Below are 144,179 nucleotides of genomic sequence, written 5' to 3' on the forward strand. Positions count from 1 at the left end.
GAATTTTTAGAAAATATACATTCCTTCAGTGGAAACTTTTGCAATGTTCTAGTAGTGGTAGGTTGGAGGAGGATTGAGGTACATAGTACAGGAGCAAAATCCTCGTCCTTCATGCTCAAGGTGGAGGGGCCTATCTCCTACACATTTGGATTGAGTTTCTGGCTTGCTCTGACTTCAGCAGTCAAGTTCTCAGCTGCCACATTATCAATGCCCAGAGCAGTTGACAGGAAATCACTAGAGGTCACGCTCCAACTTTCCTGTCAACAGACTAGTTTTTGTTTTTTTCTTTTTAAGTAAAAGAGTGTCTTGCTGCATAGTCCAGTGTAGTAAGGAGCTGCGGGCTGCATTCCTGCCTCCTAGCCGCCTGGCTAGCTTATGCCCAGAAATAACAACACACAAATTGTATTCTTTTAAACACTGCTTGGCCCATTATATCTAGCCTCTTCTTGGCTAACTCTCACATCTTGACTAACCCATATCTAATAATCTGTATAGCACCATGGTGGCTTACCAGGAAGATTCTAGCATACGTCTGTAGTAATAAGGGCGGCGGGGCTGCGTTCCCAGCACCCCGGCCGCCTGCTCGGCTAGCTTATGCCCTTAAATAACCACACACAAACTGTATTCATTTAATCACTGCTTGGCCCATTCTCTTCTAGGCTAATTCTCACATATTAATTTAGCCCATTTCTAATCATCTGTGTATGGCACCCCAAGGTGCGCTTACCAGGAAGATTCTAGCCTATGTTCATCCTGCGTCGGAGCTTCATCCCGGGAGTGGGGCATGGCGTCTCTCTCAGGCGTCTGCTCCCGAGAGGAGAGCTGTCAAGACTGAGCTCACTTCCTCTTCCTCCCAGCGTTTTGTTCCGTTTACTCCACCTACCCTACCTATGTCCTAACCAATAAAATGGGCCAAGGCAGTTCCTTTATTAGCCAATGACCTTCTGGGCTGGAGCATCATTGTGTCTGACCCAGAGAGGAGAAGCATGGCGATTGCCTCACTTCCTCTTCCTCCCAGAATTCTGTTCTGTCTACTCCATCCACCTAAAGGCTGGCCTATCTAAGGGGCCAAGGCAGTTTCTTTATTAACCAATGACCTTCCTCCATCAGTCCAGGCTGGAATAGTACTCATTATGTAAACCCGGCTGACCTCAAATATCCTGCTTCTGTCTCCTGAATGCTGTGGTTATAGGTGTTAGCCAGCACATACAACTAAAATTAGTACTTTCTATTTCATAATTCTAAGGATGAACAGAGCAAATTGAGAGAATAATAAAATTACAAAAGATGGGGCCAAAGGACTTTTTATAAGATAGTAAGAGACAACTACTTTGAGATAACATTTGAGATAGACAAAGCATTTATGATATTGGGTCTTTTTATAGAACAACTTGTTTTATGCACTCAAACATTCAGCTTTTCTTTGATGACATTTTATACTTTCTTCAATATAGGGTTTATTGGTTTCTTTTAAAAATTATTTTTAGTTCTTAAAATCAGTTTGCTTCCTCTATAAATGCCATATATTGTTGTTGCAGTTTCCATGTGATTATAAACAACATAGAAAAGCTTAATCTTTTTAATGTTATTCTCATGTAATACAATTTTTTACCAGTCTTTTTAGGTCTGTTTTAGAGTTTATACAAAGACAATAATATCACACCTTTTTTTATTGCTTTGACTATGTACTTTAGGACAGTAGTCAACCTGTGAGTCATGACCCTTCTAGGGGTTAAATGAGCCTTTCCCAGGGGTTGCATATCAGATATTTACATTATGATTAATAATATTAGCAAAATTACAGTTATGAAGTAGCAATGAAATAATTTTATGGTTGGGGGTCACCACAACATGAGGTGGTGTAGCATTAAGAAGGTGGAGAATGACCACTACATGGCAAAATAGAATCTTAGCAGTCAGAATAGTCAATCATTTTTTTTTAAATTTTGGTGTTAGCCAGGCGGTGGTGGTGCACACCGTTAATACCAGCACTCAGGAGGCAGAGTCAGGTGAATCTGAAAGTTTGAGGCCAGCCTGACCTACAAGAGCTAGTTCCAGGGCAGGCTCCAAAGCTGCAGAGAAATCCTGTCTCGAAACACCAAAAAAACAAACCAAAACCAAAACCAAACCAAACAATCTTGGCACTAATAGAAATTCTTATAATGTGTACCTTATTAACTTGGGTAATACTTTGTGTTGCTTTGTTTTAGAAATATTTTTTCAATTTCACTTTATTAAATAATGGTGATTATTTAATAAATTATTTAATATTTAGTAGGAATTAATGTTAAATTTTAACATATGCCTTCTAGTACTTTTGGTGCTGATTTCAGATATTCTCATCCAATATATGTATATAGTATGAATTAATTTAAATGCATTAGTTTTCTTGCTTTCACATGACAAATCCCTTTTTTGTTAAAATGGATTAATTGAATGTATTTGTACATTATTATTTATATTCATTCATGAAATATATATGGGGTATATGTATGTATTGATTGTTTCTAGTTTTGACATTAGGATTATGCTTTGATAAAATGAGTGTGCAACTTTTGCTGTTTATCTTTCCTGATCCTTAACTAACTAACCTTGGAGTTCTTTTTTGCTTTTTCTTTTTTCTTTTTTTATTAATGAATGATTTAATTTTTTAGAAAATAAATTATTTACTTTATTGTCATGATCATGGTGCCTCTTCACAGCAACAGAAACCCAAACTAAGACAATGTCTTAGAAATCAAAAGGAGAATAAAACTACACACAGCAACAAGATTATCAATGTCACAATATAAGTATAGGATAATATGCACATATTCTTTCTTTTTTGTTATGAAAGCTCAGCTGATAGCTTAGACTTGTTTCTGACTAGCTCTTTTTTGCTTCTTCTTTTTTTGATATTTATTGAGCTATTCATTTTTCTCTGTTCCCCTCCATATCTCTCTCCTCCCCACTTCAGCTCTCCCCCAAGGTCCCCATGCTCCCAATTTACTCAAGAGATCTTGTTTTTTTCTACTTCCCATGTAGATTAGACCTATGTAAGTCTCTCTTAGTGTCCTCATTGTTGTCTAAGTTCTCTGGGATTGTGGTTTGTAGGCTGGATTTCTTTGTTTTATGTTTAAAAACCACCTATGAGTGAGTACATGTGATAATTGTCTTTCTGTGTCTGGGTTACCTCACTCAAAATGGTGCTTTCTAGCTCCATCCATTTGCCTGCAAATTTCAAGATGTCGTTTTTTTCTGCTGTGTAGTACTCCATTGTGTCAATATACCACATTTTCCTTATCCATTCTTCGGTCGAGGGGCATTTAGGTTGTTTCCAGGTTCTGGCTGTGACAAACAATGCTGCTATGAACATAGTTGAGCACATGTCCTTGTAGCACGATTGAGCATCCTTTGGATATATACCCAAAAGTGGTATTACTGGGTCTGGAGGAAGGTTGTTTCCTAATTTTCTGTGAAATCGCCACACTCACATCCAAAGGGGCTGTACCAGCTTGCATTAACACCAGCAATGCAGAAGTGTTCCCTTTTCCCCACAAGCTCCCCAGCATAAGTTGCCATCAGTGTTTTTGATCTTGGCCATTCTTATAGGTGTAAGATGAAATCTCAGACTTGTTTTGATTTGCATTTCTCTGATGACTAAGGATGTTGAACATTTCCTTAAGTGTCTTTCAGCCATTTTAGATTCCTCTGTTGAGAGTTCTCTGTTTAGGTCTGTACTCCGTTTGTTTGTTTTTTAATTATTATTGAATTATGTGATCTTTTGGTGTCCAATTTCTTGAGTTCTTTGTATATATTTTGTAGATCAGACCTCTGTTTGATGTGGGGTTAGTGAAGATCTTTTCCAATTCTGTAGGCTGTCTTTTTTTTTCCCAAGACAAGGTCTCTCTTTGTAACCCTGGCTGTTCTGGAACTCACTTTGTAGACCAGGCTAGCCTCAAACTCACAGAGATCTACCTGACTGCCTCCCCAGTGCTGGGATCAGTGATAGATACTTGCCACCACCACCTAGCTTGACCTTGAAGTTTTGATAGAACTTTAAGATCATCTTTATCTACTGCTTGTTTTGGAGGAAGTATGGCTTTGATTACCTTCAAATTTCTCTATAGTCCTTAGAAAATCCTGTTGCCTATGCTATCTTCAGTCAATATTTATTATTTAAATAAGCTAGAATAATTAAAGAATGTATAACAAAAATGATAAGTAGAATATATAAAGAATGCCACCTGAGCTAAGTGACAGAGTACTTTTCTAAGAAACTCACAGTCTTGGCTTCCATCCACAGCATTTCAAATCAGTAACAACAACTTGAACCTTCCTCATGCCCTCATCTGTGTACAGGAGGGCTACTGATTTTTTTTAGTTAGTCTTGTAACCTGCTATATTACTAAAAGTGTTTATGAGTTGTAGAAGTTCCATTGTAGAATTTTTTGGGCTGCTTATGTAAGCTCTCATATCATCAGCAAATAGTGAGAGTTTGATTTTTTTGTTTTCTGATTTGTATCCCCTTGATCTCCCTTTGGTGTCTTATTGCTTTAGCTAGGACCTCAATAACTATATTCAATAGATGAAGGCGTAAGTCATAAACAATGCCACACCAGTTTGGAATTATGATTAATAGGGTGGTATTTATTTAAAGGGGAAAAAACTTACAGATCACCGTCAACCCTCTGCGCGACCAGGAAAGGAGTCTAGTTGCCAGCGGAGCAGGAAGTGAAGAGAGAGAGGAGAGGGAAGTGGCCACTTTTTTAAAGGGAGAGAGACCACGCCCCAATGGGCTGGTAGCTCAGCGGCGATAGGCTCAAGGAGTGGGGGGACCTCCTGTAACACCTCCCCCTTTTGTTTAAATAAGAGAGTTCTAAACCTACTATGAAATTATATACAATAAGTCCAAATATCCTATTCTAACTAGCTTAGGTCTTGTATAATAAATAACTTGGCCAAGTCATGAGAAAAAGTAACTACATTTATATAGTCTTCAACCCCATTGAAAATCTGAGAAGGGAAATAATGTTACCTGTGTAATTAGGAAGTTCAGTAAAATAACTTCCAAAACATGCAACAAATCACAGAGACAACTAGCTACCTAGGCAATCACCCAAAGTCACATTAGCAGCGTTGAAGCAACCAACTTTGGCTAAGGCCTAACATAACTGACATACCATTTTCAAAGGCAAGCAACTTTTCAAAACTATCTGACCCTGTCTTGGCAGGATATGACAGCCCTGTTTTTTCCATTGATGCACGCTCTGTATCTTTGTCAGTGGTTGAGGTATGGGCATTTCTTTGCCCCAAGGCCAGTTCTGCCAAAAAGAAAGGCTCCAGGTGGAGTGTCTTCGGTGCTCAACATTCTCTCGGGAATAGAGTGGTGTTGCCAGGAGCAATTGTGTCTCACTACCACAAAACTCTGAGTTAGATTAAAGGCCATTTTCTACAGCTCTTTGAAGAAGTTGAAGATTATCTATCTATACTGAGTATAATCTCTATATATCTAAAGAACCTGATTAGTCTAATTATAAATGACAAACTTAGATGACTATTAGTCTATATAATTCTCAATATCTATCTAACTTAAAGACTAAGACAATAAACAACTTTGAAACAAATGAGGACAATGACCTCCAAATAACAACAATGTACAAATATACATTGCAGTAGGTAAATATATATCAATACACAAACATTATATAAGTATCTTAATCAGAGGTAGAAATGTACACTGCAATATGGTAAATATATAAATATATATATATATATATATCAATACATGTCAATACATAAAAATGTTTTAAACAGAGGTAGAAACATGCATGCATACAATAGTCAATATAATTTAACTTTGTATCAATATACAAGAATGGATACCAATATATTTGTCTAAAAACAGTAACTCACAATTACAAATCTATTATCCCATCATCCCTCTTTTTTTTTTCAAAATGATCCCTGAGCTTATAAAATTCCTCCCCCAACCCTCAATCGTATACTAATTATAATCAACCCCTAAATGATGTCCCTAAACCCAAGGGCAAACTTTACTGGGAGAGGGGATGTCTTCCTCTAGAATTACTTCCAGCTGTCATGGGGGCGACGTTCTTTCTGGGGGATCCTGTGAAAGTAAAATGATGGTTAAATTTCAAGATCAGTGTCTTTTAAAATTGCCAATAGTCTCTGAGTATTTTGTGCAGGTCTGGCCAAAATGTTGTATAAGATGTGCACCATTTCAGCTAACCAAGTTGGAACTGTCTTGTGCAGCTGGTACCCAAAGCAGGTCTTGTAGTAGCGCTATCAGTATCATGATGTCATATCAACCAGGGGGAGTTGTTGTTATGGGGCCCCATCTTCTTCCTGGAAACTTCAAATGTCACTTCAGGAAAAACTCATTGTTCATTGTGAAAAACTTAAACATTAGTCATTTAGACATATATAGACATATATAGACATATATATATATATATATATATATATATATATATATATATATATATTCAATGAAAAGTATGATAGATATGAAGAAAAGCAAAGATGTTTTCTAAACTCATATTTCTTTCTGTCCCACATCATGGCTCTTGACATGAGACAGAAACTCCAGAAACTCTGGGTTTTTCTCTTACTAACAGGCTTGGAATTGGAGAGGGACTGAGCCAGAGTCCAACTTCAAAACCAGCTTTATAAATTTAGAAACATGGTTTAATATTACTTACACAACCCATTCAGTTTTCTTGATATTTCCTATTGGGCAGGTATTTTTCCATCTGTCAGTATCCAAACATCCAGGGTCCCTTGAATTTCTCAAAGATGAGTATTTTCCTGTGGAGATAAGAACAGAACCCTGCCCCCATTCTATATATTTTTCTTACCACCTGTATGAATATCATCATTGTGGATGAGTTGTCATTTCTCCTTTCCAAGAGGTTTCTCCTCTTCAAATCGAAACTTTATTAATTTTGATGGTATCCACAGTTTTTCTTCTCCTGTGGAAACAAGAGCAAAACCCCTTCCCCAACGTAGCACATCTCCTGGCTTCCACTGAGAGGTTAGCACATCTTTGAAATAAATCGGTTGATTTAGTTCACCAGACTTTTCCATTATTCAATGTCTTTCTGCTGCTGTCGTTCCTTTCTCATTAGCGTTAAGAAAATTCAAGGTTAATAAAGCATTATGTAATCTATTTCTGGGGGTATTTTCGGTCCCTTTCTGTTTGTTCAGCATATCCTTTATAGTACGATTTGATCTTTCTATAACTGCCTGACCTGTAGGATTATTTGGTATACCTGTAATGTGTTTTATATTATAATAATCAAAAAAGTGTTTCATTTTCTTAGATACATATGCTGGACCATTATCTGTCTTTATTTGCGCAGGTATACCCATGATGGCCATAACTTCCAATAAATGTGTGATTACTGAATCAGCCTTTTCTGAGCTCAGGGCAGTAGCCCATAGAAAACCTGAATACGTGTCTATGGTGTGGTGTACATATTTTAATTTACCAAATTCCATAAAGTGGAACACATCCATCTGCCAGATTTCATTTCTCTTAGTACCCTTTGGGTTACTCCCTGCAGGCAACGGTGTTTGATTATAGAAAGAACAAGTAGGACATCTCTTTATAATGTCCTTAGCTTGTTGCCAAGTAATGGAAAATTCTTTCTTTAGGCCTTTACTATTGACATGATGCTTCTTATGAAATTCCGAGGCCTGCAACACACTTCCAATCAATAACTGATCAATCTCAGCATTGCCTTGGGCTAGAGGACCAGGCAGACCTGTATGGGACCGGATGTGTGTTATGTACATCGGACAAAGCCTGTTCCTGATTATGTCTTGTACCTGGATAAACAATGAAGTCAACTCTGTGTCATCTGGTATAAATTCAGCGGTTTCAATATGCAAGATAACTCTTTCTGCATATTGTGAATCCGTAACTATATTAAGAGGTTCTTTAAAAACCCTTAGCACCATAAGAATGGCATATAATTCTGCCTTCTGGACAGAATTATAAGGGCTTTGTTCCACCTTACTCAATTCATCTGACTTGTAACCTGCTTTCCCTGATTTATTTGCATCAGTATAGAACATACAGGCTCCAGTTATTGGAGCATCATGTAGAATTCTAGGAAGAATCCAAGAAGTTCTTTTTATGAGATTAAGTCTATCACTTTTGGGATAGTTGCTATTAATTTCTCCCAAAAAATTAGCACAAGCTCTTTGCCACGGTTCATTGTCTTCCCATAACTTTTTTATTTCTTCAGTAGTAAAAGGCACTATAATTTCTGCTGGGTCTATACCTGCTAGTTGACGAAGTCTCAGCTTACCTTTTATAATTAATTCAGAGCCTTTTTCTACATAAGTTTTTAATTTATTACTTGGCTTATTAGGTATAAATATCCACTCTAAAATAATATCTTCCCTCTGCATTAGAATCCCTGTAGGAGAAATTCTGGAAGGCAATATGACTAGGATGCAGCTAAGATTTGGGTTCACCCTATCCACATGTGCCTCCTGTAATTTTTCCTCAATCATTGTCAGTTCCTTTTCTGCTTCAGCTGTCAGTTTTCTTGGACTATTCAAATCTTTATCACCATCTAAGGTTTTGTTTAAATGAACTATTAGATCAGGTGTTATCCCAACAGCTGGTCGTAGACTGGAAATGTCTCCTAACAATCTTTGGAAGTCATTAAGAGTCTTTAACCGGTCTCTCCTAATTTGTGCATTTTGCGTTTTAATTTTCTCTAATCCTATTCTGTAACCTAGGTAATTAATAGAATTTCCTCTTTGAATCTTTTCAGGGGCAATTTGTAATCCCCACCTAGGCAAGACTTTCTTTACTTCTTCAAACATCCTTTCTAACGTGTTTTTATTTGAATCAGATAACAAGATGTCATCCATGTAATGATAAATTATGGACTTGGGGAATTGTTTACGAATTATTTCCAATGGCTTACTTACAAAATATTGGCACAATGTAGGACTATTGAGATATCCTGTGGGAGGACAGTCCATTGATATCTCCTATTAGGCTGAGAATTATTATAAGTAGGCACTGTGAAGGCAAATTTTTCTCTATCCTTTACTTGTAACGGTATAGTGAAAAAACAATCTTTCAAATCAATAACTATAAGAGGCCATCCTTTTGGTAACAGAGAAGGCAAAGGAATTCCAGATTGTAGTGGGCCCATAGGTTGAATTACTTTGTTGACAGCTCTTAGATCTGTCACCATTCTCCATTTACCAGATTTCTTTTTTACAACAAACAGGAGAATTCCAAGGGCTGGTTGATTCTTCAATGTGGTGAGCATCTAGTTGCTCCTGCCCCAGCTATTCCAATGCCTGTAGTTTATCTTAGCTAGGGGCCACTGTTTGATCCATATTGGCTTCTCAGTTAGCCATTTTAAAGGTAGGGCTGTTGGTACCTCTAAAGGTTTGGTATTTCCTGTATGTTCTTGTACAGCCTGAATGGCTGGTGACCTTTTTCCATAATACCTCATCATATCCTTCCCAGAATTATGAGTTCCTGGAAATACAGGAATGTTAATCTGGGTATTCCATTGCTGTAGCAGGTCACGGCCCCATAAATTTATGGCAATATTGGCTATATATGGCCTTAGTCTTCCTATTTGCCCTACGGGCCCTATGCATTCAACCCATCTTGTGCTTTGTTTTACACAAGATAGGGTTCCAATTCCCAGGAACTGAACATCTACCTCTTGAAGAGGCCAATTCGGATGCCAAGATTCTGGGGTAATGATACTTACATCCGCACCTGTGTCTAATAAGCCTTCAATAAAAATGCCATTTATACAGACTCTTAGCTTTGGTCTTTGATCATTAATAGAAGTCTGCCAAAATATACGTTTACTCTGTCCTACTGGGTTTTTTGACTTATCCTCCACACGTACTTCATCATTTAGACCAGTATTACTTTTTACAGCTGAAATGGAAGCTTTTAATTTTCTTGGTGAGGCACGTTCTCCACTGTGACTGGGAATGACTGGGCCACTGTTGGCTTGGGGGCCTGCGAGAGTCCCCTCAAGGAGTTTCCCGACGGTATCGGGTTGCCTTGTTTGTCTGTTGTTGACCTGCATTCGTTGGACCAATGTCGGCCTTTACCGCATCTCCTACATATACCTGAAGGCCTAGGTCTCCTATTTTTGTCATTCCCAGAGGAGATAATATTCCTAAAAATTCTGTGCCTGCAATCCCTTTTCAGATGTCCTAATTTACCACAATTAAAACACCTGGCAGTTTGATGTCTCCTCATTGTTGTGGAAATCGCTTCTCCTACCCAAGATTCATCGTTATAGCTAAACGTCTCAACATTCATCCTATGCTGAATCCATTCATCCACAGGTGCTGATCTAGACTTTAAAGGCCCAATTATCTTTTTGCATTCTATGTTTGCATTCTCAAAAGCTAGAGATTCAAGAAGTATTCGTCTAGCTTCTGGGTCTGTTACCTCTATGTCCAGAGCCTTAATTAATCTTTGCAAAAAGTCAATAGAGTATTCTCTTGGTCCCTGCCTAATTCTGGTATATGATTCAACCCTTTTTGCTGGATCTTGTATCCTATTCCAAGCATTTAAAGCTGCTTGGTGACATAGACACAGTACTTCATCGTCATAAAGAGCTTGGACCTGTGGATCAGCATATTCTCCTGCACCAAGAATTTGATCTTGGGAAACCTCGACACCTTTTCTCTTCCTTGCTGTTCCATATGTTTGGATTCTTCTCTGAAATAAATTACAAACATCAAGGAAGGTCCATTATCTAAAACTGCAGACACTAACTGATGGAAATCATGGGGGGTAGCTCTAGCATTAGAAGCCCAAGTCCTTATCATTTCCTTTATGTATGCAGAGTGCAAGCCAAAATTATCAATAGCTTGCTTAATTTCTTTTAGATCATTCATTGCTATTGGCGTCCATCTAGCTTCTCTGACTCCCTTTGCGCCTTTAGAAGTTGACGCTTTGTCAGAATTAAGTATAGGGTATGCCGCTAAAACCTTGGGTAAGCCAGTTCTAATAGCTGGTGTTGGCATTGTATCCTGTCCTTGTGCCTTATTACTCTGTTCACCAGCTCCAATCATTTCTTCAATCATTTCAAGTCTTTTTATTATTTTCTTTATTATTGTCTCTTTTGAATCCTGAATCTCCTGACCTGCATGAGTTTCTAGTAAAGATTGTATGGTTCTTAGGAGTGCCATGATCTTCCTAAATGATAGAATATTCAAAAGAATACTGAAACCTAGTAACCAGTAAATTAAGTTATCCCCATAGTCATTTAAACCTTGCATGATATAACCCTTTGTATTGGCAACCAGAACAGTAAAATTCGCGTTGGAAACGAAAACTGCCATATTACCTATTATCCAGCAGGTGGCGCTGTTGCCAAGTCGCGACGAAAACAGGGTCCTGTTTCAGAGTCCACCTAGTATTTGTTAAAAACTGGAAAATGTAAGTTGCTCAACAAAGTAAATGTAATTAAATCAATTCCAGAGACGGAACCAGAAACCCAGAATCCAGGGGTAGAGAAGAGCAACCTGGAAGCCGCTTATGCCTCCATGTGACAGAGTCACCCTGAGGGGTTGCAGCTTTCAGCAACCATGTGCTCTGGTTCGCACCACTTAAGAGCTGTGCTTGCAAGGGAGATTTAAAAACGACTCAGAAAAGAGCAACCACGCGGCAGAGACTACGCGGGCCTGTGGCGGTTGAGGAAGGGAGGGCTCCCGCCAAGCCGAACTCGCGGCCGGCAGCCGAGCAGGGAAAGGAGAGGTTCTAAAACCAAACATTGGGTGCCAACTGAAGGCGTAAGTCATAAACAATGCCACACCAGTTTGGAATTATGATTAATAGGGTGGTATTTATTTTAAGGGGAAAAAACTTATAGATCACCGTCAGCCCTCTGCACAACCAGGAAGGGAGTCTAGTTGCCGGCAGAGAAGGAAGTGAAGAGAGAGAGGGAAGTGGCCGCTTTTTTAAAGGGAGAGACCACGCCCCAATAAGCTGGTATCTCAGTGGCGATAGGCTGGAGGAATGGCAGGACCTCCCATAACAAATAGATATGGAGAGAGTGTACAATCTTGTCTTGTTCCAGATTTCAGTGGAATCTCTGGGAGTTTCAGTCCATTTAGTTTGATGTTGACTGTTGGCTTACTGTATATTGCTTTTATTATGTTTAGGTATGTTCCTTGTATCCCTGCTCTCTCCAAGACCTTTATCATGAAGGTATGTTGTATTTTATCAAAAGCTTTTTCAGCATCTAATGAGATTGTCATGTGGTTTTTATTTTTCAGAATGTTTATATGGTGGGTTACATTGACAGATTTTCGTATGTTTAACCATCCCTGCATCTCTGGGATGAAGCCAATTTGATCATGGTAGATGATGTTACTGATGTCTTCTTGTATTCAGTTTGCCAGTATTTTATTGAGTATTTTTGTATCAGGATAATTGTAGCCTCATATAAGAGTTTGAAAATGTTTCTTCTGTTTCTATTGTGTGGAATAATTTGAAGAGTTTTGGTATTAGTTCTTCTTTGAAAATCTTGTAGAATTCAGCACTGAAACTATCTGGTCCTGCCCTTTTGGGGGAAGACTTTTGATGATGGTTTCTATTTCTTTAGCAGTTATAGGTCTATTTAATTTGCTTATCTGGTCTTGATTTAATTTTGGTAAGTGATATTTATCCAGAAAGTTGTCCATTTCCTTCTAGTTTTCCAAATATGACCTCTGGATTTTCTTTGTGTCTGTTGTTATGTCTTTCTTTTTATTTCTGATTTTGTTAGTTTGAATATTTTCTCTATGCTTTTTGGTTCATTTGAATAAAGGTGTGTCTATTTTGTTGATTTTCTCCAAGAACCAACTCGTTGTCTCATTGACTCTTTGTCTTGTTTTCTTTGTTTCTACTTTGTTGATTTCAGCTCTCAATTTGATTATTTCTTGCCATCTAGTTCTCCTGGGTGAGTTTGCTTCTTTTTGTTCTAGAGTTTTCAAATGTTCTATGGATCCTGTCATGAGTCTGGGATGGAAGGAGTAGACCAGAACCTCTATGAATTTGGGCACGAGTCTGGTACCTCCAAGGGAGTAGGCAGGAACTAGACACCTTTGTGGGACTGGGTGCAAGCCAGGGACATTTATGGAAACAGGAATGAATCAGTGACCTAGGCCAGTGCAGGCCTGAGACAATTAATTCCACAGAAACTGAGCCAAACCTGGTAGTGCCGAGTGACTTCCAAGAACATGGAGTGACCAACAGGGTGACTGGAACCAAGGCCCTGACTGCACCACAAGGAGCAACCAACCATCTGAGCCTTGGATCCACTGGCACCGGGAAGAATGATCACCTGAGTCACAGACAGCCCCAACTACACCAATTAGAGGAAAAGATGGGTAGACAAGGTAAGAATACAGGCAACACCACAAAGAGCAACATGATACCAGTAAAAACAAGTGGCCCTGCAACAGCAAGACTTGAAAAACCAAATATAGATGAAGCAGAAGTAAATGACCTAAAAAAATAACTTTAGGAGAATGGATGAGACCTTAGAAGAAATGAAAAATTCTCTCAAAGAAATGGAAGGAAAGACAAACAAAAATTGGAAGACATCAATAAATCCTGTAAAGAAAACCAAGAAAAAACAATCAAACATGTGAAAGAAACTATTCAAGACTTGAAAGCTGATATAAAGACAATAGAGAAAACACAAACCAAGGGAATTATAGAAATCGAAATCATGAGAAAATGATCAGGAACCACAAATTCAAGCATAAACATCAGAATATAAGAGATGGAACAGGGGATCTCAAGAACTGAAGATACAATAGAGGAAGTAGTCTCATTGGTCAAAGAAAATCTAACAAAAGCTTAACCCAAAATATCCAGAAAATATGGGACACCATGAAAAGACCAAACCTAAGAATAATAGATATAGAAGAAGGAGAAGTTCAACTCAAAAGCACAGAAAATACATTTAACAAAATCATAAAAAAAAACTTTCCCAACCTAAAAAAAGACATGCCTCTGAAGATACAAGAAACTTAAAAAAAAAACACCAAATAGACTGGATTAAAAAAAGTCCCCTCACCACATAATAATCAAAACACTAAACATACAGAATAAAGAAAGAATATTAAGAGCTGCAAAGGAAAAAACGTCAAGTAACATATAGAGGCAGACCTATCAGAATTACACCTGACTTTTCAATGAAAACAATGAAAGCCAGAAAGTCCTGGTCAAGAAGACATTAAGAGACCATGGATGCCAGACCAGACTACTATAACCAGTAAAACTTTCAATCACCATAGAAGGACAAAACAAGATATTCCATGACAGAACCAGATTTAACCAATACCTAGTCACAAACCCATACCTATACAAAGTAGAAGAAAGAAAACTCCATCCCCAGGAAGTTGGCTATGTCAACAAGAACACAGACAACAGATGATCTCACAACAGCAAATCCTAAAGAAGGAAAAAACACACAAAATAATATCACCAACAATTAAAACTAAATTAACAGGAGATGGAAATCACTGGTTATCAATATCCTTTATTATAACTAAACTCAACTCACCTAAAAGACACAGGCTAACAGATTTGATATGAAAATAGCATTCATCCTTATGCTGCATACAAGAAACATATCTCAACCTCAGAGATAGACATTGCCTCAGACTAAAGGGTTGGGAAAAAATTCCAATCAAATGGACCTAAGAAACAAGCTTGTGTAGCTATCCTAATATCTAACAAAATAGACTTTCAACTAAAATCAATCAAAAAAGACAAAGAAGGACATTTCATATTAGTCACAGGAAAAACCCATCAAGAGGAACTCTCAATACTGAATGAACATCTATTCCCTGAATACAGAGCACCCTCTTATGTAAAAAAATACTTCTAAAGCTTAAGTCACACATTAAACCCCACTCACTAACAGTGGGAGACTTCAACATTCCACTCTCACCACGGACAGGTCTGTCAGACAAAAAATTAACAGAGAATTAAGGGAACTAACAGATGTTATGACTCAGTGGAATTAACAGACATCTATTGAACATTCCAACCTAACATAAAAGAACATACCTTCTCTTCAGCACCTCATGGAACCTTCTCAAAAACTGATTACATACTAGATAACAAAACAAACCTTAACAGATACAAAAAATGAATAATCCCATGTATTTTATCAGATCACCATGGCTTAAAACTAGAAGTCAACAGCAACACTAATTCCAGAAAGCCCACAAACACATGGAAATTAAACAATGGTCCCCTGAAGTATCAGTGGGTTAAGGAAGAAATAAGGGAAGAAATTAAAGACTTTCTAAAATTCAATGAAAATGACCACACAACATACCCAAATTTATGGGACACAATGAAAGCAGTGTTAAGAGGAAAGTTCATAGCACTAAATGCCTACATAAAGAAGCTGGAAAAATCCCCCACTAGTGAATTAGCAGAACATTTATTTTATGTCTTAACCTATGATCTATTTTAGATAAAGTTCCATGGGCTGTTGAAAGAATGTGTACCCCACAGTGTTTAATGGAATGTTCTTTAGATGTCTGTTAAGTCCATTTGATCGATGATGCCATTTAACTCTGACATTTCTTTGTTTATTTTTTTCATTGGAATGCCCTGTCTATTAGTGAGAGGGGATGTTAAAAACACTCATTATCACTATGATACTGTTAATTTGTGGTATTATATTAAATAATAGTTTTATGAAGTTGTGCACATCTGTGTTCACTGTGTGTTTAGAATTGTAATGTCCTCTTGATGAATTGTTCCCTCAGTCAGTATGAAGTGACTTTTCTCCCCTCTCTCCTCACTAGTTTTGGTTTGAAGTCTATTTTGTCAGATATTAGAATAGCAGCACTTGTTTGTTTACGATTTCCATATGCTTAGATTATGTTTTCCTTTTTTTACCCTAAGATATATCTACCTTTGATGATCTTAGTAGTAGGAAATATATTGATCTTGTTTTTTTATCCAAATTTTCAGTCTGCATCATTAGATAGGGAAATTGAGATAATATTCAAAGTTAGTATTTGCAAGTGTATGTTAATTAATTTCATTTTGTTGATTTTGCAGTGTTTGTTTTTTCTAATTTTCATTTGTTTAACTACTATTGCAACATTTTCCCCCTGAAACTACTTGAATATATTTATCATTTTGTTGCTCTGAAGAATTCTTTTTAGTATTTTCTTTAAATCATGAAATGTTTTTATTTTTCTATTAATTATGGTAGAAATTTTGTTTGGCATAGTAGTCTGGGGTGTCAGTTGTGATCTTTCAGAACTTGGAATACACCTTTCATCTCCTTCTGGATTTTCAAATTTCTGTTGAAAGATAAGTTGAGCCTCTTTCTTGCAGCTCACCATATACTTTCTTTGCTCTGTGTATGTAGTATTTGTAAAATTATATGATGTAGGGGGGCTGGAGAGATGGCTCAGTGGTTAAGAGCACTGTCTGCTCTTCCAGAGGACCTGAGTTCAATTCCCAGCAACCACATGGTGGCTCACAACCATCTGTAATGAGATCTGGTGTCCTCTGGCGTGTGGGCATACATGGAGGCAGAATGTTGTATACATAATAAATAAACAAATCTTTAAAAAAATTATATGATGTGGGGAATTTCTTTTCTGTTCTTGTCTACTTGGTTTTCTTCCAAGTTCTTATACTTGGATGGCCCTCTATTTCCCTAGATTTCAGAAATTTTCTGCTATGATTATATTGAAAATATTTTCTATACCATTGGCATAGAGTGCTCCATTTGTGCCCATAATTCATAGATGTAAATCTTTTCATGAACATCCCAATGATCTTGCATGTTTTACTTATATTTCTTTAAATTAATTATGATGCTTGATTGAAGATACAATTTCTCTACCTTGTCCACATGGCCTGGTATTCTATTATTGCTATGGTTTATTATTTAGTAAAGATTTCTATAAGATTTCTATTAAGCTTTGTATTTGATTTGGTGATTTTTCATTTTCAGCATCATTTCACTTTGAGTTTTCTTCAATATTCTCTTTATTAAATTCCACTTTCAAATCCTGAGTTGACTTATTTCATTCAGATGTCTATGTTCTCTTGTAATTAAATCAAGAGTCTTTTTATTTAACCTGTCATGTATTTTTACATATTTATCTTCATTCACTTGAATTCTTTGTTTATAATTTCATTTGAGTCACTCTCATTGGTAGTCATTGCGCTGGGACCAGCAGATTTTGGAGGAGACATGTTGGCTTAGATTTTCATATTACTTGTGCTTCTGTGGTAAGAGTTGCACACCAGTAGTTAGATGGTTGGTTGTGTTGGTGTGTTGGTTGGTTTGTTTATTGTATCTTTCTTTCAGTTTGAAGTGTTTGCAATGATTGAAAGAGACTAGAGTGTAGTATGGTTTAGATGTAATTTTGTTTCATTAAACTGGTATTCAGTCTCTGTCCATTCCTACCCTGTAACAACAGTGACTATCCACAGGTAGACCGACGTTTTAAAAAGGCTAAAAATGATTATATAGTACCCCTCCTTAAGTGTTAAATCATTTTAGGGCATAAATGGATATTGATTGTTTTTTATATATTGATATATTATTACTGTGGATGTGAGAGAAAAAAAGAAACTAGAAATGAGGTCTGGTGTGACTCTAAGACATTTGCACAGTGGAAAGGAGGGTGTACTGTGAAGATTTCGGTAACCTTGGATACTATACCAGTGTTTCAACGAGGCGTAAATGTGGTACCAATAAAGATCAGTGTGCTAAAGTCCACAGGCTAGATCACTGACTCCCCATATGGACTTAGGGTTGCTCTAAGCACTCAGGATTCTGCTGTGGGCGAGCCGTATCTCGATGGTGGCCATTCATACCTCCACCAGGATCAGTTCTCACACTGCACACTGTTCCATTCCAGTGTTCTGACCAGCAGGTGTGCTGATGAAAAAGGCCATTATTCCAGCAGGTGTATAGTGGAGCAGATCTTGGTCTTAGGCCTAAGGAAGAAGCCATCTTCTTTGACTACTCACTCATCTGATGGTAAAGTTCAGCCTGCAGCTTTTACATACTATGCCAAATCATCCACCCTGAGTCTGGAGACGCTCTCCCTGAGCATAGTTGATGTCTGGGAGGTCCGTATCAGATGATGAGCAGGTGCCCTGGTGATGAGGGTGGGAGCCTCTGGACCACTCACCCTCTTGGCTTCCTGTGAGATCTATGCTGCCATCCAATTGGCTTCTCGGAAAAAAAATGATATTTTGCTTATATCAAGTGTAATGATGACCAGTAGATTTTAGATTTGAAGATTTCATGTTTGGTGGCCCCTCCTGTGATCACAGTACTCAGGAAGCTGAGGCAGAAGGATCGTGAGTTCCAGACCAGCTTAAGCTGTATCACACAAGATCTTGTCTCAAACAATCAATAATAAGATTTCAAATCTTACATCAAGAAAGAAAAAAAGAAAAGGAAAAACTCACAGACTAGTGTGACCGAAAATAGTGGAGGGGATGTAAATAGAATGGAAAAGTGTAAGGTGAGAAAAAGTAAGAGTGATGGGAGAATTTGGGCTAAAGGAAAACTGAAGAGAGAGGAAAAGATGTCAGGTAATTTAGAAGAATTCCACCTCTCAGGAGGCTGAGGCACAGGAAACCCTCAGGCAGGCCAGACTATGTTCCCTGGGAGAGAATACAACAAAAGGAAAGAATATGAAAAGAGGAAATAAAAAGAGTAGCAAAAAGGTCAGATCAGGGTGGGGCTGAGACAGCTAATATGACCGTGGTTATTAGATGCAGGCAGGATCAGATGTAGAGAGAGCAAGGTGGACATACAGTGGATGAAAGCTGACTGCTTTCATTGTTGGCTTTCCTCTGGACTCTCAGATTCTTTCCCTGTTACTGCGAGGTCCTCTGTAGTGCATAGTCCTCCTCTCCACTCTGGTCTGCCCTTTAGCTGATTGCACTGTAGTGCATAGTCCTCCTCTCCCCTCTGGTCTGCCCTTTAGCTGATTGCACTGCTGATGCTGTCCCCATCCTTGCCAAGTGCATCCAAAGTGCCAATTTCAGTCTGGTCACACCTGAATTTCCTGTTGAGTCACTGTCATAAAGGTGTTTCAACTTCTTGCTTTTTGTTCGCCAGTGCTGAACACCCAGCACCAAGGGGAGAGGAGTTCTCCTGCAGCTATTGCTGCTGATGCCCTGGGAATGGCCTTTTCCTGTAGTTTTTCTCATAATCATTTTTCTACTTTCTCCAGACTTTTTGTGGATACTCTGACTGATCATACCTGGGTATCCCACTGTTTAAATAAATTAGATTTGATAACATCTTTGCATTACATTACTTGAGAGATATTTATGTTTTAGGAGTATTTCTAGTTCTATAGGACTGATTTATCTTACCTCCAGTTTAGTAATATTTTTATCACATAGCACTGCCCTCCTCCAAATGAAATAGACTATAATCATAAGTTAGTATATAGAAAATGCATTTTCCAATTAATATAATTGTTTACTTAATGCATCCATGTTAGTTGGCATCATGGTACAAATGTGTCATCCCAGCACTTAGGAAATTAAAACAGAAGGATCCAGAGCTTGAGGAAGCTTGGACTACATAGTTTCATTTTTACATTTTAATATGCAAAAGTATAGTGTATTTACTGTCTTTATTAGCTATACTTATTGCCCTTCCCCACTGGTTCTCTTCCTATTTCTTTATAGTCTTTCTCCTTCCTTCCTTCCTTCCTTCCTTCCTTTTGTAATCTATATGTGATATATAAAAAAAAAACATGTGATACCAGCATTTCAAAGTCTGCTTTATTTCAAGTTAACTTGAAGATCCCAAGGTCTATTGATTTCCCTGAAATGACATTATTTTGTTTTTAATGGTTGAATAATACACCATTGTGTATATGTAGTGATTTTCTTTTTTGTGTGTTTTATTTATTTTTTTTAAATTTTTTATTTATTAAGGATTTCTGCCTCCTCCCCGCCACCGCCTCCCATTTCCCTCCCCCTGTAGTGATTTTCTTTAGCTATTCATTCACCAATGGGCATCATTTTCTGCAGTTTCAGTTACTCAAGGCTAACTATGATCTAAAAGTACTAAATGGAAAGTTTTAGAAATAAACAGTTCACAAGTTTTAGTTGTATACCAGTCTGAATATCATGGCAAAATTCCAGACTATCTGGCTCCCTGAAATTAAAATTGAAATTAATCATCCCTTTGTCTAATGCATCCACATTCTCATAATATCTATGCCCCTCCATTAGTCACGTAGTTGCTGTCTGGGTGATTAGATCAACTATTGTGGAAACACAGTGCTCGTTTTCACACCACCTGCTTTTCATTTTATTATTTTGTATATATGTGGTACGTGTTTGTATATGTGTGTGTGTGTGTGTGTGTGTGTGTGTGTGTGTGTGTACACCCTTGTGTGGATAGCTGTGGCCAACAATCCTTTGGGATATATGTTTCTCCATCGCCCAACACTCGAGTTAGAGGTACATGAAGCCATGCACTTTTTTTTTTTACGAGTACTGGGGGTTCAAACTCAGATCTTTAGGCTTCCACAGAAAGCAGATGCTCTTATCCACTGTGCCATCTTACCAGCCTGAAATATGTGTTTTATTTAAACATGATCCCTGGAGTGGGTATGACAAAGAAGACCTGTAACGTACTTCTTCTAAGGGAAGAGGAAAGTGTTCTAAGGTTAAGGAAAGAAGAGAATCATATCCTGAGGTTGCTAAGCTCTATGAAGGGTATTTGTTAATGTCTTACTATGACTAATTTAGAAATTAAATCTTACCACAGGTATGTAGTTATGTTTGGGAAATAATGTAGCATATGTAAAGTTTTGTTCTACTCATGGTTTCGAGTATCTACTGGAATCTTGGAATGTATGTCTACAGATAAGTAGTGTGCTGGCTAGTTTTATGTCAAGTTGAAACAAGTTAGAGTCATCAGAGAGGAGAGAGCCTCAACTGAGAAAATGCCTCCTTCTCACAAGCAAGCCTGTCTTAATTAGTGATTGATAAAGGAGGGCCTATCCCATTGTGGGTGATACTATCCCTGGGCTGGTGGTCCTGGGTTCTATAAGGAAGCAGACTGAGTAAGCCATTAGGAGCATGCTAGTAAGCAGCTCCCCTTCATGGCTTCTGCATCAGCTCCTGCATCAAGGCTCCTGCCCTGTTTGAGTTCCTGTCCTGACTTCCTTCAATGATGAACTATGACATGGGAGTGTAAGCCAAATAAATCCTTTCCTCCCCAACTTGCTTTTGGTCATGATGTTTCATTGCAGCAATAGAAATCCTGAGACAAGGAGGAACACAAAAATTTTGACAGGGCTGACAGCATAATTTAGAACATGAATTTTTAAAACAGCAGGTGGTAAGGAAGAACCATTCTTAAAGTAAATTCAGTGGGTGGCAACTTAACAAGTTTTCAATTGAAAAGGACAGAATAAAATAGAATAGAACTGAAGAGAAAAATGTCAGAATGTCACAAATAGAGAGATCAAAAGGAATTTGTGAATTTCTGAAAAAAAATGATCTGACTATTTTTTTTAAAAAACAACCATGTATTGGGGCTGGAGATATGGCTTAATAGTTTAAGAGCATGTATCACCTTTGCAAGGACTTGAGTTAGGTTCCTAACATCTACATGGCAGCTCACAACCCATCCACATCTCCAATTCCAAGTAGTACAATCCCAATGCCCTCCTCTAGCCTCTGAAGGAACTAGGCAAGGCATGTAGTGCACAGTCAGATTTATGCAGACAAAACAACTCATGCACATAAAATAAATAAAAGAAAGTACAATGATGAATATGATCCCAATACATTGCAAATATATATGGAATTATAAAATCAATATTAAACAAATACATACATATGTGTTGAGCTGCCGTGCAGAATACATACCTCTTAAAGTTGTTTCTGAACTAGAAGTTGCTGGCTAACACTTGTAATCCTAGCATTTGAGTAGGCAGAGGCAAGAAGATCTTGGTAAATTTGATGCTGGTCTGGTTTACATAGTAAATTTTAGGCCAGCCAAGATTAAATAGCAAGACCCCGTGTCAAAAAGGAAGAACTGGCTATCAACTGTAAATACTTTCTTGGTTATGGGTGGGACCACATGTTCACTTCTCCCTCTCAGTGTGCTGGGACCTTATCTGGCTTAATCCTGTATAAGTCTGTGTGTGCTGCCACAGGCTCTGTGAGTTGACATGTGTACCAGTCTGGGTCAAAATATATCATATGAAAATATTTAATAAAGAAGATGAAGAAAGTGAGACACAGGACTATAGAAAGAGTAGGCAAGTAGAAAGAATATACATATTTAAATTTTGATTTCTGAAGATGTTTGTCTTGATTATAACCTTTTCACTTTCAGTTTAAATCTCAGAGTCTGCTATGGATCGAATTCTATTCCTCCACTTTTATTCATATATTGAAGCCTAAATCATCTCCAGTCCTTCCGTATGTTACTGTATTGAAAATACTAGCCTTTAATGAGGTGAACAAATTCAAATGAAGACACTAGGTTGAAGCCTATTTCAATTTGATTGATGCTGGAGGGAATTAAGAGCCCAAAAGACACAGCAAGGTTTTCACAGAAGAAAGCCCAGGTGACCCAGTGGACAAGTGCAAGGCAAGGAGAGTGGCCTCAGGAGAAATCAGCTATGCCGGCAGTTTGACCTTGCACTTCCAGCTCCAGCAGTCTGTTGCTACAGCCTGCACCCATGGTACGCTGTTTCAGCAGCCTGAGCTAGCATTAACTTGAATCCACATCACAATGGCAATGCCAGCTTTGATGCAGTTTAACTCAAAGCAGTTGCACCATCATGGGAATCCTACATGTTTCATTTCTTAAGCCACTCCCTCCTTGCTGTTTCTTCTTCAACCTCTACCCCTGAACCCTCAAATCCCTAATTGATTTTTCATTCTTAGGATTATGTTATATCAAGCATGCTATATAGACAGAATCATGTGGTACATGACCTTTGGATATTGGCTCTCTCTCTCTCTCTCTCTCTCTCTCTCTCTCTCTCTCTCTCTCTCTCTCTGTGTGTGTGTGTGTGTGTGTGTGTGTGTGTGTGTGTGTTATATACATGCGTGCATATACAAGTGCCTGTGAACACATGGAAAGGCCGGGGGGTGATAGGTATCCTTCTCTATCACTCTGCTTTATTCCTTTGAGAACGAGCTTAGAATTTGCAATTTCTCAGGGAGAAGGCTACTGGCCTCAGCAAGCCCCAGAAATCCTCTGGTCTCAAACCCCTGCAATGATTGGGCAACAGGTGCATGTGACTGTGCCTGACTGTCATGTGGGTGCTCAGGCTTTGAACTCAGGTCTTATTGCTTTTTGATCAGTTTAATTTCCTTGAAATCTGTCTGAGAATGTCAGCAGAGCTCCCCCAATGACTTTCCCTGAGACCATCAATAAAGGAAGGCAAAGGTTTACTCATTTGCTTCTTTTTTTTTGTCACAGAGAGAAAGCTATAGCTTAGCTTCATGCCCTGCAGACACCAAGTGAGGAGAAAAGCAAGCAGGGAGACAACAGATCTCATTTGTCACAACCTCCTTCTACCCCATCCATACTCCCTAGAGTTGCAAGTTCTTCCTTTTACTGGGCCTCCTTGATACTAGCAGAGGGACAAACATTGAAGTAACACCTCATTCTACTTATTCAGCTTCTTTAATGTTGGGAGGAACAAAAGCTCAGCTCTCTTCTGGACTCTCAGATATGTGTAGGATCACAGGAACACCCTGTTTCACACTCAATCTTATTAATGTGTTGATGTGGAGGTGCAGCTCCAGATTGAGCCCTGATGACAGCCAAGCCTGAGGGGCAGTGGATAGCAGAATACTGTCTATATTAACCAGTCATGGACTCATTTCATTTTCTTGATAGCATGTGGGGGTGGCAACTTAATTTCCTATTGAAAAGCTTAATAACCCCTGGGATGGGAAGAAGTCAGAGTGTAGGCTTGGCCCAGTTCTTGCTGCCTCCTTAAGTCTTATTGCTGTTTGGTGTGCTCATATCACTGGTGGACCCTACTGACACTCCTTTGGAAAAATCAGAGTACTGCCTACTTCTATTTGGAAGAGAATAAATAGAAGCTCAGCTTTCAGCTCAGTCTTACCAGCACAGGGAATCACAGCACCACTTGCTCTAGGTGGTACTAAACAGTCCAATAGGAGGAGTGGTATACATTTTCCTTTGGTGTTTGGTCAGAACAGCGTGGCTATTGCCCACAAAGATTTCTATTGTTATGCCATCCTTTTTCTGGTTCTTTGGTTGAAGTTGTCAGGCTTTCCTTGGAGATTGCTTGTTTTCAAAATCTGCTTGGTAGTTCTGACTTGGTGGATACGGCAGTGTCTTAGAAACCCTAAGACCTAAGAGACCTAAAACCCTAAGAGACACCATGACCAGAGCAACCTTTATAAAGGAAAACATTTAATTGAGACTGGCTTCAGAGGTTTCGTCCATTGTCATCATGGTGGGAAGTATGGCAGTACGCAGGCATACATGGTGCTGGAGAGGTAGCTTAGAGTTCTACATCCATATCTGAAGGCAACAGGAAGAAACATTGAGACATACTGGCCAGGCTTGAGCATCTGAAACCTCAAAGCCCACCACTAGTAATACACTTCCTCCAACAAGTCACATCTGTAAGACTTGAAGACAATCCTGAAGCCATTTCTGACAACTCTGAATCCTCTCAGCCTCTGTGCCATAGTGCTTCCCCTCCTCCCCTGGGAATCAAGGACCTAATAGCTACACATGCACATATTCAGTTCCTGAACAATTACCCATATATGTATGTTTTGATTTAGTCCCCTGGGAGACAGGGTCAAAATGACCTCTTACCTCATCTGATCTGGCAACAGCTCTCCAGTCAATTATTGGTAATAGCCCTTTCGAATAAGTCAATCATAATAGTCAAAGAACAACTCCCCTTGCTTCTGTGGCCCCTTTAAAAGTAGACTGTACCAGCTATTCGAGGTCTCTCGGCTTCCCGAATGCTGAGGGACCCTGTCATGACAGAATTAATAAAATCCTCATGCTTTTGCATTGGCTGTGGTGTGTGAGGTGGTCTCTGGGGTCGACTCCTCCTCGGTGTTTGGACGCTAGAGTCCAACATTTGGTTCCCTGACCGGGAATCGAGTTGCTCCCAGACACACTCTAGGCCCAGTTGGAGGTATAAATAAACGAGCTCATTTTTGTGTCTGTCTGTCTGTGTATTGTGTTTCTGTTTCTGTGTAATTGTGAATCAGTAATCTGAGAATTGTACTTGCGCAGGGTCTGTATTGAAATGGGGCTAAGGGAGGAGGCAGACGTGTCCCGAGATCCCTTGCCCTAGCCCTGAAAGACGTTTCATGGGCATTTATGGGAGGGAGGGGTGACCAGGTCACCCTAATCTCCAGGGGAGACATGATCCTCCATCTGTATTTTTGGATCTGCTGCCATGCAGCTTCTGATTTTGAGTCTATGTCTGTCCTTTTGTTCTTGTGTATTTTCAGTTCTACACCAGAGTACCAGCTTCTGGTTTTGAGTTTATGTCTGTCACTTTGTATTTTTGTTTTTGTATGTCAGTTTGTCTTTGTTAAAATCCACCTGCAGGAATTCAGAACCTGGCACCAGCCCCCTGGCCATCATCAGCTCCCCTGATCCCGAAAGCAGCCCCGCTGCTGAAGGAGGCAGTGGCTGCCCCTCCCCAAGCCTTTTGTCTTCTCTCTTTCCTGTACAGGAGCGAAAGAAACTCAGAATCCAGGCACCTCTGGTTCTTCCTGATATCCAGCCGAGCGTGGCAGACTTCTCCCTCCTCCTCCCTGGGAGGAAGCACTTCGTTCCTGAGGAGCCCCACTGGTCGGGCCCTACCCTGAAAACTTTAGTACTCAGCATCTATGCTGGGACAGGGGAAGGATGAGAGTGACTTTCCAAGCATTTCCCCTTCGCTCAGTAGCAGGCCAATTACAATACTGCCTTTTTCTGCCTCTAATCTTTACTTATAACCCTTCCTTTTCTTGGGACCCTCAGGCCGTGACTGGGCTTATAGACTCTGTTCTGGTTTTTCATCAGTCCACTTGGGATGATTGCCAGCAGCTCTTACAGGTGCTCCTAACCACAGAGGAAAAAAGATTGTCCCAGGAGCTGAGAGCAGGCCAACCCAGTCACTGAAAGAGATAGACGACGGGTCGCCTTCCCTCTGACTTGGCCCAGATGGGACCCTCTCATGCTGGTAGGGAGCAGCTCCATCTTTATTGCTAGATTCCGATTGGCGGGTCTAAAAAAAGGGGGGGGTTGCAGAGCACCCCACTAATTTGCTAAATTGGCTAAGGTAAGAGCAATAGTACAAAGGTCTGATAGTACTCCTACAGGATTTTTAGAAAGACTATTGGAGGGGTACAGGATGTGAACCCATTTTGATCCCATGGCAGCAGATCGCCAAGGCAATGTAGTGATGTCTTTTATAGGCCAGTCAGCATCAGACATTCGTAGCAAGTTGCAGAAAATGGAGGGACTGCAGAGATGCTCCCTCCAGGACTTTGTAAAGGAAAAAAAAATAGGGAGGCAACAGAAGACGACAGCTGCAGAGACTGTGCACCTCAGACAGAGCAGCCCCTGAGTAGCTGAATGCAGACTTCAGTGAGGAGTGGCCCTACAGGGCTTTGGGCTAGAGACACTTCCCAAAGCAGCTGCTGAGCAGAAGCAGGTCGGAGAACGGCGCCGAGCACAGCCGGCTACTGAAGCGATGCTCTGCCCACCTGAGAGGCCTACGCAGCAGCCACAGTGATAGTACTGAAATCCCCCCCCCCTTGCTTATGCTGTGCAAACAGGTATTCAATTCTGGGGTGTACGGGAAAAAGGGGAGGAGTTCCTCCTCGCTCTGTCTAAAGCATTTGACTATGGACACAAGGATGGCTGATTATTCCTGAGTGTCCCACACTTTTATTACAAAAAGACCTGTTGGAGACTTTGACTCCCCTACTGTTCTCCAGGGCTGTAAAGAAAAGCAGGCTGCTCTCTGCCTTTGCCATGCCCACCTCCCTGAGAAAGGCTTTGCAGCCACTGCCGGCTGAATCCTCCCCCCAGCTGCCTTGGTCACAGCCCAAGCCTGGGAACTCTGCTCACAGCCTCCTGCCCCCACAGGCAGCACTGACTGAAGGGAGGAGGGGCCCTGGAGATGCTGGAGCCCAATTCCAAACAGCCTTCCCGAGCTGCTTGCAAGTTTCACAGAGAACAACTGCTCCCAGCTCCCAGACCGCAGCTGTGGGAAGCTTGGGGTACTGCAATGCCCAAGCAGAGCCGGTTTTGGTGGCGCGTGCCGGTAGGATTTGCTGAAGAAGACAGGGCAGCAATGATAAATGAGCTGAGCAGCCTACTTAAAGGGACATCGGCCGGAAGGCAGAGAAGCTTTTTCTTACCAGGACTAAGAAGATCAAAGAAGAAATCTTCTCGAGGTTTGGCCTGCTCAAGGTAATCAAGGTTGATGGTAAAACTGCCTTGTTGCTCAGAAAAGTCAGAACATAGGTAAGATTGGGAAAAATTGCATTGTACATACAGACCCCAGAGTTCAGGACAGGTAAAAAGGATAAATAAAGACCCTTACCAAATTAGCCTTTGGAATCTGGCACTAGAGACTGTGTACAGCTCCTTCCCCTAGCCCTGTTCTGTATGCGAAACACCCCATCTCAGCTTGGACTAACCCCCTATGAGATCCAATATGGGGGACCCCCCTCTTAGTTTCCTAAGGCCCCTCATGACCCATTTGCTCACAAACCCCATCTACAGGCGCGGTTGAAGGCTTTCCAGATCTCCGAGCCCAGGCATAGAGAGCCCTGGCCACCCTGACACCTGGAAATCTCGCATTCGTTCCAGAATTGACGCCTGGGGTATATCCGGAGGGACATGAGAAAAGCTGCAGCACCCCACAGCAGCTGCCCGCTCATACCTGCAATCCACGCCTTCTCAAGCCCTTGCTTTGATACCCCTGCCCTCACCCCTGATTTCTGTCAACTAGTGGCAGAGCTAGCCTCCTGGGATATCCGAGATACATATCCCCCACAGCTGCCCCTGGAGGCTGGCAAAAGATTTTCCCCTGGAGGAAATATTTGGACACGGGGGTTCAGACATCTCCCCCACTTGTCTCCCAGGGGCGAGAAGCAGGACTGTATCCATGGGTGTCGGAAAAGACTTGGGATATAAAATGGTATTTATCTGACCAGAGCCTGCTGCTGCCGGCCAAACTATACCCTCCCTAATAATAGTATCTAAAATCAAGTGAGCCAAACCCTTGGCCACTGAGCCATTGCTAGGTACTCAACATCCGCCCTTTTTGTTTTTTGTTTCTTTTTTTTTATTTTTATTTTTTGGTTGTACTATCCTTTTTTATTTTTTAAAAAAGAAAACAAACCATCTTTTTTCATTTTACATATGAATCCCAGTTCCCACTTCCTCCCCTCCTCCCATTCCCTCTACCTGTCCCCCAAACCCCCATTCACTCCTCAGAGAGGGTAAGTCATATTGCTTTGGGGAAGGTCCAAGGCCCTCCCTACTATATCAAGGCTGAGCAAGGTATACATCCAAAGAGAATGAGTTCCCAAAAAGCCAGTACCAGCAGTAGGGACAAATCCTGGTGCTACTGACAGTGGTCCCTCAGTCTGCCCCAGCCATGCAACTGTCAACCACATTCAGAGGGTCTAGTTTGGTCCTATGCTGGTTCCTTCCCTGTCTGCCTGGAGTTGATGAACTCCCATTAGCTCAGGTAGACTGTTTCAGTGGGTGAACCCATCATGGTCTTGACCTCTTTGCTCATATTCTCACTCTTCCCACTCTTTAACCGGACTTTGGGAGCTTAGCCCAGTGCTCCACTGTGGGTCTCTGCCTCTGTTTCCATCAATTACTGGATGAAGGTTCTATGGTGATATTTAAGATACTCATCAATCTGACTGCAGGGCAAGGCCAGTTCAGGCATCCTCTCCACTACTGCTTAGATTCTTAGCTGGGGTCATCCTTGTGGATTCCTGGAAATTTCTCTAGTGCCAGGTTTCTTGCTAGCCCCAAAGTGGCTCCCTCAATCAAAATATCTCTTTCCTTGCTCTCATCTCTGCCTTTCCTCTATCTCGACTATCCTGTTCTCTCAAGTAACATCCGTCCTTTCTAAGTCAAGCATCCAAAGTGTCCCCTCTCTAAACACTGTATTCTCAACAGCCAAAGTCAAAGAACTACATATTTTATTTTGTCTTTTCTTCTCTTTTCTCCTTCCTCTTTCCCTCTAATCTTATCAATTATTTTTATCTGTTCTTTTTTCTCCTCTCTCCCTCTTTGCAAACCAAAGGAGTCTCTCGGAGAATAATCCACAGGAGCAGGGCAGCTTGGGTGAGGGCAGCAGGGGGGTAGAGCTAGCCAAGTGGGACTATGCAGCCCACAGCAAGAGGATTAGTCACTAAAATCAGGGAACTAACTGCCTGGGTTACATTAACGTGGCAATGACATGTTAAAAATAATTGTGGGGACTGACAGGGTTATTGACTTTTAGATCTACTCGGGACAGAGCTCTACAAAACAAATGATAGCCTGTCAAGCACTAAATTAGAACAGAAAAATATCCAGACTTGAAATGAAATACATTCTGCTTTAAGAATTCCCCCCAAGTATCCTGAAGTAGAACTGACCCGCTTATCCATTCAAAACAGAGATGGTAATCCAATGATTGTTCTTAGTGGTTATACAGAGGTCAACTCTCTGTCTACAATGTGGAATAAATGAGAAAAGGATACAAAAGCACCAATGATGAAAATGGGGCTGAAAACATGCTTCTGGAAGGTGAACAGTGCTAGGCCCATATAGGAGAAGATGAAGTTCTCCGCCAGAAGGTGTAACACCTCAAAAAGCTGCATGAAGAAGGAAAGAGGAGGCCATGAACTCTGCAGTCCTCCTGCTGTGCTACCTGGCAGTCCATCAGGCTCAAGGGTCTCTCTTACCTGCTTGCTTCGACTTCTTGATTCTACTGACAGATTGTTGTATGTATAATGAGCCTGTGTAATCCCACAGAAAAGGACAGCTACAACACCTGTCAAAAGAGTTGCTAAAAATCAGTGAGAAAGAAGAAGCAAGGAAAAAATTGAACTGACAAGACAATTTACAGCAGGTGAGCCACACAGCCTACCTCCCCTCTTCCTCTCTTACAGGCTCTGCTGAGACCAGCAGTAAACCTACCTGTAAATCCACAGGCTTCAGCCAAAAGAAACGTGCTCCAGGACATCAGGAAAAAGAGCGCTGTCTCCAGCAGGGGGAAGCAGTGCAGCTTAGTAAACTTGGTCACGTCAGTACCAGGTTAAGGACAGCAGCTCTGGGCATGGGCAGCAGGGACACTTGAAGTCCCCATTCTTTTAGCCCTCTCAAAGGGCCACCCATCCCCTACACCTCCTTGGAGGGAGTTTTATCTCTCTTCTTTAAATGTTACAGTGTCGGGATGGAACTTAGGAGCCCTGAACATGCTAGGCTGGTTCTCGACCACTCTGCCATACACACTTTGTTAGTTCTTTTTTCTTTCTTCCTTTTCCTCTCTCCCCCCACCCCTGATAGGGTTTCTTTAATTAGCCTTGGCTAGCCTGGAATTCACAATGTAGAGCAGGCTGGCCTCAAACTCAGAGATCTACCAGCCTCTACCTCCCAAGTGCTGGGATTAAAGGTATGCGCCACCACACACAGCTCAATTTTACTTCTTTCTTTAAATTATTTATTTTTATTGTATGTACATTAGTGTTCTGATTGCATGTACATCTGTATGAGGGTGTCAGAAACCCTGGAAATGGGATTACAGACAGAGTTGAGCTGCCATATGGGTGCTGGAAATTGAACCCAGGTTCTCAGAAGAGCAGTCAGTGCTCTTAACTGCTGAGCCATCTCTCCAGTCCTGAGCTCAATTTTCAAGTAACAAAATTTTAAAAATATCAGCTTTCCAAGGGCTGGTGGTGTAGCTGAATGGTAAGCACTTGCCTAGCATGTTTGCAGTCCTGGGTTTGATCACCCCACCACCATACGAAATAAAAGAAACTTTACAGTAGAATACAGGTTACCAGAGTCAGAGCTGGAGTGCAGAGTTGTTGTTGAATTGGTACAGAGTTTCTGTCTGAGATGAGAAATAGCATTCTGGAAACAGGCAGTGGGAAGGGATAATCAACACTGTGAATGTATTTAAAAACTTAAAATGTGTATTTAATAACTTAAAATGGTGTGTGTGTGTGTGTGTGTGTGTGTGTGTGTGTAAGAGGGGGGACACTTGCCTGCTAAGCAAGCAAGTGAAGGTCAGAGGACAATCCGTAGGGAGTAGTTTCTTCTACCATGTGGGTTCCAGGAATCAAGCTCAAGTCATCAGGCTTGGTGGAAAAACTCCTTACCTGTTGAGTCATTTTGTTGGTTCCTGTACTTACTTTAAACTGTGTACTGAGGCAAATTTTATTATATATTACCATGATTTTAAAAATTAATGATATAAGGAATGCAAAACAATTGAGTTGCATGCTTTAAATGGGTGAACTCTATAGGAAATGAAGTACTATGATTCTAAGAATAAATTTCTGGCTGCAGGCTTGACTCACAGGTTAGTTCTCTCATAGGACTGGGAAGGCCTTAGGCAGATCTGGGAAGACAGGCTCTTAAGGCTCTAATTTCCATGATTAAGGCCTGACCCATGTATGGGACAGAAAAAAAAAGAAATCTATAATTCCTGGAACAGCAATGAAGTCCTGAGGTCTCCTTTTGAGAACAAAGGGAATCTTCCTCCTATCACAACCATTCAACATAGAAGCCATCAACATAGAAACAACTCACAAACAAGCTCACTGAGCAATTAAGCCTTCAGTACCAGGGCCTTTAAACAAAGCTAGCTTGATGTGTGTTTTATAACAAAGTAGCTGCTAGCTACTCTCAACATTTAAAATGTAGTTAGGCATAGCTGCGATTTTGCAAAGAGCAAAGGATACATATCTCAAAGACTAAAATAAAAAATCTCACTAATAATTTTCCATATTATCTATACTGGTTACACATAACATGGATGTGGTTTGTATTACATTCATTAGTAATGCCAATCAAAGAGAGGACTGTGATGGAGGTTTCAGCACATATGTAGAGGGACTGCAAGCTCTTTCCATGGTTTTCTCTTTATGTTTGGTTATTTTAAACTAAATATCATACTACCCTTTGTCATGGAAGACACAGTGGAAAGTTCAATAATTCTCACCAATTACTCTGGGTTAGTTATGGCTACCTTAATGTTCATAGTCCCTAAATAGCAGAAGCTAAAGTCCAGCCTGACCAGTGGTCACTGACTGCAAGCCTCCTCTGGGTTCCTCAGTCTCTTCATCCCCTATGATTAGTGTTCCAACTGGGTTATAAGGAAGGGAGAGAAGAAGCAAAGGTAAGGACAAAGCAAAATCTAGAGTTGAATTCCCCATCTTTATTTAGTATATCTTATGTTTCATTGATGGTATTTCCTTCTTTCACACTCTTGGGAAAAATTGCTTTACTTATTCTTTAACAATTTCATGCATGCTAGCAATGTATTCTGATCATATGTACCCCAACTCCCTACACCCCACTTCAGATGCCTCAACATATCCCCACCCCCATTTTCAATACCTCTTCTTTTGTAATTCTAAAGTCTTTTTCTCAGATTATTACTTAGGGGCCCAATCACTGTGCCTGACCCAGATGAGGAAGTACCACATCTCAGGAGAACAATCAATTTAAGATTCTGAGCTGAAAGGAGGAACTGAGAACTTTCTCTTTGCAAACACAATATCATGTATGTGTAGCCAGGCAGGGACCAAAACTTTTTTTAAAAGGATATTAAAGCAGTCACAACACCAGTTACAGCTCCCATCGTAAAAGAGCCACTAAATATACCTAGAAAAATGCCAACTGACTTAAAAAAGGCAGCAGCATCAAAAGCGTGGGTATTTAGTCCTGCTGGCTGATAGGCAACAATAGACCTGGAGTTTAAAAACAAAGAGAGAGAAAGTTTTGTTTTTGTTTTTATTTTTGAAAAGATGACCACACTGGTTTTACATCATGACACACTAAACAGTCCCGACCCTCCTTCACTATTTCACCTTCTGTGGTTTTAGTTACCTGAGGTCAACCTCAAACTAAAAACATGAACTAGAAAAATCCAGAAATAAACTCTTTATAAGTTCTAAATTATATAATGTTCTCAACAGCATGAGGAAATCTCCAACCATTCAGCTGGATCCTATCCATGACATGAATCACTACTTTCACTAATATAGCCACGTGCTATATGCTAACTGACTATTAGTCCATTAGAAACCCTTGAGGTTATCAGACTATAGCATTTATGTTCAAACAACCTTTATTTTACTTAATAACGTTTCCAACGAGAAAAAGTAGTGTTGCTGAAAATTTGGATCTGCCAAAGAGAAGTCATAAAATATTTATTACGTTAGTGAAAAGTTCAATAATATTTTGAAAGAGTAAGTTTGTTGCATAATTTTATTACAACTGAAACATTGTTTTAATTGTTCTACTTTAATATTAGTTATTGCTAACTTTCTACTTGTCTAATTTATATACTGAACTTTATTATTATAGATATGTATTTGTATGTATGTGAAAATGATCAACAGGGCTCAGTATGGTTTCAAGCATCCACAAGGGGTCTTAAACTATCCCCGAGGGATAAGGAGACTCACTGGAACTGAAAATAACAACAAACATGGAGTCTAACAAGCACTGCCCAGAGCAACTACATTTAATTTAAGCTGCAGCCACCATGCTATGCTGGCACCAGCATCCTGAATGCTGCTAAGGGACAAAGCCAGAAACATTATCCTACCCCCACCCCACCTCCCTCCAGAACCAGTTACTTACGAGGACAGTACAATGGCAACAGCATCATTCAGGACACTCTCTCCAAACAGAAGAGCATAAAGATCCACATCTGCATGCAGTTCATTAAAGATTGCCAACACAGTCACTGAAATAGAGGCCCAAAGCATAGAAGTTAGTTTGGGCTTCTGCCGTCAAACTAGAGATTGCAGGTTTACAGAGGCTATTTGTCTATTAGATGGTACAAGGTGGCCAGTAATAGTCTGTCTAGTAAATGACAAAAGGGAAAATGGTAAGCTTCTAATGATGAGGTTTGATGTGATCATTGAGTCTGATGACCCCTGCACCTAAGTACACTGCTGTCTGCGCCAAAGTACACAGCCCTAATACCGCCAACATACTGAAAATACCTTGTATAGAAATTGGGGGGTGGCGGGATAGAGGCACTTATGTAATTTGTCTCTTTTTGTGGGTTGGCAATTTTTTGAAGATAGAAATCCTTTTTTTTTAACCTTAGTACTCCCAGAACTCAGCACAAAGTCAGGGTGTAGAATAGACTGATAAAGGCTTTCTCCATGACAAATCACCTGTAATTATACTTGTTAGGAAATAAATAACTAAGAAAGGGTCTTTTATGTAGCCCAGGCTGTCGTAGAACTTACAACCCTCCTGCCTCAGTTCCCTGAACGTTGAGATTACAGACATGCACTGCCATGCCCGGGCCATAATTACACTTCTCCCAGTTTTCACATTTCTGAAGCATTTAAAAACCAATGATTCTCTGGATCAATATCTGAAACTTTTAACCTCCACACTCCTTTATATTCTAAGATCTGTGCTCCTAATACTGATATTTATTGAATACAGCATAAAATTAGTATTTGTGCATTTTAAATAATAACTTTTCTATACTAACATGAAATATTTTAATAAAAACTACACTTTCTGAAATAAAAATCTGGAAAGAAAAAGGGAATCCTTTTAAACTCTTGGATTACCAGATGTTTCTCACAGCTGTTTCTATATCTAAGGGACAGATAATAACACTATGTTCTTGTGCAGCCTCTGGAAGACTCCACTGTACATGTGGGAAAGATGAGAATAAAAAGACAAATAAGGTACGGCTGTTATTATGAAGTCAGTTTTAACCTGATGGGCCCCTTGAAAGGGTTTTGGGGAACCCCAAGTATTCTCAATTCATACACACTGAGACTTACTGCTAGAACATGGTTTCTCAACTTCAGCCTTACTCGTATTTGGGACCAGATAATTGCTTTGCTGTGGGGGTTGACCTGCGTACCATATCCCTGGCCTTTATCTGCAGAAGATGATAGAGAAAGACACATGCATCCAGCTTACCTCCACAAGGCAATGGAAGTGCCACTGAAACCCAAAGTAATATAGTAGAAAGATTAAGAAGGTCCTAGGTGCTCCCAGCTAGGAGAGAACTCATGGTATCAGGCCACAGGTGGGATTCAAGATAAACATCTAATTTTGTTTAAGCTTGCATCAGCCAGGTTTTCTGGTATTTGTAGCCAAAAGTACTACTACTTAGAGAAATAGAACACCAAACCAAACGCTTAGTTCAGTGAGTAATTAGAAGAAAGTCAGTTTGCTTACCAATCCAAGAATTTGCCAGCCCCCTTCATAAACATGTGTCCCATCCCAATCTCAAGCCCCCTTCACTCAAAAATAACCATTGTGTGAATTTTACAGTGACTTTCCCCTTTTCTTTATAGTTTAATAACCCAAACACAGACTGTCTGAAACTACCATTTTAAAGAAAATGGGCTTTAAACTAACCTCTTTCTCTCTGCTAGGTTCCTCCTTGATCCCCTTCTGTGAGCTCTTTTCTCAAGGTGCCTTATGATTTAGTTCTTCGGTTCTTCCAAGCTCTTTTGTAATGCCTATTACTTTCTGTTAGGGAGGATTTTTGAGACAGGGTTTCTCTGTGTAGCTCTGGCTGTCCTGAAACTCACTCTGTAGACCAGGCTGGCCTCGAACTCACAGAGATCCACCTGCCTCTGCTTCCTGAGTCATGGGATTAAAGGTATGCACCATTATCGCCTGGCTAGTAGTAGTAGTAGTAGTAGTAGTAATAATAATAATAATAATAATAATATATCTATATATATAGATATATTATCTATAATAATAAAGATAGGATCTCACTATATAGATTGACCTTGAACTCATAGAAAACTACTTGCCTCTGTCTCCCAAGTACTGGGATAGAAGCTACACCAAGTTGTCCATCACTCTCTTAATTCACCTTAGCATCTTTTGGAATCAGAAGAAAGTTGCATCCGTTAGGATGGAGTCATATTTTCATAGTCTAACCTCATTACTGTAGTTTTCTTATTCAAGGGGTTAACTTCATTTTTCCTTAGGTTTACATGCCATTCAACCTCAACTTGACAGTGTTGCTTATATTTAATGAAGGTGTGGCAAGGTTGGTGTATGGGTTCCTTTTTCTGATGCAGTGTAATGAATGAGAATGACCTCCATAGGCTCGTGTATTTAAATACTTGGGATCCAGATGGTGGTTTGGGGGAGGCTATGGAACCTTTAGCAGGTGGAACCTTGCTGGAAATACATCACTGGGGCAGCAAACTTTGAAGGTTTGCAGGCTTGTTCCACTTCTCCCCTCCCCCCAACTTCCTGGGTGCACATGCAAATATAAAAGAAAGAAAATGCAATTATCCAGCTTCCTGCTCCTGCTACCATGCCATGCATTTCCAACATCAACAGACTCTGTCACTCTAGGATCATACACGAAAATAAACTCTGTCTTCCTTATTTTACCGTTGGCTATGGAATTTTCTCACAGCAGCTACAAACAACTAATAAATATGACCCTTTCCCCAATACTTTCTGAAATCCACTGATTCCAGCATTTTCCATCCCACCCCAACTAGAATTCAATCTGTCTTCCTCTTTTAGTGACCTGTCAATCAAACTCAATAGCCCCAGCAGTTCCTCTTTGGGGAATGGGTCAATTCTTCCAGAAATATCTTTCGTGGGCATTTATTTTTATAAAAAATATTATTAGTGGGCTGGAGAGATGGCTCAGTGGTTAAGAGCATTGCCTGCTCTTCCAAAGGTCCTGAGTTCAATTCCCAGCAACCACATGGTGGCTCACAACCATCTGTAAAGAGGTCTGGCGCCCTCTTCTGGCCTTCAGGCATACAGACAGAATATTGTATACATAATAAATAAATAAATATTTAAAAAAAGATATTATTAGTTATGTACAGTGTCACACGCCTTTAATCCCAGCACTCAAGAGGCAGAGGCAGGCGGACCTCAGTGGGCTAGAGACCAGCCTGGTCTACACAATGGGTTTCAGGCTGGCCAAGACTACATAGTAAGGCTCAATCTCAAAAAATTGTTATTGTGTGTCACACATATGTGTGGAGGTTGTAACACAATTTTATGAAGTCAGTTCTCTCTCCCCACCTTTATAAGGATTCCAGGTTTGGAACTCAATTTACCAAACTTGTACAAGAATCTTTATTCACTGCACCATCTGATGGTCATTTTCTGTGAGTTTCTAAGAGCCCTCATAACCCAGATCACTCGCACAGCCTCTGGCCTACTTCAGTTTCCTTATCCTCATCAGCAAATCTGAACACTGGATGTTCCTATCAGCTTCAAGTGTCACCATACAGGCTAACAGTATTTGTGCTCAGTGGGGACTCTTACTTTAGTGTGTAAATATTGGAGGGAAATTTCTGGCTTTCATAGCACTCAAAATGATCAGCACCCCTTCTTTTCCTCTACAGATGTGCTATTTTTATATCCAAGCCTCACTGTTTCTACTGCAATAGTCTGCTATTTCCTTTATGGGTTTTTTTCTTTTGCTGTCCTGTTTTCTGTATTTTTGTTAGGGACTAAAGGACATCTCGAAGTAACATTCCCTCCAACATGCTTTCCTTTTCAAAACTTCTAATTCATTTACAAAAGATAAACACCTAATTTGGATTTGAAGAATAACAGAATAACCTCTTTATCATGACATAAACTAGTAGGAACAGGCTACATGCCTGCCAGCAATGCTTCTTAGAGGACATATTCTTACAACACTGATGCTATCTCAAGACACAAAGTCAACTTCTCCCATTTGGCCTGACGCGACAGCTTACACAACATGGAAACCATTAGGGATAAGACTTTTTAAAAAGCTGTGTTCCATATAATTTATTACATGAATTACATTTATGGCCTCCTCATGCAAAACTTTGACTCTAGTAGTTTACCAGTATATACTATAAGAATTGCCTTTAAAAAAAAAATCCAGCTGCTGGAGAAAATTTAACAATGATAATCACAAATGCTGATGATTTACCATAAAACAGATAACCATGTTAAGCATTTTTTAATTTAATTCAGTTCATATAAAACCTTATGAGGCAGCTAATATTACCATTTAAGGGTAAGAAAACAAAACTCTGCAATGCACGGGCTTCTCTATACTTCATTAATGAAATCCACCAAATCTCAGTTACGTCATCTGTCCACTGTAGACTGCTGTGCGGGGGGCTCTATCCACATCAGCTACATTGAGGATTCAGGGACTCAGCACCGATGGAAGCAAATAAAAATGACCAGTATCTAGAGTTGGCAGTCTAGGAGCAGGAGATCCTGGGCATCAGACTCTATCAATCAGAAAGGGTCTTAGAAGGAAACAAATGGCACACTCAAACAGCAAACTAAGAAGAGCTTTAGATGGTGATGTATTCCTTTAATCCCAGCACTCTGGGAGGCAGGGGCAGGCAGAGCTCTGTGAGTTCAAAGCCAACCTGGTCTAAAGAGGGAGTTCCAGGACAGCCAGGACTGTTACACAGAGAAACCTTGTCTGGAAAAAACAAGAATTAAAAAAAAAGCTTTATAAAGAGGTCATTTATAAAAATGTAGGAAGAGTGCAGGAAAACAGAAGGGAGAAGACAGTGCTTGAGGCCAGAACCAGGGAACTTACAGCCATAGGTCTGAAGGCTCAAGAGCAAGGAGTAGTTAAAAGAACCTGGAGTTGTAGGGACTGGGTTCCTTGATAGGAGCTGTTACTTCTGATGAAGAGGTACAACTGGTCTGAAAGATTCCTATACCTCCATCCTCCTTCCAGTGGCTTCACTATAGACAAATCCGAGAAATCAGAAAGCAAAGGAACCTTTGACATGTTCCATATAAGCCAGCTTCTAGGGCTGAGGGAGAGGAAAGGGCAGCAGGTAGTTGTGAAGGGGAAGCAGAAGACACGCAACAGCCATCAACTGTTGAAGAATTCAGCACACAGCAAAGGCCAAAGAGTTGGTGGACTGGTTACTTTTCTCCTACCTGTGACTTGAAAAGCACAACTTAGGGGAGGAAAGGTTTATTCTGGCCCATGGTTTGATCAATATAGTCTGTCGTGCTGGGAAGGAATGTTACCAAGAGCATGAGTTGGCTAATCATACTGTGTTTATAATCAGGAAGCAAAGAGAGATGAATGCTCGTGTTAGCTGATTTTGTCTCTTTTCAATGGAGTAATGCCACCCACACTCAGGGCATGTCTTAACCCTCCATTAATCTACTCTGGAAACACCCTTATAGGCATACTCAAAGGTATTCTTTATTAATGCCCTAGTGTTTCTTAAACCAATCAGTGAGTAGTTAAAAATAACTATCATATTTGACAAAGTGGAGGATTATATTACATAACTTCAAAAAGCCTTTTTGACTTTTAAACATAGCTTGCCTAAAATGTTATAGTTCCCAATAGTAAAAACAAAGCACAGTTAATTGCTCATGACAATGAAAGCATGTCTAATACCATAACAACGGACAGTTACCTAGATCTGGTATGAATCTTAACTCCTCTTTATTCCTGCTGTCATCTTAGAAAGCAAGTCAGGAACTTTGTGCTACAAGTCTATGCCAGACAACAGTGAGGAAATATCCACAGTAGATGGCAGCATCCAAAAGAGAATGATGTAGGGATAGCAGGCTGGGAAAGGGATTTGCCCTTTTTTTGGATGTAATTTGAATGTCCCGTAAACTTTCACATAAAATGGGTTGGTCCTCTAGGAAGCAGCATTAGGTGATGCTGAGGAACTCTGAGAGAAGGGACTTCAATTACTGTTCTGGGGGACCCTAGTTTCTCACCATTTCTGAGCTCTTGGCTTGAGATATTACCACCTACTTAAGCATATACCTCCACCATCGCCATCCTACACACTTATCAGATGGCCAAACCATTGTGGAATACCTGATTTTCAACCTAAACCTCCCAAAGTGAGGTTTCTTAAGTGGTGGTGGTGCATGCTTTTAGTCCCAGCACTCAGGAGGCAGAGGCAGGCAGATCTCTGAGTTGGAGGCCAGCCGGGTCTATAAAGCAAGTTTGGGATAGCCTGGGCTATACAGAGAAGCCCTGTCTCAAAAACAAACAAACAAACAACAAAACAAAACAAAATGAACAAAGAAAAATCATTTCTCCTTCTTAAGTTACTGTCTCCAACATTTTCCTGTAGTGATGCAAAGCGACTAATACAGTATGCAACAGACTATCCCCCAACTGCAAGACCCTTTACAGATCACAGAATAGCTGGCACACACAGGAAGAAGAAAAGCATCTTAAGAACCTGATCTGTTCATTCAATTGACTTTTCTTGAACACATCACTTGTTTATGAAATATCACTTGTATAGTCAATATTTGTGAATGTTCACTATAAAGTACCCATATCTCTATGTACAAAATAGACTTAATTCCAAGAGCTATAAAGAGAAATAGCTGGGCCGTGGTAGTACATTCCTTTAATCCCAGCACTCGGGAGGCAGAGGCAGTGGATCTCTGTGAGTTCGAGGCCAGCCTAGTCCACAAGATCTAGTTCCAGGACTAGCTTCACAGCTATTGAGAAATCCTGTCTCAAAAAAAGAGGTCTAGGAAGAGTGACCAGGTAGGTGGCACACTGGAAACATCTCAAAAGGTAACAACTGAGTGGTACACCTAGAGAATTAGTTTTGGACAACTAATTTGGATCAGAGATTTTAAAATCTGCTATGCTGATGGACTCTGAGGGGTACATAAGAAACAGGATTAAAATGGAGGGTAACAGGGTTAGTTAGTAGTATATCTCAATGGGCGAGACACTTGCCCAGTGTGCTCAGAGTTTGATTCTCGGCAACTCCCTCCATACATGCGTGTACACACAAATTAAGACTGGGGGAAGCCAGGTCATTGTGTGACACGCCCTTAATCCCAGCACTCGGGAGGCAGAGGCAGGCGGATCTCTGGGAGTTCAAGGCTAGCCTGGTCTACAAGAGCTAGTTCCAGGACAGGCTCCAAAGCTACAGAGAAACCCTGTCTCGAAGTGGGGAAAAGACTAGGAGAATCATTTCGTACTGAGTCACAAGAAGAAATAGCACTCATTTTCTACCGATATACTAGAAGATGGAATCCTATATTCCCTTTCCTCAATGACAGATCAATCTAAATTGGCCCTTTTTTTGTTGATTTTTTGAGACAGGGTTTCTCTGTGGCTTTGGAGCCTGTCCTGGAACTAACTCTTGTAGACCAGGCTGGTCTTGAACTCACAGAGATCCGCCTGCCTCTGCCTCCCGAGTGCTGGGATTAAAGGCGTGTGCCACCACTGCCCAGCCCTAAAATGGCCTTCTAAAAAGATGAAATATGGATCCCATGATAGCAATCACAAGTGGAGAGGGCTGTAACCCCTCATATATGGTGACATTTTCAATGAGAAAACCAAAGACTGATATGTTAAGTCAGGTACAGTATAATCAGGGATAAGAAGCTTATATTTTCCTGCCAGTCAATACCACTCCATACTAAAATTTGTGTTTGATGACTTAGGAACAAAAAGCCAATCTGATCTAGTCATCCCCTTAAAACCAACTTCTTGCTCTATCGGCTATAATCATCAGTTGGGCATTTATCAAAAGAGTGGTTACAGTTGTAAATATGTGTATTTTGCTGCTCAAAACCATCTCAGTGGCTTTCTTGAGAAAGAACCATTCTCAGGACTATCAAAAAGCTTCAGTCTCCAAGACTTCGCAAACAGATCCCCAAATTTAATCATTAAGCAAACAGCTAGATGTGCTAGCTCACACCTGTAATCCCAGCATTAAGAAGGTCAAGGCAGTACTGAAGTCAGTCTGTGCTATACAAGTGAGTTCTAAGCCATCCTGGGCTACAGTGAGAGACCCTGTCTCCAAAAGCAAACAATCAAACAAGTGCAGCTGGTCTAGTTCCCTTTATGCCCACCAACACTGACTTCTATTCTGCCCTCCACATTCCCACTTAGTTACTTGCTTTCAGTTGAGGGGTTTTTTTCCTTTTTTTGTTTTGTTTTTTTTTTCTTTTTATTCTCTGTGCAACACTTCCGGCCATCCTAGAACTTGCTCTATAGACAAAGCTGGCCTCAAACTCAGCGATCTGCCTGCTCCACTTGTCTCCTGAGTACTGGGATTAAAGGCGAACACCACCACCACCACTGGCTCTGTTAAGTTTTAAAATCACTAATTTTGGAATTCACACAACCAAACCATATTATTGTAATTTATTCACCCCCATACTAGTTTCATGCAGGTAATATCTCTCACACGGAGGTCACAATAATAGCAGAAGACAAAGTATTAACTTCAAGGGCATTTTTGTTCATACCGCCAAGTCTTCACTTGGGCCTATGCAGGTGATATTAGCACTACCATTTTCTGAACATGTGTCCCATGAAGATTGATTATACATGTGTTTAGATCACTGATTACTTCACCTCCAGCCACGTTTCCCCGTGTCTTAAATCACCCTGCTGCTTTATCTCTACACAGCCCCTCTCCTAGCCTCAGGGAAGAGGATTGAGACTTGCTTCTGTCACCTCCACCCTCAGCTGTCCAGTAAATAACCTGTTTTGTAAAATGTAGAGGTTAAGGGATTGACTGGCTTCACTGTTGGTGGTGGTGGTGGTGGTTTAGCAGCATCCTCTAACTCTGGGCTCAAGTTTTCCAACAGCAGATTTTTAGGAGGCTAGTAAAACACTTCAAATAGCCTACATTTGAAAAGCTAGCCATTCAAAAAGCAGTTAGTTAATGTACCAATATCTAACAAGTTTAAACATCCAATTTTCTAGAACTTTTATTTACATGGAACTCTTACTATACCAATCTTCAGAGGCCAAATTAAAATTATATGCTTTCTGTTATTTTATAGCATATCAAATAAAAGTAATACTTTCTTTCCATTATTTTATAACATAGCACAAATGCATTATAAGGGAATAAACTGTTACTTAGGTGATCTGGAAATATAGGCCTTTTATCCAATTAAGTGAAGCAATACTAATAGTTCAGAAAACAATATCTGTAATCTTTACCACACTCACCTCATATTACTTGGTGATGGTACTAATAAGATGATAATGATAAAGTTACACACAAATATAAATAGTGATATATGTTCAGACACTGTAAACACCCTTCTCGGGCTTATGAAGAATCTATTTCTCAACAGATTCTTCTCTGAACACAGTCACAGACAGCTTAACATTTAAATAAAGTTACCTTTCGGGGTGGTTTTTAGAAGCATGTTTGAGGAGTGAGGATCTATTATTTATCTTTTAAACAAACATGAAGAAAGCAGAACTCTCTGCCTGGGTCTGATGTGCACAGAGGCCAACATAATCACCAAACATTATGCTCAGTGCTTTATATGCAGGGCTGCATTTCATTCTCACAAGAGCCTTAGAAACAGGAACCACTACTTCTACTTTATAATGAGATTGCCAATGGAATAAGGGACAGTGGGCCCAAGACAGCTGATCAGTGACTGGCCCAGTGAAAGTTTAACACAAAGACCAAGACTGCACAATCTCACCCTTTCACAAACTAAGTTCCTCAAGCAGTCAATCCTTCAATACCTATTTAGAGAGTCTATGATAATATGTGGTGGTAAAAAAAAAAACTTATTGAATTTAGAACAGTGAGATTCAACTATACAACTGTCTAGCACCATGCTATTCAATAGGGCAAGGCCAGTTCGGGCCTCCTCTCCTCTATTGCTTAGGGTCTTAGGCGGGGTCATCCTTGTGGATTCCCGGAAATCGTTTGTTTTCTTTTAAAAAAATAAAAATAAAAGATTATTACTATTCAGAATGTTAGAGAGTATTTTACACATGCATGCTTCTGCACATCTAAGCAAGAACAGAAACATCAAGATTTTTATACCTCCATTGTTAGGACTAGACCAACCCTTTCTCTGTAATTTATTTCTAAGATGTATAGTCAGTCAATCCTCATTATGTGAAGAGAATCAGTTCCAGGAACTTCTTCACAGAGATACCAAAATCTATAAATGGTGAAGTCCCTTATATAAAATGATAAGTGTATATAAAACCTATGTGTACCCTGTTGCATTTGAAAGTCTAGCTAAACTGGCTGTAATAGTTAATTCAAGGTAAATACTATGTAAGTAGTTGTTATACTGTATTGCTTAGGGAATAAGACAAGAAAAGAACTCTCCTACACTTTCAGTACATGTGCAATTGGTTTTTTTATTTTTGAGACTGCAACTTAATTACAACACCTCCCCCTTCCTTTTCCTCATTCCAAATATCCATCCCTACTCTCCTTCAAATTCATGGTCTCTGTTTTCACAGCCCTGAAATCGTACATACAAGTAACATTATATGAACCCAGAAGATTATATTTAGGAATATATATGTATGTGTGAATACATATATTCATGCGGATTTTTTTAAAGCTACATCTGAATCCAGACATGGAAAACACAGTTGTAAGAGCTGACGTTAGAGAAATTAATAGCTGATACTTTGGGAAACTTTAAAAATTTATGTGTATGGGTATTTTCCCTGCAACTGGGGCTACAGATGGTTGTGAGCCACCATGTGAATACTGGGAATCAAACCTGGGTCCTCTATGCAAGCAGCAAGTGCTTTTAACCACTGAGTCATCTCTCCAGCCCCTACTCTGCTTTATATATTCTAACTTGGAGTCAAGCTATCTTGTTTGTTTTTGAGGTACAGGAGAGAAGGTCTATAAATTAATTCCATTTCTTTTTTCTGATGTCTTGAGACAGAGTAGCTTTGGAGTCTGTCCTGGAACTAGGTCTGTAGACCAGATCTAACTACCATTCACTTCCTCCATCATCTCTTGATGCCACAGTCTCTCCACTGTAAAAAAGTCAATAACTGCTCTTAACTTTACAAGATTTACATAATATAGTAACACAATGATCAAGTCAAATGTCAAATTACCTGGGTCAGTGGCAGAGATAATTGCTCCAAAAAAGAGACAATCCGTGTAGTAAAATTTATCAGTGAGCTGGCCCACAATCTTCATGAGTTTCACCACCCCATACATAAGATTTCTGTAGGATGAGAGGTAAACAGTGTCAGGGGATCATTTTGCTGACATATAAACAGTAATAGAGTGATATTAGAACATTGCACATTAAGGGAGATTCAGGAAAGCATGGGCAGTTTCTATGGTTGGGCACTTACCAGGAACATAGGCAAATAGAACTTTGACACCAAACAATGGTTTATAGTTATTATCTTGCAGAAGTATCTAAATACTTTTTTTGTTATTGTTGCTTTTTTGTGCATGCATGGGGGTGGGGCACTGAGAGAAAGTCTCCAGTAGACTAATCTAGCCTTGACTTGCTACCTCATAGCAGAGGATGACCTTCAACTTTTGATCCACTCAAGGATGGCCCTGAACTTCTGATTCTCTTGCCTCTGCCTTTCAAGTGCTATAATTACAGATATAACCCACCACCACCCAAAGCTTTGTGCATTTTAGGTAAACTGCACTAACTGAATTACATCCCAATCCCTGAATATTTCACTCTTAAAAGTTGTTCTCATTAACAACTATATCATCTGTGAGGTATGATCTTTGATGAGTCATGAAGTTAAAAGATCTTAAGCAACTGGGTGATAGAGGAGAATAGAAGGTAGAGCCTCAAATAATGTATAATAAATGACTACAATGTAGACTTATAAGATAGTATAGCTCAAGTCATAAAAACTAAGGGGCTGGGTGAAGCTAGAGAGACTGATATTACTAATATCTCCATCAAGAAGTAGTGCAAAGAAGATAAAGACACAACCCTCTTGAAATGTCCTAGTAGATCACCAGTGTCCCCACTGATATATCTGGCCTCTTGTTCTCTTTGGGTGAGGCAGGCTAGCTATAGCCCCTCTCATATTGGGCAGAATGTGAGATGTTCTAACAGGGATCACCAAGTTCAATATTTCAGTTTGGCTGGAGCAAACTTCCTACATGGCAGATTATAATCGGAAAGAGTAATGAGTATTGAAAAATAACCTATCATGTATTACACATGTGTGTATGTATCTGTGTGCATGTACCAATAATAACAGCAAATGCAAGGTTTAAAAGAATAAAAATAACATAGAATTAACTCCATGTACACTAAGACCAAGGCCAACCATTTAATAAGATGTGTGATAGTAAAGACAATGTCACTGTCTTCCCTTATGTCTTTAGTGACTACAACAGTGGACTGGCTAGTGGTGAAAGAATTGCTTGCACTGTAGACTGGAATCCTTATGAGAAGAATTAACTAGAACTTAATGCTTGCCTAGTGTGTGCCCAGGTGTTGCTCCAATCAGTTCAACTTCAGTCCATGACCACTCCATAGAACAGATATGATTTGTTCTTCGCTGCCTATCAAAGGTTTTCACGTTCATACCTTTCAAAGATTTCTTAAAAGTAGACTTTCTTCTCCATTCCTTTTTAGTAAAAACCTACACCTACATGGTACATTTCTGTCTGCCAGCCTTACCACCATCTTGCTTCCCATCATCATTAATGTATGCCAGAGAACCTGTGTCCTTCAGTGATCTGTCACCCCATTAAGGAGATACTTCAAGACCATCCTTTTAAAGAATAAACTAGAAGGTCCTTGCCTTTTATCACCAGTTTTCCAACTAATTTTTTGTTTAAGTCCTTATTACATTTAGATTTGCTTGTACATTTTTAAAAATATCACCTTTCTATTCTAAGATTCCATCGAAACTACCAAATGGCATTTAGTCATTAAATCTCTTGAGACAGTTTCTCATCCACTGCTTGTTTTTGACGATCTTGGCAATTCTGAACACTGCTGGACAGAAAGTTTGCAGGGTACCCTCCAGTTGAGATTTGTCTGCCTTTTTTTCCAGATAAAGCTGATGTGTTTGGGGTAAATGATCAGGGAGGCGAAGCGCCCTTCTTCCTACAAATCTCAAGGATATACAATAACAACAATACAAATCTCAAGGATACACAGTAGCAACAATACAAATCTCAAGGATATACAATAACAACAATACAAATCTCAAGGACATACAATAACAACAATACAAATCTCAAGGATACACAGTAGCAACAATACAAATCTCAAGGATACACAATAACAACAATACAAATCTCAAGGATACACAATAACAACAATACAAATCTCAAGGATATACAATAACAACAATACAAATCTCAAGGACATACAATAACAACAATACAAATCTCAAGGATACACAATAACAACAATACAAATCTCAAGGATACACAATAACAACAATACAAATCTCAAGGATACACAGTAGCAACAATACAAATCTCAAGGATACACAATAACAACAATACAAATCTCAAGGATACACAGTAGCAACAATACAAATCTCAAGGATACACAATAACAACAATACAAATCTCAAGGATACACAATAACAACAATACAAATCTCAAGGATACACAATAACAACAATACAAATCTCAAGGATACACAATAACAACAATACAAATCTCAAGGATACACAATAACAACAATACAAATCTCAAGGATACACAATAACAACAATACAAATCTCAAGGATACACAATAACAACAAGGCTTGCAGTGTCTGCCATGCTCTCTATTTTCCCTACTTTCTGTAGCATCCTCATCAGAAGAAGCCACAACATGCAGCCCACACTCAAAGCTAGCTTGGAATGAAGAGGTGGGGATAGGGGGACTAGTTGAAGGGAATATATCTATAACACTTAACTACAATTTGGCATGTGAAATGTCTCTTCTTGTTTATTTCTTCATTAAATTATCTCTCTATGTATAGACACAGGAATATTTATTTTATATTCTGTATGATAATCTAATTGAAAGTTATTTATTTTGTTGTGTTTCAGATACTTATGGGTTCTGGCTATGGTGAGAACTTCAGGTTAGCTTTTGAGTTCCTTTGACATGACTTGTATCTTTATGGTTGTCTGTCCTTTGAGCGTTAGCTTACTTTCTGTATTGAAAGATGCTCCAACAGCATTGGGCTGAGCTCCCAAAGTCCAGTTGAAGAGTGGGAGAAGTGAGAATATGAACAAAGAGGTCAAGACCATTATGGGGACACCCACTGAAACAGCTTACCTGAGCTAATAATGAAGCCTTCCAACTCCAACCTGACAGTGAGGGAACCAGCATAGGACCAAACTAGGTCCTCTGAATGTGGTTGACAGTTTTATGGCTGGGGCAGACTATGGGGCCACTGGCAGTGAGGCCAGGATTTATCCCTACTGTTTGTTCTGGCTTTTTGGAACCTATTCTCTCTGGAGGGATACCTTGCTCAGCCTAGATATAGTGGGGAGGACCCTGGTTCTGCCTCAAATCAATGTGCTACACTCTGTTGACTCCACGTGGGAAGCCTTACCCTCTCTGAGAGGTGAATGGGGAGTAGAATGAGGGGTGGGGGTAAGGTGGAAGGAGCAGGAGGAGGGGAAGGAGTGGGAAATGGATTTGGCATGTAAACTGAGAAAAGACAGATTTTTAAAAATAAATTAACAGAAAAAAAAGATGCTCCATCTTCATGTAAATTTCATGCTCCTGCCCTAGACTAAGAGACACTATGTTTTTATCATAGAATGCTACAAGAAATTATGATCTAGTAATTTAATTTTAATTTTTCTTAATTTTTTTGTTTTATTGAGCTATATATTTTCTCTACTCCCCTCCTCTCCTCTCTTCCTCCTGCCACACTTCTACCCTCCCCATGATCCCCATGCTCCCAATTTACTCAGGAGATCTTGTCTTTTTCTACTTCCCATGTAGATTAGATCCATGTATGTTTCTCTTAGGATCCTAATTATTGTCTAGGTTCTCTGGGATTGTGAACTGTAGGCTGTTTTTTTTTTGCTTTATGTCTAAAAGTATGAGTGAGTACATATTTGTCTTTCTGGATCTTGGTTCCCTTACTCAATATGATGTTTTCTAGATCCATCCATTTATCCACAAATTTCAAAATGTCATTTTTTTCTGCTGTGTAGTACTCCATTGTGTGATGTGCCACATTTTCCTTATCCATTCTTCGGTCGATGGACATTTAGGTTGTTTACAGGTTCTGGCAATTACAACAAATGCTGCTATAAACATAGTTGAGCACATGTCCTTGTGGCACGATTGAGCATCGTTAGGATATATACCCAAAATGGTATTGCTGGGTCTGAGGAAGGTTGTTTTCTAATTTTCTGAGAAATTGCCACACTGACATCCAACGGGGCTGTACCAGCTTGCATTCCCACCAGCAATGCAGGAATGTTCCCTTTACCCCACAACCTCTCCAGCGTAAGTTGTCATCAGTGTTTTTGATCTTGGCCATTCTTACAGGTGTAAGAGGGAATCTCAGAGTTGTTTTGATTTGTATTTCTCTGATGGTTAAGGATGTTGAGCATCTTAATTTAAATTTAACGTCCACATGCAGCTAACAACTACCATATTACACAGGATAATGCTCTATACTAATTTCCATCTTCATACAATATTAAAATACTGCTTTCTACACTATATTGATGAATCTCATTCCTTTGGGTACTATGTTAGACTGGTTATACCACAAAGGAAGACTTACCCAATAATGAAGCAGGAAACCGCTGTCCCAAAGAAGGCGTAGGCCAGAATTGATCCAAGATTTCTGAAAAAGTGTCTCTGAATAAAACAAAAAAATAGGAATTATAGTAATTATTGGTAGCAAGCCAAATAAAAAATCAAACATATAAGCAAAAACTTTACATTAAAAGCCTCTAAAACCTAATATGTCACACGGTTTATACATCTAGCAATATCAGGAGTCACTCCTAAATAATGCTATTCAGTCTTAAACAGCGTGGTTTTAAAATATCCTTTGCACTATTGATCACTAACCAAGTAACCAAGAACCTGATGAATTTCAGACAAAACAATTCAGGCTAAAAATAATGAACTGAATTGAGTGTTTATATATGTAAACCAATTTTTTTGACTGGACAAAAGCCATCTTATTTCACAGTTCTGCCAAGTACTCCCTACTTTAGTGGGATCTTAGAGGGTCATTAAAGATAAAAGTCTGAAACAAATAAATGAAAAAGTATCATCTGAGAAACTTTCTACTTAATTTGATGGCAGAAAGCAGACTCCGAAATATACGCTCATTGGACTCGAGATATCACCTTATATTCATCTGGTTTACTCTTTGGAGCCTGAAAAAGATGAACAACAGAGTTGGGAGTGGATAAATGAGAATGGTAATGAATTTGATTCAAGATAGCCATGTTTGCTATAGTAAAAACTTATAATCAATGTTAAGATGCAGTGATTATTCAGAAAGTTGCAAAATTACAATATCCCTCTGATGGGGTTCTGCATATTCAAAAGTTAGCTTCAAAATGAACACCACAAACACATATGCACACATGCTCACTTCTTACAATTCATCAGGTCCATGGGGTCTCCTGATGAAGAGCAGGTTATACCTGTTTGTAAGATCTTTTAAAAACAGGCAAAGGCAATTTCTATTTGAGATTCAGAAGTACTTAATAGGAATAGACAAGCAAAAATCCTCCAAACACCCACAATTAAACAAAGATTATCAAAATGTTAGCCATTATTTTTTATTGTTTTTATTGAGCTCTACATTTTTCTCTGCTCCTCTCCTTTCCTTTCCCCTCCCCTTCAACTCTCTCCCATGGTCCCTATGCTCCCAATTTGCTCAGGACATCTTGTCTTTTTCTACTTCCCATGTACATTAGATCTATGTTTGTCTCTTTTAGGGTCCTCATTGTTGTCTAGGTTCTTTGGGATTGTGAATTGTAGGCTGGTTTTCTTTGCTTTATGTCTAAAAGCCACTTATGAGTGAGTACATATGGTATTTGTCTTTCTGAATCTGGGTTACCTCACTCAATATGATATTTTCTAGATCCATCCATTTGCCCACAAATTTCAAGATGTCTTGGTTTCTTCTTCTGCTGTGTAAGTACTCCACTGTGTAAATGTACCACAGTTTCCTTATCCATTCTTCAGTCACGGGGCATTTAGGTAGTTTCCAAGTTGTGGCTATGACAAACAATGCTGTTTTTGTTGTTGTTGTTGTTGTTGTTGTTGTTGTTTTTTGAGACAGGGTTTCTCTGTGGCTTTGGAGCCTGTCCTAGAACTAGCTTTTGTAGACCAGGCTGGCCTTGAACTCACAGAGATCTGCCTGCCTCTGCCTCCCGAGTGCTGGGATTAAAGGTGTGCGCCACCACCCCCCGCCCCCGGCTAACAATGCTGCCTTGAAAATAGTTGAGCACATGTCCTTGTGGTATGATTGAACATCTTTTGGGTATATACCCAGAAGTGGTATTGCTGGGTCTTGAGAAAGGTTGTTTCCTAATTTTCTGATAAATCGTCACACTGACATCCAAAGGGGTTGTACCAGCTTGCATTCCCACCAGCAATGCAGGAGTGTTCCCTTTCCCCACAACCTCTCCAGCATAAATTGTCATCAGTGTTTTTTATCGTGGCCACTCTTACAGGTGTAAGATGGAATCTCAAGAGTTCTCTTGATTTGCATTTCTCTGATGACTAAGGATGCTAAACATTTCCTTAAGTGTCTTTCAGCCATTTTAGATTCATCTGTTGAGAGTTCTCTGTTTTGGTCTGTACTCCACTTTTTATTGGATTATTTGTTCTTTGGATGACCAATTTCTTGAGTTCTTTGTATATTTTGGAGATCAGACCTCTGTCCTATGTGGGGTTGGCGAAGATTTTTTCCCATTCTGTAGGCTGCCATTTTGTCTTATTGACCTTGTCCTTTGCTTTACAGAAACGTCTCAGTTTCAGTAGGCCCCATTTATTGTTTCTCCCAAATTTATTGTTTGTGCTACTGGGGTTATATTTAGGTAGTGATCTCCTATGCCAATGTGTTCAAGCATACTTACCACTTTCTCTTCTGTGAGGTTCAGTGTGGTTGGCTTTATGTTGAAGTACTTGATCCATTTGGACTTGAATTTTGTGCTTGGTGATAGATATGGATCTATTTTCATTCTTCTACATGTTGATATCCAGTTATGCCAGCACCATTTGTTGAAGATGCTTTCTTTCTTCCATTTGATATTTTGTTTTACTTCTTTGTCAAAAACCAGGTATTCATAGGTGTATGGATTGATATCTGGATCTTCTACTTGGTTTCATTTGTCCTCCTGTCTGTTTTTATGCCAATACCAGGCTGTTTTTTTGTGTAGGAGGTCCTTCTATATTTGTATTGCTTCCATTGGTTGAATAAAGAGACTGCCTTGGCCTTTTGATAGGACAACCTTTAGGTGGACGGAAGAGACAGAACAGAATGCTGGGAAGAAAGGAAGTGTGGCAGACACCATGAACCTCTGGCCTGAGATGGACGTAGGTTAGAATCTTGCCAGTAAGCCACAATCACGTGGTGATACACAGATTTAATAGAAATGGGTTAATCAAGATGTGAGAGTTAGCCAATAACAGGATAGAGCTAATGGGCCAGGCAGTAATTTAATTAATACAATTTCCATGTGATTATTTCAGGGGCTAAGCTAGCCGGGAGGCAGGATGCAGCCCGATGCTCATCCTACCACATGTTTCCAGTACTGTAGCTCTGTAGTAGAGTTTGAAGTCAGGGATTATAATGCCTCCAGAAGTTCCTTTATCGTATGGGATTGTTTTGGCTATCCGTGATTTTGGGGGTGGTGTTGTTTTTGTTGTTGCTGTTTGTTGTTGTTTTGTTGTAATAATAAATCTAGTCTGTTGAGCAGGCATCCTCTTCTAAAGGGAATTGGGAAGTGTTCCGTCTTCTATTTTCTGAAAGAGGTTCTGCAGGGACAGTTTTATTTCTTCCTTAAATGCTTGGTAGAGTCCACTAATGAAACCAGGTAGGTTTGTAGTAGGTTTTTAATTATTAATTCAGTTAATTGTTTCATATAGAATTTTCCATATTATCTCTGGTAAGTTTTATTAATTTGAGAATTTGTTCATTTCACTTGTCAAATTTATTAGTGCAAGGGCTAGGAAGATACCACATAAAACAAAAGGGTGTGATAGCTCAGGTGTAAAGTCTCTTGCTTTGTTAGTACAAGTACCTGAATTTGAATCTCTAGAGCACATACGAAAAATCTGTGTCTTCCTGTAGCCCCAGCATTGGGAGGTGGAAGACAGGTAGCTCATGAGATCTTGCTGATCAGCCACCCTAGCCAAATAGTGAGTTTCTGGTTCCATGAAAAAAAAATCGTATCTCAATGCAACAAGACAGAGAACAACAAAAGGAAACATTTGACACCCTCCTCTGGCCTCTGCATGCAAGCAAACAAGTACATACTGTAATGATTTCAGCTACATAAGGCTGATACTTCCAAGTTCTAGAGGTCGTGCAAGTACAGACAAGCCCTCAGGCAAAAGAAGTGCCTAATGGCCCCAAGGGATGTTAAAGGGCCCCCTGCAAGATCCACATATGACTCAGCTAAGCCCTTGCATGCACGTGTGAGCCCTGTCGTACAATGTACGTAGTCACGTCAACCCCCTGTGCGCATGTGCTAGGCAGCTTTTAAAAAGCTGGACTCACCATCTTTCTCTCTCTGCACACGGATTCACCAGGCCTGTGCACGCCCCCTCTAATAAACTCATAAACAATTTGTTGTGTGTTTTGTGGTTCCTTCTCACTCGCACCAGGTAATTTCACTCATGTGTATACACAACACAAACGCACACACACAGAGACAAAGACAGACAGACACAGACAGACACACAAGAAAAAACCAAGGTGGGCATGATGGTGCACACTTGTGATCCCGGTACTGAGAAGGTTGAAAAAAGCAGGTCCCTGGAACTCCCTAACCAGACAGTCTAGTCTACTTACAGAGTTTCAGGCCAATAAAAGACCCTGTCTCAAAAATAATGAGGTGTACAGTGCCTGAATCATACCGAGATTAACTCCTCCCTCCCCATACAATTTCCTGGCACAAAACTGTTCTGAGTACTCCTTTATTATCAGCTGAATGTCGGAATATTCTATAGTGATACCCTCTCTTATGTTCCTAATACAGTTTTCCCAATTAATCTATCCAGAGTTTCCTCATTTAGAAGTTATTTTCAGGTTCATAAAGATGTTATGTTTACTGTCAGCCAAGATCTCTCTTCTCTGGACCTGGAAGGTTTGTCTCAAGTCTTCCTTTAGAGTTGAAATGGGCTATTACCCTAGGAAGGCCTTTGGGGAGGTAATCTTCACACAATACTCCCACAATGAGAAAGAGAGAGGGGGGATGGAGGGAGAGAGGGATGGGGGAAGAGAGAAAGAAAGATCTACCTATGTTTTGTAAACATACTTGGTTTTTCAAATAAACAGTAGTTTAGGTTTAAGATGCTGTCAAGTACAGTGATCCTCAATAAGGGGGATAGTCAAGTTCTTTAAAACTTTTTTTTACTTATGAACTAACAATGGATTTACTGAAGTTGCAAAGACAGTATAGAAAGGGTTGGTGTACCCTTCATCCACTTTCCTACACTGATGGTAACATATGCAACTATAGGAAAGTATCTAAAACCAGGAAACTATCATTAGTACAATATCAGTATAATTTTATCAGATGTGCAGATTGTATAACTACTGCCACAGTCAAGATACAGAACTGACCTGGAGCATCACACTCATCTAGCATGTATGAAAGGCTCTGCACCCCATCCTTGGACATACAAGAAATATTCCATGACTACAAAAATATCCCTTGTGATCTCTCTCCCCAAACTGTACTTTACCATCATCCCTAATCCCAGGCAACCACAAATTTGTTCTGTAGTTCTATAATTCTGTCATTCCTGTAATGCTACATAAAGTAATACAGCATATAACCTTGAATGTGGATTTTCTGACTCAGCAGAATGCCTTATAAATCTATCCAGATTATACAGCAAACATTTTTTCCATGTGATCGCTGAAGGTTTTTCTATGGTATGGATCTACTACAGTTTAATTAACCATTACCCACAGGAAGGCATTTTAGGTTTTTTTTTTTGGTTTTGTATTACAAATAAGATAGTATGAAGAATGCGGCATAAATTTTTGTGTGAATGTAAGTTTACTTTCTCTTCAAGAAATCCTCAGCAGTGAAGCTGTTCCCTTAAGACAACTTGGACTTCAGTTTTACAAGAAACTATCACCTTGCTTGCCAAAGTGGCTATATCATGTTACATTCCTGGTGGTATGAAAGAGCTCTAGATTTTAAAACAGATGAATCACAGATGATGAAGCCACCTATGATCTCTGAGTGGGTACAGAGCACAGAAATCTGAGAGTTTAGGGGAAACACTAGTGTCAATTGACACTGAGACTCTTAAGAAATTAATGGCAAAATGGTCATACCTTCTTTAAACTGTATCCAGCATGGAAAATAATTGGAGGCAGCAGAATGTTGAAAAATACCTCTGGATCAAATGTTACCTGAAATTTTAAAAAGAAAAAAAGTCAAAATTTAGATTAAGATAAACTGAAAATATTTATTAAATATTGAAAGCCATTGACTAAAGTGCCTGATTAAAACAAAAGCCACCAATGTGTTAAATCATTACAGCAGTGAAGCCACGATTTCCCTCTATCTCTCTCTAGATCTTCCTCTCTATCTCTCCCTCCCCCAGCACTTCTGAATAAGATTCCAGTGTTCTATCTTAATACATATTAAGTCCTAACAGTTTGAGGCAATTTCAGGAACTCACAGAAAGCTGCTGCCAATGTTTTTCAACAGAAAAGAAAAACATCTTGATTTTTATCACATATTCATGAAGGTTTAATTGCAATTGAGTCTTCATTAACTTTCAGACTATTAATGCGCTCTTTTCTAGATACAATTCTACTACATTTAAGTCTCTTTTGAGGAAACAGTCTTCTGAAATCCTTCATGTGGCCTAGACAAAGTTATCAGTGAGGTCAGTAGCTTCCTGATCATCAACAGAAGTTCGGTAACTCTACAGAGACTGAAATCAGTTGTTGATATAAGGAATTCACACTGAAACATCTACAGCGCTAATCATAGTACAGCCAAAGAAACTAAGCATTTCCAAACATGCTAACCTTTTTAGGAGGGAGAAAGGGTAGGCTAAATATTTAAAATAATTAACTGAAATAAAAGTCAATTAATGTATCCACATGAATAAATCTTTTAATATTGATTTCTTGTCTATCCTGGAAATCACTTACATGAGAGGCTTATAATCTTTTTTGAAGCATTTTTGCTACTCCATAATCAAATGAAAAACAATGTTAAAGCTAGGCATAGTGAAGAATGCCTATAATTCTAGCACTCCGGAGGCTGAGGCAGGAAGACTGATTTTGAGATCAGCCTGAGCTACATTTTAAGAGGCTTTCTCAAAAGAAAAAACTGGATTTTTTAAAATTGAAAAACAGTGCTTGCACTTAAATTCTCCCTAAAACAAGCCTGTCTTCCTTTGAAGATTAGGTAAGTCTTTGGCATCAGTCACTAATAAGTTCAAGCAGTCAAATATTTTCAGACTATGTAAAGAAAGCCATGAAGAATTAAGAATTACAGTTCAGAATACTGACTAAGCTAAAAGGGAAATTAATATTATTTTAAGAAAGATAGCCTCCTTTCTAAGGCACAGCAAGGTTAAGAGAAAACAAGGCAAGCGGGATGTACAAACATGTTGCATAAGCAGCAGCCCGTATCTACAGATCCTAGCTAGTTAAGGTCAGAAAGCTGAAGGGACAAAGTTACAATCTGGCTCTTCCTTCTCCTCATCCTGACACAGAAGCTACCCTAGAAAACAGTGAGCCAGGAATGTGACTGAAGTTCCAGCAGTTAGAAAGGGTTTTTCTCCTAAAGGTCAAGATGAAGCCAGGGAATCTGGAACTTTGTCCCAGACAGCCTGGTACCAGCTCACCTTCCGCAGCATGTCATTCTGCTCCACGTTATTGATCTTGCCAGGGCTGATTTCTCCTTTCAAAGTGTATTCAAAGAACTTGCCACTGACATTCACTAATAAGGTGCTAAAGGCTCTATCTTCCTGAGTACATCTGAGTGACTTGTCATGTCCGCTGGTAGCAGGGGTGCCATACCTCAGGATCACTCCAACAATGAGCCCTGAAAAAGAATCAGTCATTTGCAGAGGTGCAGCTGTGCAGCTGAGTTAACCCTGCCCAGTCTTCTGAATAATTCAGAAAAGTCATTTTCCCTTTTGGTTTCTCTCTTTCAGATACTGGCCAGAGTGTCAGTATGCTTTCTCCGGTATTCTTTTTTACTCTGAAGCTACCTGCCTTTTGCCATGTGCTTGCTTGCCCAACTTCCATGCCTAACTTAAAAAGACATAGCTTTCTCTCTTCCTCTTCTCCATCTACATCCTCTGGGCAGATGCTGAGTGAGATTTCCAGATGGCCTATTCTAGAGTTTTCAACACTAATAAAAACATTGTTGGACTCTGAAAAGGCCAGTCATGTGGCAGAACAGAAAGTATGGAAGTGATACCTCTGTTGATTCAAGTCCCTCAGTCACGAGGAGTAAACAGTTTAGTGCTTGATATGACCCCATGAACAGAATTAATACCTGCTTGTGCTTCATGTCGTATTGCTGAGGCTTTTAGTAGAGAAGGATGAGGTGGAGAAACAGTGTAACATTTTCAGAATGAGGAAGAACTACTGAGCCTTTTTTCCCCAGGGCATCCCTCAAACCAGCCCTGCTGTCATCTGCTAGGGTGGACCAAGCCACTGGAATTTTTAGTTGCTATAAATGGAACATGCTTTGCCACACACCAGAGGTAGTGGAGGGGAAACAAAATGGTTTTTCTTATATCATTCCAAGCACTGAATATCATGGAGAAAGTAACTATACCCACTAGGAGGCTAAATACTGTAGTGTAAACTTAAGCAGTCATGATCCAGGAGCCAGGGAGCTGCTTCTTGAGGCTACACATTTAAAATGATGTTCTTAATAATTTCATCCTGACCAGCTGTGAAATAATCTTAGAGGTATAAGAAAAGGCAGACTTAATCTTAAAAAGTATATATATCATTACCAAAAGAGATATCTAAAGAAAACAAAGGTTCCATAATGCAGATGCTTCAAGTTGTCTGGTGAACAGGCAGTGTCAGTCTTCTTTTTTTTCTGGGTTTTTCTTTTATTTTATCCAATAATTATTATTAAGCAAAACCAATCCCTTGGTAATGGACTTCTTTTTTTGTTTTGTTTTGTTTTGTGATTTTTTTAATTTTTATTTTTCTTTATTGAAAAAAAAATTTCCGCCTCCTCCCAGCCTCCCACTCTTCTCCCCTCCCCCCACTCCTCTTCCCCTCCCCCCACTCCTCTCCCCCTCCCTCTCCAGTCTGAAGAGCAGTCAGGGTTCCCTGCCCTGTGGAAAGTCCAAAGTCCTCCCCGCTCCATCCAGGTCTAGGAAGGTGAACATCCAAACTGGCTAGGCTCCCACAAAGCCAGAATATGTAGTAGGATCAAAACCCAGTGCCATTGTCCTTGGCTTCTCATCAGCCCTCATTGTTCACCATGTTCAGAGAGTCCAGTTTTATCCCATGCTTTTTCAGTCACAGTCCAGCTGGCCTTGGTGAGCTCCCAATAGATCAGCCCCACTGTCTCAGTGGGTGGGTGCTCCCCTCGTGGTCCCGACTTCTTTGCTCATGTTCTCCCTCCTGCTCCTCATTGGGACCTTGGGAGCTCAGTCCAGTGCTCCAGTGTGGGTCTCTGTCTCTATCTCCATCCATCGCCAGATGAAGGTTCTATGGTGATATGCAAGATACTCAGCAGTATGGCTATAGGATAGGGTCATTTCAGGTTCCCTATCCTCAGCTGCCCCAGGAACTAACTGGGGACCTGGCCTTGGGCACCTGGGAGCCCCTCTAGGTCCAAGTCTCTTGCCAACCCTAAGATGGCTCCCTTAATTAAGATATGTGCTTCCCTGCTCCCCTACCTAACCTTCCTTTATCCCAATCATCCCATTTCCCCAAGTTCTCCCCATCCTACCCTTCTCACTTTTCTCTCCCCATCTCCCCTTACCCCCATCCCACCCCACCCCCAAGATCCCAATTTTTTGCCCGGCAATCTTGTCTACTTCCCATACCAGGAGGATAGCTATATGTTTTTCTTTGGGTTCACCTTCTTATTTAGTTTCTTTAGGATATCAAATTATAGACTCACTGACCTTTATTTATGGCTAGAACCCAATTATGAGTGAGTACATCCCATGTTCATCTTTTTGGGTCTGGGTTACCTCACTCAGGATAGTATTTTCTATTTCCATCCATTTGCATGCAAAGTTCGAGAAGTCATTGTTTTTTACCACTGAGTAGTACTCTAGCGTGTATATATTCCACACTTTCTTCATCCATTCTTCCATTGAAGGACATCTAGGTTGTTTCCAGGTTCTGGCTATTACAAACAATGCTGCTATGAACATAGTTGAGCATATACTTTTGTTGTATAATCGGGCATCTCTTGGGTATATTCCCAAGAGTGGTATTGCTGGGTCCTGGGGTAGGTTGATCCCGAATTCCCTGAGAAACCGAAACACCGATTTCCAAAGTGGTTGCACAAGTTTGCATTCCCACCAGCAATGGATGAGGGTACCCCTTCCTCCACAACCTCTCCAGCAAAGGCTATCATTGGAGTTTTTGATTTTAGCCATTCTGACAGGTGTAAGATGGTATCTTAAAGTTGTCTTGATTTGCATTTCCCTGATCGCTAAGGAAGTTGAGCATGACCTTAAGTGTCTTTTGGCCATTTGAACTTCTTCTGTTGAGAATTCTCTGTTCAGATTAGATGAATTTCCATTCATTTCTTCACATCCGGTGATAAATCAGATGATGGCAGAGATGGCTAGCCAGAAGTTGCTCATCCTTGGGAGCATGTTCTCAGCTGGCACTGTCATGGCTACCTTGCTTCAGGCTTTCCGGGTTTCTGTGCTGGGAAGTAAAGGTGTGAGCTACCTACAGAAAGGTGGCTGTTGCTCACATGTTTTTATTTCCTTGATCTTCATTCCTGTTCTAGCAAGGAAGGTAGGATAAATTGTCAGTTTCTATCAATTCTCCCTCATAGGAGGCTTTGAGAACTCTGATAACTACTTAGGGCTCCTATGAATGGAGCAGGAAGGAAGTATGTCATATGTAGTAGTCAGTCCTAGTGTTTCCTAGTCAGTCCTCGGTGCAGTGAACCATCCCTTCGCTGTGAAACTCTGTCCTCTAGGTGTGATATGGAAATCGTCATCTTGAAATCAGAGCAGCTGTGATTACTCATACAAGGCCCTCACAAGATTAGGTCAAAAATAAGTTACTTTCTGGAAAGGAAGGGCTCTTCATCACCGGTGCAGCTGTCTCTAAGTTGCCCATGCTTATATAGGCAAGCCTTTCATTCAGGATCCTATAAATAACCCCAATTAAACTCACTGGCTCACTAAGCTACACCAGTCGAATTATTTCTTTGGCTTTTATCAGAGCCCTATCTAAAGTGAAGAAAAGTCACTAGCCCCATTTACATTATTCTGCTCATTCTTCTGATGATTGTGTGGAAGGTCCCATGGCACAGATGATATCTCTCATGGTTACCATGTGTTATTTACATCCCAACATTAGAACCACACCGGGTCCTGTATCATTGCTGCCTGCTGCCTGTGCACCCTTTTCTCCTTTAACAACACACAACTCCACAAATGTTCTATCTTCTTTGTTGTAAGGATGTTCCTTGGGAGTTATTCTTCTCGGTGACAATCTAGTGAACAAGTTACATCTATTAGTATCCTGTGGGTGAAACCATATATCTGTGTGTGTGAGAGGGGGCGGGAGGGAGAGAGAGGGAGAAAGGGGAGAATGAATGAGAATACAGGAGATATGCATGGAGATCAGAGAACAACTTTAGGTGTCAGTCCTTGCCTTCTACTTTGTTTGAGATGGGACCTTTCTTTTTGTTGCTGCATTCACCAGGCTAGTTGGCCTGTAAGCTTCTGGGAAACCTGTTCTCTCCACCGCTCATCTCTAGAAGCAATGGGATTACAGATATACCACCACGATCAGCTTTCATGTGGGTTCTGGGGATTTGAACTTAGATCTTCACACTTGCTTTGCCCACTGAGCCACATCCCAGAAGCATATGCTTCTTATATAGAACCATCTTATGGTTTTTAAAGCTCCATTACAGTGACAGTTTGTGCCCATGGTGCCAGGCTGAGTGTCTCAGTCTTATTACTCATAGTTGAGGTTGATAATGACTAAAATTAGCTGTAACAACAGTGCTTCCTTCCAAGGCAGCTGGCAGCACTGCGGGCAGGAGGGTGGGGACTGCTGGGTGCTCTCAGGGCTTTACTGTCCAGATCTTTAGTATCTTTTAGTCTCATTTCAGTCCTTGGTTAGGCAGTCATGTTCTGATGACGTTTTACTTGACAAAGCAGTTGACAGCTCTTCAGCATTTATCATGATACACAATGGTCTATATTGCCTTAAAAAGTGACCTGTCACAGCCAAAAAGATGTATTAGTCATCTCTGCAGTGAGCAGAGAACAAACAGTACCTTTCATGCTGGAAATCAATGCTGACTGGGAGCTCCCATAAGGGGCTGAGCTTCAAAGGAGGAAGATGGAAGTGGCCAGTAGAATGTACAGCAAGGAAAAGAACTATCCTTAAAGGAGAAATTGAGGAGCAGCAAAATTATGCCAAGTGTTATGAGCTTCTGCTTCGAGTGGAAGCCTTTTTGGGTCAATAGGGTGATATTTTGCAATAAAAAGTACAACCCAGACAACCTCCAAAAAAAAAAAAGAATATATTTATGTAACAATCAAACAGCAGATGCCCAATAAACACTTTTAATCAGCTGAATTTGAATAAAGATTGTCAGTAAAAATCAAAAAAAAAAAACTAAGCTAACAATGATGTGAATGTCCCTGTAGTGTAAGACTAGGTTAATATCCCAAAGAGTAGGATTAAGATTGTGTTGATAGGAATACTACACATCCCTTCTCTATCCTATACTTAGTGCAGTCTTTGGAAAGAAAGAAATTAGTTGCTGTTGTTTAAAAAAAAAAAGTAGCCTGTCACACAGTTTATACTAAACAGGTTCATAAAGAAAAGAAAAACCAAAACATAGTATTTACAAAAACTGCTTATATTAAAATTTGCTTTACATTCGTCACTGCTTCTCGAGTTTATCAACCTCCTCAGCTGAGCTAATGAAGAAAGTAAACTGCTCTCTTCTAGGTCCTCACAATGAATACTGAGAAAGAAAGAGGTTTAGGGGCTAGAGAGATGGCCACGTGATTAAGAGCACATTCTACTCTTGCAGAGGATCCAAGACCTACTCCTGGAACCCACATTGTCTTCAGGCAGCTCCCAACTGCCTGTAACTTCAACTCCAGGTTATTTAGCGGCCTCCTCTTCCGGAGTTCACAAGTACTTACACATGTCACACACACAGATGCATATGCACACACACAAGCACACACATATATGCGTACATGTGTAAAATAAATCTTTAAATAAGAGGCATACAATTGTATACGAATTCTTTTATTCCAGGAAACGTCTAGATTCATTAGTAGATGTTGAATACTGGTGCTTAAATTTAGAAAATCTTATCGTTTGTGCTCTGGGCCCAATGCACCCATACAAATAAAGGGAAACAGTGAGAGAAATGACACTCTGTTTAAACAGAGCAGCAAATGATTAGCCCCACGCTCAGGGCTTGACCTAAGCAAGCCGCAGAGTATATCGCTCACTCGTGCTACGCTGAGTGATCCTAAGTCCAGATATCTATTTACTACCATCACACTCCAGGCCATGATAGGAAGTTCACAATGAGCATTTTCTGATTGACGAAAAAGCAGGATATCAGGACTGCAGAGGGCTTTTTGTTGTTGCTTTATGTTTGAATTAATTATTTTTTAAAAATCTGGAGACAACATGAACATCCTAGTTCATGTGCTAGATCTGAAGACATCCTCTGATATAAAACTCTGAAAAGACCTTAACTGCAAAGAGTAAAAACATGTAAGGAATTCTACTTAAAGCTCAAAAAGTTCAGTACATACACCAAAAAAAAAAAAACAATGCAGAGAGCCACAGAGGCACTGATCATACTGGCTCAACAGCACAGTGCTCCAGATTACAGAAAAAATAAATGTCTGTGAAAAAAGAGTCACAGCAGACACCAGCTGAGGAATGGATGGTCACTGATTTCACAGGCATATGACTAACTTCAGGAAATAATTTAATTTCAAATTTTACAGAAAGAAAATGGAGATGAAATTACTTCGACATTTTATGTGGCTGAAAGCAAACGGTGAACTCGAAAGTATAAAAATTCAAGACTAACTTGTGGGTATGAACAAACCTACTTCCCAACTCAATCTACAGTATATAACTGGCAGCTCTTCCAATTTTAAGATATAGCCAAAGGACATGAACATGTACATACATCTATATATGTATATCTATATATGAATGGATATTTTATATATGTGCTCATCTAAACTTTGGTAGAATGAGAAAGAAATATGAGCCAAGTGTGACTGCAAATTCCAGAGGGTCATAAAGATGCCAGCCCCCACTGGTGTGGAGTCAGTTTCTCTTTCGTAACAAGTAGACATGGGAGAGATGTAATTCTAGACAATCATCCACCAGCTGCATTATAAAAATACCAATATTAATAAGACTTTATTAGCTGGGTTGGCAGTGGTGGTACATGCCTTTAATCCCAGCACTTAGAGACAGAGATAGGTGGATATCTGTGAGTTCGAGGCCAGCCTGGTCTAAAGAGGGAATTCCAGGACAGGCTGCAAATCTACATAAAGAAATCCTGCCTCGAAAAAAAAAAAGGACTTTATCAAAGGCAAGAAGGGCCGGTACATGAATGTACTGTTCTCTACTCAATGAGAACATCACTTATGCATGCTACTGAGGGTAAAGGATCACCATCACATGGTAGTGATTTGGCCACCACCATGTTACTGTGTAGTGTATAATAAGGATTCTGAGTTCTAAAGCTTCATTTGACATAATAAGAAAAGAAAGCATCAAATCACAAAGCATTTGAAAATAGTGATATCCAGTGTTCTTACAATGAGGTGGCAAGAGATAAGGAAAATCCCAAGAAGCTAACAGGCCAGCGAATCAGGCATACTTGGCAACAAACAAGAGACCTTGCCAAAGAACTATACCCTAGGTTGCCATCTGGCATCCATGTGCACACCATGCACACATGTCTATACTCACACAAAAGAGGAGAAATAACTATTGCTTGAGAATGTGCTACCTGGGACTAGAGGTGATTCTGATTTCAGAGTCATTTGATTGGAATTCTTGCACAGACTTTATTAAATTGAGTATCCCTAATCTGGAATCCAAAATTAACTATGCTCCAAAATACAAATCTTTTTTACTTGTCATATCAGAACTCAAAAGATCCTGGATTTTAGGTTTCAGTTGAGGAATGCTCAACCCACACATCAAATTTGACAAAAAAGAACCCAATAGATTTTAGCAGTAATTGATGGAGGAAGGTCATTGGCCAATAAAGAAACTGCTTGGCCCTGTGGGTGGAGTAAACAGAACAAAATGCTGGGAGGAAGAGGAAGTGAGGTCAGAGACTCACAGCTCTCCTCTCGGGAACAGACGCCTGAGAGAGACGCCATGCCCTGCTCCCGGGATGAAGCTCCGACCCAGGATGGACATAGGCTAGAATCTTCCTGGTAAGCGCACCTTGGGGTGCCATACACAGATGATTAGAGATGGGCTAAATTAATATGTGAGAATTAGCCTAGAAGAGAATGGGCCAAGCAGTGATTAAAAGAATACAGTGTCTGTGTAATTATTTTGGGGCATAAGCTAGCCGGGCAGGCGGCTGGGGTGTTGGGGACGCAGCCCCGCCGCCCTTACTACTTCAAGTAATCATCACTTTTCAGGGTTAGGGGTGGTTGGAAGGACTTTGGCTTTGAGAATGGATTGCTATGGTTCTCTTCAATGTCTTCTACTCACTCTGCTACTTATACAGCTGTGGTAATCACTGATATGGGCTGGGCGGGGAGCGGTAACTGAGCGTCATCACAGTCTCCTCCACCTGCCTAAAGTAAGTCTTTTGAACACATATCTGGGGAGATGGAGGTCATCTCTAGGCTAAAAGCCACAGGCGACCATTATCCTTGTTAATGTTCAGCAGTTTTAATACATGTTCCCCAATTTGTTATTGACTATTTGTCCATTCTTATATATTTTAAATAGTTATTTTTAAGAGTTTTGTTCAATTTTGTTGCTATGGACCACCCACCCTAACAACATGCTCTACCAAGCAGCAGAAAGGAGAATTTTGTGGGCTTCACAGGAGTCCTGGGTGTGTCACATCACTTACACCTCAGTTGCCATACAAAGCAAGGTGCCTCCACTATTCCCTCCTAAGATCTGGCTGTTGGAAGAATGAGTGCAAAGTACCAACTGCTGCCCAGGTGCTGCTTTTCTACAAGTCTTTTGGATGAATCACTTCCCTTACATTATCACAATAGCTATAACAATACCACATATTAGAGAATCAGGGATCTGGAAGGGAGTTGATGTGTGGGCTGGAGCAGAGTAGGAAATCTACTCCAGAGAAGCAGCTATACGGCTATCTCTTATTGAAGTCACCCTGTCCAATGTAGGAGACAGGTGCCATAATTTATTTGACCACCAGCTTCATGAGTGTCAGTAAAATGAACATTTGTATTAAGAATTTACCATTCTAAAAGGTTTTGACCAGAAGTATTTTGAGAGTTAAGCATAATTCTCTATAAATGCTGACATTTATTTTAGAAAATTGTCCCATGGATTTATCAAAACAGAAAGTCAGTAATAGGGCTGGAGAGATGGCTCAGTGGTTAAGAGCAGTGACTGTTCTTCCAGAGGACCCGGATTCAGTTCCCATCACCCACATGGAAGCTCACAACTGTCTGTAATTCGAGTTTCAGGGGACCTGACACCCTTACACAGACATACAAGTAGGCAAAAGTCAGTAATAAAACAATATAGACATATGATGCATCAGCATGCAGCACTCTAGCTTGGTAAACAAACAGAAAATAAGCAACTCTACCAGTTTCCCTACAGTAAGATTGTTCTCTATAGAAGAAATAAAGGACTGTAGGGCTGCAGAGATGGTTCAGTCAGTAAAGTGCTTGCTGTGCAAGCATGAGGACCTGATTTTAGACTCCCCAGCATTCATATAAAAGCCAGATACATCTAGGTTGTTTCCAGGTTCTGGCTATTACAAACAATGCTGCTATGAACATAGTTGAGCATATACTTTTGTTGTATGATAGGGCATCTCTTGGGTATATTCCCAAGAGTGGTATTGCTAGGTCCAGGGGTAGGTTGATCCCGAGTTTCCTGAGAAACCGCCACACTGCTTTCCAGGGGATGTTCTATTGGGAACCCACTAAGGCCAGCTGGCCTGGGTCTGAAAAAGCCTGGGATAAAACCGGACTCGCTGAACATAGTGGACAATGAGGACTACTGAGAACTCAAGAACAATGGCAATGGGTTTTTGATCCTACTGCACGTACTGGCTTTGTGGGAGCCTAGGCAGTTTGGATGCTCACCATACTAGACTTGGATGGAGGTGGGTGGTCCTTGGACTTCCCACAGGGCAGGGAACTGGGCTGATGAGGGAGGGGGGCTTGGTTGGGGGAGGGGGAGGGAAATGGGAGGCGGTGGTGGGGAAGAGACAGAAATCTTTAATAAATAAATAAATTTATTTTTAAAAAAAGCCAGATACAGCAGCACATGTCTATAATACCAGCACTGAGGCAGGGGAGAACAAAAGCAGAGTCGGCCGGATCCTTGGAGCTCACTGGCCATACAGCCAGCCTAGCAACTGATGAGCTCCAGATCTCAAAGGTGGAGAGCAATTGAGAAATACATCCGACAAGCACCTCTGATGTCTCCATATGCTCCCACATGTACGTGTGCACACACCTATATGATGACCATATATGCATGCATAATAGAAACCCACAGAATTAAAGGCTATAAGGAAGATGGGCTGCATGAAGCCAATAATGTCATTGTTGAAAATTCCCATTTTATTTATTAGAAAGAGTAAGTTGGGTGGGTAGGGAGGTGGGGAAGATCTGGGATGAGTTGAGAAAAGAGAAAGAATATGATCAAAATATATTGAAAAATTAAAAAAAATACTCAGTACAAAAAAATCCCAATTAAGTGGTGAATAATTGTCCATTCTATTTTTTTATTTTTTTTATTAATTTATTTATTTATTGAAGATTTCTGTCTCTTCCCCGCCACCGCCTCCCATTTCCCTCCCCCTCCCCATTCTATTTTTTAAAGGTTTAACCTGATAATAAGAGTCACACACCATTGGTTTTATTACACAATTTCTGCAAACTGTTCAGTTCCCTTTAATTCAGTTGATATTTCAGAACTGCATGAGATTCAGTCTTGGCATTAAAGCATCAGTTCTGAAGCCCAACATGAACAGAGCCATAAATCCTTAACTGCTCGCTCACTGAGAAGTCCTCTGCTTTTGTTTACTACACACCTAAGGAATAGCTATAATATCCCCACATTTATTTTATCCAGATCTCATATTACAATTACAAGAGATATACAAGATATGCATCACATTTAAAAAAAATACTGTCTTAAGCTGTGGTATTCAGAGCCGCCTGGGGAATCAGCTGGAATACAGGCCCCAAGGTCTTCCGTATAGCTTTTGATCTTTTGGTCTGGGTTGTAAGTTTGGGGTTTTGTTTGTTTTGATTTTTAGTCCAGTTCTATGCACATTTAGAAATGAGAACCTTTGCTTTCTTTTCTTTATTTTGTCATTCTTACATCCTGACCACAGCTTCCTCTCCCTCCTCCCTTCCCAGTACCTCCCACCCACCTCACCTTTTCCCCTCTCCCATCCTCCTCTGTTTCACTTTAGAAAAGGGCGGGCCTCCCATAGCTATCAGCTAGCCATTTTAAGGTTTAAGGTTTGACTTTTTAAGTACTGAGAAACAATACATATATACCCTTCAACCTGATTAGATTTTTAGCAACTTGATACAAACTAGAGTCACTCTGGGAAGAGGGAACCTCAGCTGATAAAATGCCTCCATCAGATTAGCCTGTAGGCAAGTCTCCAGGACATACCTTGATTAAGGATTGATGTGGGAGGGCCCAATCCACTGTGGGTGGTGCTATCCCTAGGCAGGTTGTCCTAAATAGAAGGTAGAAGAACAAGAACCTGAGGAGCAAGCAGAAAGCAGAATTCCTACATGGTCTCCTTCAGTGCCTGCCTTGAGTTCTTGCTTTGACTTCCCTTCATAAAGGACTGTAATCTGTAATCCAAACAAACCCTTTCATTCCCCAAAGTTGCTTATGGTCATGATCTTTAACTTAGCTATAGAAACCTAACTAAGACACCTTCTCAATAATTACCAAAATAAGAAATTTCTGTAAACCCATCTCACTTTTTTGTACAATATACAGAACTCATATTACAAAAGGCCAGATGCTGTAGCTATACATCTCATAGATACAAGGAATGCTAAGCATGGGCAAAGCCTTCGATTCAATCTCCAGCACCAAAAGATGGGGTTCAATATTTGGGGTGTAGAAAAAGGTAGCTCCTAATAATTCTTTTGTCCACTGGATACTCAATCCATGGGCTTATCCCTAGGGAAGGCTAATTCTTCCCCTCTCAGCAGCTGTTAATTGCTTATAGCTCTTCATCAACATGGGGCCCTGTGAGATTACCCCCATTTAAGTTGGGATGTTAACTACTGTTGGAGTTGTTTAGGCAATCATGTTGTTGAGATTTCATGGTTGTAGTTTCCTCTTTGTAGCTAAATGACATCATATCACAGTAGACTTCATGGTCCTCTGGCTCATATGGTCTTTCCTCCCCCATCTTCTGCAATGTTCCCTGAGCTTTAGGTGCAGGAGTTACATTGTAGATATATCAACTGGGACTGAGCAGCACACAGTCAGTTGATTCCTATATTTTTACCAGCTGTGACTTTCTATAATGGTCTGCTTCTGTTGCAAAAAGACTCTTCTTTGATGAGGGATGAGAGCTATACTTACTTGTGGATATCAGGATATGTACTTAGTGTGTAGACAAGAAATTATACTGGCTTAGGAAAGTGTCAGTAGTAGGTATTTCTCTAGGGTCTATGACATTTCCTTCCCATGGGTAGCTGGCTAGGTTTGCAGAGAGTACAACAGAAAATCTGCATGAACATCTGACTAAACTCAAGATAGACATTCATATGATTAAACATATTAAACACACACACAAGCTGAACATGGTGACACACATCTGTAATTCCAGAACACAGGAGGCTAAGGCAGAAGAATGATCCCTGTCTGGAAAAAAAGATTCTTCATCTAAATATCAACTACATTTCAAAACAAACCACCTTTCCTCTGAACCTATTCCTGGAACCCTCTTTCTACCATAGACACCCTAACCATTTTACCAGGTTGAACATTATCCAAATCATAACAGCAATAATGTGGAAGAGAAAGGGTCCTTAAAAGTGAGCTGGCTATGCTGGCATCTTGACCTTCTAACCTTCAGAACACTGAAAAAATATATTTTTCAATGCAGTCCCAGGAGCCAATACAGTCCCGGGACACTGGCAGATGAGGACTGAGGCACCAGAACAGGTACAGGGGAGTAACCGCTGAGTGAGTGAGCCAAAGCCAGAATCCACTGAGGGTCCCCACATGGATCTGGGACCTTCAAGGGAGTAGACCTAAGTAAGACCCCTGTGGATCTGGGCACAAGTCTGGGACCTCCCAGGAACTAGGCCAGAGCCAGGACCTCTGCCAGTCTGGGCGTGAATCTAGGATCTCCGAGGGAGTAGGCAGGAACCAGAGATCAATACAGGGACAGGCATGAGTCTGAGACATCAGAGGGAGTAGGCCTAACCCAGGACCTCTGTGGGTCCGGGTTTTGGTCTGGGACATCAAAGGGAATAAGCAGGAACCTGGAACCTCTGAGGGTCCCAGTGTGAGTCTGGGACCTCAGAGGGGGTAAGCCTGAGCCAGGTCCTCTGCGGTTCTGGGCACACCCGAGCCTGGGAACTCCAAGCAGTAGACTGGAGCCAGAAACCTTTGCAGGACCAACTCCAAGCCAGAGACTTCTGCAGGAGGGGATCCAGAGCAGGATTTGTAGAGGTAGGTCAAGGCCGGTAACCTAAGCCAAAGTAGGCTTGAGACAGCAAACTCCCAGGGAGCAGTGCAAAGCAAAGGAGTGCTAAACTATCTCCAGGAACACAGAGTAACCAACGGGGTACCTAGAACTGTGGCACTGGCTGTACCACAAGAAACAACCATCTGAGCTTTGGATTCTTTGGCACTTAGAAGTTTATTCAAGAGAATATCAGACAGCCCCTACCAAATCTTTTAGGGGAAAAGATGAGAAGAAAAGGAAGAGCAACACAACACCAATAAAACCTAAAGACCCTACAACAGCAAGACCTGAACAACCATATATAGATGAAGCAAAAGAAAATGACCTAAAATATAACTTCAAGAGAATGTTTGAAACTCTTAAAGAGGAAATAAAAAATTCCCTTAAAGAAATGGAGGAAAAGACAAACAAAAAATTGGAAGACATAAGCAAATCCCTCAAAGAAAACCAAGAAACAGAAATCAAACATATGAAAGAAACTATTCAAGACTTGAAAACTGAAGTGGAGACAATAAAGAAAACACAAGCTGAGGGAATTATAGAAACAGAAAGCATGAGAAAACAATCAGGAAACACAAACGCAAGAATGAACAGCAGAATACAAAAGATGGAAGACAGAATCCCAAGAGCTGAAGATACAATAAAGGAAATAGACTCATCAGTTAAAAAAAAAACATTAAATCTAACAAAAGCTTTACCCAAAATATCCAGGAAATATGGGACACCATGAAAAGGCCAAATCTAAGAATAATAGGTATAGAAGAAGTTCCACTCAAAAGCACAGAAAATATATTTAACAAAATCATAGAAGAAAACTTTCCCAACCTAAAGAAAGACATGCCTATGAAGATACAAGAAGCTTACAGAACATCAAACAGACTGGATCCAAAAAAATTTCCTCTCACCACATAATGATCCAAACACTAAACATACAGAGTAAAGAAAAAATATTAAGAGCTGCAAAGGAAAAAGGCCAAGTAACATATAAAGGCAGACCTATCAGAATTACACCTGACTTTTCATTGGAGACAATAAAAGCCAGAAGGTCATGGTCAAGTGTTATGCGGACATTAAGGGACCACGGATGCCAACCCAGACTACTATACCCAGCAAAACTTTCAATCACCATAGAAGGACAAAACAAGATATCCCATGATGAAACTAGATTTCCCGAATACCTAGCCACAAACGCAGCCCTACACAAAATACTAGAATGAAAGCTCCAACCCAAGGAAGTTGGCTATACCAACAAAAACACAGACAACTGATGGTCTCATGCAGCAAATCCCAAAAAAAAGGGAAAAACTGCACAAATTAACATCACCAACAATGAAAACTAAATTAACAGGAGATAACAATCAGTTTATTTATATATTACATTTCCTCTTGAAAGATTTTTCCTGTGACTAATATGAAATGACCTTCTTTGTCTCTTTTGACTGATTTTAGTTTGAAGTCTATTTTGTTAGATATTAGAATAGCTACACCCACTTGTTTCTTAGGTCCATTTGATTCGTATATTTTTTCCCAACCTTTTACTCTTAGACGATGTCTGTTTTTGAGGTTGAGATGGATTCTGTCGTTATATCCAATCTCTTAGCCTGTGCCTTTTTTTTTTTGGTGAGTTGAGTCCATTTACATTAAGGGATTTTAATGACCAGTGATTGCTATCTCCTGTTAATTTAGTTTTCACTGTTGATAAATGACAAATTTCTGTATTTTTGCTGTTATCTCCTGAGTCATTAGTATCTGGGAAACAACCAAAGTCAACAGCCAAAGTTACATTAATGACACAAGAAATGCTTGATATCATACATCCAACAAAACCTTTTATGTGCTTCTGAAGGCAGAATAAGATATAATTACAAACTGCCTTTAATTCAGCTTAGCTCAAAACTACGTCGATTCAACAGGTTACTTGATAAAATCACTTTAAAACAAAACAGAGTGAAGTTGCTTTAATGGAAAGTGTTGCTCATCCTACAAAATGTAGTTCCCAATAGTTGGACCCTTCATACTGAGAGGGGAAGGTTCTGGACTGGGTACTCACAGGGAGATGAAAAGCTGGCTAACACAGAACCTGCCCCACACAGTCCCACTACAGGCACACACAGACACACACACACACACACACACACACACACCTGTACCACTTGTATTACATTACAATAAAGCCAATTAAAGTGTGATGCCACAAAAAAGACACAAAAGGTTGACACAGCAGGATACAGAATAAATATTTCTTTCATGTGAAAAAAAATGTTGAAGAAAACCAGAGAAACAGTGACTTCTTGATTGGGCCTTACAAGGGTAGTGAAACTATATAGAAGAGAAGGAAAGAGACTGAAAACTAGACTTCAGAGAAAATTATCCTGGCTAAATATCCAGGTTGATAAATGAACATCAGATGGGACTGAGTTGGCTCACGCTGGGGAGAAAAGGAAAGGGTGGGGTCCAAGTGTCACATGGAAGGCAGCTTCCATCCTTTTGAGCCAGGCTCACAAGATTAGCATTTACCAAACAGGAAACAGAGACCACAAAGACTGCTGGGCCAAGAAAGAAGCACATACAACCAAGTCTGACTTTTAGAAGGTTCCATAGCAACAATATTGAAAATGAACAGCAGGAGAAACAGTATATGAGTTCAAGAGCTTTAGCAGCTATCCTGAAGATATGGTTCAGGATGTCCTGGTTTTATTTCTGTTGCTAGAAAAAAAACAGACAAAGAGCAACTTAGGAGAGAAAAGATTTACTCAGTTTACACTTCCAGGTCCATCACTAAAGGAAGGCAACACAGGAACCTGAAGCACATCCAAAGTCAATAATAGAGAATAATAAAATGTACAGGCCCATTATGCTCAACTCTCATTTTTTCCCTCATACAGTTAAAGGCTTACCCCTCCTTAAAGGGTGCTACCCAATTTTATACTGGATCTTCCATATTAATTAATCAAGACAATACCCACCAGACATGCCCACAAGCCAACTTGATATAGACAACCCCTCATTGAGACTCTCTTTTTAGGTAAATTTTCACTGGGTCAAGTTGACAAAACCAAGCATCCCATGTAGGGGTGGGGAGTCAAAATCATTCCTCTGCTGAAGAGTCCCCCATTATCCTACTTCCTGACTGCTTTCTTTCATTCATTTGATGGCTGTGGTTCAGGTTCAGACAACAGGTCTCAGATTATTCTAAAAAGTTACCTACTCAATCCTATCGATAAAAGATTTATGATAAATCAAGATATATCAGCCAAGTGCTATTGGAAGGCCTAATTTGGATCTTAAGTCAAACTAAACAAAAAGTTAACTGGAGAAATATGAACTCACTGTATATTTGACAAGTATCACAAAATTAGTATGGATTTTAAGAGTTAATCATCTATTATAGCCGCATTATTAAAATATCCCTTGTCTTCTGGAAATATTTACAAATCAAATAATATAATGTGAGGGATTTGGATCAAAATCATATATGGGATAAGCTGGTTGGAAGGCATAAATGAAATAAAATGGACTACAAGTTGGTGATTAATGAAACAGGTAATGAACTCATGGGTTTCATTTATTATATTATTGACTTTACTTTTATGAATTTGAAACTCACCAATATAAACATCACCTAACCAGTATAACGCTTTAATGGTATCATTCTAGCAACCAGAGGGTGAGCACAGATTTCCTGCCCCACCCATCACTCTTGAACCTCTGTCCAATTGCCTGCTCACCAGCTCTCTTAACACCTCAAACTCAACAGGTCCCAGAGGTAGCTCTTACTCCTCCAGGTCAGCATTGTTTCTCTTCTCCACTCCCTGTCCTTGCCACAGTCAGCTCCCTGTGAGTCACTCTTAAACTCATTGACATTCACAGGCACCATCAAGGTTCTCTCTGGAACTTTCTTCAGAGCCTTTTCATCCCTCTGCATCCATCACACACTGCTTAGCAGTCTACCTCAAAACCACCACAATGTCTGTAACTCTAAAAGAACCACCACTGCTCTAGCTTAAAGACTCTGGTGACTCCTTGACAGCCAGAGGACAAAGCAAAAGCCCAACTGCTGAGCAGCAAAGCAGGATCCCCTTGATCACGCCCATCTGAGTGAATTTAATTCCCACAAGATGTGAAAGCTGTTTTAGAGCTAATTAAGAAACAGATTAATGAGTGATAGAATCATCTTGCATGTAACATCCACAGTCATAGTACAGGACCCCTTAAGGCAAAATGGCCAGTCAGCCAATATAGAAAGCCAGCCTCACCAGCCAGGTTGTTCTCAGTATGTGCCCAAGCCAAGGCCTATCTGGTTTGTCTTTCAGGAGCCAGAACCCAAGGCAGTTGCCAGAGGAGCAAACTATGGCCATACATCAGAGTCTAAACGACATGATGAAGCCTCAAAATCAAACACAATCTACTAGCATCTTCCTCAGTATGAGACTAACAGCATCAAACCAAAGAAACAAAAAATATTAACCATAAAACATAAAGAAATAAAACACCAGCAAAAGAAATACTCAACAATGAGAATTACAGAGCTATGAATCACACTTCTTAAAGGTGTCATGTGTAACTCAGTGCAGGTGTGTGTGTTCACACAGCTCCGTGAAATGAAGACTAGAGACACATGAGGATGAACTCAGGGGGCTCAGTCTCGGTGAACTGAAGCCTTTCCCTTTGAGTCTTGGCATCTTTATTTTTTCCTGTATTTAGACTTCAGCTAGTAGATTTTCATATCACAAAACAAACTGGATGAAGTTTCCGAAAATACAACGCCAGGTGCAAATACCTGGTTCATGAGGTCCCACGGTTTTCCCAGGTTCCTCTAAACCAAGTTTTGCATAGGTTTTGTATCCACTGGGAACTCTCAGAGGAGATTCACTCGGACAACAAAAGGTATCTGTAACACAAAGGATGGATTAGGGGCTGAGAGCTGCCTCCGGAGCTAGGCCAAGAACAACGCAGTGGCGAGTTCAAGGCTAGGGAGGATTACTTGCTAACCCTCTGGCGCTGAGCCACTATGAATTTCTGCCACATAAAGGTACCCAAATAAGGTAAGAAAAATGCAAACTGGAAGTGTTGAGAGAGGGTAGGCCATAGGACAGCACCAAAAGCAGAGGCCCATCCATTATGGTGTCTGTTTCTTTCTACATACCTCTCAGTTGCTCAGCCCCAAACTAAAATTTATGCTCACAGAGAGATGACAAATGTCTCCCTGGCTTCAAAGCCATATGATTCAGCAATTCCAAACAGAACATAGAGAAATCTAGGATTGGTGACTATAGTGGTTTAAATAGGAATACCCCCCAGAGGTTCAAATATTTGAAGAAGTATTCATTAGGGAGTGGCAGTACTTGAGAGAGATTAGGGGATGTGACCTTGTGGGAGGAAGTGTGTCCCTGTGGGAAGGCTGGAAGGTTTCAGAAGCCCAAGCAAGGCTCCTCCTGCTACCTGCAGATCCAGACGGAGAACTCTGGGATGCCTCTCCAGTACTGTGTGTCACTAGGCTCCCCACCATGACGAAAATGGACTAAGCCTCTTCAACCTGTAAGCGAGCCCTAATTAAATGATTTCCTTTATAAGAGTGGCTGTGTAATGTTTCTTCCCGAAGACAGTGACAATAATCTATTTAGTGACAACCCAGCAACCAGTACCTCCCCAGATGATATACACAGTAAATATAAATGTAACACTCTCTCTTCACAGGCCTCATATTCTGACAGGGAAAAAAAAACTTTTCAGATAAAATATCTAAGCTAAGCAGGAAAAGATGAAAATAAAAGAGGTAAAATAGCACAAGGAGAATTGGAGGAGATGTCAAGGTAGGACAGTGAAATATTAGAGGCCAGAAAAAAAGGTTTCAATGGAAACTAAGAGAGGATACAGCATCAAATATGAGCCAGCTACTCAGCTCCTTATCATTCAATTTTCTGCTAACAGTCACATTTTCCAGTGAGTTTAAAAATAAGATGCCCACATCAATTACTTGAACAATACTCAGTGTTTGTCACATCACTGTGTCAGGGGCAGTGGGGCATGGTACAGAGAGAGCCACAGTTCCATGCTGCCGCCTGCAGCAGCCTAAGGGGTTCTGTACAGAGACTTCTCTTCAGACAAAGCCCAGATAAAATTTGCTCAGAGAAGAGAGTTTCAGGATTGACAGACAATATGAAGCAGAGTTGGTGTTTGTGGAGGGGAAAAATTTACTATGGATTTTAAAACAGAGGTTAGTAGTGGGAACATGAGCTCCTGCAAGGAAGCTATGACTACAAAGGCTAATTAATGAGAACTTCAGTGATATTGAAAATTGGAATGTAGTGGGTCAAGAGCTAAATTATTTGGGGATATCTTTATCTCCCCTTAATTGTCATTTATTACCTGCCTCTGGATATGACTTAACATCCTTGTAATCACCAGGCACAACCTTTGGACACCAGGCACACACCCCCATTTCTATCAACCAAAAAAGCTGCCAGCATCTGAGACCTATAGCTGATATTTCCCTGTTGGTCTGCAACCCACCTACCTGATATACCTACCAATACATTCAAAAAGTGTCTTGTCTCAAGATTTAAGTGTCTGTTACTATAAAAACTTCATGTAATTGTTACCACATTAGAACATGGTATTTGAATAAATCTATGTTCCTAGGCCATATTGGGCTCCAGAATAAACCATCTCATTTGTTCCTCTGGGGACAAGAGCTGTTTCTTTTGTTGCCAAGAGAGACGCTGAGAGAAAGAATTGTACATCATAAAGCAAGGGTGTGGACTTCGCAAGAAAAAGTTTCCCTTAAATATGATAGTAGTCCAACAGATGAAATTACATTGTTCAAAGAGTTTCTAAGGAACTTATTTCTGCCCTTTCCAACTTTTCTTGGTAAGTGAGATCAAAGAGTGGTACCTAAGGTGAGTTGGATAGGGTTACAATCAGACGAAATAAAGCCACACAGGTCACAAGGGTTGCACAAGAGCATTGAGACTTACCTTTCACTGTAAGGGAAGTGTCTTGTGAAATTCCTTTAAAAATTGAGAGTTTAGAGTTGGAAAAGGAGAAAGGCTATACCTGGTCCTGAATGCTTAGGCCTTAAGCAGATTTGTTGCTTTTTTAAACATTGTATATTTCAAATAACTCTAGAGAAAGGTAATATTGTCTCTCTACAGGCAATATTCATAGCAAAATTTGTTAGTTGTCCTGGGAATTCTTTACTCTCATTTGGAGAGAGACTTCATTCAGATAGGGAAGAGGGTGTTCCTTTCCCTTCCCATATCCCCTTCATTTTCTTCTGCCTTCTACCTGCATCAACTGGATAAATAGATGAGAAATTACTCTATAACTCTCTAAGAAAGTGCAAGGCACCAAAAAGGGGAACAGGCCAGAAATGTTATACAATGGTTCCTATCCTCTGACAGTCTAAAGCCCACTCAAAGTCAGCCAACTGTGCCAAAGAGAGAAAAAAAGCACTAGAAAAGTCTATCAACAGTCCTGGTAGTTTGTCTTATAGCAGTGGGATGCTCAAGGCTCTCAGGGGAACTATCGTCAGTTAAATGTTGTCTGGGGAGGAAGGCCATCCCACCATCTGGCTGGGTCTGGCTGGGTGTGGATGGCTGTGTAGCATAACAAAATGACAGGTCTGGTGCAAAATGCAGAGCCAGGATTACAGTGATGGAATGTGGTGATTAATAAGGTAAGAATGAGACACAGGGTCAGAGAGGAGTAAAAGAACAAAGTCAAAGAAATCAGAACCAGCTATGCAAAAATTATATCTAAGGCCAGAATTATGAGACCAAAAGTCATCAGAGCAGAGTACCTCTTGGGCATAGCTACATTTAGCTAAACACAGGCACACGGAGTGGATGAAGCACACTTATGTGACTAGAAGAATTCATTTGGAATTACAAGTAATAAATGTATTAACGAATGTACCTGAAATAAAGGAGAGGACAGTTAGGGTCATCCATCCCCCAGATTTAAAGGTAAAAAAATGAAAGTTTCCTTTAACACTTCCTAGTCATTTCTCATGTGTTGGATGTGAGTGACAAACTATTGGCATAATGAAGGACTTTAGCTGTTTGTATGCTCTTAAGGACATGTGAATCCTCAAACCACGGGGTGACTCACCTGGAATGTACCTGAAGTGCATGCAAGGAAATAGTAGTAGCAAGCGGCAATCAGAGGGTGAGGTCATCCATCCAAACATATAGGGACTATCTCAGGCTGGCCAGGGGTGGGAAGGGGGCAAAGCATCACAGCAAGGAGATTGACCCACTAATCTCTATGTAAGCACACCATAACCACTGCTTCTCTGTTCTTTCTTAGCAGCCTATCGCCAACACAGGGGTCCCTGCCACTTGCATATATAAGAGAAAACACTGTTCCATCTAAGCCTACATTCTGCTTGGCTTACCCAGTAAATATCTCACTAGAAATGAATCTACTGGCCTTAGGTTATGAACCTGGTTAATTCGAGCCAATCCTCCGAGCCAGACATTTCTGCTTGTGAGCTAGCAATGTCATTGTTTTCATTTTCTACCAAGGCAGGTGCTACGCTGCCTGTGTGGTGCCTTGCAGCACGTGTGCTACAGGCCTTAACATACAACTGCAATATCTATTTTCCTTGTTCTATTTGACAGCTAACTCTATAGTGCTACCTATGACTGTGACCTTTGTTTCCTAATCCAATCACTTCATACAGAGTAAATGTCACTATTAAAAGCCATCTGAAAACAGCTGCACATAACGAAATCACAAAAACTCTCAGGTATGCATGCTGAACTAGCCTACTCAACACGACTGAGCATTGCACACAGAAAAGAGAGACAGACCGCACCTCCTCATCCCTAACCCTAGTACTTTCCTTCTGCCTCTGAGACAACCACTATTTCAATTTTGTTTGTATTCCTAGTCTAAGGTTTACTAAGATGATCTATAAATATGGAAGTCATTTTCCTGTTTATCTTTCATTTGGATGTGTATATTTTGTAGTGGTTGTGCAGCATGTGCATTTACTGTATAGGTGTGTGCACATGTGCATGTGGGTGTGTATGCAGCTATGTGCACCCCAGTATGGGGCTCTCTCTCATTGACTGTACAGGTGTGTGCACATGTGCATGTGGGTGTGTATGTGCACCCCAGTATGGGGCTCTCTCTCATTGGTCACTCTCCATATTTAGTTTTGAGACAGGGTCTGACTATACCCGAAGCTCATGAATTTCCAAACTGCATCAGGGACCTGCCAATTACCAGTGCTGGGGTTGCAGCATCTGTTTCCATCAAGTGCTGGATGATGCCTCTGATGACAATTGGGCTAGGCACCAATCTGGTCCCAGAAGATGGCCAGTTTAGGCTACATATCCACTATTGCTAGAAGTCTTAACTGGGGTCCTCCTTAGAGATTCCTGGGAGATTCGCTTGCACCAGGTTTTTACCTGACCCTAAAATATCTCCCCTTCCAGCAGTCTCTGGGAAATTCTGCAGAAGAGGGGGAGAAAGTATTGTAGGAGTCAGAAAGTGTAGACAGATTTTTCTTTGGGCTGTCATCTCACCAAAAAAATGACACAGAGACTTATTAATTGATTATAAAAGCTTGGTGGGGATCAGCCTGATCTACAGAGTGAGTTCCAGAACAGCTAAGTCGTTTCACTGAGAAACCCTGTCTTGGGAAACCAAAAAATGAAAAAAAGTTTGGCCTATACCTTAGGCTTATTCCACTAGGTTTTATAACAACCCATTTATATTAATCTATGTTTTATCTCACGTCTTTTTACCTTTCTTCCACCTTGCACCTCCTGTTTCCCCTCGGTGTCCTCTGGCATCTCTCTCACACCTAGATTCATTTTTTTTCATTTCCTCTCTCTCTTCCTGGAAGTCCCGCCTAAGCTCTTCCTGCCTAGCTATTGGTCATTCAGTTCTTTATTAAACCAGTCAGAAGGTACTTTGGCAAAGACACATCATCACAGTATATAAAATGATTATTCCACAGCAAGAGTGATCAAGGACACCAAGAAAACCCACAGAATCAATTAACCTGGGCTCATAGGGGCCCACAGAGACTGAATGGAAAACCATAGACCCTCCACGGGACTGACCTAGGTACTCTGAATATATGTTACAGTTATGTAGCTTGGTTCTCTTGTGGGACTTTTAACAGTGGGAAAGGGACTGTCTCTGACTCTTTTATTGGCTTTTTGGACCTTACTTCTCATACTGAGTCACCTTGCCCAGTCTTAGTCTTACTGCAACTTTTTTAATATTTATTTATTTATTATTCATACAATATTCTGTCTGTATGTATGCCTGCAGGCCAGAAGAAGGCACCAGACCCCATTACAGATGGTTGTGAGCCACCATGTTGTTGCTGGGAATTGAACTCAGGACCTTTGGAAGAGCAGGCAATGCTCTTAACCTCTGAGCCATCTCTCCAGCCCCTTACTGCAACTTGATATGCCATGTTTTGTTGATACTCATGAGAGACTCATCCTTTCCTGAACAGAAACAGAAGATTATGGGGTGGGAACGGGTGATGGGCTGGGGGTAGAGGAGGGAGTGGAAACTGTGGTCAGAATGTAAAATAAATAAATAAATTTATTTTTTTAAAAAAAAGTTCATTCTGCCAGGTATGATAGAGCACACCTTTAATCCCAGCATTCAGGAGGCAGACAGATAGATGTCTATGAGTAGGGTAGCCTGGTCTACAAAGTGGAGTTAGGTTTATGAGTCTCAAAACAAAAACATAACAAAGAAAACCAGTTTCTAAGATAATCTAGATAATATGGCTATTCGCAAAAAGAAAAAGAATTAAAAGGGGTTAGCAAAAAAAATTTTAGTTGCCTGAATTATTCTAAGGTTATTAGTAAAACCTAAAATTCTGTGTAGCAAGGAAAAAACCTTTCATCAATGTCATTTATGCTGTGTTACACATAAAGAATTGAAGTATTAAAGTAACAAAATAAGAACTGGGTGTTTAAATAACACTAAATTGCTGATCTGAGAATTACAATGTGACTTGTGGCTGCGGGCCATTGTAACACTGGGTCTATAATATTCTACCTGCTTTATGCTAGCTCAATTACAGGTTCAAAACACAGGCACTTTCTTAATTAGCAGGTAATATTCTGTCATTTTCAGTCACTGCACAGATCCATTTGTCACTCACAGCTTCTGGCACAGTAGAATATGCCATGCTGCTCTACTGTGCAAAATATAATAGGAAGGAGAAAATGTGTTCTGTTTCCATAGCTTCTATCCAACTAGCAATTGTGAGGCGCTGGAGTGCTGTAATAAAATAGTAGACTGCTTACCATGCTGACTTCAAAACCAAAGAAGTGCTATATAGCAAGGAATGACAGCCATGATGAAAAAGTAAATCACTCTACCCAGCTAGCACAGATAAGTACAAAATAATCTCTGCATGGAGTCTGGGGTCTTAAATAAGGACTAATTATGCACATGTCATAAGGCTCATCTTAGAGAAAGGACCATTTCCTTTCTTTTGGTATCTAACGAGCCCAGGCAGGATAGCCCAGGTACTGACAATGAGATTTCTTTTAAAATGAAGGAAAACTGTGTGATGAGGCATGTCTGTATCCACAAGAAAGGCACAAGTGCATATCCATGGATCAAGCCCAATTTCCTCCCTAAGTTCATTTCCCTATGAAAAAGCAAGGGGGGAAGAAGCCTGCAGAAGCCTTTGCCAAGGACGCTGAAAGGAAGGGGAAATGTGCTTTTGGACACAAAGTGTAGTAATATGAGCAGCAGGGCTGCGTCCCCAGCACCCCGGCCATCTGCTAGCTTATGCCCCGAAATAACAACACACAAACTGTATTCATTTAAACACTGCTTGGCCCATTTCTATCTAGCCTCTTCTCGGCTAACTCTCGCACCTGGACTAGCCCATTTCCAATCATGTGTGTAGCACCCCAAGGTGCGCTTACCGGGAAGATTCTAGCCTACGTCCATCCTAGGTCGGAGCTGAATTGCGTCTGTCTGCCCAGGAGCGCGGAGAGCATGGCGTCTCTGAGCTCACTTCCTCTTCCTCCCAGCATTCTGTTCTGTTTACTCCTCCCACCTATGTTTTAACCTATCAGGGCCAAGCAGTTTCTTTATTGCTTAACCAATGAAATCAACAGATTGATATATGACACTCCCACATCAACAAGGAGTTGGGGAAAGAACTCAGTAACAAAGAGGGTCAACAGACATGATAGGAGGCACATAAACCATAGTACAGCCCTGCCTTGTTAGAACAGGGATGTAAGGCACAGGATATTGCTGTCTTCCTCTAGGCTCCCCACAAGCTGAGCATTGGCACAACCCAGTGTAGCTGCAACCCGCATGAGAGATCCCTCATTCTCACAGTATGAGAAAGAATGGAGGAAAGTAGCTCCTGGATTCAAAAGGCTCAGAACAGAGGGTGTGAGTCAGACAGCTTTAAAGCTCTGCTTTACCATTTAATAAGCTGGGTGACCTGAGCAAACCTCTCAATGTCTCTCATTTTTCTCATCAAAAAACTAAAATAGTGTTGAGGTACTATGAGAAATTAAGGAAGTTAATAATTATAAAATTCCTAGAATAGGGTTTAGCACACCCCTTGACTTATAATAGCTCAACTTATAGTATTTCTTAATAAAACCTGCAACTATCCAGGCCCAGAACCAGGGCTATGGGTTGGCCCACCCTAATATCCACCCTATCTGTGATCTGCTAGAGCACGTGAAGGAACTGATCCTACAGACCCAAAACTGCAGGATCTCCATGACACAGAACAACACCAGGATAACCAAGAGGAGTCTCAGTGAAGGTCCAGCATCCTTAGTGTAGCAGAAACCAGAGAGACCTCGAACCAGATCAATGAAATGTCTCTCTGCAATGAGTATGTACAGAAACATGAATGGACTAAAGGGTATACTGCAAGACTCACTATATCACACCACAGTTTCCACAATGAAGATTCCTCCCCCCAGCCCTTTGTTCTTTTTTCTCTTAAATTTTATTGGGGGGGGCACTGTAAGGGCAGAGGGCAGATATGCAGGGACTGAAAATGAATGGGATCAAGACATAAAGAATAAATAAAGAAAAAGGAAGGCCTTTTTTAAAAAAACAAAAAAAAATAGCAGAGAAATGATGGTATCCCACAGAAATTATACTTGTACTGTATTCTGAATTTGGACCATTACCCAGAGTAGCAGAACTATCCTCTCTCAGGGTACTGGTATGTACCTCCCAGTCACCTCTGAACCCATGAAGAGAACAGCTGGCATCCTAATGGCTAAGATGGGGGTTGCAGGACATTAGGTAGATTCAATTCATTTGATGGGTTTATCAACATTTGTATTAAGAACTCTTGCTTACATTTTTAAAAAATGACAACTTGAAGAGTTCCTGGTCCTGCCTAGGCCCCTCACCTGAGATGAAATTGAAGTTCTGTCCTCCCTCCTCATCTGGATTTGCAGCAGGAGCACCGTGGCTTGCCCTAAGAGAAGATGCTTCTCATCCTCCTACTTTTTCATTGTCCTAGTCGCAATCCAGATCTCTCAGCCATGACACAATCCCACTTTGTCCTGCCAGCTTTTCAGCTTAAGGAGGCTTAGCAAGCAACAAAGATGTGGTAATGGGGTCCAGAGGCAAACAGACTCCCAGGACACAACCAGGTTGTCGCTGGTTACATTTATTGTGCTTTGCAAAAGGATGAAAGACAGAAATAAACAAGGGATAGCAGCTACATTTCAACATGAGGGCTAAGCAGCTTCCCGTCTACCCTTCACTCACATGGGTCACATATGACTGCGAGAGGACAGGAAAAATGTTTGTAGGTCTTGTTAACAAATGACAACAACAACCAAAAAACCCAAAAACCCACAGTCTCTTTTCATGCACTCTCAGACAAGCCAACTAACATGCTTCCTGACCCAGGGTAGCCCTAGACAAAAACCAAAGCAGACACCAAAGCCCCCAAATACCTTAACTCTATTGAGCTGTGTGTTTTGAGATGGTATTCATGTATTTCAAACTGACCTTGAATTTAGTATGTAATCAAGGGTGATCTTGAACTTCTGACCATTCTGTCTCTGACTCCAAAGTGCTGGGTATAGGCATTCATGTATCAACAGGTCTGTTCTAGACAGTGTTGGATATCAAACCAAGGGCTTTTCATAATCTAAACAAAAATCTTACCAAGTAGGTATACCACCAGCCCCAACTCCACCATTTTCAAAGAATTCAGGTGATCAAATCATCCAAAGACAAGCCCAAAATATCCCAAGACTTCAATCATGAATGTTAATTTACTTTTTTAAGAGAATGGTGTTTCAAGCTCCAAAAGGCAACTAAAGGTCCCCACAATCCTGCCTTATCTTACATATCTGGTCACCATATACCTAATATAACATCCCTTGACTTTTGGGTAACCATACACAGTTTATCCCATTTAGGATGGCACTTGTTGGTGGCAGAAATGTTTTCTTTTCTCTTTCTATCATCCAGCAATCAAGCATATTTGTTTAAATACAAAAACAGGGCAAAATATCAATTGCATCTAAGCAACCAATGAAATCATCACTATTATTCAGCTACAGTGAAGAAAAGTTGATGTGGGATGTCCTTCTGTATATGTGTTGCTTTTATTGGTTAATGAATAAAGCTGTTTAATTTTCTTACAGACATATGCTGGAGCATTGTCTGTTTTTATTTGTGCAGGTACCCATGATGGCCATAACTAAGAAGATCAGAGATTAAAACATCCCAACTGTAGTACAAGTAATAAAAACCCAAATGTAGCATAATTAATAAAAACTCGGAGACAGATATTGGGGTTCAACCAGAAGGTGAGAAAAGAAAACAGCCAGCCACTGGCTCTTACCTCTACCTCAGTCCAAAATGGCAATCCTGCCTCCAGGAATCTCAGGATGCAGCTGTTTCTGAGAGCTTTTTCCTCCCATTTTATAATCCTCTCTAGGGCTGGGATTAAAAGCATACACCACCACTGCCTGGTTTCTATGGCAAGCAGGTGTGGCTACTGGGATTAAAAGTGTTTGTTACTACTGCCTGTCTGTAAGGCTGACCAGTGGGGCTGTTTTACTCTCTGATCTTCAGACAAGCTTTATTTATTAAAATTCAAAAGAAATATCAGTATAAAAAGTTACAGGATTTTGAAAGCCCCAATGTCTGAATGGCAGTAATCCTTAAAAAATGACATGGAAAATGCTACAAGATTTATCTAAACTTCTCTCAATTTTATGAGGAGGCAGGCACTTCAGTGATCTTAAAGCTAGTATCTTTTTTAAAAACAGTTCTTGGAAAGGAACTTAAGGCCTCATACATGCTAGACACTTTATACCACTAAGGTACATCCTAGGCTCCTAAAGCTAATTTACTAATAACTTCTTCTGCGTAGTACTCCCATACTCATCTTTGTTAAGTGGGGCCTATGTCCCTACACAATAAACAGTCAAATGCTTGAGGGGGTTCATCAGATAGAAAGAAATACTTAGACTTGACCCAAATCTAAAACTTCTATTCTACAAAAGACACTACTAAGGAAATGAAATGATAAGCCATAGGCAGCAAGAAAATAGCAGGTAAAGAATTGGTACATCAAAATATACACAAACCTACAAAAAAGGCTATAATAGGTCAAAGTATGTAAAAGATATAAGAAGATAAGAGAATGATAAATAAGCAACAGAACGATGCTCATTGTCATTCATTAGTACAGAAATGTACTAAAAACCAAAACTGTAAGATACACGAGAATGGTTAAAATTAAAACTTCCTAAGAAAGCAAACACTGTGAAAATGTAGACCGGTCTCATATCTTCTGCACTATTCCTGGGAATGCAAATTATTCCCACTCATAAAAATGGTTGTCGGGTTTTGGGAAAATTAAGCATACACTTTCCATACAAGTACAAATGAAAAACATAAGCATATGCCCATATAAAGATATGTAGGTAAGTGTTCATTACACCTTTATTTATAATACCCACAAAGTAAAACCAACCAACAAAAATGGTCAACAAATGGTCAATACATGAGTAAATTGTGAAACATTCATAAAATGGACAACTCAGAAACAAAAAGAAGACAAATTTCTGATAAGCTTTATGCTAAATCAAAGACATCAGGTACACAATGTTTCCCCAAAAGACAAAAGCACAGAGATAGCAAACATATCAGGAGTTGCCAAGAATTCAGGTAGGACAATGAACATGTTAAGCAAAAATACATGAAGGAATGCTCTATATCCTTATAGCGACGGTAATCACACAAGTAGGTCACTATATATGTAAGCTATACATCAATAAACTTTTTTATTATTTTTATTGAGCTCTACATTATTCTCTGCTCCCCTTGCTTCCTCTCCGAGCCTCCTCTTCAACACTCTCCCAAGGTTCCCATGCTCCCATTTTACTCAGGAGATCTTGTCTTTTTCTACTTCCCATGTATGTCTCTCTTAGGGCCCACATTGTTGTCTAGGTTCTCTGGGATTGTGAATTGTGGGCTGGATTTCTTTGCTTTATGTTTCAAAAACACTTATGAGTGAGTACATGTGATAATTGTCTTTCTGTGTCTGAGTTACCTCACTCAAAATGATGTTTTCTAGTTCCATACATTTGCCTGCAAAATTCAAGATGTCGTTATTTTTTTTTCTGCTGTGTAGTACTCCACTGTGTAAATGTACCACATTTTCCTTATCCATTCTTCAGTTGGGGGGCATTTAGGTTGTTTCCAGGTTCTGGATATGACAAACAATGCTGCTATGAACATAGTTGAGCACATGTCCTTGTGGCACGATTGAGCATCCTTTGGATATATCCCCAAAAGTGGTATTACTGGGTCTTGAGGGAAGTTGTTTTCTAATTTTCTGAGAAATCGCCACACTGACATCCAAAGGGGCTGTACCAGCTTGCATTCCCACCAGCAATGTAGAAGTGTTCCCATTACCATACAACATCTCCAGCATAAGTTGTCATCAGTGTTTTTGATCTTGGGTAAGATGGAATCTCAGAGTTGTCTTGATTTGCATTTCTCTCATGACTAAGGATATTGAACTTTTCCTTAAGTGTCTTTCAACCATTTTAGATTCCTCTGTTGAAAGTTCTCTGTCTAGGTCTGTACTCCATTTTTTTTATTGGATTATGTGTTCTTTTGATGACCAATTTCTTGAGTTTTTTTATATTGATTTGATTCCTTGTCTTTTCATTTTACATTCTTAATTGTTCTGGGATGCTAGGGATGGAACCCAGGACCTTCCACATGCCTTCACATAATCTGCAGACTCAGATCAACTTTTACAAAAAAAACATTCAGAATAGGCATACAGTTTAAAGGGGTTGTGGATGGGCTGGAGATGTAGAGCTAGTATGTTTCAGTTCTCTTAGCATGTGTGGGGTTGATCCCCAGCACTGAATAAACCAGAGGGGGTCACATACACCTGTAATTCCAGAAGTGGAGGCCAAAGAATCAGAAGTTCAAGGTTATCCTCAGAAGCACAAGAAAGAGATATATGAGGTCTCTCCCAATAAATAAAGGATAATGGGTGAGATCTCATTTATAAATATCAAAATTATAAGTGTCAAAAATAAAGTAATCCAATATAAAAAACATAAGTGTAACAAAAATATAAAATATCTATGAATAAACTTGAGAAATGTGCAAAACTTAAGAAAATCCAAGCATAGAGCAGAAGAAGGCATAGAAGGTCCCTGACTAGAAAGAATCATAAAAATGATACCACCCATGTTGGTTCAGAAATCCACTGCTCTTCTAATAAAAATGCCAAACATGTTTGGCCAGGAGGTAGGCAAACTGATTCTAGAGTCACATGCCAAACCAAACAAACAAGAACCAGGAAAATGCAGGCGGGGAGAAAGGGGCAAGAAAAGGGCACTGGCCCAAGCACATTTAATATGTAATCTAAGGGTCTCAAGAGTAACTATTGTGATATTAGACAGCAACAGACCAGGATGGGAAGCCTAGAAATGCTGTTTTAGTGGGGCCAACCAGAACTTTTTAGCTACTCTGTAAGAACAAAGAGTAACCATGTGGGAGAATATCTAATGACAAAGTCTAGACATCATTTAAAACAACAGAAGTCTAGAGGAGCAGAACACATAAACAGTGTGTGGACGGGTTCCAACTGAAGAGAAGGTGTAACTCATAATGGAGAGAGTTAACCTCCCTGATACAGAGAAAAAGCTATTAGAATAAAGAAAAAGCCCATATGAAAACTAGAAAAACTATAAGCAAATGACAGGAAAAATATATGAATCACCTGTAAACTTAAAAAAAAATCCATTCTTGCTAATAAAAGAAAAGCAAATTCTAACAGGATGATACTATTCTCTCATGATAACAAAAACATCTCAAAGTTTGACAGCATAGCTGTTAGTGAGAGTCTAAATACCCAATCTAAAATGAGAGGAATATACCATATTTATCCCAAATTATAAGCCATTACTCCTTCAATACAATAATCTCAGCTCTAGACCTCTACCACATGATACACCTGAACACAAATAACAACCTTGAGGTTATCCACAAGGTATTGTTTACTGTAACACGGGAAACAACCCTAGTGGCCACCAACAGAGGACAGAAAATCGTGAAACTTTAAAGAATGACGAGACACAACTCCTTGGATGAAATAGGTCAACACCAGAACAACTTAAATGCGTGCAGGGCCATCAGCCTTTTGTAAGATAATAGGTGGAAATTAGCACTTATGTGTCTATTTGCTTGCATTTATGAAAAACAAAACAACAAACCCACTGGAACAAGAAGCCAATGACAGTGTCAAGCAGAAATAAAGAGAATTTATTTTACATGAGGATCATGTGCATGTATTATCTATTTTTAAAATAACATTTAAAAAAAGTCCTGTCACGTGCCTGTTCTTCCTGTTACTCAGAAGTCTAAAGCAGAAGGATCAGTTGAGCCCAGGAGTTCAGAGATAGCCTGGACAATATAGCAAAACCTCAACCCAAAAGAAAAATATTGCAATAAAGATTCAAAGAAGGCAAATTTTTCAAAAAAAATTTAGGTAAAACTAAACAATATATTATTTAGAGGCACCCACACATTATGAACCTATAGTGACTATTTTAACATTGTCAGACTATCTTTTTGTTGTTGATCTTTCTGTTAATACAATTAGGGTGTAGGCTGGTTTTGAAAGCCTTGGTTTCCATGGTTACATTCAGAGTACAGGCGTTTTCAAATGCCTCATCTTTATGGAGTAGGATAAATTGCCACAAGACTTTTCTCGGTGTCTTCTTTCCCTCCCTTGACTTTGAATCTCCTCTTGACTCTGAAATCTGTGCACTGTTGCCCAGCTCTCTCCTGCAGCCACCTGAATTCCATTATTGTTATTATTTGATGTTTGTTAGCTTGGTAGTAGGTGGTGAGGGGATTCTCTGACGTTCTGATAAATCCTCAACATTAGGCAGATATGGAATCCGGGTCTAGGGCTGGTAACCCACAACACACATGTCCTTGATCCCCCAAGGGGAATGATGACTCAGGAGGAAATTATTTCACTTATTGTACTGCTCTGTGGCCAGTGGGTTTCCACCAAAACCCTCCATATTTTCCTGTCCCAAGGATTAAGACTTTTCATTCTTGGGAGCTGGCAGGGATGGGCTGGGAGAGACACCTGAGCAGATCTTGGCAGTGTTGGCTGTCCCCCTAGTACTGTAGGCAAACTTTCTCAGGATTCTCTCTGACCTTCATCAAAAGCACCTGGTGGGACTCCTAGATGAAAAGCTTACACAAGAATGAGAATCTCTGCACCCCCAATCTCTGGCAAGCCCTTAAAATCCTGATTTAACCTTCTTAATGGTTTACCTAGCTTTCAGCAGGTCTGCCCTGGGTAAGCAAATGCTCATGTACCACCTGTGTCTCTCACCCAGTTTCTGCTAGGATTCAAGAAAGTCTTTCATTTGCTACTTATCTCTCTCTGAGCCACAACCAGATTTCTGTATATTAGTTTCAAATACATATGTGTGTATGTATGATCATATACATATTTACACCTTACATATATGACAAATGCTATATGGCTAAGCCACATCCACAGTCTCTCATAAGGTTTTCTAATAAGGTTTCCTCATAAAGGTTGGATATTTGCAATATGAAAGAGTGTATTAAGTAAATTGTACAAAATAACAGTTCACTAAATGCTCTGCTAATCAGACAGACATTAAAAATTTGGAAAGCTCAATAGTATTAATATCTAGTAAAGGATTCTGATCAGTTCCAGTTGCAATTAAAGACAACATTTATTTTATTAACTTATATACTGTTGCAATACACAAAATTCTTGATTTCCATTTGGCATCTTAGGGGGACAAAATGGTCGAACCCTGTACCTTAACATCGTGAACTGCATCACTGGCCTAGTCAGGTCCTCCCTAAGAACAGCAGGGACTACGCAGCCCTTATACCCTGGAAATGCCTCTCACAGAAACTCAGCTTTAACCAGGGAATCTTCTAGCAGTCCGTGTACTGCAGAAATGTGAAGTCATCATTATAAAAGCAAATAACACCAATTCCAAGGGATTAGTACCTCCCCCATGCAGTCTCCCTAACTGAGTTCATCCAGCAGAGTAATTTCATAATTTGGAAGTGCCAGGGTATCACTGTTAGCATGGCTCCATGACAAAAGCCATTGTAACAAAAATGACTATCACTCTGCTTCTTCAGATTAATATGAACGTGAAACTGCATGCATGGTTAGTTATATTATAAAAGGTCCTTCCTTCTGTCCTATCTACCACCACATTCTCTCCCTAAATTTCAAAAAATATACCATTGGTAAGTAAGTTTATTACAAAAATAACTCAGGTGAGAATTTTTTCTTTTTTTTAATTTAATTTTATTTATTTATTTATTTATTAAAGATTTCTGCCTCCTCCCCGCCACCGCCTCCCATTTCCCTCCCTCTCCCCCAATCAAGTCCCCCTCCCTCGTCAGCTCGAAGAGCAATCAGGGTTCCCTGACCTGTGGGAAGTCCAAGGACCACCCACCTCCATCCAGGTCTAGTAAGGTGAGCATCCAAACTGCCTAAGCTCCCACAAAGCCAGTACGTGCAGTAGGATCAAAAACCCATTGCCATTGTTCTTGAGTTCTCAGTAGTCCTCATTGTCCGCTATGTTCAGCAAGTCTGGTTTTATCCCAGGCTTTTTCAGATCCAGGCCAGCTGGCCTTGGTGAGTTCCCGATAGAACATCCCCATTGTCTCAGTGTGTGGGTGCACCCCTCGAGGTCCTGAGTTCCTTGCTCATGCTCTCTCTCCTTCTGCTCCTGATTTGGACCTTGAGATTTCAGTCCGGTGCTGCAATGTGAGTCTCTGTCTCTATCTCTTTTCATCGCCTGATGAAGGTTAATATTCAGGAGGATGCCTATATGTTTTTCTTTGGATTCACCTTCTTATTTAGCTTCTCTAGGATCACGAATTATAGGCTCAATGTCCTTTATTTATGGCTAGAAACCAAATATGAGTGAGTACATCCCATGTTCCTCTTTTTGGGTCTGGCTTATCAAGTGAGAATTTTTGTTTCTTTTTGTGGTATTGGGAATCAAACCCAGAGCTTTACATGCATGTTCTATAACTAAGACATATCCCCAGCCTCTCATGCGAATTTTCTTTAATGCATGGATTCAACATATCAAACCCAAACAGATGTTTGTTATAATTACTTCACTTCACCTTTTACAGAAACTTCTAGAGTAGCTGCAGCTACTGCCTCAGCACCCAATCCTTTCTTCCAAGTTTGCTAATACAGATAATGCTTCCTGACCTGGATCATACAACTTTTCTCCTCTCTTCTGGTCATATCTAGACACTGCATCTACGGCACAGCAGACGAAGCCCTTGAGGGTGAATTTTATACTCCTTGAACTTAAGGGACTCAGCCAGTTTTCTGCCTTTTCTTGCTCTGCTACACATTGCAAGGAGAAACGGCAGGGGGACAGTGTGTTTTAAGGTCCCCTTCCAAGTGGCTGCCTATATGCATTCAATGAGAAGGTGGTAGGGAAGGAGAAGCCAAGGCAGGTAATTCTTCCTCTATCTCTCCATTCTCTCTCCCTCTCTGTCAGTCTCCACATCTGTCTTGCTCTCACACTCCCTGGCTACATATTCTCATAGCTGAAGCTCTCACAACACAATCCTCTCTCCAGGTCCCATGCTTAGATGTCTTCCTAGTATTCCAGGTCCTCACAAGAGGCCTTATCCCTGAGTTCTAATAAAAACAACTACTTTGTTTTGGTGTTAGTACGGGGGTTGGTAGTCATCTCTAAGCTGCTTCAATAGTCTAACTGGCATCTTTATTCTTCTGATTTTTTATCTAACAGTTGCCTCCTACTAAACTACCTGCTGGTTTTCTCCTGGCTAGACTTCATCAGCCACATCAGACCTCTACCATATTACCCTGTACTGGATAAAAATCACCACAGTTTCTCTGCGAGTTTGAGGTCAGCCTGGTCTACCGAGTGAGTTCCAGGACAGCCAGAGCTACACAGAGAAAAGCCATCACACTATCACCACCTTGTCTATCTCTCTTCCATGCCATCATAAACAATCTGCACAGTACTGCCACTGAAAAAAACAATTCCTTTATTCATACTACTGAAGAGAATGATTGTGGCTAGTTCATAGCCTACCTCTGAATGAAATCTTTTCTTTCTCTAGTTCTCTCAGAGCTAAGATGTAGCCAAGAGAGTCATAGACTAGAAAAAGACAGTTCATGGTAAGCCTGCTTCAAGTGTGTCTGTAAATACATAATCATATCTAACCACATAAACATACATAAAAAGTTCACAATTCAAGAAAAATAAATGTCAAATGATAGAATGTACATGTACAGGGTTTCAAAACTGAGAATCAGAATTTCTTTATAAACAAAAGCTTCTACTTCCAGACAAGATAGAAAATGAAGCAGGGTTTATACCTTTTTACACAAAATATATGACATGGTGGTTTTCAAAACAGTAACCATCAAGTAGTGGATGCCAATGACCCCTGGGAGATGGAAAATATGAGGCAAATTCTGTGATTGCCCAGCCTACTGTACTGATTTTGAGGGTCACAGGACAGAGAGAGGGGGAGTAAGTGAAGCCTGACAGCTGCCCAAGTCAAGAAACTCAAGAGTACAGACACAAAAATCACCTAAATGTCACTTGACAGAGAAATTTGATCTAGCTACACAAGGACAGAATTCTGGAAATCCAGAGGGGCTTTCCTTCAAGTATTAAAGGCAGATTCTCACATGCATATAGGAAGGGAAAGAGGACAATACACCCAGCAAGAGTGGTTCTAATGAAACAAACTGGAATGATATTTGATTCACAAGGCCTGTACAACAGAAGGAACATGGTCTTGCCTCAGAAGTGAGGGTAAACAGCCTATGAGCAATGATTGTTTCAGACACACCTAAGAAGTCATAGAAGATCAAATCACTTCCAAGCAAATGTACTGCACCTAGCAATTTATAGATGCCAAAAATGACTAGTGTACAACGAAGAAAAACTCTTGAAGACTGCTGGGCATGTAAAAAGGGAGGAAAATAAAACCTACAAAAATAGTCAAGTGAAACTGACCCAAATGCTAGAAGCACAAAGCAAAGACAGGTATTTAAAAACATATTATAAGATATCCCATATATTCAAAAAGTTAAACAGAGATATAAGAGCTAAATGGAACTTCAGAGTATAAGGACAAGAATTTTAAGAAATAAAATAACATACTGGATTACACTCATGGCAAATCAAGTTACAGGGAAAAAAAAACTTTAACTGGAGGGCAAAGCAATAGACACAGCCCAAAATGAAACACAGGCCAGGCAAGGTGGCACATGCCTATAATTTTAGCGCTTGGAAGGCTATGGCAGCAAAATCACAACTTTGAGCCCAGTCTGGGCTACATATTTAGACACTGTACTAAAATATACAAACAAGCAAATAAAAGCAGAAAAGACCATTTAATTCATTCTATAAAGCTAATGTTACCCCAACACACCAAAGCAGACCCTATCATTCGTAAGCATGAAAATTCTAACCAAAATTTTAACAAACCATTTCTATAATGTATTAAAAGAGTGGTGCATCCTAACCAAGTGGAGTTTATACCAGGAAGGAATCCAAAGTTTGCTATTGAAAAGTATATACTATACTGTATTCATAAGCAGGAAATGAAAAATACACAAGCATCCCAACAAGCACATGAGGGCACGTGAAAGTCTCTCACAGCCACCCCTGCTAACCGTCTCAGCAGTGTAGATAAACATTTGTCAAAATACACAGCTAACATTAATAGTTCAAGAAAAGACTTACCACAGCAGCTCTACTATTGTAATAAAATGTTCTACCTGCTACGGCTAGACAACAAAAAAAGAAATGCCACCTTTAAGCACAGCACATGGGAGGCAGACACAGGCAGATCTCTATGAGTTTGAAGCTAGCCTGGTCTACAGACTGAGTTCTAGGCTAGCCAGGACTGCATAGAAAATAAAAAAAAGAGAGCAAAAGAAATACCCTGCAGATTAGAGAGAAATAAAACTATCATTACTCACAATATGATTGAATATGTATAAAATCTGATAGAATAATCAAAAAGCTACTGAAATTAAAATGTGAATTTAGCAACACTACAGGATATAAGATTTAGGTGCAAAAATCTATTATATGTCTATATATTTGCATCAAAGAACTAGAAATTAAAAATCATAAAAAAGAAAAATTGTAATGCCAGCTAAAATACTTAAGGATATCAGTTCACCAAATACATGAAGACCTGTACATTTAAAACTAGAAAACATTTGAGGCCAGTCTGGTCTACAGAGCTAGTTTCAGGACAGCCAGGGCTATAGAAAGAAACCTTGCCTCAAGAAAAAAAAAACCTAGAAAACAATGCTGAGATGAAACCCCAATGCTAAAGAAACCCTAAGTAAGTGAAGAGCTGTGTCTATAATGATCATTCTCCTCAAATTAAGTACCAATTGACTATGTCAATCAAAACACCACCAAGACATTTTGCAGAGAGAAATAAGCTGACTCTGAAATTGACGTGGGAAGGTCAAAGAACTGGAACAGCTCAAGCAATCTTACAAAGAAAGAATAAAGATGCACACTATCCAATTGGAAGACCCATTATAAACCAGCAGTAAAAAAACTGCAGTACTGGCAAAGACAAGTACACAGATTAGTAGATCTATAACGAACAATTCAGAGGCAGAGCTACATAACTACAGGTAATTGATTTTTGTAACTCAATAGAAACAGCAACTTTCAACAAAATTACTGAAACAACTGAATGTCCTTACACACAAAAAACTTGAATCTAAACCAAAATGTCATACCATTTACAAAAACTAACTGAAAACAAATTCTAGATCTAGATGCAAAGGTATAAAATATTTTGATGAAAACAAGAGACAATCTTTTAAACCTGGGTTTAGTCAACTATAGCTTTTTAGACATGTGTCAAACAGACAATGCTGCCAAGCCCATCACAATATAAAATTTAGTTCTAAAAATGGACATGGTTAAGCTGGGTGTGGTGGTGCTAGGTGAGCTGTACAGATGCTCTAGAAAACAGTTTGGTAGTTTTCATGTGAAATGAAACCAATGACTAATCTACTACCCAGCAAGTTGCTATAAAAATGAAAACTTACATTCATTCATACAAAAACTAATATAGTAGCCCTAGTCATAACCATTCCAGATTGAAAATAATCCCAGTATCCTTCAACTGTGGTATATCCACCAAAGACAATCCCATAATGTATCTTAGGCAATAATACTCATTTTATAAAATAATTAATCCTTTTCTCAATTTTAGACAACAAATACTCCAATAAATAAAACCAAATTTAGACAATAAATATTCATTTAGTAGAGAATCATAGAGAAAAGTGATTCTCAAAGGCATTGCGCTGACAATGTTAATCCCTACACATTATGTACTATTTGGCTCCATTTACATATTACACTGGAAAACACAACACTAAAGTGATAAACAGCATACCTGTGATAGTCTGATTGAACCCATAGTATGACGGTTTCCTTGTAATTTGCGTGTGTGTGTGTGTGTGTGTGAGAGAGAGAGAGAGAGAGAGAGAGAGAGAGAATATCACATGTTGGGGTATCTACCAGAAGAGAGTAGAGTTACAGGCAGTTGTCAGCTATTAGACGTGAATGCTGAGACCCACACTCAAGTCCACTGGGAGATCAGCAAATGCTCTTAACGACTGAGCCATCAGTCCAGTTTAATACGGTTTTTTTAAAGGGTGATGGAACAAGCCTTGCGTGATCTTTGTTCTAGTTGTGGTTACACATATCATAAAACTGCATGTAAAAAAGTTCATTTTCTTTATGATGACTTTTAAAATAAAATTAAAAACTAAAAAACAATAACAAATAAAGAGGGCATAGGTATAAAACTAAGGCAGTCTCATAAACACAAAAATCTAACAACAGTCAGCTGACATCACCTTAGTCTACAGGAAAAAAGTTCATACAACAGGCCTGATGTTGCTAGCCCTGGAATGGACTACTTTATATGAGCAATCCTTACAATAGTTCCTGGGAATGTGTCTGTGAAATGTTCTCTATGCTGCTAGTTGATAGACAATGTGATTTGTGTGCCAGTAACACTAAATTCTGTTATACTGTCCTAGGAAGATTGTTTTCACAAATGCAATTTATAGTAAACACCTGTTTTCCACCTGAGTGCCAGAAATTTCAGAGAGAGGGCTCAATCGTAGGGTAGCTGCCTAGAATGTACACGATCCTGAATTAGACCTCCTCCGCTGCAGGGCTCAAGAGAGCCTACCGAAGCAGAAATGCGAGTGTGTGTTGCCGGAGGATGAAGCTAGTCCTGTGCAGCTGGAGTTACAAACTCACACTCAACTCCCCTATGGAAGTACTTGAGAAGCGCAAACTAAACTCTTCCAGACTCCACTCATTATGAGGTTTTCCCTTGCTGATCCTTCTGTGTCCCCTTTCACTGTAATAAGTCACAGCCATGAATAAAATTGTGTCTTAATTCTAGACCTTTTCACCTAATATGCCTAAAACAGTTACCAAATGTGCTTTAAGTGGAGCTTAAAACCTGAGGCTTTCCTCAAACTATTTCTCTGAACTCCTGTCTACTCTTCATTTTCCAGTAGAACTCCAGGAAGTACCATATGCATGGTAGCTATGAACATTTGCATCAGCTCCTCAAAACACCCCATGTTTCCTATTTAAATTCAAGTAACACTAACAGCTTGCCATAAACATTACAATTGGGTTCAGCAGCAAATAGAAAACTTGCATCACTCTCATAAAGAGTACACAAGTATGCAATCCAAGCCCAACATGAAAGTGTTTCTTATTCTCATCTCTTGATCCAATGTGGCTGCTGAAGCTCCAACATCAACACTCCAAGAATCAGCCAGATAGCATGTATAAAATAAGAATCTTTGCTTTGCCTTCTGTTTCTAACCAGAACTTAGTTGTATATCTATACCTAGTGGCAGAAGCACTTTTCACTGCACAGCAACAAGCTCATCAGGCACAAGATGGAAGCTACCTGATCCTGCCTATAAATCAGTATGGACATTTGTATTATGATAATGTTCATTCTTAAAACAAACCGATTCCATGTTTTCATGATCTAACATAAGAGCAGTTCGTTTTCATGCATGAAATGGGCCAGAGGAAGGAGAAGCTGGCTTTTCATGTTGTTATCAGGGATCAGGTACCTACCATCTTGGTAGGGCCATGGAATCCTCCCCTCCAACTGACAAATGGATAAAGGAAAAAGGATCACATGGGGACGACACTTATGCTAAGAAGAGCAGAGGCAATTTTTATTTTAGTATGCTTCCTATGTCAGCATATGTGCAAATGTGCTTGTGTGTGTGCAAGCACATGGAGGCCGGACGTTCACGCCAGCTGTCTTTCTCTACTGCTTTCTATCTAAGTTTTCAGAGGTCTCTCACTGAGCCCGGAGCTCAATAACTGGACTAAAATGGCTGGACATGTGCCAGCCTGATGGAGAAAGGTCATTGGTTAAATAAAAAGAAACTGCTTGGCCCTCATTGGTTAGAAGATAGGTGGGAGGAGTAAACAGAACAGAACGCTGGGAGGAAGAGGAAGTGAGCTCAGACTCCACAGCTCTCCTCTCCCGGGAGCAGACGCCTCAGAGAGAGAGACGCCATGCTCCTGGCTCCTGGGCAGACGCGATGAAGCTTCGACCCAGGATGGACGTAGGCTAGAATCTAGCTGTGCTACATAGAATATTAGAAATGGGCTAGTCCAGGTGCAAGAGTTAGCCTAGAAGAGGCTAGATAGAAATGGGCCAAGCAGTGTTTAAAAGAATACAGTGTCCGTGTAATTATTTAGGCGCATAAGCTAGAGCTAGCCATGTGGGCGGTCAGGTGCCGGGGACGCAGCCCCACCGCTCTTGTTATTACTACACCAGCCTCAGTCCAACCCCAGTACTAGGGTTGCAGACACTTATCTCTAAGCCTGATTTTTTAAAAGCTTCTTTATTGAATCTTTGGAATTTTCAAATCATGTACCCCAATTCTATTTACTTCCCACCCCCTGTATTCCTCCCTCATCCCTGTTGCACTCCCCCATGAAAGAAAACCAACCAAAGTAAGCAAGCAAGCAAACAAAAAAAATCATACAAACAAGAAGCACAAAACAAAAACAAATAAAACCATAAAAGAACAAAAGCCATACCCGAAATAACAAAATCTCAGCTTCTCCTTCTCTCCTGCCTCTCTATCACCTCTTCATCCATCCTTTTGGCATTAGAGGCTTCAGTGTATCAGATAATATATCCCTTTGTCCCATCAGCTTGATGAGCAACTGTACACTGCAATGTCATTGGTCTGGTTCAAGGCCTCTGGTTTTTGTACACCATCCCCACTGAATCCTCACCGGAGTTCTTCTGGGAGATCTTGTGGGTATCATTTCACAGGACCAGTCCCTTCACAAGCTCCAGCAGAATCTAGATGGACTAGATGCTAGGGTGGGTCAACCCAAGGCCCATTAGTGGGCCTGGGTGTTAGGAGGCAGGCCAGATGGAGCCACTGGGGCCACTTGCCTCTGGTGCAGAGATGGAGTCAGCTCCCCAACATGCATGCCCTCAGGGTAGCTTGATCCTCACCTGTGGTGAAATGTGGGGGCCCTCTCTCCAGAGTGCAGGGGCCAGCTCTCTTGCTACAGTGGGCAACAAGAGGTAAGACCAGCTTTCTCAGGGCAGTGAAGGAAGGGACTGGCTCAGTATAGCCCTCTGATTTCACCTCACATGATTCCTAAGGCCTCCTGTGGTACCACTGGCCACAGACATCAACAGAGCCCCAAGCTGCAGCTGGACCATGGACCCCAACATGGCTTGGCAGCAGCATAGGCATGGATGATATCCTGGCTCTGGGTGGAGGGAATGGCCACTCAGGTAGGAATGGTTCCTGCAGTTGTGTGGTAGCCAGACACTACCAAGGCCTCAGATGGTGGCCCTAACCCTGAGCCGCTATATGACCACTAGTGGCAGTGTAGGACCCAGACTTCAGGTCAGACCCCCAGGAGAAGTTAGGTCTAGATGTCACCACTGCCCCCAGCAGCACGGTGGCCCTGATACACTAGGCTCACAACCAAAATTATGTATTTTCAAAAGAACCACACACACACTATATATAGTGTTTAAGTGTATACTTTATGTAATTATTGATAGAAAAAAGGCAATGTTGCATATAATATTATCTTATCTTCTCCTACAGCACTATTATATGAACAGCTACCTTATAAGAATATCTTAAAACATCACATCTCTTTTTCAATGGCTGTATAGTATTCTTTAATTGGCATGCAGCATCATTTTACTAGTCCATGCTTGGTATTCCTTTTTTTCTGCTGCAGCAAATATTCAATGTAATATGTTAACACAAATTTCTGGAGGACAAAGGGCAAGAAGTGACACTGCTAGATAAAAGGGAAAGGTAGGTATTAGCAAATGGCACACCAAAAGATGGAATAATACGCAATTATCCTCACCATTAACTATGCCTTCACAGATCTTAAAATTATATCTGGGTTCTTCTGAACAAGTAAACTTCAAAAAGCAAAACTTTCCAAGGAAATCGCAAAGTCTTAAGTGAAAATGAAAACTAATATTTACCAAATTATTAAGTATCAGACACTGTATCTTAACCTTTTAGAATACTTTAACCCCATGGGGTAAGCAATTTTATCTCCACTTCCCAAAAGAGGAAACTAAGGTTCAGAGAACTTCCCCATCTAAAGTCATGCAGCTTTCTAAGAAGCAGACCAGCACCTGAACCCAGGGACATGGGTTACCCAAGTGAGACTACTCTAAAGTTGGGCCAAGGTGAGAGGCTCTTTTAGAGAGAATATTTGATTCACCTGAAGGAAAGTGTGCCATGTTTGTTCACAGGTTCAGATATTTCATCTTGATTGTCAGCTTGAATGGACTGACAAGCCTCTAGGATAGGTAGAGCACACCTGAGTGTGTCTCTGAGCACATTTCCAGAGGGACTAAGATCTACACTGAATGTGGGTAGCACCACCACATAGGTTGGAGATCCAGATGGAATAAAAGAGGAAGAAGGAAGGGCTGGAGAGATGGTCAGGGGTTAAGACTACTAGCTGCTCTTGCAGAGGACTGGGGTTCAATCTCCAGCACTCGCATGATGGTTCACAACCACATGTAACTCCACTTCTGGGGGATCCGATACCCTCTTCTGACCTCCACAAGCACCAGGCATACATGTGGCAAACAGATATGCATGCAGACAAAACATTCATACACACGCTAAATAAATATTTTTTAAAGAAAAAGGAAAAACCCCACAAGTGCGGTGTCTCTACCCCTGCCCTGCCACAATATTGTAAGCTGAACCACCTGCCATGATAAACTGAAATTTCTGAAACACAAAATAAATCCTTCCTCAGCTGGGTGTGGTGGTGCACACCTTTAATTCCGGCATTCCAGGAGGCAGAGGCAGAGGCAGATGGATATTTGTGAGTTTGAGGCCAGACTGGTCTACAAAGCAAGTTCCAGGACAGCCAGGGATATTACACAGGAAACCCTGTAAAAGGAGACTGCGCTTTCATTTACCAGCCGCCCAGACCCAAATAATTACACATTAACTGTATTAACTACAACACTGTTTGGCCAATGGCTCAGGCATATTCCTAGCTAGCTCTTACATCTTAAATTAACCCATTTCTATTCATCAATGTATCACCACAAGGTTGTAGCTTACCGGTTATGTTCTGGCATCTTTCTCCTTCAGTGGCTATATGGCATCTTCTCAACTCCACCTATTCTCTCTCTCTCTCTCTCTCTCTCTCTCTCTCTCTCTCTCTCTCTTCGGATTTCCCACTAGGCTTTATTCTGCTAAGCCAATAGCCGAAATAGCTTTATTCATCAACCAATAAAAGCAACACATATACAGAAGGACATCACAGAGCAAAACCCTATCTCAAAAAAATAAAATTTAAAAATAAAAACTTCCTCCCCTAAGTTGTCTCTCTCAAAACCAGCGATAAGAAAATTTTACTAACAGAAACGTGGTACTAGAGAAGTAGGGCTGTCGCCATGACTACTTGGTAATATGATTCAGAAGCCTTTGGAATGTGTTTGTGAGAGAAATATGAAAACATTTGAAGCTGTGGAGTAAGAAGCCTAGACTGCTGTAAACAGAATTTTGGGGCTGAGTAGAGTGGGAGCTCAGAAGACCAGGATGCATACAGAATGCTACAAAGTTTCAGATGGAAACAAAGATTCTACTAGCAATTGGATCAGAAGACATTCATGTTACATGCTGGCAAACAAATTGTCTATACTTTTATACATGTCCTGAGACTTTTATAGAAAACTGTCTTTAAAAACAATGAACAAATTCATCTGAAGAAAGAGGTTCTAGAGCAGCAGTAGCAGCATGCAGGATGTAGAATGGATGCTGCTGGAAGCTCCTAGCCAGGTTTACAGTGAGGATCAGAAGAAAAAGACAAGTCTGAAAACCTTAAAGGTCCAAGAAAAGATATAGCATAGAAAGGAATGACGTCTGAAGAGATTAAAATAATTTAAAAGTAGGGATTGAAGAGAATGCTCTATAGTTAACAGTATTTCCAGAAGATCTGAGTTCAGCTCCCAGCAGCCATGTCAGGTGGCTCAAGACTGCCCACAATTTCAGCTTCATCAAATACAACACACTCTTATTCCACCTCTAGCACCTGCACACATGTTACACACATACACACACACATACACACAAATACACATTGAAAACAAAAATCTTTTAAAAGTCTTTCAATCCAAGCAGAGGTGGTGTAAACCTTTAATCTCAGCATTTGGGAGGCAGAGGCAGGCGCATCTCTATGAGTTCGAGGCCAGCCTGGTCTACGAAAGAAGTTCCAGGACAGGTAGGGCTGTTACAGAGAGAAATCCTTTCTCAAAAAACAAAACGAACAAGTCTTTCAAAAGAATCCACGTATTTTGTAACAACAACAATGAGAAAAAAATACAGAGGGTATCTTTGGAATTGACCAACCCCCCCCCCAAAAAAAATTGGAGTCTCAAAGGGAGTTTGTCGCTTTTCTAGTTTTGTGTGCCAGTGGAATGAGCTTCAGAGTCATTGAAGCTTCCTCCCAGACTTCAAAGGAATAGCTGGGAAGCTCGGTAATATGCAGCAGGCAGCCCTCAAGAGGGCAATGTATGAAATTGGGAGAATTAAATAAAAGATGCAATGCAGAGCCCAGAATATTGGAGACGACTAGAAAGGTTGGAAGCAGGAGGCACAGCCAGCTCAAGAGAAAATCCATGTGCTATACGACCAGCAAGGCTATAGGGGTAGGGCTACCAACTCCTCCGACCTCATGGCACAGCACAACACATGCCACACCGCCACATGCCACAGGTGCTAGACAGAAAGCTCGAGGGTTTCCCTGCAGGCTTTCAGTCTTGCTCTTGTCTGATCCTTCTTTTCTATTTCCCTATCCTCCTTTTTAGAATAGGTAATCTCCTCTGTGCCATTATTCTACAGGGGCTCACAGCTAAGAGTTGATTTCATTCTTCGGAGGAAATTTGGACTTGAACTTTTAAGCAGTGCTGGAACTATTGAGACTGGGGGTTTTGGAGATGGACTAAATCTAATTTACAATATGAGTTATGAGCCTTTAGCGGTGCAATGTTATGAATGAAAGAGATGTGTTTGTGTACTGTGGCTCAACCAATAAACTTGTAAAGAAGGGTTAACTATGATCATAATATGACTGGACAGAGAAGCACCTAGAATGCTGAAATGTACCTTTGGATGTATCTGTGAAGGTGTTTCCAGAGAGGATAATCTAAGAAAGACTTCCTCTGAAAGTAGGCAACACTATTCCATGGATGGGGAACTGGATTAAATAAAAAGGGGGGAGGGAGAAATAGCCAATTCAGCAGGCACACTCTCTGCTTCCTGGGCAACATAACGAAAACCCCTGTGCTCCACTAAGCCCTCCACACTATGGCAGGCTGAAATCATGGAGATAAAACCAATCCTTCTCCCTTAAGTCGTTTCTCTCTGGTATTTGGTCAAAGCAATGAGAATCTCACCAACACAGATACCCAAATGTAAGACTAATGTTCCTACATCATATTTGATCCTTTCATACTTTGTCTGGAAGGTCGACTCTCAGGCTGTGCTTAGCAACATCAACAGAGCAGCAGCAAGGAACCCACAACCCAAAAAACTTTGCAATGGCTGACCAATAAGTCTTCAGAAAGCTGGCAGACATGGAAAAAGGAGAATTAAGAAGCAGGTGGCGGGCTAGTGTCGTCTACAGATATTTTGGATACACGTCATTTGTCACAAAAACACTATAGAGGAAGTAGAACTACTGTAAACATGAGAACCACAATTAACTGACAGGCTATTTATGCCACCTTCCCCTGCCTCAAAAATTTGTTATTTCGGCTGTGCAAACATGCAGGACCCTGTAACTTCCGAGACAACTGGAAGCTCCCTAGTGCAATGGAACAGGGTAGACTGGTGCCATGCTTCACACAGATATCTACAGCTGGCATGTTCAAACTCCCTAGAAAGTCAGGTCTGGGAATACTGTGCCTAGTAGCACCCTGGCCTCTTGTCAGGGATGAATGCACTATCCTTAGTACTTGTCTTTTACTACAAATGCTAAACATTCACAATATATCTCTTACTGTCTTTAGGTCCTTTGTACCGAAACATATACTTACTACTACAAGATCTATTGGTGTAAATTCCTAACGAAATAACTACTCCCTGGGGACAATGGGATGGCATACCATGATATAAATAGGGAGAAGTGGGTGTCACATTCAGTGATTTAAGAAACACACACATCACAACTGATACAGAAAGGAGGCATAGACATGCTACTAGGTAATTACACTTCTACAGTTCAAAAACCAAAATGCACAAATAAGTACATAACGACATCTCCCTTCCGCTCAAAAGTCACAGCTACCAGCCGGGCGGTGGTGGCGCACGCCTTTAATCCCAGCACTCGGGAGACAGAGGCAAGCGGATCTCTGTGAGTTCGAGACCAGCCTGGTCTACAAGAGCTAGTGCCAGGACAGGAACCAAAAGCTACGGAGAAACCCTGTCTCGAAAAATAAAAAAAAAAAAAAAAAGTCATAGCTACCAAGGTTCTGTCCCCTAAGGAAACCAATGAATAGTCCATTACATATACTTCCATAGATATTTATACCTATACTAGTTTATTTGTTTAATACTAAATCTATTCCTCTCAAAATAAATATCAGTTCAATAGAAAAAGGTGGGAAACTCCTGGGTATTTACTCAAAGGACTCCAAGACAAGAGATCCCTGCACATCCATGCTTACTGCAGCAGGACTCACAACAGCTAAACTATGGAACCAACTTAGGTGTCTGTCGTCAGAAAAAGTGGATAAAGAAAATGTGCTACATATACACAATGGAATTTTACTCATCCATGAATAATGAAATTATGTGGTGTGCAGTAGCAGATTATCACGATAAGTAAATTAAGTCAGACTCAAGAAGACAAATATTGCATATTTTCTCTCATTTGTGAATCCCAGACTTTATAGATATAACAAAAACTCATGACATGAAAATAGAAGCTTGAATGTCTAAAACAGTGGTTCTCAAGATGTAGGCTGTGATCCCTTTGGCAAACCTCTGTCTCCAAAACTATTTACATTAGAATTCATAAAAATTACAGTTATGAAGTAGCATTTTGGGGTGGGGGTCACCACAATGTGAGGAACTGTATTAAAGGGTCACAGCATTAGGAAAGCTGGGGGAAGAAAGGGAAAGAGCAGGAGGAGAAAAAAGTAGAGGACAGCAGGGGATGAGGAAAACACTGTCAAAATACATTAATTACTTGTGTCAAATGTTCTTAAGAAAACCAGTAATATGTACAATGAATATATGCCAATAAAATAGATTACAGGAAAGAGACTTTTCAAACTTGAAGGGTTTTGGATTTCAAAATTGAACATTTTAATTCATAAAAATTTCTGAAGTTAAATTGTAGCTTCCAGAAATTAATATGCATACCCAGGGCAGAGCAGATCCTCAACAAGTATATCCCTAAGCCTTCCTGACCTTTATTACTCAGAGACAAGAGGACAACTACTCACTTCCTCTATGGATACTGAGAAATAAATCAGATTTCTTTGTCTGTGGGCAGATGCATGTGTGAGCACAGGTGTGTTCATGTGTGTACACTAAGGCACATCTGCAGAGTCAGAGACTCCTGCCTTATTACTCTAATAATCTTAAGTACATAGTGGAAAATTTAGTAATCAATTAAAATTAGAATTCAGATTTTGATCGAGAATTGAAACAGAAGATCAAATGTCCTGGAAAGAAATGTTTTCTCACAATTACAAACAACCCAAATCAACATATTAATATTTGACATAACCCAGGAATTCACACTTTGACAAAATAAATTTCTCATACATTTAAAAGCCATAGAAGAAAATGCCACAGGTATATCATGAGATTTAGAACATGACTATCCACAAAATGAAAGAGCACACTGGCATGTGGCCCCAATTACTGAAAAAGTGAGGTGACTTTCTGAAGTATATATGAGTGCAAGAAAAGCCTACTGTTGTTTTTAAGCCTTATGATAAAGATGGCTGGAGCTGGGTGTGGTAGCTCACACGCGCAATCCCAGTACTCAGAAGGCTGAGGCAGGAGGACTGCCCTAAATTCAAGGCCAACCAAGGCTACACAGTAAATTTCAGGACAGTCTAGGCTACTCTGCAAGACCCTGTCTCGAACAAAATCCAAAGATAAAAATTACTGAATTCTATGAACATAGAATAATCCTCAGAACACATATTTTTATCCCCATTTATTTTGTCTTTGAGCATGCATTTATGAGTCTGTCAAATGTACTACCTATTTCTCACTGTTCTTTAAGGAGTTGGTTCTGAGACCTATAAGATAAATATATGCTCATAGCTTTGTATAAACATACAAAGGCAGTCCTTCATTTCCAACATGGCTCTGAGGCAATCGTCTAAGATGGCGGCATATTTCAATTCCTCACTCACTATCTGCCCAGGAAACATCTCGGTTTACATGCTTTCCTCATGTCATTGATTTGTTACCAACTAAAACAAACTACAGAGGCTCCTTGATCAAGTATGGAGGCCAAAGTCTGGCCTGAGACTTGTGATTTCCCATAACCACCTAGATTTTTGATTTTACGGTTTCAAAATCTGTTTAGGTCACTACTTCCAAACTGAAAGACTCCCAACTAGTCCCTTATACAATTTGTTTGAAAGGGTTTGGTAGCCATAAGCCCTGGTTAGTAATAACTAACCAAGAACCATGAGACCCAAAAGGTCCAGGACCAAGGGTAATTCACACATTTAAAGTTAAGAAATTAAAGATTAATTTCTATTCGTCAGGGATTCATGGGTAAAAACTGGAGTATACTGTGATGAAGAATAATGCTCTGGCTTGGGAGACAGTTCTGAAGGGGGGCTCTTTTATTTCATTGGAGAATGCTGGTTTGGGGCTTCCACACCCCTGAATTAAGTTTGGAGTGACTGGGGTGGGAGCGAACGACAGGAGGCACAGAGAGAAAAAAGGATGACTCAGATTGTGACTGTTATTATCCCCGTCATAACCCTGTCCACGCAACATGCTGTGTACTATTCAATCCAGAAAGGAAAGTGATATCAGCCCATCCTTAACAAAAGAATCAAAACCATCACTTTTCCCTCCATACACTCAAAAATGTTTCTTCAAAGTTGCTCCTTGTTACCAATTTAGGGGTAGAAGAGCTACCCTTGGCTTGCAGAAAGCAAGGAAATAGGTATAACTTCCCAAGGGACATTAAGGATTCCTGTCTCAATAGTTAGGCCTGACATAGTGGTGTCACTACATTGAGTCCTAGACCACACTCACCTTTCATTCCTCCTCGGACATTATTGACAAGAGATAAAGAGAACACAGCCCTCAGAAGTGAGCCCCTACCTGGAATGACCATCATGGGCAGCCCAAAGTCAAGACTCACATTCAGACCTCTTTCTCACCCCTCTGGGGCCTGTCCCCTGGCGCGGCACAGCTCCCTGAGAAATCACCCACCTCCTGCCCCTGTGTCCTCTACAGATCTAAACTGGGGTAGGAAAGGGGATCAAGGCTGATGGAGAGGGGCACAACAGAAACATAATCAAGCAGAGGGGCTAAGAGATCTCCTCTGTGTCTTTCATCTTGGTTCCTGGTAAAGAAACGTTGAAATGGGACAAAAATGCTTTTAAGCATAGCACAAAGTCATAAAAATGCAGACAGTTGACCTTGGAAAGCCACAGCGTCTCAGCTGGAAACGCAAAAGAAGAAACTCCTTGGGAAGTGAAGCCAGAGAACTGTGCGGCAACCCGGAGGAGCACAGCCGGCCGCCCAAGGGATGTTGGCCGGGCAGTGGCAGGGAACTCACCATAGATCATGGCCAGCCCGGTCTCGTGCAGGAAGCGCACCCGGCGGTGCTTGAAGAGCCAGATGGTGAGGATGGTGAGGGTGAGCAGCAGGATGAAGGTGAGCAGGCTCACGCTGTCCTGCCGGTGGCTTTCCTCCGCCTCCTTCTCGGTGGCGAGCTCCTCCATGGCGCTGCTGTCCTCAGCCGCCGCCCCAGAGGAGGAGGCCGCGGCCCCGAGCCACAGCCCCCGACCCAGCAGCACTGGCAACAGTGGCAGCAGCAGCAGCCGAGGCGCCAACTTCCAAACAGCCCTCCCTGGACCGGGGTGCGCCGCGTCACTAGGCTCCATGACTCCAGGGCTGCCCGCGCCTCTTTCACGCGGGGACCAGCAACAGCCCGCGCAGTCGTCGGCAGCTTCCCGCGGTGCCGACCTAGCCCGTGGCTCCAGCCGCAGCTCCTCCTCCTGCCGCTAGCGCCCGGCCAGGGCTGCGCCAAGCTGCGGGGGAGGGGCGCTCGCAGTGCGCAGGATCCCCAAGCGCCGCCCCCCGCCCGCGCACCTGTTCGTCGTCATTGTCGTCGTGCCCCCCCCCCCCCCCGCCCTGGCCTAGAGCACGGCCACCCGGCTGTCCGGGTGGGGCGGGCTCTGTCCTCCTTCTCCGCCAGGCGGGCAGCCAGCCCTTTGGTGGCGCCGCGCTGACCGTCCTGTCCAGGAGTCCCTGGTCAGACCGTCTGGGGTCTGCTAACCAGTTTCTGGGTAGTAGCCCTCACGCTACCTAAAAGGGACTGCAGAGGTCACTTGCTCCTGGCAAGAAACAGCAGCTGGGACTGACTCGCTGCGAGATCTCCAGTCCTGTTCCTAGCGCCACCGCTAGGAGTTTGGTGTCACGCGGGTGTGTGGCCTCTGTGAGCCCAGCAAAGTGGGGCCTCCCAGGAGTTACAAAACCATATTACTGTTCTCACACACACACACACACACACACACACACACACACACACAGAGAGAGAGAGAGAGAGAGAGAGAGAGAGAGAGAGAGAGAGAGAGAGACCCCTTTTGTCACCTTTTGGAGTATAGGGACTCCCCCAGAGTCTTCCAGGCATTATTCAAATAAGGATAGGTAATGGCAATCGGTGAGAGCGATGAAATAAGTAACTCCATCATTAGACTTCAACTAATTCCTTGCGGAAAAGAGGGTTGAATTGGAGGGAACTAAGAACTCTTGCCATTCTGAGAAGAAGAGTGGCCAATGGTCAGCCCTAAGGAGGGTGGGAGGGGCAATTTATCATGATGATACTTTTAATGTTATCTTCCTGTTAACTCAGAAAACAGGTGAGTCTTTACTTGAACATTAGGGTCAAGCCCAACTCAGAATTATGACAAGGTCTTCAGAGATAAAAACCTCTTGGAAGAAATCCTAATAACTAGAGTTTTCAACCCACCTTGTTTCTCTAGTCAAGAAAGAAAAGAAAGCTGAACACGTCAGTCACTGCCTGTTGTCAAGCACTCTATTCACATTTACTGAATCTCTCTCCCCACCAACTGCCCATGCTCTCTCCTCCAAACTCCAGGAGTTTGCAGCAAGAGGATTTGCTGAAGAAGATAGGAAATCTGTTCAGAACACCACCATCCTCCTCTAGGTGAGCATTTAGCCAAGACTACTTAGTGCCTCTTCACATCATGGAATCTCTTCATCTTGATTTTAGCCAGGATCTTTTCCTACTCCACCATAAATACAAAAGAAACTGCAAATAAGAACCATCTAGCTGAGCCTAGGCAATGCCTGAAACCGAGATAATGAAATGATTGTTGCTATGTTCATAGACCTTACGTTACTATTTGATGACAGCTTCTTCCACAGCAATAGACAACCAAAAGATTAATCATTACATAAAGTGATTGCCTCAAGAAGAACATGAAAAAACTCACCTGATATTCACACATATACACCAAAGACTCCATTAGCTATACATATTTATATATGCAATCTATCTTATTCAACCCAGAGATTTGGATTCCAATTAACACAGATTAATACACTCAACTGTGTGATTCTCTCTGGGTGTGGTGGCACACCTCTATAAATCCCAGCTACTCGAGAGGCTGAGGTGAGAAGAATTGAATCAGGAATTCAAGGCTAGCCTGGGCAACAAAGCAAGATCCAATGCAGCCCAGAACACCTGAGGAGAATGCATAGTGAAGCCATTTAAACATTCTGAAATGAAGACAACAGGGAACTTCATGAAGAACACCGGAGTTGAACCCAACTCAATACCAGACTCAAGCAAACCTAGAAGGGTGAATAGACATGGACAAAAAGAGCTCCAGAAAAAGGGGAAATAGGTCTCCTAATGTTCAAAGAACATAGAAGAAATACCATTTAAGTTTTTTCTTTGTTCTTTCCTGTACTGTGGCAGCTGCATTGGTTAAAAAAAGAATGCCGTACCCTCATGCGCTCAGACTGACAGGAGTGGGGACTGTCTTTCTCTCTGCCTAGAGCGGCTGTGATCCCAAGACACTGGGGGCTGTTCCCCAATGGTTCGTATTCATTTCTCTCTGTCTGTCTCTCTGTATGTCTCTCTGTCTCTCTATGTGTATCTGTGTCTGTGTGTGGGTGTGTCTTCCTCCTCCCCACTCTCCCCCTTCCCTCCCTCTTCATCTGTCCATTCTTCTACTGCTTACTGTCAGACAAAGTTACAAGAAGTTACTAGTAGAGAAAAGTAAATATGTAGATTTCTCTCTAAGAACCCAATAAAGGCACTCCAAGGAATTCCAGATTGCCAGGGAGACCATGGAGAAGAATCTCAAAAGAAAAAAGTTGTTTATGAATTCCTAAATTCACTCCAACCTGAATGAACATGGAACAGCATACAAAAGACTATGATAATTAAGAAACCTCCAGATTGTAGACAAGCTGCTGGTTAAAATATGTGTGTGATCACAAATTTAGGAGACTGAGGCAGGAGGATACTGGGATTAAGACTTGCCTAGGTTAATAGCAATTTCCTGGTCAGGTTGGGTTACACAATGAGACCCTGACTCAAAAAAACCAACCAAACAAACAAAAATACAAGATAGATATGAGAGTCCTGCATAATTCTCAAAACTTGATTAGCTTTGGCACTATAATCCACACACTGCAGGTCAGAATTTGTGTTCTAAACCAAACCATGTTGATTACAAGTTAAAACTAAATATTTCTACATAACAAAATTTTAAGTGTCAAAAAAGTGGTTTTATTTTTTGAGACAAGGTTTCTCTGTGTAGCCTTGGCTGTCCTGGAACCTACTCTAGACCAGGCTGGTCTCGAACTCACAAGGATTCAGCCTGCCTCTGCCTTGTAAGTGTTGGAACTAAAGGCCTGTGCCACTACCGCCTGATGACAAATGATCTTTAAATGAATGTAAACATTAGAAGTTTTAACAAAAACCAGGCAGTGGTGGCGCACACCTTTAATCCCAGCACTGAGAAGGCAGAAGCAGACAGATCTCTGTGACTTCATGGCCAGCTTGGTCTACATATGAGTCCAAGGACAGCCAAGGATACACACAGAAACCTTGTCTTGAAAAACCAAAAAGAAAAGTTTCAGCAAAGAAGTAAGAAGTAGTAGAAAATTGAAATTGTAAGACAGAAAAATACAGTAACAGAAACTTGCAGGGTACAATAGAAGAGTAGATTTGAAAGAGACAATAAATTTAAGGATAAATCAATAGAAATTAGCTAAGTTGAACAATAGAGAGGGAAAAGGTGAGAAAAAACATACAGAGCTACAATAATCTGTAGGATGATATAATAAAACCTAACATTTTGTTTCTAGAGATGCTGAAGGAGCGAGTAAGTAATGTTGAGAAAAAATATGTGAATACGTAATAACTAAAATTATTCCAAACTGAGCAAGAGACATGAACCTGACAGCTTAAGGGCCTCTTCAAAAAAAAAGATAAATCCAAAAGTTGTCCAGATATATTCAATGTATAGAAAGGATAAAATTAATGCTATGTATAGAGTAATAACAATTTAAATGCCTATGGGTTTCTCTTTAGAAATTAATCAGGTCTTAAGAAGTGTAAAACATTTTAATGTGATCAAAGGACTATCTTTACAAAGAAATGTGTCCAGCATAACTTTCAAGGTGAAGAAATGATACCAAGATGATATAATCTCTTCTAGAAAGCAAAAGGTAAACACTTCTCATTTTAAGAGGTCAGCATTACCCTGATACCAAAATCGGAGAGCTGAAAAAAATAAAGGTGTAGGGCACAATATCTCTCATGAACACAAAAAATCTCAACAAAATCTTAACAAATTTTATCTAGTAATAAATAAAAAGAAGCATATACTGTGACCAAGTGGGTGTTCTTCCTTTTAGTGGTTTCGGGACTGACTCACCATGAGGAAAGCAAGCAATACAGTCTAGCATATTAAATGTCTAAAGAAGAAAACCTATACTATCATATCTTCACTGATGTAAAAAGATGTTTGGCAAAATTCAATATCCACTCATGATAACAACATTCAGCAAAACAGCACAGATAGATAACATGCTTGAAACACAGCATCATTCTTAAGGTGAAAAATATGAAATCTTTCCCCGTAAGATCAGGAAAAATTCAAGAAAGTCCACATCACCACTCTTGGTCAGGATTATACTGTAATCCTAATCAGTGCAGTAAGGCAAGATAAAAGGAAGCAAAGGGCAAAAAGATATATCAAAACTTGTACATAGATATTTCAGTGATTCATTGGCAAGACAGACAGAACCAAAATAGAAGTAAGAGTAAGGAAAAAAATGAAGAGATTTTTAATGGATACTTGAATTTTTCTTCTTATCAGATGACAATTTTTTTTAGAAAACCCCAAGTAATCCAAGAAGTAAATATTTAAGTTCAGTAATATCTCAGAATATAAGGTTGGTGTGAAATCTAGCAATATTTCCAAATTCAAGCAATGCATAATTAGAGATGAAAGTTTTCAAGCATACCATTCACATTAGAAAATGGAAGAAAATTCTTAGATAAAGATGTTTAGTAGCTATATGCTGAAAACTATAAAACACTAATTACATAAATCAAAGGATGCTTAAATAAATAAGCATGCCTTGTTAATGGATTGGAAAACTAAACTTAATAGAGACAGGAATTCTCTCCCACAGTTGTGTACATACATAATGCAACACCAATAAAATGACCAGTAAATTTGTGGTAACTATAAGAGGGAAATTTTAAATGACTAGGAAAGTTAAAGCAACTAGACCAGCCAAAACAATTTAAGACTCTCTCTAAAAGTAGTGTTAAAGCAATAATGTATAAGATATCAAATCAGTGTACTTGGAACTATGAGAAAGGACTATACCTTGAGCTGAACTTTATACCTTATTCAAAACTCAATTTCAGGGGATTATAGATCTAACATGGAAACCCGTAAAACTTTTAGACAAAAAAAAAAAAGCTGCCTAACTTGGGGCTTCTCAGAGAGTGCATAAACAAGACTCCAAAAGCATAATTATCCAACACAAATGTTGATGATTTGACTACATCAAACTTGAATATTTTTCTGCTTACTTTTTAAGGGTATCACTGTCAGGGTTTCAAGGAAGGACTGTAATTACAACCGTATTCAGCTTTTGCAAAAGAATTTTTTTCTTTTCCAGTTGATCCCAGAGTCTCACTATGCAAACCAAAACAACTTCGAATTTACAGAGCTCTGCCTGCCTCTGCCTCTCAAGTGCTGATTAAGTGTGCACCACTATACTCAGAAACAAAATATCCTTTTTGTTGTTGCTGTTGGTTTGTTTTGTTTTGTTTTGTTTTTGAGACGGGGCCTCATGATGTAGCTCTTGGTATCCTGAAACTCTCTCTCTCTGTCTCTCTCTCTCTCTCCTCAGCCCCTTCCTCTCTCTCACTCTGCTGTTCTTCTGTCTCTTCCCCACTCCTCTTCTCTCTCCTTCTCCCTCTCTGTCTCTCTCGCTCTCTCTTTCTCTGACTCTGTATCTCTCCCTTCCTCCCCGATATCCTCCCAAACCCTCCCAATACCCTCTTCCTAAGTAAAATTTCGTCCTCCCCAAGCTCTCTCTGCATGGCTAATTCTGTTTCCTACCCCACCTTCAATGACACCTGCTGAAAATCTTTCAGGCATAATTAGGACATATGAGTCAAGGAAGGTGGGGGTGGACCTGTTCTGTATCATAATTGTGACCGTGGTAATATGAATCAGCACATGTGTTAAATTGATCTCACTGTAGTTATAGGTCAAATCCTCTCTTTGATTACACTCTTACGTAGTTTCCAATTTGGGGTTGGTTTAAATAGATAGTAACGGCCTTAAGAAATTCTTTACTGATGTGCCCTGACCTCAATAAGCATGAAGTGTGGCAGGAAGTAGTAAAGAGGAGAACTGAAGCCTAAACTTCACACATAAGCAGCAGGACATAATGAATCCTAGGACTGTGGTCAGGGGCCTGCTTTTCTCTAATGGAAAACCAAGAGGGGCGGGCGGGGGGAAGCTCTGTGACAAAGCAGAGAGGGACTAATTTACACAGAATTTAACAAGAAAGTCTACAACTGCTTTGGGTATTCCGACCAGAGAAAATTGAAGGCAGATAAAAGGATCTACAAGTGATAGAAGAGCTGAGATGTTAACAAGGTCATAATGTAGTGCACTAGAAGGCCACAGGCTGGAGCCATAAAGAGGAGAAAGAGGTTCATAGTTGGGATTGCCTTTTTCCTCTAAACCAGTTGTCTCAGGTGACACAGCCACCCACCAGTGTGTGGGTTCACTCTGATTCGTGAAATGAAGACACAGAGACACCTTGAGAATTAATTTATGCTTTATGTCATGGGGGATGGGGAGTAGCCTCTGTGAACTGAAGTGCTTTTCCCTTTGTCTCTAGGCATTTTTATTTTTTGTTTTTTTAATTGTTCTTTTAATTGTTCTCCCCTCTTTTCCTCTCCCCCCCTTCTTCCCTCTCGCATGATCCCCATGCTCCCAATTTACTCAGGACATCTTGTCTTTTTCTACTTCCCATATAGAATAGATCTATGTAAGTCTCTCTTAGGGTACTCATTGTTGTCTAGGTTCTCTGGGATTGTGAATTGCAGGCTGGTTTTTCTTTGCTTTATGTCTAAAAGCCACTTATGAGTGAGTACATGTGATAATTGTCTTTCTGTGTCTGAGCTACCTTACTCAATATGATATTTTCTAGATCCATCCATTTGCCCACAAATTTCAAGATGCCATTATTTTTTCTGCTGTATAATACCCCACTGTGTAAATGTGCCACATTTTCCTTATCCATTCTTTGGTTGAGAGGCATTTAGGTTGCCTCTGATATCTGTCTATGATAAACAAATATGCTATGAACATAGTTGAGCACATGTCCTTGTGGTAAGATTGAGCATCCTTTGGATATATACCCAAAAGTGGTATTGCTGGGTCTTGAGGAAGGTTGTTTCCTAATTTTCTGAGAAATCACCATAATGATTTCCAAAGCAGCTGTACCAGTTTGCACTACCACGAGCAATGCGGAAGTGTTCCCTTTACTCCATATCCTCTCCAGCATTAGTTGTCATCAGTGTTGTTCTCTTGCAACACTACAACTCCCAACATCCCTCTGGACTCCAGCGCACACAAGCACGGGACACATTTCCCAGAAGCCTTTGCATCCTCCGTTAAAAGCAAGGACAAGCCACGAGTTCGCCCCTTCCCTTCCCTTCTTGCCCCTTCCCTTTGTCCCTTCCTTTCACTTTTCCTAGTGTGTTTTCCCCTCCCATTAAAAGTGTACCACGTGGGACTGCCGCGTGTCTGTGTCTGTCCTCGTGTAACCCTCGTCTAACCCGCAGGAATTAAGAACAACATTTTGGTGCTGCCGCATCGACCCGGAGACCTCTCCGTCCGGTGCCCGAGGCTTTTGCCTCTGGGTTTCACCGACAAGGTCCAAAGAACCGACAGCTTTCGCTCACCGCCACCTGTTCTCCGCGGCCATTTCCACCGCTTCATCCTGATCCGTGAGTTACCCTGGGTTGACTTCCTTCCCCCTGGGGAGTTCAAAGACTGTCCGGCCGGCTTTCTTTGCGCACCTCGGGCTAGGGCTAGGTTGCTAACCCACCTCCCCCGGTTTTTTGCCCTCGGCCGAAACGCTCAGTCCGCGCACCCGGAGTTCGGTGCTCCGGGCTTTTTCTCGTTTTTCTTCCTTTTTTTTCTAACTTTTTCATGTCCCCTTCGGGCCGTACGCAGGCCCTAAAGAGTTAGCACGCCCCAAGAACGCCCGGGACGCCAGCGCTCTTGGCTTGCCATGTTCGCGGTAATTGTCTCCTCCCAGCGGGGGCCGGGGCTTTTCCTCCCCCCGTATGGTAGCTGGGTTCGGGCCAGTTACCTTTTGCGGACAGACTTCGTTTCAGTCGTGGGCTCTGTAACCAACCCGCACATCTGGAAGGCTGGTGCAATGCCATCCCTCCGGGGACCCTCTGCTCCCGCCGCCGCTATGGATCCCGCGGACAAACCTCAACCCCCCTGCCTCCACCCCCCCCACCGCGCCTCGGGGGGGGGCCACTCGCTCTCGTTCCACCCAGTTGAGCGACAGCGACAGCTCACCCATTACCGTTCCTTCTCCGGGCCAACCTCGCCCCACTTCTCCCGCAACAGGTCGTGCGTGTCTTCCGATTCTTCCCTGTCTCCTCTCCGCCACAGGCCACACAGGCAGCTTGGAGCGTCTCCTCCCTGTCCTATGCCTCCCCCTCGATCTTCCAAGGCCCCTCTAGGCTCCCGCTGTCACTAACCACCACTCTCCCTTTGTTACACCTAAGGATATCAGGCTCCTAAAAGCTACAGCAACCTCCTGTCAGATCTGCCAAAAGTCAGATCCCAGGACCAAATATTCACTTAACCGTTTGTCTCCACAGCTCAAGATAATCCTTCATACATGGTGACCCAAACCGGACCCTGTTCTCTTAGGTTCCAAAGGACGCCGGATTCAGCCCCCCTACTACAGTCTAAGGACAACAATGGTCCCGATCCGTCGCTGTGTTAACACACCCTCCCTTCTTTAAATTCATAAATAACCGTCTAGCTGTCGTTACAGGTACCCCCATCAAATACAAAGGCAAGTGGTAAGCAGATTCTCCTCTACAAAGCTCTTTTACGTAACAGGCCAGCTGCTGACTGCAGCAGTGGCCCCTGAAATGTTAAGAGATGTATGGTTAGAATCTATTTCTTTTAAGACAGTTTCCTTAAGCTCCGGGATGCCAGCCCAACGGATCAAACACAAAGGAATAAGTATCACTTAATTTTTTTATCATTTCTTAACCCCGGACATCCTAAGACCCTCTCCCCCCCCCTCTTCACCCCAGCTCCCAAAAATTCCCCCCCTTCTTTTAATTTTTTTTCCTTTTACTAATGCAACTTTTGCCTTCCAGCATCTTAATGATGACCCAGCTACTCAGGAAAAGCCACACAGATTTCTTCAATCAGCCGACTCAGACGACAGCCAGGACTTCGAACATCGGTGACCGACTACACCAGCCAGCAACCCTGGACATCAGTGACCGACTACACCAGCCAGCAACCCTGGACATCATTGACCAACTACACCAGCCAGCAACCCTGGACATCAGTGACCAACTACACCAGCGACCGCAAACGCCAATGGGACATTGCCAAGATAATCGGACATTCCCTGGACCCCTCAACGCCCAAAGCCAGCAGGAAGCAGCCATGAGAGACTGGACTACGCCCCCATTCCCTACCCTTTAAGGTCCCCCAATTTTTTTTAATCAAACCAAAAGGGTGAAATGTTGTTCTCTTGCAACACTACAACTCCCAACATCCCTCTGGACTCCAGCGCACGCAAGCGCAGGACACATTTCCCAGAAGCCTTTGCATCCTCCTTTAAAAGCAAGGACAAGCCACGAGTTCGCCCCTTCCCTTCCCTTCTTGTCCCTTCCCTTTGTCCCTTCCTTTCACTTTTCCTAGTGTGTTTTCTCTTCCCATTAAAAGTGTACCACGTGGGACTGCCGCGTGTCTGTGTCTTTCCTCGTGTAACCCTCGTCTAACCCGCAGGAATTAAGAACAACAATCAGTGTTTTTGATCTTGGCCATTTGTAGAGGTATAAGATGGAATCTCAGAATTGTTTTGATTTGCATTTCTCTGATGACTAAGGATATTGAACATTCCCTTAAGTGTCTTTCAGTCATTTTAGATTCCTCTGTTGAGAGTTCTCTGTTTAGGTCTGTACTCCATTTTTTTAATTGGATTATGTGTTCTTTTGACAACAATTTCTTGAGTTCTTTGTATATTTTGGTGATCAGACCTCTCTGTCTGATGTGGTGTTGATGAAGATCTTTTTCCATTGTAGGCTGTCCTTTTGTCTTGTTGACCACGTCCTTTGCTTTACAGAAGCTTTTCAGATTCAGGAGGTTCCATTTATTAATTGTTTCTCTCAGTGTCTGTGCTACTGGGGTTATATTTAGGAAGTGGTCTCCTGTGCCAATACATTCGAGTGTACTTCCCACTTTCTCTTCTATGAGGTTCAGTATGTTGAGTCTTTGATCCATTTGGACTTGAATTTTGTGCATAGTGATAGATATGGATCTATTTTTATTCTTCTACATGTTGATATGCAGTTATGCTGGTACCATTTGTTGAATATGATTTCTTTTTTCCATTTTATATTTTTTGCTTCTTTGTCAAAAAATAGGTGTTCATAGGTATGTGGATTGATATCTGGGTCTTAGATTCCATTCCATTGGTCCTCCTGTCTGTTTTTATGCCAGTACCAGGCTGTTTTAAAAACTGTAGCTCTGTAGTAGAGTTTGAAGTTAGGGATTGTGATGCCTCCAGAAGTTCCTTTATTGTACAGGATTGTTTTGACTATCCTGGGTTTTTTGCTTTTCCATATAAAGTTGAGTATGTTCTTAAGAGGTCTGTGAAGAATTTTGCTGAGATTTTGATGGGCATTACATTAAATATGCAGATTGCTTTTGGGTAAGATTGCCACTTTTACTATGTTAGTTCTACCTACCCAAGAGCATGGGAGATCTTTCCACTTTCTGGTGTCTTCTTCAACTTCTTTCTTCGAAAATTTAAATTTCTTGTCATACAGGTCTTCCACATGTTTGGTTAGAGTTACTCTGAGATATTTTATGCAGACTAAGAGACCATGGATGCCAGCCCAGACTGTTATACCCAGCAAAACTTTCAATCACCATAGATGGAGAAAACAAGTTATTTCATGACAAAGTCAAATTTAATCAAAATTTATCCACAAATCTATGCCTAGAGAAGCTACTAGAAGGAAAAATCCAACCAAAGGAGGTTAACTATACCCATTAAAATATAGGAAATAATCTCAGACCAGCAAAACCAAAAAACAGGAAACACACACCACCACCACTACCACCACCACCATCAACACCAACAACACCAATAAAATAACAGAAATTAACAATCATTGGTCATGATATATCTCAATATCAGAGGAGTCAATTCCCCCATGAAAAGACAAAGTAACAGAATAGATGCAAAAACAGGATCCATCTTTCTGCTACATACAAGAAACACACCAGAGCACCAAAGATAGACATTACCTCAGAGTAAATGGTGGGGAAAAGATTTTCCAAGCAAATGAACATAACAAGCTAGTGTGGCCATTCTAATAGTTAATAAAACGGACATCAAAACAAGAGGTAGGGAAGGATGTTTCACACTTATAAAAGGAAAAAGTCCACACAGATAATCTTTCAACTCATAACATCTATGTCCCAAATGCAAGGGCACCCACATTTGTAAGAGAAACATTACTAAAGCTTAAATCGCACATCCACCTCAACACTGAGTGGGAGACTTCAATACCACACCCTCACCAATTGACAGGACACCCAGACGGAAACTAAACAGAAAAATAATGGAACAAACAGGTGTTGTGAAACAAATGGACCTAGCAGATAACTACAGAGCATTCTATCTAAATACAAAAGAATATACTTTCTTTTCAATACCTTACAGAACTTTCTACAAAATTGACCACAAACTCAGACACAAAGCAAGTCTCCACAGATACAAGAAAACTGAGTTAATCCCCTGTATCCTATCAGACCACCATGGACTAAAGCTGGATTTCAACAACAGAAACAACGGAAAGCCTGCAAACTCATGGAAACTGAACAACTCTCAACTGAATAACCGCTGGGTCAGTAATGAAAGACTTCCTAGAATTCAGTGAAAATGAAAGCACAACAGACCCAAACTTAAGGCACACAATGAAAGCAGTGCGAAGAGGAAAGTTCATAGAACTGTGTGTTTCATAAAAAAAATTGGAGAAATCTGATACTAAGTAGCAACTTAACAGCACACCCTAAACCTCTAAAACAAAAAGAAACAAACTCACCCAGAAGGAGTAGACAGCAAGAAATAATAAAACTGAGAGCTGAAATCAATAAAATAGAAACAAAGAGAACAATACAAAAAGACAATAAAAAAAGTATAGTGGTATACTATTTGTGTTTTAATAAATAAAGCTTGCCTGAAGGTCAGTGCAAAGCAGCCTCGTTAGTTAGCCACACAAACCAGGCAGGGGTGGCACACACCTTTAATCCCAGCAACCACACTAGTCAGTCATAGAGGCCTGGTGGTGGTGGGGCACATCTCTAATTCTAGCACTAGAGAGAAATATAAGGCAGGATGAGACAGGAACTAGCTTTCTTTTCAGGCTGAAGATTTCATATAGGTAAGAGCTCTTTAGTGGCTTGGCTGATTTGCTTTTCTGATCTTCAGGTTGAACCCGAATATCTGTCTCTGGGCTTTTATTATTCATGCTACATTAGGTACCCAACATTTGGGGTACGAATTCGTGAAAAGACATTTGCCACAGGCCAGAGATGCACATGGGGCTCTAGCCACATCTGGTTAGGTTTTCTTTTCTTTCTTCCCCAAGCCTCTGACCAAGTTTGGGATATTCCTGTTGTAGCCACTCTGAAACAGTTTTCAGCTGCTACCCAAACTCCAGAAGTACCTGGGCTCCAAATGGCACAGGACTCGTCCACCCTAGACTGGCTGGTTCTGACTTCAGGCAGTCCCCCACCATACATGATTTTTCTGAACACATTACAATGAAGGGATTTAGGTCTCTATATGATAATATGTTAACAGTTTGAAAATGGAATGATGAAATGAGAGGGTATCTAATTTAGATGGGATTTATGTAATGTCAATTATAAACTATCAATTTTATCATTTTTGTTTTATCACTAAAAAGTTGGTTAATATGAGTGCTAAGATACAGAACTTAGAAAAGCCTAATAAAACAGATCACAGATATATCCAATTCCACACAGAGAAATTTAATTTAACCAATTTCAGTGTTGCATTATGAGAACAGAGAGGAAGAGTCTTTTGGATAACCATCCTTAATACTTCCAGTAACCTTACAGGAATTGCCAAATGACAGAGGCTCTGTTGCAGCTAACTGGACTCCTGTGCCAAAGTAAAATTTAAGGAGAATCAAGGAAGCAATAGTCTCATATGGCATGGATTCAGCTTTTGTGAAGCAAAAAAAAATAGTTAAACTCGTGGTAAGTTTGTCATAGAATTATCCTTAATGAAGGATAGAGTTGGTTAAAGGTGTTTTAGAGCCTGATCCACAATTACAATGGGGTGATGGGGTACCTGATTCAGAGAAGAGGCTAAAATTATTGAACAAGAGAGTAAAGCTAGAGATAGGGAAATTTCCCAAGATCAAATTCTTAGAGAAGGAGACTATGCTAATATAGAAAGGCAGGCTGTATATGATGACCACACCCTGCATTTATGCTGTCCAGCAGCTCTGAGTGATTGGGATAGAAATGGAGAAATAGGAAAGAAAATTGAGTCATATACTAAAGTTTTAGAGGGCCCAAAGGAAGCCTTTATGGATTTATTACAATGATTGATCTCAACAGTAAATAGAATGATAGAAACTTCAGAAGCTAGAGAAATAATAATTGAATCTCTGACTTTTGAAAATGAAAATTCTGTGTGCAAAAGGATAATCAGGCTGTTAAGGCAAGGCTAGCAACTTTGGAAGAATGAATCTAAGATATAATTAATGTTGAATCTCATGACCATGATGATGCATGGATAAGAGAAGTAATTTTTAGAGACTTAAGGAAAAATTGAAATGTCAATTGTTATAATTGTGGCAGACAAGATTACCTTAAAAGGGACTGTAGACAGGGAATTCCTAGAAACAATGTTTTTTCTTTTTTTTCTTTTTTTTTTTTTTAATTTATTTATTTATTAAGGATTTCTGCCTCGTCCCCACAACCGCTTCCCATTTCCCTCCCCCTCCCCCGATCAATTCCCCCTCCCTCATCTGCTCGAAGAGCAATCAGGGTTCCCTGACCTGTGGGAAGCCCTAAGAATAATTCATTCAGGACACTCCTCCTTTCTGGATTATGCAGAAGATATGGCAAAGGCAGGCAGTGGACTAATGAATAGAGGACAATGAGGAATATTTAAGGTAATCATTTCCCATTGGGAAACTCTGTGAGTGGTCTCTCACAGGCCCCTATTCCAAATCCAGTTCAGTCATAGAATAAACTCATTCCCAGAGCAATGAAAGAACCGAATGCCTATAGTAAGAAACCATACTGTTCTGCATAATAGAAGAGAGAACAAAACAATCAGAAGAAACCATAAAGTGAATGTTTTGGCAAACATTTATAAATGAACAAAGACCAAAATTAAAAGTACGAATAAATGACGTTGTCATTGAAGGTCTGTGTCAGGGTCTGGTACTAGCCCAGACCATAAATTATTTTTCTGAACCAGACCCCAACATAAACTATCTCTCTCTGGACTGGCGTGGAGGCACGGGAATAAAGACACAACTCACATGGCTTTATCGGGAGGGAGATTCTCAGTGATCCCTCATGAAATCCTGAGTTTACAGCCTGAAGAATTTTCTCTTGTTTATTCTCCAAACAGCCTTTATACCAAAACGTAGACTGAGGGGAAAATACATTAGCATTCTGTTTCCTAGGTAACCAGGTGAATTGCTTTTAGTCACGTCCACATCTACTTGTGATTGCTATATCGTCTTCCTGATCAGCATGCTATCTTTGTCATGTAGGCTGAATTAGCAACTCTATTCAGGCATCCTTCCAAATTACAGAGAAGCAAAACAACATCCTGACCCTTTGTTTGGTAGTGTTTGGAAAGTTATGTGATCCTTAGAGGCTGGCTGCCATACCATATGGAAATACGGGCCTACAATCCACTCTCTCTTATTAATTTTAATAAAAACCTGTGCTTCTGCCTGGCTTGGGCAAAGACTTCTCCATTCACCAAATTTTCCCACCTCTGGAATAGGCATTTATATATGCGAGCTCCTGCCTTAGGCATCTGGGGAGAAGAAGCTTCAAACCCATCATTGACTGCTGATCTCTGTAAAAAAAAAGAGATTAAAGGAGAGAGATACCTTTGGGCTCTATGTCTCTGAGCCATACTGTCTTGTCAGGATAAATTATAATGTTTTATGAATAACCATGCTCCTAAAGACTGTATTCTCCTATTTAAAGTGAGTTGAGAATGCTTCTTCAGCTAGTTTAGAGCACCTCTTAAATTTCTTACATTGTATCCAAGTCTAAAATTCGTAACATATGCATTAAACACAAACATTTACAGGGTGTGTCAAACCTTTCTCAACATCTTATAAGCAGTTTCAAACATTATCAGGTCAGTACCATAATTCTCAGCATTATTGGTCAATACCAACTTTTCTCAACATCTTACATGCAGTTACAAATATCAGGTCAATACCATTAAGAGTACAATGACATTGCTGTTATCAAATACCAGTTCCAGTCTCTGAGCAGACATTAAATCCTTAGGTTGCCTCCTTCTTAAGTGAAGAGGGGTTTCAGTCACTTCTCATTTTGAGTCTTTCTTTCCCTGAGGGAAAGCTTAAGTCTTAGTTCTTAGGTTCAATAGTTTAATGAAAATGAATTCTGTGTGTTAAAGCTTAAAACAGTCAGATGTTCAGTCTGCACATGAGCTCGAAAGCAAACAGGATTCAAACTGCAGAAAATTGTAGTCATTGCGGTCAGGTCATCTCAGCAGGGCCTCTGGGTCTGTGTGTGTCCCAAGTGTCTGGAAGCATCTCAGCATCTGTTCCTCAGTGCAGCATGGCACCCTGCAGTGTAGAGTGTCAGTAGCAGGTCCTGCAACCAGCTCTCTCCCTCTGCCAGCCTGCAGTCCCAAGCTCTGGCGGGCATAACTGCGACGATTTTTAACTTTCTTTTTTTATTTTAACATGTAATCATAAAATTATGAGAATTTTTTTAATCCTCTCCTGTGTTCTATTGACTGACTCTGGGGTAAATTTTGTTCTCTAAACTTCCTCCTACTTGCCTTTTACCCACAGGTGGGTTAGATTTAGCTAGCTACTGTATGCGCATGGCGTCTCAATCTCAGCAATAACCAAGGCAATTCTTGAGCCAAAAGCCAGTTTTCCTTCACATTTCCTACACATTTAGCAAGTGATAAAAGTTGTCTCTCTACATCTATCACACTTACAAATTTTAAATATATCTGCCATTGTTTTTGCTCCAGTCTAACTTCCTTTAGCTGTTAACATAATTGACTACTTTTCCTTATCTCATATATATATACATATATATATATAACTTATTATATACAAATTTTTACTCCCAATTTAAATTTTGTCCCACTTTATCTATACTTCTTTAAATTCTGATCTCTATTTCTGAGTGCTCAATACTCACATATCCACCAATTTTTTTCTCATGGGTTCCTCACGTCTGGTCACTTATTCTGTGCTTTTTGGAGTTTGCGATCAGCCTCACATCTGGTCTCCATTATGTCAACCATTAGAATTGAAACATTAAGCAATTTCCTGAATATATAGTTTATCATTACATGTATGACATTTTGCTATCTGATTCAAATGTAGATACTTTAGAAAGAATGTTTGAATAAGTGAAGACAATTTTGCCTTGTTGGGGATTACAAAGTGCTCCTGAAAAAATAAAAAGATAGATTCTATTAATTATTTTGGCTATAAAATAGGTTTATGAAAACTTAGACCCCAAAAGGTACAGATTAGGAGAGATTGACTGTAGAATCTTAATGACTTCCAAAGATTGATAAGAGACATTTCCCATCTATGGAATACTACGAGGTAGCTACTTATGACCTGATTAATTTAAGCAAAACCTTAGTTGGTGACAAGAATTTAAATAGTTGCAGGGAAATATCAGCTGAAGCTTTGATTGAAGAGAAATTACAGAAAGCACATGTGGATCATGTGGATCCAAATTTTATCTGCATTTTGTACATATTATCCTCTAAACATTCCCCTACAAGAATTTTAATGCAGAGGGGAGATATTGCCTTAGAATGGATCTTTTTACCACATAAACCGAGTAAAAAATTAAAAACTTATGTGAACAATTTCTCTGAGTTAATTTTAAAAGGAATATTGAGACTTCATCAATTAACAAGAATAGATCCAGCAGAAATTATAGTACCTTTTAGAAATGATGAAATTGACAAATTATGGAAAGAAAGTGAACCCTGGCAAAGAGCTTATAGTAATATTTTTGGAGAGATTAACTACAACTATCCCGAAAGCAAGAGCATTCAACTTATAAAGAAAACTAACTGAATCTTTCCTTACATTGTAAGACACACCAATAACTGGAGCCCCTACATTCTATACTGATGCAAATAAATCAGGAAAGGCAGGTTACAAATCAAAGCCCTTATGATTCTGTACAAAAGTCAGAATTACATGCTATTCTCATGATACTAAGGGATTTTAAAGAACAAAGTTACTGATTCACAATATGCAGAAAGAGTTGTTTTGTTTATTGAAACTGTTGAATTTATACCAGATGATACATAATTGTCTTCACTTTTTATTCAGTGACAAGATATAATCAGGAATAGGCATCATCCCATATATATAACACACATCCAATCCCACACAGGCCTACAAGGTTCTTTACCACAAGGTAATACAGAAATTGGTCAATATTGATTGGGAATGTGCTGAAGGCCTCAGAATTTCATTAAAAAAATCATATCAGTAGTAAATGTTTAAAAAAAGACTTTCCAAACAACACATGGCAACAAGCCAAGGAAATTATAAAGAAATGTCCTTCTTGTTTTTATACAACCAAACACCACGACCTGCAGAAAGTAACCCAAAGGGTACTCAAAGTAATAAAATCTGGCAGATGGATGTGTTCTATTTTGTAGAATTTGGAAAACTAAAATATGTACACCACACAATTGATATCTATTCAGGTTTTCAATGGGCAACTGCTTTGAGTTTGGAAAAAGCTGATTTGGTAATCACACATTTGCTAGAACTTATGGCCATCATGAGTATATCTATACAAATAAACACAGACAATGCTCCAGCATATGTCTCTAAGAAAATGAAACCACCTTTTTGCTCATTATAATATAAAATATATTACAGGTATTCCACACAGTTCTACAGGGCAAGAAGTTGTAGAAAGAGCAAATCAAACTCTAAAGGATATGTTAAATAAACAAAAAGGGATGAAAATACCCCAGAAATAGCTTTCATAATGCTTTATTAACTTTGAATTTTCTGCATGTTAATGAAAAAGGAACAATAGCTGCAGACATTGAATAGTAGAAAAAAACTTCAGAGCTAAATCAGCTGATATACTTTAAAGATCTACTGACCTCAGAATGGAAACCAGAGCATGTGTTACATTGGGAAAGGGGTTTTGCTTTTGTGTCCACAGGAGAAGAAAAGCTATGGATACCATCAAAATTGGTAAAGATTTGATTTGAACAAGAAACACCTCTTAATTATAAGAGATATTTCATTAAGCACCATGGCTGTCTAATCTATACAAACATATAAAACTAACAAATGCTTTTCATTTGATCGTATATAACTTTCCAAAAGAGAACCCCCCCCCCCAAAATTACAGTTGGGGAAGTGGTTTGCTTTTGTCTTTTCAGGAGAATAAAGGTATCAAGCCAAAGAATTTGAGGACTATTGGACAAATAAGACATCTGAAGAAAAAGGACAAATTGTCCAGAAAAAAAAAAGTCTCAAGCAAAAAATTAAATTAGTCTATTAGCATATCACATTTCCAATGGGATAAAATTTTATAAATCTTCCCAAATGTTTGCTTATGCTGTTCTTTACAGACATATATTGCAAATGTCTTTTTGTAGTCCCAGACAAATTAAAGATTAAAGCTGGCTCTGGAGTTGGAGTGGGGCTCTCTCCTTCTCTAAACCCAAGCATGCTTATTAAAATGAAATCCAAAATCTCTGTCTCCTGTCAGAAGAGCCACCTGACATAGGACACAAGAAAAAGAGAAATTTAAGGACTATTTTATTGCTACTAATCTTGTAATCCTGTGATTTTATATTGACTCTTAAGCAGCTTTCCTTAAGGTATAAGATTCGTAAGATTAATATATATTAAACTTTTTTCATGATATTAATGGTTATATAGAGAACTAACTAATTCTAGAAAAAGGTTTTATCTGCCTTCCTGTACATGATTTCAGGTTTGAGTCTCTATCAGTTTTCTGCAATGAGCATGCCTAATAGCAACTTTTGATGTTATTCAAAAGGGGGATGGGGCCCCACAACTATTATTCCTCCAGAACTATGATAACCACTAACCCGAAAAACATGACTTAAAGATCGGCTTTGGACTACAAACTGCTCAGAACAATTTTGAGGTGGCTAGCTGAAGTGATCCAGCCTAACAGACTGTTTTAGCCAGGACTTGGGACAAGCCCTGTACTTTTGCATTATGCAGAGACTAGACAACAAATGATACAGCTACCTCTCTCAGGACTTGACAATTAACCCAAATTTTTCTTATCAGGATCCCCTAAAGATACCATCACCCCCAAATAGCAGGAAATAAATTTAAAAATATGACACCCACATTCCCAAGAGGTGGGATGGGTGGTTTTTGATCATTCAATGGCTCATGGATATTTGTTGTTGCTTAAGGGGTTTGGGTGCAAGTTGTTATTGGTAATGGTCAGGGGGAAAGCTAAATAAAGGAAAATTAGATTCAATGTTCTTGTTTTGAAAAGAAAAAAAAGGATGATATAGATATTATAGAAAAAGGGTATGTTGTTGAATCTACTCTAAGAAGAGAAAAGTGAGGATACAGATATGATAAGATAAAACGGAAGATTATTGAATCTACTTTTAAAAAGCAGCTACTAGTTTTAAATGTTTTCTATTGGATTGGACTTTTATCTACTGTCTACAAATTTTATTTATTGATAAAAATTTGAGATTAGTCTTATTAGAACATATTGTATATTCATTTCTATTCTTGTTCAAGGTATTGTACCTATACAACTCACTTAACAATGTAATGCAAATTTCTAGTCCTTGAAAATTATGATTATACTAACTGTTTAGGATAATAAAGAAATGCATGTTAGTAATTAATTACCTATTATAATCAAACTTGTAGTCACATTAGGTATGTTTTCAAGGTCAAACAAAGAAATATTTTAAATAGGTCATCTTCAAACACTTCAGAGATCTACAAAATATTGCATTGAAGATATTTTAATAGCATTGGTGCTTTTTTTTATGACAATGAGACATATCTGTTCCTACTTCATGTCCAATCTACTTCAGAGAAGATGATGGGCATCAAAGAAACTCCACAAGGAGTTTGCTTTCTTTGTGGCAAAAGTAAATTACTGGGTAATAAAGTGACCTTGTCTCAGCTACTGACCGTATGCTGTACTAATAGAACAAACAGGACACCAAAGAGAGTAACTGCCAAACATTGCCCAGACAAAAGGTGGGACAGTCCTTCAAAAACCCTGCTTCATAAAAAAGTCTGTCAGATACTGTAGGCCTGTAGGCCAAAGATGAATGCCTCAACACTGCAGAGGAACTTTGGGTAGCCAGCTGTTTCTGTCATTTCCCACAATTTTTTTTAATGTCACTTGCTCACACTTCCTGCTTACTCAGTTAATATTATTTCCTTCTTGAGTCTCTGAGGGAGTTGAAGACTAGATATTTATAGTTATAGTTTTCCTTGTTTACTATACATAGAAAGCAAATTATGTAGTAAAGTAGCTACAAGACTTTGGAATCACCAAGATATAACAGATATGGAGTATTTTCTCTGAATCTGTCAAATGCAAATGGACTAGATATTGTTGGTGTACATATTGCCTGAATATATTATATATAGTTATTGTACTTATTGTATAGAGTCTTTCTTTTATTAGTTATAGCTTAACTTTTTTATTTTAGACAAAAAGGGAAAATATAGTGGTATATTATTAGTGTTTTAATAAATAAAGCTTGCCTAAAGTTCAGTGCAAAACAGCCACACTAGTCAACTATACAGGCCAAGCAGGGATTACACACACCTTTAATCTCAGTAGCCACACTAGTTAGTCATAGATGCCAGGTAGTTGTGGTGCATACCTCTAATCCCAGCACCAAAGAGGAATATAAGGAAGGATGAGACAGAACCTCGTCTCTCTTTCAGTCTGAGGATTTCATTAAGGTAAAAGGTCTCTAGTGGCTTGGCTGCTTTGCTTTTCTGATCTTCAGGTTGAACCCCAATATCTGTCTTTGGGTTTTTATTAATCGTGCTGTAACAAAGAGCTGATTCTTTGAGAAAATCAACAAAATTGACAAACCCTTATTCAAACTAACTAAAAGACAGAGATAGAATATTCAAATTAACAAAATCTGAAGTAAAAAGGGAGGCATAAAAAGAGACACCAAGGTAATTCAAAGAATCATTAGGTAATACTTTAAAAACATGTATTCCACAATATTGGAAAATCTAAAAGAAATGAATAGTTTTTCTCAACAAATAATATTTGCCAAAGTTAAATCAAGATCAGATAAACAATCTAAGTATATCTATAAGGAAATAGAAGTAGTCATTAAAGGTCTCCAAATCAAGAAAAGCTCTGGGCCAGTTGATTTTAAAAAGAGCTAATGCAAATACTCTTCAAATTATTCCAAATGGTGGAGAAGGAAGATGCCAGCGGCAGCGGCATCAGCGAGGAGGAGGCAGCGCAGTCTGACCCAGAGATCCGCCTGTGGGGGCTGGAGGCCCAGAAGCGGCTTCGAGCTTTCCGGGTGTTGATTGTCGGCATCAAAGGACTTGGGGCTGAAATTGCCAAGAATCTTATCCTAGCGGGAGTGAAAGGACTGACCATGCTGGATCACGAACAGGTATCTCCAAAAGATCATGGATCTCAGTTCTTGACTCAAACTGGGTCTGTGGACCAAAATAGGACTGAGACATCTTTGGAACGAGCCCAGAATCTCAGCCCCATGGTGGATATAAAGGTGGATACTGAGGATATAGAGAAGAAGCCAGAGGCATTCTTCACTCAGTCTGATGCTGTGTGACTGATTTGCTGTTCCAGGGATGTCATCGTTAAAGTTGACCAGATCTGTCACAGAAACAGCATCAAGGTCTTCACAGGAGATGTCTTTGGGTACCATGGGTATGCCTTTGCAAATCTTGGAAAGCATGAGTTTGTAGAAGAGAAAACCAAAGTTGCCAAGGTTGGTCAAGGAGTAGAAGGTGGGCCTGATACCAAGAGAGCAAACTTGATTCACCTGAGACAACCATGGTCAAAAAGAAAGTACTTTTCTGCCCTGTAAAAGAGGCGCTGGAAGTGGATTGGAGCGGAGAGAAAGCCAAGGCTGCTCTGAAACGCACAGCCCCAGACTACTTTCTGCTGCAAGTGCTGCTGAAATCCCGCACAGATAAAGGAAGAGATCCCAGTTCTGATAGCTCCAGTATGTGCTGTGGTTGGAGGAATCTTGGCACAGGAAATTGTGAAGGCCCTGTCTCAATGGGACCTTCCTCACAACAATTTCTTCTTTTTTGATGGCATGAAGGGGAAAGGAGTTGTGGAGTGTCTGGGTCCCAAGTGAGCCAGCGGTGTGTGTGCTCCAAGCCCACCTGCCACCTGCTGTCTTCTCAAGAAGGCATTTCTGGATGACAAAGATTTTCCTAGAACAAGTAGGCCTGACTGTGTCCTGCTTCCGTCCTACCAACTGTCAAGGACCTGCCGGCTCCATAGCATCACCATCAAAGAGCAGCATACTTCATGTTGTCGGAGCTTCTTAAAACCTTCTGGACTTAATCCCTTCCGTAGGTCAACAGAAAGGAGAAGGCCTTCAGCAGGGGTATGAGGCCCACAGCTTTTGAAATTCAGTGCAAGTGCTCTTCTGCCAAAGCCTAAAGGAGCGAGAACAGCCTTTGGTTACTGAGCCTTCATCAGGGTGTAGCCTGGGCTTTGGAAAGGGAGCCTTTCTTGTCACCCAGCTTTCTTACAAGATAAGCCTTAGTGGAACTGTTCATTTCTTATCTTTTGGTTGTGCACCTGTGAACATAACCTAATAGCTGAGCCATCTCTCAGCCCAAATTGGGGCATGATGTAAGCCTGTAATCCTATAAAATGGGTTGCAGGGAGGATTGCTGTAAGTTTCAAGGCCAAGCTGGTCTACAAAGTGTATTAAGAACCTGTCTCAAAATATAATAAAAGTTGTGTTCCAGAGTTAGAGGTGACTGTCCCATCATCTTGGGCACCCAGGTCCTCCGGTGGGAGGGTTGAGTTGGTTTGGTCTTCTTGGGGGTGGGACAGCTTGTTGTCTCTAGTTTGTAGATTCCCTTGGTGTTTGTGGGGAATGATAATAAAGTTATAACTCTGTCAAAAAAAATATTCCACAAAATAGAAACAGAATAAAAATTGTCAAATTCTTTTTTATGAGGCCACAGTCACCTTGATGCCCAAACCACACAAAGATTCAACAAAGAAAGAGGATTACAGACCAAGTTCCCTTATGAACATTGATGCAAAAATACTCTGAAAAATACTCATAAATTGAATCCAAGAACACATGAAAATGATTAATCACCATATTCAAGTAGCTTCATCCAAGAGATGCAAGATGGTTCAACATATAAAAATCTGTCAATGTAACCTACCATATAAACAAAACCCACATGATCACCTCATTCGATATAGAAAAGACATTTGACAAAATCCAAAACCTCTTTATGATAAAAGTCTTACAGAGATTAGGGATAAAAGCAACATACCTAACCATAATAAAGGCAGTTTACAGCAAGCCTATAGCCAACAGCAAATTAATAGGAGAGATAATCAAAGCAATTCTTCTCAAATCAGGACCAAGACAAGGCTGTCCACTCTCTCCACACCTATTCAATATAGTACTTGAAGTTCTAGCTAGAACAATAAGACAACCAAAGAATATCAAGGGAATACAAACTGGAAAAGAAGGAGTCAAAGTATCATTATTTGCAGATGATATCATAATTTACAAAAACAACCCCAAAAACTCTACTAGGGAACTCCTACAGCAGATAAATACTTCAGTGAATTGACTGGATATAAGAAGAAGTAAAAAAAGAATCAGTATCCCTCCTACACATAAATGACCAGTAGACTTAGAAAGAAATCAGAGAAACAACACCTTTCACAATAGCCTACAATAATACCTTGGGGTAATTCTAACCAAGCAAGTGAAAGACTTGTAAGACAAAAACTTCAGTTCTGTGAAAAAAGAAATTGGAGAAGATATCCAAAAATAGAAAGCTCCTCCGTGCTCTTGGATAGGCAGGATTAACATAATAAAACTGGCAATCTTACCAAAAGCAATCTACAGATTCAATGTAATCCCCATTAAAATTCCAATACAATTCTTTATATTCCTTGAAAAAAAAAACAATACCCAACTTCATATAGAAAAGCAAAAAAACCTAGTGTGGTAGTGTAATTGGCCCCCATTATCTCAAAGGCAGTGGCCTTGATGAAGTAGGTGTGGCCTTGTTGGAGGAAGTGTGTCACTATGGGATTGGGCTTTGAGGGTGCTTTTGCTCAAACTTTACTCAGTGTGACATACTGTACATTGACTGCTGCCTTCTGATCAAGATGTAGCCAGAATCAGAATCATATCTACCTGCATGCCACAAGCTCCCCATCATGATGATAATGGATTGAACCTCTGAAACTGTTAAGTTAATTCAATGTTTTCCTTTATAAGAGTTGCTGTGGTAATGGTGTCTCTTCTCAGCAACAGAAACCCTAACTAAGACTTATAGGATAGATAAAACAATATTGTGCAATAAAGGAACTTCTAGAAGATTTCCATCTCTAATCTCAAGCTGTATGACAGAGCTATAGTAATAAAAACCACATAGTATTGTCATAGAAACAGGCAGGTTGATCAAGGGAATAAAATTAAAGAACCAGACACAATCTATATACCTATGGACACCTGATTTTTAATAAAGAATCTAGAAATACAAAATGAAAAAAAGAAAGCATCTTCAACAAATTGTGCTAGTATAACTGGATGTCTGCACATAGAAGAATGAAATTAGATCCATAACTATTACCCTGAATAAAACTCAACCCCAAATGGATCAAAGACCTCAACATAAAACCAGATACACTGAACCTGATAGAAAAGAAATCAGGGAATAGCCTTCAAATCACAGGAAAAAACTTCCTGAACAAAGCACCTATAATACCAGAGGCATTAAAATCAACAATCAATAAATGGAACCTCATGAAATGGAAAACCTTCTGTAAGATAAAAGACTCCATCAAAAGGACAATGCAGCAGCCTACAGAATGGGAAAAGATTTATTTTTACTAACTCCACCTTCAATAGAGAGCTAATATCCAAAATATATAAAGTACTCAAGAAACTAGATGTCAAAAAACTAAATAATCCAATTTAAAAGTGGGATACAGACCTAAACAGAGAATTTTCAACAAAGGAATCTCAAATGGCTGAGAAACAGTCAAAGAAATGTTCAGCATTATGAGCCATTATGGAAATGCAAGTCGAAACAACTCTGGGATTTTGTCTTACACCTGTCAGAATGGCCAAAATCAAAAACACAAGTGACAGCTCATGCTGGCAAGGTTGTGGAGCAAAGAGAACACTCCTCATTGTTGGTGGGACTGCAAACTTGTACAGCCACTTTAAAATCAATATGGCAGTTCCTCAGAAAATTGGGAATTGACCTACTTCAAGACCCTACTATACCACACTTGGGCATATACCCAAAGGATGCTCCATTCTACCACAAGGACGATTGCTCAATTGTGTTCAAAATGGCTTTATTTATAATAGTCAGAAACTGGAAAAAAAAACTAGGTGTCTCTCAACTGAAGAATAGGTAAAGAAAATGTGGTACATTTACACAATGGAGTATTACTCAGCTCTTAAAATAATGACATCTTGAAATTTGCATGCAAATGGATGGAACTAGAAAAAAAAACATCCTGAGTGAGTTAACTCAGACCCAGAAAGATGAACATGGTATGTCCTCACTCATAAGTGGTTGGACTGGGAGCAGGTAGGGATGGGAACAGAAAGGATCAGGTAGGGGGTTGAAGGAGAGAGTACTGGAGAGATGACTGGAATTAGGGGGCATTTGGGGGTGGATGTGGAAACTTAATGCAGTGGAATCTCCCAGAAATCTATGAGAGTAAACCTAGTGGAGATTTCTAATAATGGTTGATATGTAGCCAGAGCTGACCACCCTCTATAATCAGGGAAGTCTTCCAGCAGTGGGTACACTAACCCAGTCACAAAACCTTTGACTACAATTTGTCCTGGCTGCAAGCTGTGCTGGGGTAATGGTGAAGAAGAATTTGTGGGAGTGGCCAATCAACCACTGACCCAACTTTTAAAAATTCTCCTCTCATACATTCCATTCCAAGCACAGTTTCCCCTGTACCACAAAGAAGGAGCCCATGCTTGACACTGCCTGGATGGCCAGAGGCTGGACAGCCCAGAGACCCAGGATGGAAACAAACATGACTGGGGGGAAACTCAATGAAATTATTAGTAATGACAGTCTGCTATACTAATAGATGGGTACCTAGCCAAATTGTCATCCAGCAACTGATGGGAGCATATTCATAGGGACAGAGCCAAACATTAAGCAGAACTTGAGGAATCCAGTGGAAGAGGGAGAGGAGGATTGTAGGAGCCAGAGAGGAGAACATGGACCACAGAATCAAGTAAGCAGTGCTAATTGGGGCTCTCAAAGACTGAAGCAACAATCATGTAGCCTGTATGGGTCTGAGCTAGGTCCTCTGCATATAAGTTATGGTTGTATAGCTTAGTATTCTTATGGGACTTCTAACAGTGCAGGTGTCTCTAACTTTTTGCCTGCTCTTGGGACCATTGTCCTCCTACTGGGTTACCTGGTCCAGCCTTGATATGAGGGTTTGTGCCTAGTCTTGTAACTTGTTATGTCATATTTAGTTGATAACCTTAGGAGGCATGTTCTTTTCTGAAAGGAAACAGAGAAAGAGTAGATGGGGCAAGGTAGGGGGGGGCTGGGGAGGAGTAGAGGGAGGGGAAACTGTGCTTGGAATGTAATGTATGAGAGGAGAATTTTTAAAAGTAACAAAAAAAAGAAAAGAAAAAGCAAGATAGTCAGAAAGACATAGAGAAGCCCCAAACACTGTTGCCTTCATACCTATACAAAAAGTACACAGCCTGCATATTTAAATTTTAGTAGCCATGCTAGAGAAGCACTACTTCAGACTCTATTTATGGCTAGACTACCTTAGGAGTCTCTTCTGATGATATCCTTTTTGCTAGGATGGCTGTACATTTTTTCACCTATCATGTATGGGCAAAGTGATCACTGAAAAGGAACCTAGCAGCTTTCTTAAATGTACTTATACTATAAGTAGCAGGAACCTTCATCCAATGGCTAAGCAAACAGATTTCTTGCTCACTTATCAGGCATTCTCTCTCTTGAGGAAACTGCCAGTATACACTCAGTATCTTGAGAACGTAAGAACCACATGTTATAATTGACTGACACGTACTAAAGGTCCAAGCATGAGGTCTAATTTCAGAGCAGGAAGAAGCAGAAAAGAATCAAGTGGTCTCTCTCCTTTAATCAAGAAAACAAAGTTCCAATCCCAGCACTCGGGAGGCAGAGGCAGGCGGATCTCTGTGAGTTCGAGACCAGCCTGGTCTAAAAGAGCTAGTTCCAGGACAGGCTCCAAAGCTACAGAGAAACCCTGTCTCGAAAAACTACAAAAAAAAAAAAAGAAAACAAAGTTCCCTCCAGCCTACCTCCCAGGAACCCACTCAACGTGTGCACAGGTCTCACTGTTCAGAGCTAGTTAAGTGGGTACCTCTGGCTGCAAGAGAATCTGATACAGCAAGGAGGAAGTTAGTCACAAAGAATTTAGAAAAGTTGGGAGCCATTGTCTGGGTAGAGGCCACTGCTGCTTCAAAGAAAGCTAAGAAATGATTATTAGCTGTGAAGGCAACTGCTAAGGTCTGCCTCCTCAATGCGCAGGGGCAGTACAATGAATTAGAAGGCAGGTGATTTGTACTGGCACTATTGTTCAGAATGTGAAATGGTGAGATGGCAATCACTTGCTAAAAGGATCCTGTCAGATCACAAAGAAACCCATGACAAATGGCTAACTGAAGTGCCCATTAGCATACCAAAGCCCCTGTTGGCCACCAAGCTCTCTCAGTACCAGTGGCTCCTCTCTGTTCTTCTCACCCCTGCCCCCTACCCTAAACCTCTCCAGTCCTGGGGCTTAGTTTCCCTTCCCCCAGGTTCTCTTTCCTGTATAACCCTACCACATAGGCCATGAGATCTCTTGGTTTTTCTCTTGGTTCTCAGCACCTTTCTTGTTCTGCTTTTCCTCTTTCCTGTTCTCTATTTCTTGTCTGCCTCTCTCATTCCCCCGCACCTTCTCTTCTTATGGCCAAGTTCAGTCTACTGGGTGTTGTGCCCAGATTACGACCCCCAGAGAGAGACCACCAGAGAGGCCCAGACTGTAATAAGCAAGGTTTAATTAGCATAATACAAACATGTTTGGAACTCATCTCCATCCCCGTTACAGCGAGGTAGAGAGAGGAGTTGTATCTCCTCTGTGGGGTAAGCTTTTAAAGGCATAACTACAAAGAGAATCTTTGAAGCTGCTTTGGCACGGGTACAAGGACTTTTGCTCCCTCCCTGTTACGAGCTGGGGGACTTCAGCTCCAGGTTCTTTTCGAGTAATATCTATGAGAACTCTGTGCCCTTCTCCCCAGAGAGTGATGAGTAACCAGACTAAGCAAGAGAATTGTTTTTATGATTATTCTTTACTGGCAACTTCAATATCCAATGCATCAATGGGGTTTACAATCTTTTTTTTTTCTTTTAAACACTGCCTGGCCCATTAGTTCTAGCCTCTTATTGGCTAGCTCTTACATATTGATCTAACCCATTTCTAATAATCTGTGTAGCCCACGAGGTAGCTTACCAGGGAAGATCTTAACCTGCATCTGTGTCTGGTGGGAGAATCATGGGGACTGCCTGACTCAGCTTCTTTCTCCCAGCATTCTTTTCTGTTTACTCTGCCTACCTAATTTTCTGTCCTATCAGGCCAAGCAATTTTCTTTATTAATTAACCAATGAAAGCAACAGATAAGATACAAGACCCACCTTAATAGGTATGGGGGATTGATAATGGGCAACACACAGGCAATTCAATATTACAATTATTAATCCTACTAAACCTCAATACATAAAACCAATTCATAACTTTAATCTAACTTATCACTTATCTATAAAATACTTCTTAACCTTAATACTACTTATCCATTACTTATCTATAATCTTTGAAAGACCCTACAGACCCCCTCCCCAAAACCCGCAGCTAGCATGCTCCCGGGGGAACATCCTGTTTGTTTTAAACAAATCTCCGGATCAGCAGCCAGCCTGCTCCCGTTAGAACATCCCATGTGCCTGAGAGAGCAGGAGATAGAGATAGGAAGACTGCAAGGCAAGATGTCAATAAGATAGGATGTCAACAAAGCAGGTTAGCTATAAGATAGGAACAGGATGATTGTTGCCAGGCATCCATGCTGAGAGAGGAAACCTTTCATGCCCCCCCCCCCCCCGCCGCATTCCGATAACCACGCTTTTGCTTCTGTAAACTTGCTTCTTGCTGACACCCATGCTGAGAGGGGAAACCATTCATGCCCCCGCCTCATTCCAGTCGATCGATAACCACACTTTTGCTTCTGTAAACTTGCTTTTTGCTCTTCCCTATAAAAAGCCCGGCCTCCAGTTGGCAGGTGCGCAAATCTTCCGAGAGATCTTGCTGCCCACAGGTACCTGTGTCTACTCAATAAACCTCTTGCGAATTGCATCCGTGCGGTCTCGGCCTGTTCCTTGGCATTGGGGAGGTCTCCTCCCGAAAAGAGGTCCTCGTTGAGGGTCTTTCATTTGGTGCATTGGCCGGGAATTGAGACCCCCCACCCAGGGATCACCGACTCACCAACGGGAGGTAAGCTGGCCAGCTCTGTTAGTTGTCTTCTGTGTTCTTTGTTCAGTTGTCTTCTGTGTTCTTTGTCGAATTCTGTACACTCAGGTCTGAGTGCGCTGTACCTGGCGGAGGGAAGGGGGCTGACGAGCCTGGTACTTCTCCCCCGCAGTCCGTGGAAGACGTTCCACGGACATCGGAGTCAGTCCGCAAGGACTTCTGGAGCCCGATTCTTCGGAGCTGAGCCCGTATCCGAAGGATACGTGGTCCTAGTTGGAGGAGAGGGATCCGGACCCTCAGAGCCTCCGTCTGAGTTTTGCTGCGCTGCGCATCTGTTCTGTCTGTCTGTTCTGTCAGCATCTGTTCTGTCTCTGTCTGTTCTGTCAGCATCTGTTCTGTCTCTGTCTGTTCTGTCAGCATCTGTTCTGTCTCTGTCTGTTCTGTCTCTGTCTGTTCTGTCTCTGTCTGTTCTGTCAGCATCTGTTCTGTCTCTGTCTGTTCTGTCAGCATCTGTTCTGTCTCTGTCTGTTCTGTCAGCGTCTGTTCTGTCTCTGTCTGTTCTGTCAGCATCTGTTCTGTCTGTCTGTTCTGTCAGCATCTGTTCTGTCTCTGTCTGTTCTGTCAGCATCTGTTCTGTCTGTCTGTTCTGTCAGCATCTGTTCTGTCTGTCTGTTCTGTCAGCATCTGTTCTGTCTCTGTCTGTTCTGTCAGCATCTGTTCTGTCTGTCTGTTCTGTCAGCATCTGTTCTGTCTCTGTCTGTTCTGTCAGCATCTGTTCTGTCTGTCTGTTCTGTCAGCGTCTGTTCTGTCTGTCTGTTCTGTCAGCATCTGTTCTGTCTCTGTCTGTTCTGTCAGCATCTGTTCTGTCTGTCTGTTCTGTCAGCATCTGTTCTGTCTCTGTCTGTTCTGTCAGCGTCTGTTCTGTCTCTGTCTGTTCTGTCTCTGTCTGTCCTGTCAGCATCTGTTCTGTCTGTCTGTTCTGTCAGCATCTGTTCTGTCTCTGTCTGTTCTGTCAGCGTCTGTTCTGTCTCTGTCTGTTCTGTCTCTGTCTGTCCTGTCAGCATCTGTTCTGTCTGTCTGTTCTGTCAGCATCTGTTCTGTCTCTGTCTGTTCTGTCAGCGTCTGTTCTGTCTCTGTCTGTTCTGTCAGCGTCTGTTCTGTCTCTGTCTGTTCTGTCAGCGTCTGTTCTGTCTCTGTCTGTTCTGTCAGCGTCTGTTCTGTCTCTGTCTGTTCTGTCAGCATCTGTTCTGTCTGTCTGTTCTGTCAGCATCTGTTCTGTCTCTGTCTGTTCTGTCAGCATCTGTTCTGTCTGTCTGTTCTGTCAGCGTCTGTTCTGTCTCTGTCTGTTCTGTCTCTGTCTGTTCTGTCAGCGTCTGTTCTGTCTCTGTCTGTTCTGTCAGCATCTGTTCTGTCTGTCTGTTCTGTCAGCATCTGTTCTGTCTCTGTCTGTTCTGTCAGCATCTGTTCTGTCTCTGTCTGTTCTGTCAGCATCTGTTCTGTCTCTGTCTGTTCTGTCAGCATCTGTTCTGTCTGTCTGTTCTGTCAGCATCTGTTCTGTCTCTGTCTGTTCTGTCTCTGTCTGTTCTGTCAGCGTCTGTTCTGTCTCTGTCTGTTCTGTCTCTGTCTGTTCTGTCTCTGTCTGTTCTGTCTGTCTGTTCTGTCAGCATCTGTTCTGTCTCTGTCTGTTCTGTCTCTGTCTGTTCTGTCAGCGTCTGTTCTGTCTCTGTCTGTTCTGTCTCTGTCTGTTCTGTCAGCGTCTGTTCTGTCTCTGTCTGTTCTGTCTCTGTCTGTTCTGTCTGTCTGTTCTGTCAGCATCTGTTCTGTCTGTCTGTTCTGTCAGCATCTGTTCTGTCTCTGTCTGTTCTGTCAGCATCTGTTCTGTCTCTGTCTGTTCTGTCAGCATCTGTTCTGTCTCTGTCTGTTCTGTCTCTGTCTGTTCTGTCTCTGTCTGTTCTGTCAGCATCTGTTCTGTCTCTGTCTTTGTGTGTGTGTTTTTTTTTGTTTGTTTGTTTTGTTTTGTTTTTTGTTTTTATATTTGGTTCCCTTCTCTTCGAGAAGATGGGACAAACCCTAACCACCCCATTGAGCCTTACTTTAGACCACTGGCCTGACGTCTGCGCCCGAGCCGACAACCTGTCAGTCGATGTTCGAAAGAAGAAATGGGTGATATTTTGTTTGTCCAAGTGGCCTACTGTTGAATCAGAATGGCCAAGAGATGGCACTTTCAATCTCAATATTATTTCCCAGGTTAAGACAAAAGTGTTCAGCCCAGGACCACATGGACATCCGGACCAACGCGCCTACATTGTTACCTGGGAAAGTTTGGCACGTGACCCGCCCCTATGGGTCCAGCCCTTTGTCATCTCTAACATCTCTAACAAACCCCAACCTTCTCTTACCCCTACAGCCCCTAAGGCTCCCCCTCCCCAGGAGAGCCAACCTTTTGTGCCTCTTCCTCCTGCACCTTTCCCTGCCCCACCCTCTTCTTCCCTATACCCCACCATTCTTAAGGAGAAGGTTCCCAAAGAAAAACCTCCGAAACCTACCCCTATGCCCCCTCCCGTCCTTCCTCCGAACCCTGACTCTCCCCTCACTGACCTTCTATCAGAAGAACCCCCTCCTTATGCAGATCCAGAGGATCCAGAGAGTCCGGATGGGCCAGGGACTGCAGCAGCAGGTGGACAGCCTGCACAAGTCTCCCCAGCCCCTTCACCCATGGCGGGAAGACTCCGGGGAAGGCGCGAACCACCCCCTGATTCCACTGCTCATGCCCTACCCTTGAGAGAGGGCCCAAACGGCTGACAGCAATACTGGCCATTCTCTGCCTCAGATCTATACTATTGGAAACACCATAATCCCCCATTCTCCAAAGATCCAATAACGCTGTCTAACCTGATTGAGTCTATTTTAGTCACCCACCAGCCCACTTGGGATGATTGCCAGCAACTCTTGGAAACCCTGCTGACCTCGGAGGAAAAGCAAAGAGTCTTTTTGGAGGCTTGGAAAAACGTCCCAGGCGACAACGGGAGCCCAACCCTTTTGCCTAACGAAATTGACGAGGCCTTCCCTCTGACGCGACCTGACTGGGATTTCACTACAGCTGCAGGTAGGGGACACCTACGCCTCTATTGCCAGTTGCTAATCGTGGGTCTCCGAGGGGCAGCACGCCGCCCCACCAATTTGGCCCAGGTTAAGCAAGTAATACAGGGAAATGAAGAGACGCCCTCAGCCTTCTTAGAAAGGCTCAAGGATGCTTATAGGATGTATACCCCCTATGACCCTGAAGATCCAGGGCAAGCTACAAGTGTATCCATGTCTTTCATCTGGCAGTCTAGTCCGGATATTAGAAGCAAATTGCAGAGGCTTGAGGGTCTCCAGGGATATACTATACAAGACTTACTAAAAGAGGCAGAGAAGATTTTCAACAAGAGGAGAAACAAGGAATTAACTAGGGTGTTGGCCACCGTGGTTCAGGGACAGAATAGAGAGGGAGACAGGCAGGGAGAACGACGTAGGGCCAAGGTGGACAGAGACCAATGCGCCTATTGTAAAGAACGAGGACACTGGATTAAGGATTGCCCCAGGAGGAACAAAGGACCTAGGAAGCCCAGGCCCCAGACCTCCCTCCTCACCTTAGAGGATTAGGGAATTCAGGGCCAGGAGCCCCCCCCCTGAGCCCAGGATAACTCTTGATATCGGGGGGCAACCAGTCACCTTCCTGGTAGACACTGGGGCCCAGCATTCAGTCCTGACTCAGACTTCAGGGCCACTCAGCGAACGATCTGCTTGGGTCCAAGGAGCCACTGGTGGCAAGAGATATCGATGGACAACTAATCGGAAGGTTCAGCTGGCTACTGGTAAGGTGATGCATTCCTTTCTGCATGTTCCAGACTGTCCCTATCCCTTGTTGGGTAGAGACCTCCTCACCAAGCTAAGGGCCCAAATTCATTTTGAGGACACAGGGGCTAAGATAACGGGCCCAGATGGAGGTCCCCTCCAAATTTTGACCCTCCAGCTGGAGGATGAATATAGACTTTACGAGCCCCCGGGGCAACAGACAATTGACATGGCCCCTTGGCTCAATGACTTTCCATTGGCATGGGCAGAGACTGGGGGAATGGGGATGGCTATACAACAACCTCCACTCATCATTCAATTGAAGGCAACAGCTACTCCTGTTTCAATCAAGCAGTACCCCATGTCCCATGAAGCATATCATGGCATAAGGCCCCACATAAAAAGACTGCTGGATCAGGGCATTCTCATTCCCTGCCGGTCACCATGGAATACCCCCCTTTTACCAGTAAAGAAACCGGGGACTGGGGACTACCGGCCAGTGCAGGATTTGAGGGAGGTCAACAAAAGGGTGGAGGACATACACCCCACGGTCCCCAACCCCTACTACCTATTGAGCACTCTGCCGCCATCCCACGTTTGGTATACCGTATTAGATTTAAAGGATGCTTTCTTTTGCTTGCGGCTGCACCCGGAGAGCCAGTCCCTTTTTGCCTTTGAATGGAAGGACCCAGATCTTGGACTTTCGGGTCAATTGACCTGGACACGGCTTCCCCAGGGGTTCAAGAACAGCCCGACCCTCTTTGATGAGGCCTTACACCGGGACCTGGCAGACTTTCGGGTTCAGTACCCTGCCCTGACATTGCTCCAATACGTAGATGACCTCCTTCTGGCGGCTGCTTCGGAGAAAGAATGTCAGGAGGGTACAAAGGCCCTCCTACAGACATTGGGACAAGCAGGCTATCGGGCATCAGCCAGGAAGGCTCAGATATGCCAGAAGCAAGTCATTTACCTAGGTTATCAATTGAAAGATGGACAGAGATGGCTGACCGAGGCGCACAAACAAACCATCACTAACATTCCTGCCCCCCGGAACCCCCGCCAGCTAAGAGAGTTCCTGGGAACAGCGGGATACTGCCGCCTCTGGATCCCAGGGTTTGCAGAGCTGGCTGCACCCTTGTATCCATTAACTAAACAAGGAACAATGTTTGATTGGGGGGAGGACCAATAGAGGGCTTTCGAAAACATTAAGAAAGCCTTGTTAGCCTCCCCTGCTCTGGGCTTCCCTGACATTACCAAGTCTTTCGATTTGTTCGATTTGTTCGTGGATGAAAAACAGGGTTATGCTAAAGGGGCCCTAACTCAAAAACTGGGCCCTTGGAGGCGTCCTGTAGCTTACCTCTCAAAGAAACTCGACCCAGTAGCTTCAGGGAGGCCGCCCTGCCTGCGAATGGTAGCAGCTATTGCAGTCCTCACCAAGGACGCGGGTAAACTGACTCTGGGCCAGCCATTGACTATCCTGACACCCCATGCGGTGGAGGCTCTGGTTAAACAGCCTCCAGACCGCTGGCTCTCCAATGCACGCATGACTCATTACCAAGCAATGCTCCTGGATACAGACCGGGTGCACTTTGGACCTGTGGTCGCTCTTAATCCCGCGACCTTGCTCCCCCTGCCGGAGGAAGCCCAACACCATGACTGCCTCCAGATCCTTGCAGAAATACACGGGACCAGGCCGGATCTGACGGATCAACCCCTCCGA

General features: G+C 40.8%; 2 protein-coding genes and 1 pseudogene across 2 annotated transcripts; 2 read left to right on the forward strand and 1 right to left on the reverse strand.

Moving 5' to 3' along the window:
- Positions 1-29,731: 29,731 nt before the first annotated feature.
- On the reverse strand, positions 29,732-108,625 carry LOC121443731 (sodium/hydrogen exchanger 7-like). The gene is made up of 10 exons (XM_041645526.1): positions 108,298-108,625; positions 57,054-57,253; positions 55,522-55,599; positions 49,759-49,835; positions 45,121-45,233; positions 33,903-34,008; positions 32,863-33,004; positions 30,225-30,330; positions 29,990-30,078; positions 29,732-29,899 (listed from the first exon to the last, which is right to left on the reverse strand). The coding sequence occupies exons 1-10, from the start codon at positions 108,623-108,625 to the stop codon at positions 29,732-29,734; spliced, it is 1,407 nt and encodes a 468-aa protein (XP_041501460.1).
- A 21,667-nt stretch (positions 108,626-130,292) lies between these two features.
- LOC121443755 lies at positions 130,293-131,219 on the forward strand (annotated as a pseudogene).
- A 9,461-nt stretch (positions 131,220-140,680) lies between these two features.
- LOC121443732 lies at positions 140,681-143,648 on the forward strand. Its single transcript, XM_041645527.1, is given in 2 exon segments — positions 140,681-142,169; positions 142,333-143,648. Coding segments are annotated over 2 exon segments (2,805 nt in total).
- The last annotated feature ends 531 nt before the right edge of the window (positions 143,649-144,179 follow it).

The sequence above is a fragment of the Microtus oregoni genome, unplaced genomic scaffold (assembly GCF_018167655.1).
Source record: "Microtus oregoni isolate MIOR12 unplaced genomic scaffold, Mior012 000112F_ref0000385, whole genome shotgun sequence".
NCBI classification, from domain to species: domain Eukaryota; kingdom Metazoa; phylum Chordata; class Mammalia; order Rodentia; family Cricetidae; genus Microtus; species Microtus oregoni.

Excerpts from the sequence above, each read along its gene's own strand:
- LOC121443731 (XM_041645526.1), bottom strand. The coding sequence starts at position 108,625 with ATGGAGCCTAGTGACGCGGCGCACCCCGGTCCAGGGAGGGCTGTTTGG. Across the intron at positions 34,009-45,120 it reads TATCTCTGCCACTGACCCAG|TGACTGTGTTGGCAATCTTT; the intron begins GTAATTTGACAT and ends CCTCTATTTCAG. Across the intron at positions 29,900-29,989 it reads CAAGAAGTCGAAGCAAGCAG|CTTTTTGAGGTGTTACACCT; the intron begins GTAAGAGAGACC and ends TTCTTCATGCAG.